Raw genomic sequence first — 137,583 nt, 5'->3', positions numbered from 1 at the left:
CTGCAAGAGTGTGCCGTGGGGACACTGCGGCACCCGCTGCGCCCTGGGCTGGGGCTGCTCCTCCCGAGATCCCGGCAGAGCAAATTAACCTTTCCCCAACATCCAGGGCCCAAACCTGTCTTTCTAAAGCTCTTTGCTCCGCGCACACCGGAGGAGTTCAAGGACAGGTCGGCAGCAGAGCGGCTTCACCTTTGCTCCTTTCCACTGGGACCGGTCCAAAGCCGCAGCACCCGAACCCGCAGCTGTGCCCAGCCCGTGCCCGCGGCACTGCCCGCGCGCCTCGCTGCTCCCGAGGGACGGGAAGCGACTTGCCAATGGCAGAACCCGGCACACGCCGGCACCGGCACCGACCGGACAATTTTCGGGGACGGGCTGGAGGCAGACTCGGCGCTGCTCCGGCTCCCCACAGCCCCCCACGAGCTGGGAGGGTTTGTCCCTTCATCTCGCCTCATCTTGGCAGGAAGAGGTGTCCCAGCATTTCAGGACACACAAGCACACGTGGCCTCAGACGTGAGCTCAACTATTTAGCTAAATCCCAGGAACACGCAGGCTCTCAAAATCCCAGCTGGGGACGGACCGGGGAGTTCTAGGAAAGTGGAGCTCCTCAGGCAGACAACGGAGCTGTGGGTTAATTAACAGCCTCTAACGAAGGCCAAGCTATTACAGGGTTAATTAAGAGCTACCTACGAAGGTCAAGCTGTTAGGTCACGTTTCCCCGCTCCAGGACGGGAACGGGGATGCTCAGGGGTCTGAAATTACACCTCAGGACAAGCGGGAGCTCAGGACCGACGCCAGCTCGCAGCATCACACGCTGCTCGGTGCGTCCCCCGCCGTTGCCACGGTTACCGAGCAAAACCGGAGCAAAAACCGAGCAAAACTGAGCAAAACCCGGGCTGTCCTTGCTGCGTTACCCGGGGCTGCCCTTCCTGCCTGCGCCCAAGCGCGGCCGGGCCCCGTCCCTGGAGTCATTCCCCGGCAGCCCTGCAAGGGGCCGAGGTCGGGGACCGGAGGAGGCGGGGACGCCCTGGCCCCAGCTCCGGTGCCCGCTCCCGGCCCCGGTCCCGGTCCGGTTCCCGGTCCCGGCACTCACCGATCACCGCGTCCTCTCCTGCCGTGCGACAGCGTCCGCGATTTACATAACCACGCCCACAATCAGCATAGCCCCGCCCCGCGCGGAGGGGCTGGCGGGAAGTCTCGCGGCGGAGCGCGGGAAAGGCGGCGCGGGGGGACGGGGGCGATGGTGGAGCGGGGATCTTCCACCCGGGGGGCACGGGGCACGGGGCACGGCCTCGGGGTGCTGCGGGGGCAGGGTCAGGCTCTGGCTGCTGGGGCCAAGCAATCCATTTCCGGGGTGCTGCAGGGGGACTCAGAGCCAGGTTTTGGCGTTCTGGGGGGCATGGAGCAGAGCTTTGGGGTGCTGGGGGGGACAGAAGGCAGGTTTTGGGGGTTCATGGAGGCTGGAGCAAAGCTCTGAGGTGCTGCAGGACCCAGAGCCAGGTTTTGGGGTGCTGAAGGGGAGCATGGAGCAGGGTTATGGGGTGCTGGAGGTCTATGCAGTCCAGTTCTAGGGTACTGTGGGAGGACCTGGAGCCAGGTTTTAGGATTCTGGGGTGGCTGGGGCAGGGCACTGGGGCACTGTGAGGGTTTGGAGTGCTGCAGTGTTTGCTTTAAGGAGCATGGCTGAGAGGCTGTGCTGGTGTGGAGCAGGGTTTGGGGTGCTGCAGAGGCACCTGGGGCTGGGCTTTGGGGTGCTGGGGGAAGCCCAGACCCTGCCTTGGTCTCTCAGAGCAGGGGAGATGCCAGGATCAGGTTTAGTGCAGGACATTCTGCAGCTCTCCCACCAAAGCACCATTCCCTGGCTCACTCCAGTGCAGAAACCCTGGATCCAGATCCTGGCTCTTCCTCCCAGCCTGGAACATCTCCATGGAGCAATGAGGAGCTGGCAGCTCCTTCCCGCAGCAGTGACCTGGAAATCCCCTCCTTTCCACAGTCCCTCCCTCCTCTCACAGGAGGCCAGGCTGCAGCAGCCTTCATCCTCCCCTCATCCTCCTCCATGTCAGCTGCTCCAGAAACAATTTCCCAGAGCATTTCCTGCTCCCATCCCGCTTATGCAACCACAACCTGCTCATTTTATAACTGACCAAAATATGAGACTCCCATTTCTGTAAAATAAAAAAACAAACAAAAAACTGGCTTTTATTTAGATCTTGTTCCTTTCCAGAATATGCACCCCAGATATGTTCTGAAGAGAAAAAAAAAAAAAAAAAAGAGAGGAAAAGAGCTGGAAGGTGGGTGTTTTTCAGAAATGTGAGGAACACATCATCAGCTCAGGCTTTCCACAGCCTGACTGAATGCCAGCAGAAACTAGACAGCAGAAAATCTGTGTTGATTCAGTTCTTTCCAGAAGCTGGGCTTGTGTGCATGTGAAAATTCAGCATGCCAGAAAAGCAGGAAGGCAGGGTCGTTCTTGTGGGTAGCTGCCACCATTTCTTGGTGGAAAGGATCCAGGATTCCTCACAAGTGCTATTTTAAAACTGCACATCATCAAAACCTGGGGGTTTTAAATGTATCTAAAACTTTCTGGGGGAGAAAGGCATCAGAACTAAGAGTTCAAGTGGAAAAGCACAAACCTACACTAGCACAAGGAATATCAACAGCTTCTCTCAACCCTTCTTTCTTGCAGGAGCCTTTTGTGAAACCACATTGGCCCCCTGGTTGGGCACATCCTGCTGCCCTCCCAGAGGCATCCGTGTCCCTGGAATGACCAGCGAAGGCTACAGAGGGACCTTGGATGGAGTTAGCTCATCCCAGCTGGGGAAAAACAACCACCACAATTCACCACTCTGTTCTAGCACATCTCAGCTTGCTGCAAGGGGACAGGGGAGACCACCAGACCTCAGTGCCACCACTGACCTGTCACACCCCCAACACTGCACAAAGCCACCTGTTTTCAGCCCTGCTCCTCATCTGAGCCCCTCCTTGTGCTTCAGATTTTGAATCAGATTTTAAATCTGTCTCCTCTTTGTCTCTCAGGACTCTCAAAGTCACTGTCAGTGTACAGGTTACCCTGTCAGCACTGTGCGTTTTTCAGATTTGGGTTAGTTTGGGTGAGTCAGTGAGTGAACTCGTGGTCCCTGTACAGCCACCCTGTGCTGCTGCTGAGGCTGGAGGACACAGTGTCACTGTCACAGTACAGCAGGGAGAGAAGGCACAGCCAGGATGCAAGGAAACAAAGGGAAAAAAAACAACTCAACTGGATCAAAAGCTTCAATGTGCAGCTTCCAAGCCTCTGGACATCATCACCTACATTCTACACCCCATAAGTGATCTGTGAATGATCTACTGGATTCAGCCCCTCATATTCAAGAGTCTCAAGTTCTCCTGGCCAGTTTCTGCACTGAGCACCCACCAGTTCTTTTTTCCTCTCTTTCAGAGCCAGCCCAGCATCAAAAGCCCAGGAAGTGCCTGCCCAGAGCCTGGGGAGGATCAAAGCCCCCCAGGCACAGGGAGGAACCACTCTGCCACGGGAAAAGCTTCAGCAGAGTCCTTTATGTACAAATTACAGGCCAAAAGGGACAGGCCACAGAGGGGCAGTACAAAGCTCTAATGGAAACACGAGGGGATGCAGCAAGGTGGATTTACAGCCTTTACATCCCTCTGAGCACACCCCAGCCCCTGCCCACGAGCCAGCTCAGTTGTCCACCTCTTCCTCATCGTTTTGTTCTTCCTCCTCCATCCTTTCATCATCGTCATCATTGTCCTCCTCTCGGCTCTTATCTTGCTCCTCCGAGTCTGCCTTCTTGTCTTTATCTTTCCTGGCCTCTTTCTTTCCTTTCTGCTCACGCCTGTAAACTGGAGGAGAGGGAACAGTGAGGGCTTGGCGCTGGCATGGACAGGTCAGTGGCTCAGGTCCAATGTCCACTTGCTCTCCCAGCTTTGGAGGGGAGCAGGGAACTCAGAGCACAACTCACCCTACGAGCTGAGCTGTGCTGAGCAGCTCCATAGGAAATCAGGTTAAATTTCAGCAGAAAAATGCTGAAAAGGACGCAGGAGGTCACATTTACAGGCAGCACCTATGGCTTTCCTTAGATAAACATAATAGGGGAGTGAGAGCAGATGAGACTTTCTCAATCCTCATCAGTTGTGCAATAATGTTATCCCAGTCCCGTTAAGGTGCACATTAGTTACTCCCCAGGCAAACTGCAGTGTAGGATGCTGGGCAAAGAGAAGAGAAACAAGACAGGCAATAAGTGTTGCTTGTCCAGCGTTGAAGGAAAACAGGACTCAGTGCCTCTCAGAATCCCTGGATACCCACAGAGCACGGTACCTTCCAGGGATTCCTTCAGAGGGGCCACGAATCTCTGGAACTCCATCTCCTCCATGGCAGAGAGCACATCCCCAGCATTCAGGGTTTTCCTCTTCCCCTTCATGGCAAAGTTATTTGCACTAGGCAGAAGCAAAAAGAGAGGTAATTTGGAACTGTTAGCAATTCCATCTTGTTTATTAAAGTCATAAGCAACTTTAAAAAGCCATCCCCAAAACATTTAGGGGTTTTTTATCATTTACTAAAGGAGATTTGAGACATTTTTGTTTACACTGCATGTCTGTGCTTTCCCACAGTGTTACTTTCTGCCTGCACAGAACTTTTCTACAAGCAGGAGAAGCAGTAAGCTGAACCTTGGCTGTGACAGTTCCACACAGCCCTAGAAGCACATGACATTAGAGAAATGACTGCCTGCAGAGAATATGCCAAGCCACCCCAAAAATGTGACTGTGTCCTCTGTGGCAGCTCTTGCCCTAACACAGCTTTGTGATGAAGAGCCTGAAAGTGAGTCAAGTGTCCCTGCCTTTGCCAAGAAGGCTGTGCAGCCATGCTAAGGTTAACGGCAGTCTGGGACCTCTCTTTTTGGGACGTGGATGTGTCCAGAGCCCAGCTACCTTCCATGGGCTGCTCTGAGCAGTCCAAACTCACCTGCTGCAGCCTGGCAGATTGGTTTATTTTTATAAACAGGCAATACAGAAAAATAACACTGAGAAAGAGTCCCCAGGCCAGCAGAGATGAATTATCAATCAAGTGCCCCATCGACTGCTGCTCCAAGTCCTTACCACGATGTTGCATACAGCACAAACACACTCGCTGCTCGGGAGATCGCGCTCCGGGCTTCTTTGGAAATATTGACTCCATCAGGAAGCTGAAAAACAAATCCAACTTTTATCAGCAGCTGCTAAAAACGACTTAAACTCACATAATTCAAGTGTCAGTTTATTATGGCACTCAGAGGGCTCACAAGAACTGAGAACTGCTCTGAGGTGCTGTCACAGGAGCTCTGCTTCCAGCTGGAAGCCAAGGGCAGTAGGAATGTGTCCCTGAAAGGCATGGAGCTGAGCAGAAGCCCAGTGACTGGCGTTTGGGGTCTGGCCACTGTCTGCAGGTAACTCATCCTGCGACCACTCAGCTCCTGACATGCCTGCCAGGCCCAGAGCCACTCAGCAACACCTCACAGCTCCAGACAAACAAACTAAATTAACCACTGGGAATTATTCTGGATTTTTCTACAGACATGGACTTGTGTGCTGAGGTTTTGGGGGGCCCTGATTCTCACAGTGGCACTGCGGGAGCTGCGCCGCTGCACTGGTGGAGCTGCATCCCTCGGGAGGCCGCAGTGAGGGCTGCAGCCCCTGCACCCGAGGGGGACAGCCCAGGGCAGAGCCCCGCGGCGGGGACACAGCACGGGCCGGGGGCCGGGGCCGGCATCTCCCGGGTTCGGGGCCTCCCGGGGCCGGGATCTCCCGGGACCAGGGTCTCCAGACGCCCGGCTCCGCTGGGCCGCGGGGCCCGGCACCCACCGCCTCCTTGATGATGCGGGTGATGACGGCGTTGGGCAGGTTCAGGTCCTCCGGTCTCTCCGCCATCCTGGGCCTCCTGCAAAGCAAACGCGGCGTCAGGGGCGCGGGGATGGGCGGGATCCCGGCGGGACTGGGGGATGCCCTCGGGACAGGGGGATCGCGGTGGGACACGGCGACCCCGGCCCGGCCCGGCCCGGCCGTACCCAGCCCGCGCTCCGCCGCCGCCCCGCCCGCTCCCGGCGCGCACCGCGGCCCTGCCCACACGGCGGGAAATGGCGGCGGGGCCTGAGGGGCTGAGGGACGGAGAGCGGGGGAAAGGAAAAGAAGGAGAGGGAGAAGGACAAGGACAAGGAGGAGAGGCAGGAATAGGAACAGGATAAGAGCAGGGATAGGGGCAGGCATAGCTATAGGTGTGGGGACAAGTGTAGGTGTAGGGCCAGGGGAGGGGAGAGGGACGGGATGTCGCTATAGGACACAAGACAACACGACGCAGACACACTGCTGTTCTCAGGCCAGGAAGAAAGAGATTTATTTTCTCACTCCTACTTTTATAGATTTCCAAAGGTGACATAGGATTGGAGGGTGAAAGTGCCATCTCTCCAGGGACACTGGACAAACGAACAGTCCATCAAGTTTCTCCTCCTCCATAAAGGAATGCAAAACAATAAGTTATTTACAGAAAGTGTGTAAGAAAGTTTTATACAAGAATGCAAACATCAAAAAACTTAGAAAAATCTTAAGAAAACAGGGCGACAACGGGTCTAGGGGATGGTGCCGGGACGGGAAGAGGTGAAGGGACAGGGACAGGATGAGTGAGCTCTAGGTGAAGGGACAGGGACAGGTGCATGTTCAAGGACAGGTGTAGGTGATGGGACAGGATGAGTGAGCTCTAGGTGAAGGGACAGGGACAGGTTCAGGTGGTCACACTGCCTGGGCTTGCTGGGGGCTGAGGGGCTGTCGGGGCTGGCAGCAGGGCCAGGCACAGGCACAGCCTGGGCAGGGGGAGCTGGGGCAGCCCTGGGGCAGAGCTGGTGCCTGTGGGAATGTTCCCAAGATCCCCCAAAGTCCTTGGGGTCTCTCTCTAAGGCTGTGTGACACTGTTAGTGAGTATGGCATTACTGTATCCTCAGCCAAGAGCATGTGTGGCTGACAGAGCTTCAGCCTCTGCGCTGACACAGATACAAAACTTTTTCACTTTTTTATACATTTTTAGAAAACAAATTAATGTTCATTGGCTCTAGGTTACATAATTCTCTTCATTACTTATTATCTGCTCATGGTTGTTAATTTCTCATTCTTCACACTAATCTGGTCCACATACTGTATTACTTTTATAATATTTTTCTCAGGGAATCTCCAGCTTTCCAGGCCTTAATCTCCTCTGCATTTTCTACTTACTCCAATGCTCTTGAAGGGTCATAAATTTAAGATCCCAGATGTTCAATCTCCAACTCTTTTTGGCTTTGTTTATTGAAGCTTGGCAAGGTTACTTTTAGCAAACTTGAGGTTTTAGTTATGTAGTGATTGTAAGAGCCTGTGAAGAAACTTAACTAGTGCTAGCTGAAAGTGGGCGCTGGTTGCAATTAATGAAAACAATTAGTTAGGAAGGTTCCATAATTTCCAACAGGAAACAGCAGCTGTTTTACCCCACCTGGTGTCTGGCCCCTTCCCTTGGTTCTGTGTGAGGTCACAGGGCTGTGAGCTCCTCTGTCCCTGCCCCACTGACCCCATGCCTGGCCTAAACCCTGTAATTCCATGGGACTTTATCCCTGTTGGTAACCTGACCAGGTAATTAAGTAAGCTCAGAGTGCAAGAAAGCAGATTAATTAGGTGCTGTGTTGGGTGATATCTGAAATTGTGAGCAGTGATTGACAATGCAGCTCTTTTCCATGGAAACAGCCTGGGACAGTGGAAGGTGTCCCTGCCCAGGGCAGGGGTGGAATGAGAGGATCTTTAAGGTTCCTTCCACATTCTGTGATTCTGTTCAATGACTCTGCACTGATGTCAGGAGATGAACACAGTGAGTTTTAAGCCTGCAGTGAGGGTGGGCACTCCTTTAGCCTGCTTGCTTTCACAAAATTGCACAAAAATGTGACATTTATGGTTTAGCTGCAGGCACAGAGCTTACCCAGCAGTGTTTGTACTCCTCAGAACCCCCTGTTAGTACAGAGGGACTTGAATCTCACTTGACTTCTGTGAAAATGACACTTCAGTATCATCATGGCCAAAGAAAAAAATATTAATACAAAAATACAGATTATTCGATGTAGAACAGTCATTGTGGAACACCTGTATTGTTCCAGTACTCTTGAAGCCCTGTTTGGATGGGTGCACTCAAGTCCTGTAAATAAGAGGCTGTTGATGCAGTAACAGATAACTCTTCCTCTTGTAGAATCAGGGATGAGGTGTGCCAGGACGTGGCGCACAGCAGAGTTCCGAACAGCAAATCCCTCCCTCTGGGCACTCCCTGGCTCTGCTCAGAATGTTTTGGGGTTGCAGGATTAACTGTGAGGGCTTGAGCCTGAGAAGCGTTCAGCGCGTTCCTCTCCCGTGAGTCACTCCACACCTCTGCCCCTCGTTAGTGCTGAACGGAACGGATCCACCCGCGCTGCTGCTGGGAGGGATCCCCGCCTCGGGCTGACTCAGGGGGACAGGCAGCGCTCAGGAGAGTCAAAACAAACAGCAAGAGACACAGTGGGCACAAAGCAGAAGGCAGGGACACATCCCATGGTGCTGGATGATGCAGGGACACAGGGACTCATCCCAAACTGGTGCTGGATGAAGGCGGGGACACATCCCAAACTGGCATTGGACGAAGGAAGAGAGACAGGACTCATCCCAGAAGTGGTGTGGATGAAGGCAGGGACACAGGGACTCATCCCAAACTGGTGTTGGATGAAGGAAGAGACACAGGGACTCATCCCAAACTGGTGCTGGATGAAGGCGGGGACACATCCCAAACTGGCATTGGACGAAGGAAGAGAGACAGGACTCATCCCAGAAGTGGTGTGGATGAAGGCAGGGACACAGGGACTCATCCCAAACTGGTGTTTGGATGGTTTGTACGTACCAATTTAAATTTCCTTGGGAGACTGTCTACAACTGCTCTGTTTTTAAAATTCCTTTTCCTTTTGGCTGTGGAAGAAGAATGAATGTGAAACACTTGGCAGTATCCTTTTTAAAAGGAAATAAGCTTTTACTTGGTCATAATAATCTCTAAAATTTTAAGTGCATCAGTCCTGTAACTGAGAGCTGGTGCCTGGAATGATTCCATTTTTCCTTCCCCTAAAGACAAGCCAGGCACTGCAGGCAGGAGCCTGGTCCCCAGAGGATGGAGCTGTCCCATGGAGGTGTCACTCACACACTTCTCTTCCTACCTCAGTCCCTCTAAGTTTAGCTCACCTCTGATGAAGGCCTCCAAGTGCAGTGCTTTCAAAATATCTTCCTGGCATTCTTTTTTTAGCCATAAACGAATTCAGCAGTTTTAACTGTCAAAAAAGCACCAGTCTAAAATTCTGCTGATTGAGTGGACCTTCCTATGTGACCTACGACAGAGACTTGGACAAATCCTGTGTTCCAGGTCAGGAGCTATTTTCAGCCACATGGACGACTATTGCATTAACTGTAACTTTGTTATTCCCTTTGGAAAGTGCTTTGGGAAGGAAAGCTGTAGGGTAACCTCTGTGTCACCTCTGGTGGTGTTCACTCGGGTTTGTGGCACCATGAATCTTGCTCCTGTTTGTGCCGTGCTCCAGCCAGAGCTGGGCTCTGCAGCAGGGTCAGACATCCTCTCACCTGGACAGATGACCCTGGGGCTCTGGAATAGCATGGGGACAGTGAATGCTCTCAGCTCCCAGCGAAGGGAATGCCTTCCTGATTATGGGTAATGGGATCATGCTTAAACAATATGGGCAATAATCAGGCTGTGCTCAGCTAATTGATCCAGAATACCAATTAGTCCACAGAGGTGGCTTAAAGATGCCCCAGTAAGGTGGGATAATTGTGTAGTGTGCCACTACACAAATGGGATCCAGCTTCTGTGTCTGCCAAATGTTCATTAAAGTTGACCCTACAGGAGTGGAAAGTCCTTGAATTGAAAATGGTTTGGGGCTGGGCAGCTATTTTGGAAAATGTCTCGTGCCTGCTCTGTTGTTGTGTTCTCCCTTCTGACATGAAGGTTCATCATCCTTCTGACATGAAACAGGCAGCTATTTTGGAAAATGTCTCGTGCCTGCTCTGTTGTTGTGTTCTCCCCTGGGCATCACCTTCTGACATGAAACAGTAGCTTCATCTGACCCAATGGCTCTGCTTTTATTTTCTTTGATATTCTTAAATGTACTGTCTGCTTAAATATTCTTGTAAAGATTCCTCACTGAGAGGATGGTGGTCACTGGCACGAGCTCCCTGGGGAAGTGGTCATGGCACTAAGGCTGCCAGAGCTCCAGAAACATCTGGAGGATGTGATTAGTCATAGATTTAATTCTAGTCCTGCAAGGGAGTGGGGTTTGATGATCCTTCTGGGTCCCTTCTAGCTGGAGAGACTCTGTGTGCCTGTTCCCATGTTTGGGCTAAAGGGGGGAGTCAGGATCAGAGTTCTGGGGGGAGAAATGAGGCAGCTGCCCTTGGAGCAGCAGCTTCACTCTTAGATCAGCTTAACTGAACATAAAAAATGTTGGAGAACCTTGGTTTACTCTGTCCAGCCTGGGAATGGGGTCTCACCAGCTGACAAAGGAGATCTCTGTCAAGAAAAAGGCCAACTTACCCCTTTCTGTTGTGCCCCAGGACAAAGGACAATGGCGTTAAACTGAAGGAGGATACATTTAGTTAGATATTGGGGAGGAATTGTTCCCTGGGAGGGTGGGCAGGCCCTGGCACAGGGTGCCCAGAGCAGCTGTGGCTGCCCCTGGATCCCTGGCAGTGCCCAAGGCCAGGTTGGACTTTGGGGCTTGGAGCAGCCTGGGACAGTGGGAGGTGTCCCTGCCCATGGCAGGGGGTGGGATGGGATGGCAGGGGGTGGGATGGGATGAGCTTTAAGGTCTCTCCCAGCCCAAGCCAGTCTAAGATTTCTGGCATTTGATCTGTCTCCTCCCATCACATGCCCTAATCAAATCTGTTTGGGTACCAAATGCCAGAAATCTTTGATTTTCTGTGAAATCAGTGAGCTAACCTGGCTCACTGGGAGGCAGAGCAGTGTCAGGGCTGGGGAGCAGAGCCATGTGAGGTACCTGAGAGGAGAGCTCAGCTATTTCCTGCAGCTCCAGACTGAGCCCAGCAGTTCAGCTCAGGTGACAGGCAATAACTTCCTAAGCTGTTTTAACTTCATTACTTTGATCCATTTGACCATTCTAAGGCCAAAAGCATAATTCCCAAGAGACCTTTTGCTATATTGAAACTGATCTCTTTTATGAGAAGGGTCAGTAAAGACCCAGCTTGGTTATTACATTGTTTTTATTGCATTAAAATAAATCAACAATGGACTAATACTCAGCATTTGTCAAAATGCTGCAGCAGGACTGGATGCTCAAATCAGACATCCTCTAAGAGACCTGGAATGTCTCATGGTGCTGCTCTTCTGTGTCATTGAGGTTTCAGAGTGCAGAAGAATGGTGCTGTGAGCTGATGTGCTGCTGTAATTCACTGGGCTTTTAATCAGGTTAAGGCTGTAGGACAGGTGTGTGTTAAACACCTGGCCTGAGGAAGTCCCATTGCCCTAAGGAAATGCAAAACCAAGGACAAAACTTTGAGCTGGGAAAATTGTCAGGTGTTTGGGTACTAAGTCAGATGTGTGCCCAACCCACTGTTATCCTGCAGGCTAGGCATGGCAGAAGGGAAAAAGAATGAAAAAAAATGAAGTAAAAACCAGTTTATGATGCCCCATTAGTGCTTTGGGGTCAGCATCCTCCCAGCCTTCTCAGAGGCAATTGGACTGAGCTGTGTGCCTTTCCTGGGGAAAGAATCATGGAACCCCAGACTGGTTTGTGGTGGAAAGAACCCTAAAGCCCATCCAGTGCCACCCCTGCCATGGGCAGGGACACCTCCCACTATCCCAGGCTGCTCCAAGCCCCATCCAGCCTGGCCTGGGACACTTCCAGGGATGGGGAATCCACACCATTGATAACCCATGGTGCTCTGATGGCTGCTGCTCTCTGTGATCATTGCTCCTCACTGTGAAGGGTGACAGTGGAGGCTCTTCCAGCCCTAGAGGAGATGTTCTGTACAGGATGCTTCTGGAGGGACCAGGAAACAGCCCTGTGCCTCAAAGGGATTCCTCTCCTGAATTAACCCTGGATGTCTCCCTAACCAGCCCCAGGGCAGCAGGGGAAGAAGCCAGGCAGTTTCTGCAGGTTTAGAGTGCTCAAGATGGGTAAAAATCTGAACTGAAATAAAACAAGAGCTTCTTGCTCTCCCACTTTTTCCCTGCTGCCCTCCTCCTGGAGAGGAGCTGCTTTGGAGCAGCTCTTATAGAAACCATGCTGTGGTCACAGCTGCCTTAGTTTCAGCCAGTTTAGCAGTGACAAAGGGACAAGATGAGCTGTTTGCAGCAAGCTTGGCCCTGCCGAAGGATGGGCACAGGAACAAGTGGTTGTGCAGGGAGACTGTTCTGTGCTCTACATCCCTGGTGAGCCACCGAGGGGCTGTGCCAGCTCCTGCTCACGTGGGGTTTGTCACAGAGCCTCTGCCTGCCCTAGAAATACTCTGTGCTTCCATCCTGAGCTCTTGCAGCCACGCCTCAGAGCCCAGGAAGGGCCGTGGGCTGCTCCCTGTGCATGTTCGTGGGGAAGGGGCAGAGAGGGAGGTTTAGAAAAGGGATCAGCCAAAGAATTTGTTAGCCAAAACGATGGGTGCAAAAGGCCAAACACATGAAGTCCTGTGGAGAGGCAGAGACACAGTTCTTGTCAGACTGGATGTTGCCAAGACTCCAATATTTTGGCAAAGCAGCAGTGTTGAGCTGAGTGCTGTGCTGGGATCATGTGCTGGCTGTGGGGACACTGTGGAAGGGGCTGTGTGGTTTTGTGCAGTGGGCAGGAGCAGCCCGTGAGGCTGGGTCAGTGCTGGTCTGACACCCAGTGCGCTGTCCTCTCCCAGCTGGAAGGGGCCATTTTCCAGGAATGTGGAGTCCTGAGTGCATCTGCCTGGAAAGAAGGAGACAAGGAAGCTGCAGGGTGGCAAAGGCAGCAACAAAGCCCACGCTGGGGATGTTGCTGCTGCTCTGGCTGAGATTTGGGCTCCAAAAGGAAGCTCACACTCTGGGATGTGAGCAGAGGAGGGGTGGGTACCTAAAATACCCTGGAAGGAGGAGAAACCTTTCTTAGGCCTCAGACTGGAAAAGAATTTACTAATGTGCCTGTCTACCTCTTTGTTGGGTTCCTAATTGGAGTTTTCCAGGGAGAAGCTCAGCTGTGCCTGCTGCAGAGGTGGTGTCAGGGACAGCAGCACCTCAGCTGGACCCTGGGGAAGAGGGGCTGCAGTGTTCCCACTGCTGGAAAGTGCTGTGTTTGTGTGTCTGCTCTATATGCAGGCTGTGCTAATCCCAGAAATCTGCCCTCAGGATTGCCCTGAAATAGCCCAAACCCTCCTCCTTGCAATCCTCTTACCATCTGGGAAGCCAGATAATTTTTCCCAGCCTGATTTATTTTCCCTAGTTCCAAAGGCAGCCTCAACCTTGTGTGTTTTCTGTGTGCATATGTTACCCTTTTGCCTGGAATAACTGTCTAAGCACGTGTTTGGATTTGAATATCCAGCCAAAGGCAGACCCTAGTGCTGGCAGAGTGAAATTTGTGATGGAGAACGGTGTTAAATTTTAAAAGAAAGTCATTAACTCCCAGGCCAACCAGCTGAATGGGCAGTTTGCTGGAGACTCCAACAACACTGCAGGTTAAGGTCAGTCCCAGGGTTGGAATGTGAGGAGGGAAGTTAGGAGGAGTTGATTCCTTGCTGTTGGGAGCCAGCAGAGAACGGAGCTGTCGCAGGACCACCATCTCTTCCCAGCTTACAATTTAATTTGTACCTCCCCAGACTGGATCTCTGCTCCCTTGGGACATTTCTATACTGGTTTGGATTTGGGTTTCCCCCCTCCCCTTGCACTGGTACCACGACCAAAGGCTCGTGGCAGCTGAATCCCAACGTGACCATTGCTGGAGAGGAACTGACCCTGCGTGGGAGCCATGGAGCAGCTGGGGCTCACTCGTGAGTGCTCGGTGATTTCCCCCTGCCTCTGCAGCACTGCTCATTCCCCTGGGGGAGGAGGGGTGCGTGGGTGATGGCTCTGTGGGTGGCTGCTCATGGCAGCCAGACCCTGGTGGCTGGAGATGAGGGTCTGTATCTCCCCCATGCCTGTTGTGGGGGGGGTTGGAAATGCCCAGCTCCATGTGAGATCATGTTTGAGCTCAGGGCTCCCTGTGCTGCAGGACAGAATGGATTTGAATCTCCTGGTTGTGTATTAGGAGTGATTTCTGCAGCTAGCAAGCCTCAAACCCTCTGGGAGATGGGTGGGGAGAGTTCTGTGGCTCAGGAGTCCTACAGAGAATCTTTGCTATAATTTATTTATTTATATTTTGAAAACCCTGTCCCCTGGGACTCTTTCACCCAAAGCTGTGAGACTGCCTGCTTTAGCTGGAGAGACAGAGCATTTATTACTGTCCTGTTTGCCTCTTAAAAGCCTTTTGCAATGAGAGAGAGAGAGAGGAGGCTTTGTGTGAGCCTGGGGAGCTCCTGGGAGACAGGGGGAGTGTAAACACCTCTGTGTGCTGGGAGAGCTGCGGGAGCTGCTGAGAGGAGCCACACAAATCATGGTGCTGGGGCTGCCAGGGTGCTGTGCTGTGACAGGGACCAGGACACGGCAAGGCTGGGCAGGTACAGACCCTGCTCCCATTCCAGGGGCTCAGGATACCTGGGATTGTGAAGGGAATTGTTTGCTGCTCGCTCAGGAAGCTCCTTGGTGTTGTCTGTCCTGTGGGCTGAGCTGTGCAGTGAAAAAGGCAATCCCAGATTGGTTTGGTTTTTCCCAGGGGCAAATAAATTTCCTGGGAAAAAGCTTCAGTTTTGATGGGTGGCAGGTGGAGATCACTGGCAATGTCAGCAAATGGATTCAGCTGAACAAATGAAGGGTTTTTCATTATTCGACCCTGGATCCCTGAGCAGGGCCACCCCACCTGTGTGCTGGTTCTTGCCTGTCCAGGACAGAGCTTTGGTGTCATGTTCCTGTGTCTGTGGGGCTCCGACATCAGCAGAGCTCCTGGGGCACATGGCCAGGGACAGAGGGGGACTGTGGCAGGGCTGTTCTTCAGTCTTCCTGTCCAGGAGGTGACAGCAGCACTGACTGTGACCCCAGGCAGTCCAGGGCCTCTCCCTCTGCATTATAAACACGTCCATGAGGGAGGGAGTTTGAGCCTTTGTGAGGTTTCTCTGTAGACCCCAGGGCTGGGATGATGAGTGGTCCCCAGACCCTCCCTGTGGGCAGGACAGGAGAGCTCTTGGAATATTCTGTAACATAAATACACTTCAGTTCCTCTCCCAGTGCTGTCTGTTGAGGATGGGATGAAAATGAGGGTGGGATTAAAGGGTTCATCCCCACTCCAGCTCTATATCCTGGGCTCTTTTGCCATCAGCAAAATGTGTAGAGGATGTCACATCTCCAGTGTCAGCCTGTCATATTTTGGAGGAGCTCTGATGTTGGTGAGCTGTGCTGAAGCTGGGGGCTTTGCTCCTGGGGAGAGCCAGAGCTGCTCCCCTGGCTGTGCCCTTCTGCAGGGAGAGTGTGGAGCAGGCCATGGGGATGTGTTTTGGAATGCCAGGGTGCAAATATCAACTTGGGCAGCTGGGACAGGCCATTGTGGGATGCTGTGGCATTGGCTGAGTGCCTGGCCAGGTTGGCTCCTGGCTGGAGAGCCTGCCTGGGATGCAGGGATTGCTCCTGCCCGCTGGCAAAGGACCCCTTCCCTTTCTGTGCTCCCCTCCTTGTGCTTCTGGGTTTTGATAACTGCATAAATCCCTTCCTCAAGGACCTGCAAAGCAGCTGTGCCAGATGTGGGAAACAGGTTCTTGTTCTGGGCAGAGCTGCTGGAGCAGCCTTCCTCCTCCTGTGCCCCCCACATTCCACAAGACCTCGCCCTGGGCTTGCTGCTTCAAGTCCCTGGTGGAGGGGCAGGAGCCAGCAGCTGGGGCTTCCCTGGAGCTTCCTGGGTCCTGAAGGATTCCAGAGGCTGCTGGGCAACTCTGGGAGTTTTGGGGCCACCAGGTAGACAGGAGAATTTAGGTGGTGGCCCAGACTTGCAGGGATCAGTGTGACCAGGCTGCACCTTCTGCTCACCTCTGACACTGCCAGCTGGGAATGGGGATCCAGCTACCCCTGGGCTCCAACCCAGCAGTGCTGTGAGAGCAGGCAGATGTGCTGTGAGAGCGGGCAGATGTGCTGTAGGAGCGGGCAGATGTGCTGTGGGAGCAGGCAGATGTGCTGGGGCTGCTGAGGAGCTCCTGGTGCTGTCTCACAGATGTTTCTGCTCACTGCCCCATCCTGCCCTGCTTGTGCATCCCCTGCATTGTGATGGGGGCAGCAAAGGCCACTGCTGTGCTGGACAAACACGCAGCAATTACAGAATAAATCACTTCTTTGTTCCTCAGCCCACCCTGGGCCCTGGATCCCGTGGCTGGAGACACAGGAGGGGATGGGGAGCTGCAGGAGTGCTGTGCAGCCCAGCTGTGCTCACAGATGTGCCTGGTGCCTCTGCCCTTGGGCTGTGGGTGCAGGGGCCTCCAGCAACACTGCATCCATGGGCAAGGACCTGTGTGCTTCCCAGAGCTGGAAAGGGACTCTCACAGCCTTAGTGGACTCAGCTCTGGGCCTTTTCCACCCCACTGCTCCCTGAGCACATTGCCCTGCTCCCATCCTGGCTGGTGCCTTGCTGCTGTGCTGTGGGAAGGAGGGAAAAGGAGGCACCTGGCCCCTTTCCACCAGGAAAGCAGGACCTTGGCATGGGAGCTGGCAGCAGAAGCCCTGCCAGGCCCTCCCCAGCTCTGAACACCCCCCAAGGCACAAGGCCCTGGGCAGTGCCAGGGTCAGGCTGACACTGCAGGCACAGGCAGCCCCAGCAGAGCTGTGCTCTTTGTCCGAAGCCTTCAGAGGCTGCTGGGGTTTTTGTCTCCACCAGTGCCAAAGGGGCTTGGATTTATGGCAGTGGTACAATAGGTGGCTGTGGCAGTGATGGATTGGGCTGTGCAGAGCATTCCTCCCTCCTTGCCTCCCTTGTTTGCTCTGTGTCCCTCCTGTTGCTTTTCCTTCAGTTTCAGGCAGTTTTGCTGTGGAAGTTCAGCTGAATCAATTCAGTGCCCCTGGCAGCCTTTGGGGGCAAACACAGCTTTTCCAGTGAGCAAACAGCCTTTCCAAACTGCTGCCTCTGCCTAGGGGCTGTGAAGATGGAGCTGGAGATATTTTGGGGTACCTGGAGGCACTGGGCAGGGTGTGGTAGGTCTGTCCATCTGTCCATCCTGGTACACACTGGCACAGGGCTGAGGGACACCAAAATCCCAGCTGAGGTTCTTTTGCCTTTACAGCTGCTGTGAGTGTGGCTCCATCAGGGCTGAGGGACACTGCTCTGCCCCACTGCCCTTTGAGAGAGTTCACCTGGGGCTCCACAGCTGGCTCTGTGTTAAGGGAAGTGTAAAACAGCTCTGCCTCACCAGTCATACCCTGCTCGTCCCTGTGGAAGAAGCCTGGGCAGATGGTCCTTGTCCTGCAGAGTTACTGGGCTGTGCTGGCTTCTCTGCTCTGTGCTGGGCTGGGAGATCTCTCCACCCAGCTCCCAGTTCTGAACACTTTTGTCTGTCTCAGCATCAGATCCTGTGGCAGGTTTGGATGGCTGTGAGTGAGGAGGGCCAGGCTAGGGCTGCTGTGGCTTTGTCAGGGTGCTGGACATGAGGAAAACATCCAATTCCCCCTTTTGTGGAGCCTCCTCTGAGCCCCAGCACATCAGCAGGGGTGGGCTGGAGCTGGGTCTGAGCCAGAGTCCTGCAAGAGTGTCCAGCTCTGGGGCCACCCACAGAAGGACCTGGGGCTGCTGGATGTGTCCAGAGGAGACACCTGAGCTGCTCCAAGACTGGAGCCCCTCTGCTCTGGAGCCAGGCTGGGAGAGCTGGGGGTGCTCACCTGGAGAGGAGAAGGCTCCAGGGAGACCTCAGAGCCCCTTGCAGGGCCTGAAGGGGCTCCAGGAGAGCTGGAGAGGGACTGGGGACAAGGATGGAGGGACAGGACACAGGGAATGGCTTCCACTGCCAGAGGGCAGGGATGGATGGGATATTGGGAATTAGGAATTGTTCCCTGTGAGGGTGGACAGGCCCTGGCACAGGGTGCCCAGAGCAGCTGTGGCTGCCCCTGGATCCCTGGCAGTGCCCAAGGCCAGGTTGGACTTTGGGGCTTGGAGCAGCCTGGAACAATTGAAGCAGGCATGGAGCTGGATGGTCTTTAAGGTCTCTTCCAACACAGACCATTCTGTGATTCTCAGCCTGTCGTGAACACCCAGTTCAGGGCAGCATCTCCAGTGTCCTGGACAGCTGCTTACAGATTAATAAAGCCCTGACAGGACTGGTCATCTGTTTTAAATAAAATAAAACTGTGCTGAGCAGGGCCTCTGGGATGCACTTGGTGTGTGGGATGGGAAGGGCCATGGCCAAGGCTGCAGCTGGGGTTCCTGCCAGGGGTGAGTCCCTGTGAGCGTGGCTCTGTCTCCTCTGTGACACTGCATCAAGTGAATTGCCATTGTTCCTCCTCTCTGTGCTCACAGGGAAGGCTGGGCCAAGGTGGGCACAAACCCCCGTGGCAGATAAAACTGAGGGTACAGCAGAGCCTGTGCTGTCCCTGCTCCCGGTCCTGCTGCATCCTGCTCTCATCTCCTCTTTCCCCTGGCAGGGCCAGGGCAGAGTCCCGCGGTGCTGGAGCATCTGCCAGCAGCGGCCAGGGCGCCACACCGGGCTGGACACTCCCGGCTGCGGGGAGCCTCAGGGAGCAGGAGGAGGATCAGCCGTGCCCGAGTGAAGGGGAAAGGTGAGTGAGGGGTGTGGGGGGGCTCTGGGCCAGCGGGGGCTCAGCCCTGGCCATGGATGTATGGAGGGGCCACCGCGGGCAGGGTGGAGGGGTGTGTGTCCGCCAGCCTGGGCTGCACGGAGATCTTGTTCTTTTCCATCCTGGAGAGATCTGGCACAGCCCAGCCTTTGGGGAGGGCTTTTCCCCTCAAGATCCATCTCCACCATTCCTCCACACCCTCCGGAGCTGGTGCTCAGCCCTGGTGCCTCCCGGTGAGCTGTGGTGCAGCACCCAGAGCCGGTGGGAGCACCCCCAGCTCCTGGGTGACGGAATGGGCTGCTCTGGGCTCTTGCTGGGTGACCCCATAAGCCTGGGGGGGCTGCGTGCCTCTTTCCTTGTCACATGAAAGCCAAGCAGGTCACCCATGCCCTGCCATCCCCCCGTTCCGGCTCACCCTCCCAGACCAGCTCTGCTGCAGTAATGTCCCCAGGCTGCTGTGCCTGCTCCTGCCCCGCGCTGCTGCAGCTCCTTGAGCAGCTGAGATGTGCCAGCAAACCCGCCCGGGCAGGCCCAGGGACTGCTGACACCAGCGAGGGTCTTCTCCTTCTCCTGCAGCTCATTCCTGGGGCACCATCGGCAGGGTGGCTCCGGGGTCCGCGGGGGCGGGCAGGGCACTGTCCCCACCCCGGCACTGTCCCCATCCAGGCACTGTCCCCGCGCTGCCACAGGTGGGGCAGGGCACTGTCCCCATCCCGGCACTGTCCCCACCCCGGCATGGTGGGGACATGAGGGCAGGGCACTGTCCCCATCCCGGCACTGTCCCCACCCCGGCACTGTCCCCGCCCTGGCACGTGGCCGCAGGTGCGGTCCCGGTTCCAGCCCCGGGGCCGATGGGAGCCGCTCCATTCAAACCGCGGCGGTTGTTCCGTGTCCCGTGGAAACCCCGCTCCCTCGGGGACGGCTCCAATTACCGCGGCTCCTAATTAGCGGTGCCGTGCCATGGAGGCCGGCAATGTGCGCAGGGTCTCGCTCTGCTCCCGCCGGGCCGGTGCCCTCCCGGGAGCGTCCTTCTGCCTCAGCACGTTCGGTAAGCGCGGAGCCGCGGCTCGGGGAGCCCGGGGATGCCACCCCGGCCGGGCGCCCTGGGAAGCGGCTCCTCAGGGAGCAGGAGGAGGATCAGCCGTGCCCGAGTGAAGGGGAAAGGTGAGTGAGGGGTGTGGGGGGGCTCTGGGCCAGCGGGGGCTCAGCCCTGGCCATGGATGTATGGAGGGGCCACCGCGGGCAGGGTGGAGGGGTGTGTGTCCGCCAGCCTGGGCTGCACGGAGATCTTGTTCTTTTCCATCCTGGAGAGATCTGGCACAGCCCAGCCTTTGGGGAGGGCTTTTCCCCTCAAGATCCATCTCCACCATTCCTCCACACCCTCCGGAGCTGGTGCTCAGCCCTGGTGCCTCCCGGTGAGCTGTGGTGCAGCACCCAGAGCCGGTGGGAGCACCCCCAGCTCCTGGGTGACGGAATGGGCTGCTCTGGGCTCTTGCTGGGTGACCCCATAAGCCTGGGGGGGCTGCGTGCCTCTTTCCTTGTCACATGAAAGCCAAGCAGGTCACCCATGCCCTGCCATCCCCCCGTTCCGGCTCACCCTCCCAGACCAGCTCTGCTGCAGTAATGTCCCCAGGCTGCTGTGCCTGCTCCTGCCCCGCGCTGCTGCAGCTCCTTGAGCAGCTGAGATGTGCCAGCAAACCCGCCCGGGCAGGCCCAGGGACTGCTGACACCAGCGAGGGTCTTCTCCTTCTCCTGCAGCTCATTCCTGGGGCACCATCGGCAGGGTGGCTCCGGGGTCCGCGGGGGCGGGCAGGGCACTGTCCCCACCCCGGCACTGTCCCCATCCAGGCACTGTCCCCGCGCTGCCACAGGTGGGGCAGGGCACTGTCCCCATCCCGGCACTGTCCCCACCCCGGCATGGTGGGGACATGAATGGGAGCCGCTCCATTCAAACCGCGGCGGTTGTTCCGTGTCCCGTGGAAACCCCGCTCCCTCGGGGACGGCTCCAATTACCGCGGCTCCTAATTAGCGGTGCCGTGCCATGGAGGCCGGCAATGTGCGCAGGGTCTCGCTCTGCTCCCGCCGGGCCGGTGCCCTCCCGGGAGCGTCCTTCTGCCTCAGCACGTTCGGTAAGCGCGGAGCCGCGGCTCGGGGAGCCCGGGGATGCCACCCCGGCCGGGCGCCCTGGGAAGCGGCTGGGGAGCTGCTCCTCGAAGGAATCGGGGCCGGGCAGCAGCTCCTGCCTCTCTGAGCCGCGGTAATTCCTGGAGGCAGGAGCGCCCCGCGCCCGGCTCAGGCTCTGCGGTGTGGGAAGCGCTCCCAGGTGTCCCAGGCCCGGCTCCTTCTGCCGCCTGGATGGACACGAGCTGGGGTAGGGCTGTGCCCCCGTTCGGGCAGAGCCCCAGTTTCCTTTATTCTCCTCGGGGGGTCTCTCTGTGGCTGTCTCAGGTGTGCAGAGTGGGTTTTGGTGGCTCTGCAGAGGGAGCTGGCCCGGCCCTGGCTCGCTGCTGGCCCCAGGGAATCTGGATGTCTTGTGGATATCTTGGTGGTGCGTGATGGCTGGGCAGCAGTGTCACACACAGGGCAGCTGGGTGCCCCTTCTGGGTGCTGCTTTCAAAGCAGCAGTTTTGTTTTCTTTCAAAGCTTCTCTTGCTCTCATGAGCAGAGCTGGTAACCACGCAGTGAGCTCCTTCCTAGGGATGTTGCCCCTTCCCAGGGATGCTGCTCCTTCCCCTTTTGGACTTCTGAGTGCCAAAGTGCTGAGGATGGCCTGGAAGCTGAAATATTCCTGTATCTGTAGGATAAAGTCCAAATAATGTGGGTTCTGTGGTGCCTCCTGGCTCTGTAACCAAGTGCAGGCCAAACATCATCTCTGCAGCCACATGAGCTGAGCATCAGTGGTGAGATGTGGAGTTGTGTTCTGAGCTGCAGAGCCTGGCAGGACAGGGCCAGCACTGCCCTCTCACTGAGGGTGACTAGGAGAGAGTCTCCCAAAGGGCTGGTGCCAGGGCAGAGACTGTAGATGGTGATTTTGGGGTGCCTTGTGCCCATGGGGACCTCCCACCCTGGCAGGATCTGACACTGTCCTCTGGCAGGAATCCCCACTGGCATTTGAGAGAGGGTTCTTGGATGCCCCAGCCAGGCCCAACACTGTGTTTTTCCTACAGTAACAGAAAAGGATTTAAGAAGAACTCAAAAATTTCCATTTGTCAGAGAACATCAGCAAGGAGCAGGTTTCCCTGCTAGGTCTGCTCCCATAGAAGGCTGCCCTATCCCCTCCCTTAACCTGGCAAACTTCTCTCATGGGTGGGAACCTGTTTGATTACCATCTTGTGCTTGTTCATGCCCATTTTCCCCTGTTCTCCTTGTGCCAGCTTTGTTCCTTGGCATGAATTGCCTCTCCCGACCCCGTGGGTCCAGATGGATGGGGCTGGGAGCATTCTGTGTTGCATCCCTGCAAGCCTGGCTGAGTCCTGCTCTGTGATGAGATGTTCACCCAGGAGCTGCATGTGGCTTCTCCCTCTGCCCTTCTTCTGCACTTATTTTAATTTATATTAACCTTTATTTAACAGAGAGGACCTGGACAAGCTGTGTCAGGGCCTCTCTGCTGTTTCCCTCAGTTCTTGTTAGGGATGTATCAGGAGATAAATCCAGGGCAAAAGGTTTCGCTGACCCTCTGCACTTGGAATGAGGTGGGAATCCAGCCCATGAACCTGCCTTGACAGGGATTGTGTTCCTGCCCACCCAGGTGTGGCACAGGTCACTGCTCTGCTCATCTGACAGCATCCCAGCCCTGTCTGACCACAGACCTTGGCACAGCACACCCTGCCACCAGCTCCAGCTGGATCATTCTTCCCAGAGCAGCTTCCCTCTGTGATCCTGGCCCTACACAAGCCAGTGAGTGCCTCCCAGGCCTGAGCAGGGGTCAGGCAGGGGCTGGAATGTGCTGGGGATGGTGATTTGTCCTCTCATGGGCTTGGGAGACACTCAGGAGCAAATGCACTAAGAGGGAAATGTCCTCTGTTCCTCACAGAGAGGAGAGCACCTCAACTCCCAAACCCTACTATGGCCAATTTGTGTTTCTCCCAAAAAAAGCAGAGCTGCCCCTCTTCTCCCTGCTCTCCTCTCCTCTCCTTGGTGCTGGGGCAGCCTCTGCCAGGGGCCCTGTCCCCACAGCAGTGACACACACAGGGCAGGGGTGGCCCCATCCCTCGCTGTGCAAAGCTTTGGCCCCTGAGCTCCCCAGGAGCAGCCCCAGCCAACCCAGGGCAGGACAGTCCCCAAACTGGCACCCCCCCCAAATTACCCAGCACAAAAACTTCCCTTCTTCCCCTCTCCCTTCATGCCCCTGGCTCCTCCTCATGCTGGGCTGCACTGGGGCAGTTTCCTTTGTGCTGTGACATCTGTTGTGTGCTAACAGAGGAGCAGGCATGGCTTTGGGGCTGGGCCAGGGCTCTCTGGGCTCTCTGGGCTCGGTGGGTGGATGGAAACAGGCTTTTCCCACAGTAGGAGAAGGTGCCTAGGGAGTTCCCTGCTCCCATTGCCAGAATGGATGGGCAGTGTGAGGCTGGGGTTGGTGTGGGTGCTGGAGATGGGTGGGGGGCTGTTCAAGGAGGAGTCCTGGCACAGGGGATGTCACTCCCTTTGGCAGGGGCACAGAGTGGCAGAGATTGGGGGTGCACAGAGGTGTCCCCAGAGGGTTCCCACAGTCCCAGAGGTCTGCAGATGGCAGAGGGGTTCCAGCCTTGTGCCTGAAGTGGGAGGATGACACTGGGGACAGCATTCTGTCTGCTGCAAACCAGTGTTAGAGCTGTCCTGCCTCACCCACCCAGCTCCTGCCTTTGCTCTCTCACCTTGCACTTGTGCTAATGCATACACACACCATTTCCACGTGTCCATGAATACGTGAGCTGCTCAGAGGTTGAACCTTTTTTTTTTTTGAGTGAAATATGTGTTCTCTGAATTGTTTCAGGTTAACAATCCCATCAGATATCCCCTCCCAAGCGAGCCCAAACCCTTGGGCGTGTCTTTGGCAAAATGAAGTGTTGGGTTTTAACTTGCAAGATGTTTATGTGTCTGTATGTTATGTTTAATTGCCTGTAAATGATGTTTACTCACTTGTTTGCTGTGTTTTGTAAACTGGGGAAGAAGTGAAAATGGGATCTTTGCTTTGGACTAAGGCAAACATCATAGCAGTGATGGTTTCAGTTCTTGGCTTCTCCAGGGGTGTTGGGAAATGTTTAGTTTTGGGTCAATTCAGAACAGTTACATGATTAGAGACCCTTCACTGCCATTAAAATCTGCACATCCCATTGAGGGTGGCAGGCCCAGCTCCTGGGGAACCTTTTGGGAGAACACCCAGAGGGGAAGCAGCTCACCCTGCACCCCGCAACCATCACACCCCGACCCTGACCAACACCATGGGCTGAGTCTTCTGTCAGTATGAGCCTTGTGGCGGGGTTTTTGAGCTGATGCAGAGCTGCTAGTGCATGGAAAAGTGAGGGAGTGGGTGTGAGCAGGCTGGCAGAGCAGTGGTGCTGCCCTGGGTGCTGTGCCCTCACCAGCAGGGCACACCTTGGCTCTCCCAGCACTGACCTCCTGCACAGGGATGTTTCCCGCAGATCCCTGCCTGGGGGGAAAGGCAGGATGTGTCTGGCCCTGTGTGAGCCTTGCAGCTGTGGAGTGGCTGAGTCCTTCAGCCTGTCCTTCAGCCTGTCCTGTCCTGTCCCCTCCTGTCCCAGGCCAGCTGAAGCTGTCCATCGAGGTGCGGGGCCGGACGCTGGTGCTGCACGGTGAGTGTGTCCCTGGGGCATCCCAAATTAGCCACGGTGGGCTGGTGGTGGGGACAGCACTTGCATGCTCTTCCTTCTTGGTCCTGTTGGACCACTGGGAGCTCTTTGATTAAGAGACCAAACTGAAATTTCCAGAGACCTTCATGTGTTTGCATCCATGTGTATAAATGACTTTTCTTTTATTCTATATAAAGAGAAAAAGGCAAATCCAATTTGGAAAGGAAAGTCTGAAATGCTTTGTCTCTGCCAAAACCCTTTTGCCATATTTGCCAGGATTTCCAAACTCTTCTGTTGCCTCCAAATGCTGCAGTTTTTAACACCAGCAGTATTTCTTCAATGAAAGTGTTTTGATGGTGATTATCAGAGAGGCCAATGGGAGTGTCAGAACAATATCTTTTTTTTGGGAAACACCTGTCTGAGGGTCTGGCACAGGCTTTACCCCAAATCCCTCCATCTGGAGCAGCCCCACGGTGAGCTGGGTGTGAGTGGTGGGGTCTTGTCCTGGCACATTCCTGACACATTCTGGCACATTCTCGCACATCCCTGGCATACCCTGGTACATCCCTGGCATACCCTGGCACATCCCTGGCACATCCTGACACATCCCTAGCCCATCCCTGGCCCATCCTGGCACACCCCTTGCCCCAGGTACCTGCAGAGTCCCAGCAGTGGGGCTGAGGCAGCAGGGCTGAGCAGCCCTGGGCAGTGTCAGGGCAGTGTCACTGCAGTGCCAGGGCAGTGTCAGGATGGGCTGTTGATGTTTAACTGGAGGATCTGTTTGGCTCCAGGGGAGGGAGAGCAGGGCTGGGGAGGTCGGGCAGAGGGAATGCAATTTGTGCCACCCAGATGCTGAACTGCTCTGCCACCACCTGAGCCCAGGCTGCATTTATAGCACGGGTGTGTTAAAGGGAAAGTACCAGCAAGCCCTGCCCCTGTCTGAGGGGGTTCTGCCCCACAAGGAGGGATCAGCCTGTGGAGCAGAGCAGTGTGGGGTAGAGAGATGCCCTCCCTGCTGCTTTGGGATGTGACCATTTCATTTCCTTTCCAGTCATGGAAGCAAAAGGTCTGATGGGAGCAGAGTGCTGTGTGTGCGACTCCTATGTGAAGGTGGGTTCTCCTGGGGCTTTGCTCAGGGAGCTTTGTGCTTTTTGGGGAGAATTTTGTGGCTGGCTCCTCGAAGCTTGCTCTGCACTGTTTTTCCCTTTCACTTCCTTCTCCATCCTGCTCTGGATGAGCATCCCCAGCATGCAGGGAGCTGGCTGGGCTCTTGCCCAGCGCTGGACAGCTCATAGGTTTTGTTGGCAGTGTCTGGATGAAGTAGAAAAGGGGAGGACAGGACCCTGCTGAGGGCTGTGTCAACCATTCCTTGCAAGAACATCCAGAGGGTGCCCAAAGCCTGGTGGGGATGTTTGCTGGCACAGGGTGGGTCTCCTGCTGGGATGTGCACAGTGCAGGAAGCAGCTCCCCTGAGAGGGGTGCGAGTCAGACCCCAGCCAGCCACACTTGTGTATATCACTCCGTAGTTTTCTGCTCTGTTCCCTCCCTCCCCTGCCCTGCCCCAAGGGGTTTTGAAATGCAATTACCTGACAGGCAGAAGGGTGGAGTGATCCCAACCACCGTTAGCTCAGGCTCAGCAGGATCTTTGAGCTCAGCTATCCGTACAAGTGTCTGTGCCAGTGTCCTGCCAGGGCAGCTGGGGAATGTGCTCTGGGAATGTTAACACGCTGCTTGTTTTCTTCCCAAAGATGTCCATTGTGCCAGATGCTGACTGGAAGTGCAGGCAAAAGACGAAGACAGTGCCAGACAGCAAAAATCCTGTGTTCCATGAGCACTTTGTGTTGTGAGTATGGCAGGGCAGAGGCAGCTCTGGGCCATCCCTCAGCACCGTGTCACACAGAGCACTGGGGACCCCATGCCACTGTGCCAGGGCTCCCTCCCCACGCCACAGCCCTGTGTTTGCTTTTGCTTTGTGATCTCTAATAAACACTCAGCACGCCTGAGCAGCTCTGCTGCTGAGATGAGGAGTGACAGCCATTATTCTGCTGGTTTTTGTAGCTGAAGTGCCTTGAACTTTTGGGCAGAGCTCTGCAGAGCTGTCAGCACACACAGCATGGCAGCGCAGCTCCTGCATGCTCAGACTTTCTTGCTGGGCAGGAGTTGGACAAACACACTTCATTTCCTAGACCTGGCACCTGCAATAGTGTGACTGAGGCAGGTAAAAGGGTTTCCTACAGCTCCAGCATGTCTCTACATGGGAAAGGAGCTGCATGACTTAGTGTTTGAGTAGAGCTTGTCACTGCTGGTGATGGGGGCTGTGCCAGCCCTCTGACCCATGCAGCATTGGATTTGGCACAGGGTGGTGGTTTCAGAGCATGAACTGTGGCTTGTTCCTTGCACTTACCCTTTGGTGTTGGATGTGTCTTCCTGCAAGACTATTTCCCCCTTGAAGGCACATGAGTGGTGTCCCCACACCTGCCCAGAAGAGGTCACATCCCCTTGCAGCTGTCTGTCAGGAGTGAGCAGTTTGCTCTTTGGGGAGGTGCTGCCGTGCTCTGTGCAGAGACTGGAGGAGAACACCTGGCTGTGAGGAGGCTGAGGAGCCTGTGGCTGTGAGGGCAGCCCCTGCTGAGTGCTCCTGGGGAGGCTGATGGGCTGTGCCCTCTTGTTACAGCCCTGTGAAAGAGGCGGATGAGCAGAAGCGTCTCCTGGTCACGGTCTGGAACAGAGAGAGGAATTCCAGGTAAGGGGCTGCCAGCTGTGATAGGATTCTTTTCAGATGGGGCTGTTGTGGCAGAGACTGCCCCCTGCTCTGGTCACTCCATGTGAGCTCCTCCAGGGTCCTGGGCCCCGAGGGCTGGCCCTGACCTCAGGGCTGCTCTGCTCAAGGCCTTGGACCAGGGATGCCCAGCTGGGGTCGCACTTGTGGGCAGCCAGTGCTGGGGAGCATCATGGGCAGCAAACCCTGCCCTTGGCACTCTGTTGCCATCAGTGCTGCTTGGTAGCCACCAGCTGGGCCAGCATTTAAACCCCTGTGGCTGCTCGTGCCTGCACTGTTGGCCAAAGCCAGGTGGGGCTGGAGTGGGCTGGGACCTCCCCTCAATCTGGGGACAGTGCAGCGAGGGCACCAAGGGGCCTGGCACCTTGCAGGCTGTGCTGCCAGCCCAGGCAAGTGCCACCTTGGCCAAGCTCCTGCCAGCACCAGGTGGGCTGGAGGTGACCAGGGGGCTTCAGCCCAGCTCCTCCTTGCCCTGCAGGTGTGCTTGCACCCTATCTGCTCACACCAGGGGCACGTCCTGGGCACTGCCTGGCACCCAGCATGGGATGGTTGGGGTCTCCCTGAAAAGGGGTGCCAGGGGGGATCTGGTGCTCCAGCAGGCGTGTGCTGACAGTCCCTGAACTCTTGATTGTCCTGCAGGCAGAGTGAACTGATCGGCTGCATGAGCTTTGGTGTGAAATCCCTCCTGTCCCTGGACAAGGTAGCTCTGTGTCCCAGTGCAGGGTGTGGGGCTGGGCCAGGGCTCTCTGGGCTCTCTGGGCTCGGTGGGTGGATGGAAACAGGCTTTTCCCACAGTAGGAGAAGGTGCCTAGGGAGTTCCCTGCTCCCATTGCCAGTATGGATGGGCAGTGTGAGGCTGGGGTTGGTGTGGGTGCTGGAGATGGGTGGGGGGCTGTTCAAGGAGGGGTCCTGGCACAGGGGATGTCACTCCCTTTGGCAGGGGCACAGAGTGGCAGAGATTGGGGGTGCACAGAGCTGTCCCCAGCAGATGCTGCCTGCCCAGTTTTCAGGGAGGGGACACAGGACACAGGGCCAGGCTGGTGTGGGTCACATCTGAGATGTGGCTGAGGGGATGTGATGGTGGGGCACATGCAGGAGTCTGCCTGATTCCCAGCATTGTGCTGATGGGCACAGGGCAGCCACAGAGGTCTTTCTGGCTGTTCCTGCAGGAATTCTGTGCCAGAATCCCTGTCCCTGCTGTGGCAGGTTTGACAGTGCTGCTGCCCCAGCCTGGCTGCTGCTCGTCAGTACAGCTGCTCTGCCTTCCTCGGGCAGGGCTCCCGTGCCTGCGGCTCCCAGCGACCACCAGAGCCTGGGAACCCTTCATCCCATGGGAACTCTTCATCCCAGTGGCCAGTGGGGAGGGGTTCTGTCCCTGGGCAGCAGAATGTCTCATCAAGCTGGAGGGGTTTCATGGAAGTGTCAATACATCCCCTGAGCTCACAGAATCACAGAATATCCTGAAGAGACCCACAGAGAGCATTAAGTCAGACTCCTGCACAGACAATCCCACCCTGTACCTGAGAGCGTTGTCCAAATGCTCCTTGATTTTTAAAATTTTCTCGCCTGAGGTGTGTATGTTTTCTTCATAGCATGAGACTAAAAAGGAGCTGTTGGTGGTGGTGGCCTGAGAGGTGGGTGAAGCAAGGCCTCCTCTGAAATTTGGACAAGTGAGATGCAGTTTTTTAACAAACAGTGTGGTGCTCACAGGGCCTCAGCAAGGCTGAGATGAGGTCCTGTCCCCTGGCTGCTGCATGATCCTGCTGGATATCCCTCTAAAAACCTGAAGTCTTGGTGCTTCAGTAAAACCCTGCAATCTTGGTGCTTCAGTGTTGTTCGTTCCCTCTTGCAGGGAGGATGGAATTTTAGCTGTTGCTGAGAGCAGGACTGTGTTTGTGTGTGTGTGTGTGTGTGTGTGTGTGTGAGCAGGTCTGGGCACCTCTGTGGCTGTACCTGGGGCAGCTGCTGCCCTGGCTGGCTGCAATGGGCTGAGCAGCTGCCCTGCATGCCCAGCTGCTTCCCTCCCCACAGGAGATCAGTGGCTGGTACTACCTCCTCGGGGAGGACCTGGGCAGGACCAAGCACCTGAAGGTGGCCATGAGGAGGCTGAAGCAGAGCACAGGTGTGTCCCACCACGGGAATATCCCGGGGGTGTTGTCAAGGCTTGGAAAAGGAGTCACTGCTGTGTCTGAACCTGTGTGAGGAGCAGCCCCAGCCCCACTGCACCTTGTGCCCCACAGGCACTGCTCAGCCCTGTGGTGCTCAGTGGGCACTGGTATCCCAAAACCTTGTGGGGTGGGGACTTTGGCTGGTTCAGCAGTCCCTGCTCTCCCCTTCAGCCTCATTTCTGGGGCTCTTTGGGGATCCCAGCCCTGCAGCCACATCTCTTTCTCTTGCTTGGCTTGTCCTCATGCTGCCTGCTGGCTCTCGGACTTGGGGCTCATTGCTGTGGCCATGCTCTCTTTGCCCCTGGGGTCTGGGCTTGATGTTTGGGAGCTTTTTCTCCTGCCTTGGTGTCACAGCGCTGCCAGAGTGTGGAGGAGCAGAGGCTGTCACAGGGCAGGGTGGGGCAGCAGAGCCTGTCTCAGGTGTGCAGCCACCCTCGAGCTGCTGCCTGGAGGGGATGTGCCCATGCCATGTAAAGATCTCATGTGCAGTGTGGGATTGTCAGGTGTGCTGTCACACTCATGGGGCCTTTTCCTTTTTAAAAACTGTTTTAAAAATAATTTCAGAAGTCAAGCCAAGAAGTCAAAGTGCAGCCCAGGAGGGCCAGGACGCTGTGACCCTGCAGCAGCTGAAGGTGGGTGTGACAGGGCTGTGACCCACCAGCACTGGGAAGATGTGGGGTCGGGTGCCTGCCTGAGGGGTTTCCAGAGAGCCAAGGGACAGTGTTTTAGTGAGGGTGATGCTGAGGTGAGGGAGCTCTGTCACCTCCCTGTCACACCATGGCTGTCACAGACAATTTGTTACCCCAGTCAGGCCCCAACTGGTGGAGGGGGTGATTTGGGTGCTAACCCCCCTTGCCCCAGGGACCTTCTGTTTTCCAGTGTGTTCCCACTCCAGACAAAGCACCAGCACTGCCTGGGATGGTGGGGCTGGGGCTGGCAGGCTCCTGCCCCACAGCATGGGCCCCTGCCTGGTTCTGTGGCTCCTTGGACACGTCTGCTCCTCTCCTCCTTCCAGGACCGTGTGCTCTGGGAAGGGAAAGGCCCATGGTGGAGCCTGGGTGATTTATAGGAGAGGCAAGGATGGGAAATGGGAACACAAACACATGGTTTGCATCGGAAACGGGGCTCGGGCGGCCCCGTGATTTATCTGTGCCGAATTCCGCCCCGTGCTTCCCTCAGCTGCATTTGCAGTTATTTGTTTTACAGCGCAGGGCTGAGCAAGACAAACAAAGCCAGCGCCCCTCTCCTCCCTTCCTCTCCGGCAGTCGCCACTGACTTGGACAGTGGTGGCTGGGAAGGAAGGCTGCTCCTCCTTCCAGCCCCAGCCCCAGCTCCAGCCTGGCAGCGTGGCCGCCCAGGACAATGCTCTGATGGCTCTGCCACCGTGGCTGCCCTGGGAGTGCTGAGGCTCCTCAGCTCCCTCCCTGGCCCTGCCACCCTGGTTACTGTGCATGAGAACTTAGATTTTGGGTTCCCTCCAGCCTTCCCTCCTTTATCATCCCCCTGTAGGAGTGTGGAAGGTGTTTTCTTCTCTGTTGGAACCCCATCTCCAAGGAATTGTGCCCAACTCTGGCAGTGGGGCAGAAGAGCCTTGCTGGGTGTCTGCTGCTGGCTGTGCTCAGAGTTCCTCTTGGCCTTTAATTCCCAAATTCCACCATGGATGCAGCTCAGTTGACCTCGGTGCTTCCCCCTCGGTGACTTTATGAGCACAAAGCACGGGGACGTGCATATCCTCTGGGTCTGTGCTTTCAAAAACAAACTTTTTCTTTTTTGCTTCTATAAACCCAAACCTCTGATTTTTTTATGAGCATGGAGTCATGTCCTTCATGGAGCGAGGCTCTCACAGCCAGTGCCTGTGAAACGCCGCTCAAACATCCTCCAAGTGTTTGTGAGAACGTCGCAATAACAAAGTGCTCCGTGCGCCTGAAGAATGCCACGGGAACAAAAGCCACATCAACAGAGCTGGGACTGGGGAATACTAAAGAGTTGACAGGAATTTTAATATAAAACTCTCTCCCTTCCTCGTCAGTGAGGGTTTTCAGGAAGCCTCTGGCTTATCGTAAAGCGGCATACAGCGCTCGCAGGGGCCGGGGAGGTGAAAGGTGGCTTCCTGCCATTCTTCTCGGGAGCTGGGTTCCCATGGGCGGTCATGCCAGTTTGACTGGGGCTCCTTGCGCTGTGAGGAGTCCGGGATCGCCGCGGGAGCCGCGGGGTTTTCATGGGCTCCAGCCATGAACCGCTTCAATGGACTCTGCAAGGTGTGCTCGGAGCGGAGGTACCGGCAGGTCTGTATCCCCCTGGCACCAGCCCCGGGGGCTGCAAGCCTTGGGCAGAACTCTGAGTGCCTGGCAGTTCTCTTGCCGTGGCTGGATGTGGGGAATGGATTTGTAGAGGATTCTTAAAGCTTGACAGAAAGCTCACATAGCGTGTATCTGTATGTAAACTTTGAGATAAGAAATGCTGGCTTAGAAATGCCATGGAATAGGACAGACATTGCTGAGAGAGAAATGGAGCTAGAAATAAGTTTCAAAGGATGGCCTTGTAAATAAGACTACATGCTTTGGAGAAATAGAACTATAAAAGATGGATTGTGGTAGGACCCATGAGGGGTAATTTTAGATAATTGGCTTTAAGGCATCTACAGCATGGTGTGGCAAAAAGCTGATAGGCCAAGAAATGCTTATAGTGTATTGTAATTAGAAAATAGCTTCTGATTGTGATGGCATGAATTATAACATCTGTTATTGTCTCACCCTTCGCATGAGACTGAAAATGGAATAAAAGTTTTTATAATGCCTTTCAGTTGCCCCATCTCTGCGTCAGAAGAGGGCTTAATCTGACAAATGGACTCTGTGGGTGCTGCTTGTGAGGCATCACCTTGATATCGTTACCATTTGTAAATTACAGTGAGGCTAGAAGGAAAACATCTTCACATGGGTGCCTGTGGCTGGTCTTTGTTGCTGCAGTGGAGAAATGGGCAGGGAGGGGCGCTTTTAAAATATATGTAAATTATTAAAATATAGAAATATATGCAAATATAAAAAAATATATTTACTGTACAACTAGCAGGTAGCATGCTGACGGTAACAGTGTTAAGCTGCAAGGTTTTGTCTTAATTTCCCCCTTATTAGAGAAGAAGCAGCCACAGCAGGCTGCTACTGCCTCTTTTAAAATGATTTTAGTGTTTTTGGGAGCCAACAGCACTTGTTTCCTGAGGAGTAGCTCACTGTGCTGGTTCCAGTTCTCCCAGTGCACAATGCCAGGTGCTGCTTTTCCATGTGCAGGTACCAGTCTCCTGCATTTCAAAGAAATATTCTCTCTGTAGTCTGGACTGGGACTCCAAGCTCAGGGTCAGCTTCTCCCTGTGCTCCTGAGCTCAACGTTCAGGTTATTCCAAAGCTGCCGTGGGGGACAGCAAACACTGGGAATTACAAAAGCTGCAGAATTCCAAACCCAACTGCTCCCTTCTTGCCAGGGCTGTGGTGACCACCTCGTGCAGGAAAGCTGCTCTGCCTTGGCTGAATAACAACTGACTCTGCTTTGTCTCTTAGAGCTCCTCAAGTCTTTATTTTGAAGATTTTCTCTGCATTTTCCGGCAAAGTTTGGGTACATCAAGCCTCCCCACTCATGGCAGCCTATAGCAGATGCTCACAGTTCTTTAGCTCTGTGCATGGCAGCAAAAATAGGCAAAAAATGGGCAATGACAGCCTGCGATGGCCATGGTGGTGGAGCTGAGGAGCATCAGCAGGGAGAAGCTGCTCTTCAGTGGCACAGGGCAGGTGGAGGGCAAGGTCAGCCAGCTCAGGGAGAAGGAGTGGGAGCCCTGACACAGGGGAAACCTTGGACTGGGAAGTGCCCATGGAGTCTCTGTGGTGGGAGAGATGGTGGGCTGGCTCCTGAGGTGCCAGTGCTTGGTGTTGGAGATGAAAGTGGAGGATCTGGAATATCCTGAGCTGGAAGGGACTCACAGGGACCATGGAGTCCAACTCCTCCTTCATTCAAAGGTGCAGTGAGGAACCAGCAAACTCCAGAGAGAAAAATAGTGCAATGGGACTGGATGTGTGTTTTGATCTTGCCAGGGCAAGCCAATTTCTCTTTTGAAGCCAGAATTTATGCTGAGCAATCACACAGGGAGAAGGTGCAGGGAAATGAAATCTCGCTGCCTTTGCCCTCCTGTGGTAAAGGAGTGAGGAACCATATCACCTCCTTGGCAACTTTTGCTGAATTCCTCATCTTCCTTCTGCCTGTTTGTTCTCAAAATAATACAGGTCAGATGTTGGATTTTTAATTTTCTTTTCTCTGTCAGTAAAACAAGCATCTTGACTAATGTCTTGGGGGCTAATCAGGTATTTACAGGATCTGTCATGCTGAGCTGCTGCTGGAAGCCAACATCAAAAAATAACCATAATTTTATTAATAAGCTCAATGCTCCTCGAATCAGGAGGAGAAATGAGCCTAAATCAACCCAGCATCCATCCTCTCCAAACTCAGCGAGGGAAAACACACTCAGCCCAGGGAAGGGGTGATGCACACAGATGTCTGGAGGACAGGAGCATGCTGAGCTTGCAGCTCCCTCCGGAGCAGGGGAGTGCTGCTATTTCTGTACTCTCCAACAGGAAATGAAATGTTTAAGTGATTTGCTTAGAGAAGTCAGTGTCAGGGCCAGACTGCCAGGTTTTCCTTTCCAATGGCTTCTCAGACCTTTCCTTACACTTGAAAGGGCTGGGAGCAGAGTGTGTGCTAAATAAACACTCCTTTAGTGGTGTTCCAGAGAGCCTTGGCTCAATCTGGCACTGCCTTTTAGCATCCTCTCCACCCAATTCCCGTGGGGGTCTCAGTGACAGCCCTTCCCCATCTCTCAAATGCCATGTGCCAGCGTTTCCAGGGGCTGTGGGGCAGTGTGGGAATGAGGGGGGATCATCACACCCAGTGGCTGCTCTCCCACCTGACAGGTGTCTCCCTGCAGATCACCATCCCTCGGGGCACTGATGGCTTTGGCTTCACAATCTGCTGCGACGCCCCCGTCCGTGTGCAGGCCGTGGACTCTGGTAAGAGACTGGATCCTTTTCATCCCTCTTGATTTGAATGAATTATTGCTCCTTTTTTGCTTCCCAGAGCTGGTTGTGATTCTGGAGCTCCCAGGCCTTGCAGGACTCTGGGTGCCTCCAAGAAACTTCATTAGAAGAATTCTCTGTTGCCTCCTGTGAGGTCAGAGACCCCTGGGTTAGCACTGTGTCACTATTTTGGCAGTGTTTTGCAGTAATTTGCCGAGATTTTTTTCCCTTCTCTCTCCAACCTGAGAAGTGTCTGTCTGGTTGGGTGACCTTCAGAAATGATTTGGGGAGAAAACAAGTCAGAGGGGAGCAGGATTGTGGGAATCCTCAGTTCCCTGAGCAGATCCTCTTGCTGTGGACCTGTGGGATGGACTGGTGTCTCCAGTGTGCCCTGGTGCTCCCCACTGCACCCCGTGAAACATGGGAATTTCATGCAATAGCTCTGAGGGAGCACTGATGGCTCTGTTCTTTTGCTCTGTGTGTGTGGATGTGCTGCAAGGTGAAGCTCCAGGTTGGCTGACCCCACTTCATTTTCGGGTGTGGGTGTCAGACGGCGTTTGGGGGAGTGAGGAGTGCAAGCTGTGGAGCTCTCTGGGTGTCTCCAAGCTCCAGGGCTTCTTCTCCCCCTCCTGCTCGGCCTCCTGCCTGGCAGGTGACTGGAATTTGTCCCTCTCAGGTGGCCCAGCAGAGAAGGCCGGGCTGCAGCAACTCGACACGGTGCTGCAGCTGAACGAGCAGCCTGTGGAGCACTGGAAGTGTGTGGAGCTGGCACACGAAATCCGGTGAGTGCTCCCAAAAACCCCAGGGCAGGGAGAGGTGATTTGGGGGAGCCCAGAGCAGAGCAGTGGGAGCACTGAGTGACTGTGGGAAGGGGAAAGCTCTGAGGGATGCAGGACACTGGGAAAGGATTCCCTGGAAGAGAAGGAAGGATGCAGGGAAGGATTTCCTGGAGGAGAAGGAAGGATGCAGGGAAGGATTCCCTGCAGGGGAAGGAAGGATGCAGGGAAGGATTCCCAGGCGGAGAAGGATGCAGGGAAGGATTCCCAGGAGGGGAAGGAAGGATGCAGGGAAGGATTCCCTGGAGGAGAAGAAAGGATGCAGGGAAGGATTCCCAGGAGGGGAAGGAAGGATGGAGGGGCTGGGGAGCACGGGAGAGGGGCAGAGGCTTTGTAGGAAGGAAGGGCTGCAGGGCTTGGTGCAGGACACGGGGCTCCAGCCCTGATTTCCCCACCCATCTCCGCCAGGAACTGTCCCACGGAGATCATCCTCCTGGTGTGGAGGCTGGTGCCTCAGGTGAAGCCGGCCCACGAGGCCATGACCCGCAGGTCCTCCTGCAAATCCGCCTACGACCTGCAGTCCCCTCCCAACAAGCGGGAGAAGAACGGCCCCGCGCAGGCGGAGCAGCGCCGCAGCTGCCACATCCTCTACGATGGCACCGAGGGGCTGGGGCTGCACACCTGGGACAGGTACACGGAGCTGGGCAAGCGGGGCCAGAACACCCTGCCAGCCCTGTCCCGGGTGCCCTCTGCTGCCGACCAGAACTACATCATCCTGGCCCCTCTGAACCCCGGCAGCCAGGTAGGGCTCAGGGACTGCAGCCTCTCCTGGCTCCTGCTTCAGTCTTATCCAGCATCATCTCTAAATATTTGCCAATTTTACAAGCCACACCTCTGTCCCTCGGTGGAGCTTTCACACTGTTTTCCTAAAACATTTCCCTGCTGCCTCCCCTCAGGGCTCACCCCAGGGATGTGGGGAGGATGTGGGGAGTATTCCCACTGCACAAGACCACACTATCAGTCATTGCTCTCCTTTTCTGCTGAAAAAATGTTTTTTTCCCCTCTCTGAAGTGCTCTGGCTTGGCTGAGTTTGGCATGTTATCTTCTGTAGCTGGTTGTTGTCCCTGTACCTGGGGCCTGCTGCAGGTGACCGTGTCCCCTCTGTCCCTTACAGCTGCTGAGGCCCGTGTACCAAGAGGACAACACCACCGTGGGTGAGTTGTGCCTGTGCTGGCAGTGCTGCTCAGAGCACCCAGCTCTAAGCTGGGCTTCCTGGCACCATCAACTCCTTGTCCCAAGCCCTGCAGAGCTCGGGTTTGAGGGCAGGAGCAGCCCAGGGGTTTTGGGATCATCCTCCCACTGTGGCTTGAACCCAAAACCAGAGGGGAGCAAGGCACGGGGTGAGCCTCATGTGAGAGGGTCTGGGGAGCCCTCAGAGGGCTCTGCTGGTGGGGACCTCCCAGGACAGGCTGAGAACAGGCAGGGTGAGAGCTCTGAGCAGCCTGGCTCCCACGTGTCCCTGGGTCCATGGTGTTCTCCTCATCCATGAGGCCGTGCTGGAAGAGCTGATCCCTGCTCTGAGCCTCCTTCAGTGCTACAGGAGTGAGGGTGGCTGTGGCTCACATCAGTGTCAGATTATGCCAGGTTTGGGGAATATTCAAGCCCTGGGCTGCTGCAAAGTCTCTGGGCCAGCTCTCCTCAAAAAACCTTTGAAACATGAACTCGTGGCTCATAAACATGAACATAAACCACAGCTGTGACAGGTGTGTGTGGGATGCCTGGAGCTCCCTGGGGATGGTTGGACTTGTGGGAAGAGTGGGCTGAGGTGGGTGGCAGGGCTGGGCACTGCAGGACTCCAGGTCCATGTGGAAAGACCCCTTGTCTGCTCATGGATTTGGGAGCTTTGGGAGGCTGTGCTTGCCCTGGCCTGCCTGGATGCCCTCAGGATGAGCCGTAGTTCCCTAGGAGAGCTGAGCTCCTGGAGGAGTGTGAGCCCCTCAGCATTCCCTGTCTGAAGGCACAGCTGGAAAACTTGGTGCCATCTCTGAGGTGGGGCTGTGTCCAGAGAAAGCCAAGTGTGAGGCTGGCAGAGCCATGGGGGAGTGCTGGGGAGCAGTGTGGGCCAGGCCCCCCTGCCTCTGGTGCTCCCAGCCCTGGAGCTCTGCAGCCAGGAGAATTTTCCACTCTCAACTGCAGGGGATGTTTTGTTCTGTGGATAATTGCAGCTCTTTCCTGCTGTTTGTGGATCCTGTGAAAAGATGAGCTGGACCACAGGGACTTATTCTTACAGTGGGGTGGGATTTGAAAGGCTTGGCTTCTTCCCGTAGCAAATTTTGGATTTTCGTGGATTTGTTTTTAATTATTTAATGTTCCGAGGGAGGGAGGTATCAGTTACCCTGAGCAGCACAGAGCTGCCCACTCAGTGGCAGGAGCTGACATTTGGGTGTGCTTCTGTGCCAGGACCTGTGCAGGTGATTATTTCCTGTGATAAAATGAGGTGATTTAGGGATAAGAGCAAAAGCAAATCCTGAACAGCCCAGACAGATCTTATCTGGCCTGTGCTGAGCTGTCTCTTGTGCTTTGATGTTATCTGGCAGTGCAACCAGGAAAAAGAGAAAAGGGAAAATGTCAGGATTAATGCACTTAGAGGTGGAAACAAGCTCTTAGGTCATGAGGGTGCCCCCAGCAAAGGCAGCTGCTCCAGCCAGCAGTAAACAGCCAAGCTGGCTTCCCAGCCCCGGCTGGCTGGCTCTGCTGCCTTTATCTGGGAGTAAATGTGCTATTTCCTAATGCTTAATGGAATATGTAATGCTGGGCAGGTTTGTGTGTTTGCTTTGGACAAGACCTTATCTGCCCTGGGCCATGGTCAGGAGTGTTTTGGCTCATTTCTGCCTGGGAAGGTTCTGGGCATCCCTTACAGTGCAAGGGTAAAAGGCTCTGTGGTGGGAGCAGGAGCTCCAAAAAGCTCTGAGGTGGGAGCAGGAGCTCTGGGGTGGCTGCAGCGGGGGAAGGAGAGATGCTGGGGGTCCCCAGGGAGCTGTAGGAGTGATGCTCATCCCTGTGGGGGAGAAGGAGAATGCTCAAGCTCCTCACCTGGATATGTTCAATCCCAGTGGAGAGTTCTGCCTGCAGCCCCAGGCTGGTTCAGTTTATCAGCTGCAGGAGGAGGGAGTTGATTTTTCAGTGGGGCTTCTTCTGAAGGTGTGAAGTTTTTGTTACAGAGCCATGCATTTCCTGTTGGATCTGTTGCCTGTGAGTTTTAGGGCAGAGCACAGGTTGCTGGTGTCCAGCAGGATGTGGTCTGGGCTCTGCTCGAGCAGCTGGGGTGGGAGGGTGCAGGAGAAAGGCTCCTGTAATCCCTCCTTTGAGTGAGGATAACTCTCTTCAGGGAAGAGGGACAGAATGAAAACCAGTCAGGCTGCCTGGGCCTTTTCCAGCCCAGAATGTAATGCTGAAAAACAGAGGATGATGTGATGCCAGCCTCATGAACAGTGAGGTCATCCTTTATAAATACACCCAATGTCTGAGTAACCACTGCTGGCAGCAGCAGGGATTGATCCCAGCCATGAATGTTTGTAACTTCTGCCTCTTTCTCTGACACCTCCAATCTCAGCATCTTCTGAGAACTGTCATTAACCCACTGCCCCATGTCATGGCATTCCTGCACTTCGCTAATTCCGTGCCCAGAATCCAGAGCAGGCAGGACTTGTGTGGATAGAAATGCTGAAGTCCCTCTCCAGCAGCCCCTTCAGGCCCTGCAAGGGGCTCTGAGCTCTCCCTGGAGCCTGCTCCTCTCCAGGTGAGCACCCCCAGCTCTCCCAGCCTGGCTCCAGAGCAGAGGGGCTCCAGCCCTGGAGCAGCTCAGGTGTCTCCTCTGGACTCGCTCCAGCAGCTCCAGGTCCTTCCTGTGCTGGGATCCCAGAGTGGACAGAGCACTGCAGGTGGAGACTCACGAGGGCAGATCAGAGGGCAGAGAACTGGTGGGATGTGCTGGCCTGAAGCAGAGCTTGCTGTGGCCTCCCTGGGGTCTGTTTGTACCTTCCCAGCCGTGTCTGTGCTGCTGGTGGCACCCACTGAAGTCCTCAGGCCACCAAGCAAGCAGCTCTGGAACAAAACCACCCAGGGGCCTCTTGTTTGCCCTTAGAAACAATGGAATCAGTGCTGTTATTCCTTGAATCCCTGGGACTCCTGGATAGCTGAGTGATGCCTGTCCCTGCAGCTCTTGTCTCCAGCAGTTCCCCAGGATTCCCATGCCCTCCTCCAGCCTTGGAGAGCAGGACTGAGCTGCAGTGGGCAGAGCTGGGGCTCCCTCCTCATTCTGTGTTTCCTTCTGCCTCCTCTGTCCATCCAGGGAATGGCTCTAAAGGGAAATCCCACACGGGCTCTGGGAGGAAATCCAGGCTGATGAAGACTGTGCAGACCATGAAGAGCTATGGGAACTACCAGAACTGCACCATAGTGAGGCCTCACATCCCCCATTCCTACGGCACCTACGTGACCCTGGCCCCCAAAGTGCTGGTGTTCCCCATCTTTGTGCAGGTCAGTGCAGCCAGAGGGGGGCTGGGATGTGCTCAGTGCCCAGGCTGGGCATTCATGCAAGGATCTCCTTCCCAGCAGGATCCCTGTCATGCTCAGCTCTCCTCTGGAGCTGGCTGGACTTGGCACATGCTGGGGGCTCTCTCAAAGGGAGCTGTGTCCTGCCCAAGAAATTCTCTGCTGGATTTTTTTTCTCCTTTTCAGCTTTCGAATCTGGCCCTTGGTACTTGCTTGGGTCAGGAGGAGGTGTCCCAGCTTTTGGGCTTCAGAGCTAACTTTGGAATTGCAGCTCAGTGTGGTTCTTCTTGATGGTTCTTTGTACTCAGTGTGTGCAAAGGGGTTTTAGTTTAGCTGGTGGTCACACTAATATTTAAGCAGCCAGGGCCAGGGCCTCATCATCCTCACAGGGAAGGATTTCTCCCCAGTATCTCATCCAACCCTGCCCTCTGGCAGTGGGAAGCCATTCCCTGTGTCCTGTCCCTCCATCCCTCGTCTAAAGTTCCTCCCCAGCTCTCCCAGCCTGGCTCCAGAGCAGAGGACAAGGATTCAGAGCAGTAATGGCTTGACAGGGAATGTTCTGCCTCTGCAGGTCCATGAGCTGTTTTTAGACAACAGCCCTGAATTTGTTGTTAGTAGCTCTAACTCCCTCTGTGTCCTTCATTTTGTCCTTCATATGGCCAGAACCCCAAAAATCTCATCTGCTCCGTGTATTTAAGTACACTGCTGATGGATCCCTTCCTTTCTGAGCCCATGGGGAGCCCTTTGTCCTCCTGTGCCAGTGGCAGTGGCATTGTCACCTCAGATCAGCCTGGTGGTTTCCTCTGGGCTGAAACCATGGCCCACATTCCCTGTCACTCCAGCCTGAGCCGTGGGCTGCCTGAGGCCAGTGTGGGCTGGGCTGGAGCTGGGGACAGTGTTTGATCACTTCCTTCTCCCTGATGGCACCTGGGTGAGCCCTCACCTTGTTTTGGTAGGAACACAACTGGCACTTTCTGCCTCCTTGCTCCCAAACCTCATCCTGGATTGTGCCTGGGAATTTGCCACTTCAGGAGCTGCTTTTTCTCTCTGCACTGTCACATCTGCAGGGCCCTGTGCAGATCCCCTCCTGTTCCCACTGTGCTGCTCCCAAGGGTGCTCCAGGCTGGTGCTGCAGGGTTTGTTGTGCACTCAGGACACGTGAACCTGTCCCATTCTCCAGCACTGACTGGGGAGCTAGGTGTGGCACAGGAAGAGACAGGAATTCTTAAAATTTGCTTTAAGAGTGATGCACACCGTCAGGTACAAATACTGGTGCCTGAGGGACGTGGGAACCTGACGTGCCAGCACTGTGGTTGTGCTTCCTGCTGACAAGCACCCATAACCCCCCCGTGCAGGGCAGCCCCCGTCAGAGGCAAGGGCTGCTGTCTTTTCACAGCTGGGGCTGGTGGAGGTGTGAATGCAAGGCTTTGTTTTCTCCTCTGACTGGACTGCAGACTTTGTGTCCTTCTGAGCACAGTGCAGGGTGGCTTCTCCCTGAGTGAGTAACAGCTCAAAGTGAAGACAAAGTGGGTTTGGTGGATGGAAAGTGTATCTCACTAACCACACTGTCACTGGAAGGTTTGACTGTTTCTTTTGTTTCCTTTTTTCTTTCTTCCCACCAAATGTAGCCCCTGGATCTTTGCAACCCAGCCCGGACTCTGCTGCTGTCCGAGGAGCTGCTCCTTCACGAGAGCAGGAACAGGACTACACAGGTAAAACTCTTCCACGTTGTCTGAGCTCTCCAAACTTGCTCTTCTGCTGTCTTACATAGAGGATTGAATTGTAGAATCACCATGCTTTGGGTTGGAAGGGACCTTAGCTCACCCAGTCCCATCCCATGGGCAGGGACACCTCCCACTGTCCCAGGCTGCTCCAAGCCTGTCCAGCCTGGCCTTGGGCACTGCCAGGGATCCAGGGGCAGCCACAGCTGCTCTGGGCACCCTGTGCCAGGGCCTGCCCACCCTCACAGCCAGGAATTCCTTCCAAGTATCTCACCTAACTCTGCCATCTGGCACTGGGAAGCCATTCCCCCTTGTCCTGGCATTCCACACCCTTAACCTTGTCTCCAGCTCTCCTGGAGCCCCTTTAGGCACTGGAGGGGACTTTGAGAAGGGACTGGAAGGGACACCTCATTACCTTGAGAGGGGAAATGTTTCATTGTGCAGTGGTTATATTTATATGGTACTTGCAAAGACTTCTAGACAGTTTATTGTGGGATAAACTAAATATCAAAACTCTTCTGTGCTAGAAATCAACTGTTGTTCCTGTTGCCTTTGGGCTCACAGAGAGGAAACTGTGGGTGGCAAATGCACTTCAGTGACAGCCCAGCAGACTCAGGAGGAGGGGGTTTGAGGATATTTTGTGCCAGGTTAGAGAAGCACAGAATGGTTCAGGCTGAAAGGCACCACTGGAGGTCATCCAGTCCCATCCCCTTGTTCAGGGATCCCCAGAGTCACTCAGGATTGTGTCCACATGGCTTTGCAGCATCTCTAGGGAAGGAGAATCCACTAGAACTAGAACCAGACAGAGAACTTGCTGCAGATGTTCTCAGAATTTCAGTTCCTGAAACAGCTCACATGTTCTGTCCAAATTCCTCTTGCTCTTCTTACTTCAACTTTTCTGCCATTCTGTTGTTGAAGAGCTGTTGGAACTCTGGGGACACAACAGGACTTTGGCACCGTGGGGATGAGACAACTTTTACCATCCAAACTGGCAGGGTTTGGATGCGTTGATCACATTTGCTGTTGGCTTCACTTGCATCCAGCTGCAAAGTCTGCAAAGCCTTGGAATTTGGGAGAGAGGCAGAGCCCACTCATGCACTGCTAACCAGAGACATTTCTTCTGGGGTAATTTCAGAGGATCTCACAGAATAATTTGGGGTTGAATTCAGTAGGAGTGAACAATGTCTCATCTTCACAGATCTGTAGAGGAAGTTCTCCTTCACTAGTTTAAGTTTCTGGGTGGCCAACAGCAAAGGCTAGAGCCATTTCCCACCACTGGCAAGTACAAAACAGTAGAAGGTTGTGCTGACTCCTCTCACTTTCTGGTTTTCGTTGTGTAATTCATCCCTTGCTTTGACTTGAATCACTTTTCCTTTTTTTCTGCCAAAAAGTACATGAAAATACATAAAAATACATGAAAAAGTCCATGACTGATTAGAAAACTTGGCACTAACTTTTAATTAACCCCTTTCCCTGTCTGTCATACTGTCCTGTGGTGCTCAGGGTCTTCTGGGCACCTGCAGGAATGAATCCCTGTAGGAATGAAACACTGCTGGTTGTGTGGCACAGCTGTGCTGGATGGCTTGGGAGTGCAGCTGAAGTCAGGGAGCTCCTCCTGGCTGGATTGGAGGTACCTGCCTTCAGGTCAGACTCAGATATTTGGAGTAACAGCCAAACATGGAATATTTATGGATAACTAATGCTGTTTGCAGCCTGGGTGGGGTATCTGTGCACATGGGGGTGATGAAGAACCCCAGGACAATTGTGTTTGGAGGAGGGTCCTGTGGGCAGGGTCAGGAGGAAAATGTCTCAGGGAAAGGACTCTGCTTAAGATGCTCTTGGGATGAGCCTGGAGCTGGGAGAGGATTTCCCAGCTGGAGCTGGTGCCAGGAAAGGGCAGGATGCAGGCCAGGAATGTGAGGCAGTGCTTGGGAATGTGGTGCCCTGGGGCTGTGCTGTCTGAGTGAGCTGGCACAGGGGCAGGGCAGGAGGGGCTGAGTCAGTGGGGTGAGAAGTGAGAGGTGCAGAAGGGAAACAGCCCGTGGTGCTGAGCCCGTGCTGGCAGTGACAGTGGAGAGGGCAATGCTGGGATGTCACCTCTGGCTTGGGAAGGCTGTCTCATGTCTGAGTGCGTGGCACAGCCATGGAAGCCTTTGTGGAGCTTCAAGGAGCCCATGCAGGTCTCTCTGGAGTGCCAGGCTCTGCTTTGGTCCTGTTGAGCTGTGAGGGGAGAGAACCTGAACCTCTGCAGCCACCAAGACCTAAAACAGCCTGGACACCACAGAGCTTCCCCTGGTGCAGGAGGGCTCTGACTCCTCTCTTTGCTGGACTTGAATTCTTTCCCTCTCTGCCTTCTCTGATGCCTGGGCAGAGGCTGCCTTGTGTCCAGCCAGTCCTTTCTTCCTTGCTACATGAGGTTTTCTGTTTTCCCACTGCTCTTCCCACACAGCCTCTCTCAAGCTGGGCTCCTGTGCTTTGCAGGACTGCTCTCTGTGTGTTAATCTGCTTTACCTGAGAGGCTCAAGAGAGGAGGGCCTGGGTGCAGGGGCTGGAGCTGCAGGTCCTGCTCCTTTCTTTTTTTCCCAAACTCCCAGATGCTTTTCCCTGTGGCAGTTTCCACATCAGGCACTGCATCCTTGTCCCTGAGCAAACTCTCTCCCATCTCCTGAAGGAGTCAACCTATCTCTCTGGAGGCTTGCCAGGGTCTGTCCTTTCCCTGACCTTACCTCTGGGGCAATCCTTATTCAGGCCTTAATCACATCCTGTCTAGACTTTGCTGCAATTCCCACTTTTATGGCCTCCTGAAATCCCTCCAGCCCGTGGAGTGCCAGAGGAGCCAGTGGGCGATGGCACATGGGGTGTCCAACGTGGCCTTTGGCCTTGTCCATCCATCTCCAATGGACTGGAGGCCTCCCAAAGCCCTGAGGTGCCTGCTCAGTGTGGGCCATGCTCTGTCCTCCTCATCCCTTCCTTCTGCCACTCTGGCAGGGTCTGCAGGTCAGGATGGGCCTTTGGAGTCCTGCAGCCTCATGGATGGGCTTGGCTGGGCTTATGCTCCTCTCTATAGAGCAGGAGGCTTTCTCCTTTTTCTCTCTTCAAGGCTGCATTTCTGGGCACCTTTTCACAGTGATTTTGCTGCCACATATTTCTTCCCAAGAAGAAATTGTGATATTGTCTCACTCCTGCCCAGGACAGGGCTCAGTGGCAGTCCCAAGGCAGCACATTGGCACATTGCTCCTACCTTCCCTCTTGGCTTTCAGTTTCTCCTGATTTCCCTCTTTAAATGTGTCCCTGTCTCCTGTGCCAGTGCTTTGCCACTTATGTCCTGTAGCTGCTCAGGTCCCTCTGCAGAAGAGGCTGTTTGTGGTGCAGAGCACACCCAGATGAGCAGTGTGGAGACATCAGGGTCAGCCTCTATGAACAACTTTTCCCCCCGGTAAAATCTGTTCAGAGCTCCCTAAAAGGTCCACGTGACAATGGCCATGTGGCCTCAGTCACTCCAGCAATAACCCAGGGTGCCATCTCTGTCTCGAGAGTCCTTCTGTCCTGGCAGCTCTTGGATTTCTGACTGTGGGGTAGGAAATTACTTCTGCTAAATACCCCAAGCTACTTTGATCCTCCAAGGAGCAACTCTGCTGAATTCTGTGACTTGCCTGGGTGAGCCCAGACGTTGTGTTTGTTGTTTGTTTGCTCTTGACTTTTAGAAGCCCTGTGGTTTTTCAGGGTAGATCTGTTTGCCAAGGGCTGTTACAGACAGGTCACCGCCCGTCAGTGTGGGATGGCAGCCAGGGCAGAGCTCCACGTTACTCCTCCAGTCTCCCCTTATCCCTGCTGCCTGGGGTCATCCCTGAGTCCCCTCCTCAGCTCTCAGGTGGGGGATGTGTCCAGCTCCAACCTCCAGGTCTGCCAGAGCTCCAGGCCCCGCAGTGCTAGACTGACCCTGCCCCTGGCTTTGCCCCTGCCCCTGCCCCTGGCACTGCCCCTGCCCCTGCCCCTGCCTCTGCCTCTACAGGTGGAAGGGACACTTTTGTTTTTCCTCCCAACAGCCTGGAGGAGCAGAGGCACCTCTATCAACTGCTCTCAGATCAAGTGTCTTCCTAGAAGCAGCATCTGACAGAGATGCTCCTACAGAGCCTGCACTGGATGTGCTTTTACCTTCTACATCCTGAATACAATCCATCCCGTCTTCCTGTAAAAACTCAATGCTACCTGTAAATTCTTAGCCATGTAATTCCATTTCCAAGATCCCCTATTGAAACTTGATTGCTTTAGAAGTGATTCTCCTGCTGCTCCCAATCTTTTTTCTACCCTTTAAATTTCCACAGGTAGTAGGTTTTCAGTTTCTTTCCTCCATTTCTGTGTGACTGTTAGCTGATCATGCCTTTATCACTTTGGGTTGCTATTCCCAAAATCCCTTCAGCATCACTTCTTTGGGGTTGAGGGACCTGAGGTGGCACCAGGCATGTCCCAGAAAGTGGCACACCTTTGGCCACCTTTGGCACAAGGTGGGCATGGGATGAAGGTTATAGTGCAGTTTCTACCTGGTTATTCCTTGTATTAACAACAAGGTCAGAAAGAACGAAGAGGGTGGATGTGGGCACAAGGCCAGCAGAGTGTTGAGAGCAGAGGAAGGGATTTTCCGAATAACACAGAGAAGAACATCCCCTCCCTGGTTTCATTGTCAATTAAAGCTCCACCAGCAGCTTTGTACTTACTGAGAATCCCACAGAAATGAACTTGCACTGCAAGGAGAAATCTTGTGGCAAGGGCTTGGTTTTGGATTTGGAGCCAGATGCTCTTCCCTGATGTGAGACTCCCCAGCATGTGACAACTGTTACTCAGCTTGTCCTCCTCAGGATGTGTCCATCAGCCGCAGACACAAACTGTGCTGTCAGCTGGGACTTGGTCCCTTGGGAGCAGAGTCACCTCCCTGTGCTCCCTCCCACCCCTCTGGGACTCTGGGTGTTACCTCCTTTTCCAAAAGCATTGCTAAAAGACCACAAAGCCTTCCTTGCTGTGGCTCAGTGTTGCAAAGCTTTCCCTTTGCCGTGGGAGGTTTTGGGGGGACACCCCAAGGCCCTCACCCTGAGCAGGTCTGGCACCCGCTGTGCCATTGTGCCATTGCCACCTTGCAGCTGCTCCCTGGCATCTCTGGTGACCAGGGACAGCCCCCAGGGCACGGCTGGGGCTGGGCCAGGGCAGCTCAGGCTGGAGCTCAGGGCAAGGTTATTCCCCCAGAGGGTGCTGGCACTGCCCAGGCTCCCCAGGGAATGGGCACGGCCCCGAGGCTGCCAGAGCTCCAGGAGCCTTTGGACAGCGCTGCCAGGGATGCCCAGGGTGGGCTTGTTGGGGGGTCTGGGCAGGGACAGGGGCTGGGCTGGGTGATCCTGATGGTCCCTTCCAGCTCAGGACATTCTGTGATTCCATGATTCTGTGATCTTTGAGGCTTTCTGTGTGTCCCAGTTCCTGGGGGCCAGGACAGGTTCACACCTCAGCTGGGGCACCAAGCTTCTCATCCCTGGGGTCTTCTGGGTCCAGGATCTCCAGTGCAGTGGAGAAACCCATTCTTATTTTAAAGGTCCCATTAATCTGAACTGATTGGACTGGGGACCTCAGGCAAGACTTTTCCCACTGGCCTGGAGGAGCCCCCAGCCCCTGGGACACTTGAGGCACTGCTGGAGCACAGCTCTGGGAGACACTCGGCCGGTGTTTCCTGTCCACCCCCACCGTGGTTTGAGGTGTCAGGTTTGTCCCCTGCAGCTGCTCTGCGTGGGTCCTGCTCTTGTGAAAACCAAACTTTACTTTCTCACTGAGAACAGTGAGGAGCTCCTCTGTGAGGGTGATCAGAGTGATCAGATTTGCTTTCAGGCTTCAACTTCTGCAGCGTGCTGGGATTAGTTGGCAATTTATTCCCTCCTTCTGCTGTGATTTGTAACTGGTGTAAGTGGGAAGTGACAGGAGGGAGCAGAGAGGGTGTGTTTGTGTGGCGTGGAACTGCTGGGCAGGTTTATCCCTCCTGTCACAGGACTCCACAAGCCTCAGGAAGCGGCTGCCAGGTGAGGGGAACTTCATCTGAAGCTTGCCGGGTGCAGCAGCCAGCAGCCCCTTGGGAAGGGCTGTCTGGGCTCCCTGTTGAGGCTGGTGCCTCTCCCCAGGGCAGAGGACATTTCCAGGACACTGTCTTGGTGCCAAGAGGTGAGCTCCCTATAGCTTCTCCTGTGCTTCCAGGTGACTCTCTTTGTCTACTCCGACCTGCTGCTCTTCACCAAGGAGGATGAGCCCGGGCGCTGCAACGTGCTGAGGAACCCTCTGTACCTGCACAGTGTCAAGCTCCAGGAGGGTGAGTGTCTGCAGCAGCAATTGGAGACATTTGGGAGGTTTTCTGGGAGGTTTCTGGCCAGCAGCGCCCCACTGTCCTGTTGTTTCCAGTGCCACCAACCAGTGCTCCCAGGTCATCCTTCCTGGGGTGCCAGCACCACCCCTGATGTTCCTGCATTTACCTGGGAGCTCCATCTCCTGGGACACCTCAGGAGCACCCAGGCCCTTTCTAGCCTTTCTGGGTGCATGTCTCAGGATCTGGGCTGGCATTCCCTGGGTGGTGTCACACCGTCACAGCAGGGACTGGCCAGGCTGGGAAGGGGAACTGAAGCCTTGAAGTTTCCCCCATGATGCCTCGAGGGAGTTCAGAGATTGGCTCCAAGCATGGCTGGCCAAGCTCTGATGAGCTTTACTTTGCTGCTTTGCTTTGCTACTTCTCTCTTCAGCTGCCCACGGTTTCCCTGTTGCTCACATCCATCCCCCTGCTCACCCCCCTGGGGAGGAAAGAGCAAATCCTCAGAGCAGGGCTGGGGACCTTGCCCTCACCCTGCACCTTGGCTGACACCTTTTGTGTCCAGCTGAGGGTTCAGGGAGGGCTTCTAGGGCAGGGGTGACTGGAAATGGGTTATTTCAGGCTGTACAAAAGACTCTCTTTAGCTTCTCATGTCTAAAGATGAATAAGGGAATTGCTCTACCACATCCTATTTGCTATGGTGGAGCCACTTCTTGGCCCTGGGCCCAGTTTCACCTTGTTCCTTGTGTGGTGTGGTTGCTTTTTGGGTATGGGCTTGTTTTATGTACAGTTACCTGACTGTGCCACAGCTCCTCCTCCAGCCCAGGCAGCTGCCCTGGGACCCCACAGGGGAAACCAGGATGAGATACAAGGAGAAACTTTCCTGTCATGAGGTTGTCAGGTGTTGAGTTGCCCAGAGAGGCTGTGGGATCTCCATGCCTGGAGGCATTGAGGACTCCTGAGTGCCCTGGTCTGGGTGCTTTGGTTGGGGATTGGACTCCAGAGCCCACCAGAGAGGCCCCTTCCTACTCAAATTACTCTGGAAGTGATGAGCAATGTCTTTATGCAGTCCTATGGCCCTGACCAAAAGGAATTAATCCAGATCTGGGCTGCTTCTCCACAGGGATCTTTTTCTGGGTGAATTTTGCTGCTTCCCAAGACTTTTCCCAGCTGAGCCACGAGCTCTGTGGATGGACTGTGTCTCTCCACATGCATGATGCTGTTCTGAGCTCAGTGCTGGACACCACAGGCAGTTGTTATTTCCTATTTCCAGCAACAATTCTGTTTCCACATGAATTCCCTGACCTATTTGGTGGGAGCAGAACACAGGGGAGGGAGATGGGGCACCACAGCCATATCTGTTTCCACATGAATTCCCTGACCTATTTGGTGGGAGCAGAAGCACGGGGGAGGGAGATGGGGCACCACAGCCTTGAGCCATTGAGAAAAGCCATTGAAGCCTTCCTGGGCTTTGTTGAGTGCATTCTCAGCACTGCTTATTTCTAAGAGACAAAATAAATTGTTCTTTGTTAAAGTGCTTTTGGTCAGCTCCTGGACCATGTATGTGTGCTGCCCCTGGCTGCTCCCAAAAAGGGAATTTTGGGAATATTCCCAAAATATTGGGAAAAGGCTGGGGAATAGCTCTGCTCTTTTCACCTGTTTGGAGAAATCAGCTTCCCCGGTGCTGCTCCTGGCTCTGCACCCTGAGCTCTGTTTGTAGCAGCACAGGATTGTGCCTCCTCACCTCCTCACTCCCAGGCACGGTGGATTTGTGAGCAGTTTTCTGCCAGTTATTTCCTTGTGACCATAATTACTCGGCTGGATCATGTCTGGAATAGCTTCCCAAGGCTCTCCAAAGGAGATAGAATCCCTGCAGCACTGAGCCACCCCCCGTGCACTGGGAATCCAGCCCAGCTGCTGTTCAGGCAGCTCCAACCCTCCTGCTTGGGGCAGGGCTGCTTCAAAGGCGGCTGGAGAGAGCACGAAGATGTCTGTCCCTTTTGGCAGGGATTTGCTGCTGCTCTCCTGAATGACTGAAAGGCACATGAATAGGAACAGGCGTGTGGCTGCCTCCAACAATTGAGACATCTCCGGTGCGCTCAGGGCCATTGTGCTGTTTCCTGTTCCTGCCGCTCGCTGCTCTGTGCGAAAGCAAATCAGTCTGATCTGCCTCACAATGCTCTCTCTTCCTGCTTTACAAGCCCAGCACCAGGCTGATGAGCTGGCTCCCAGTGACACAGGGCTGGCTTCCTCAGCAGGCACTGTGGGAATTTCCACACGCTGGGATCCTGGCTCCCACCTCCCCGGTGGGTGTGCTCAGCTTTGAGACAGAGAGGAGCATTCCTTTATCCCACTCTGGCAGCCCATCCCCAGCTGGGATCCTGCAAACAAGGGCTTCTCATGTGCTGCTTTGCTGCCCTTGACATCCCAACCTGCTGTGTTTGCAGCCCCAAGATGCTCAAGAGGCAAGAGTGGGATTTATGGGCCTCCTGTGCTTCCTTGGGATGCTGGGGAGCACCCAGGGCTTGCACCCTGCCACACTCCCCCAGTGGGATGAGCTTGTCCCCTCCTGGCAGCTGGGTTTGGATGTGCTCAGCAGCTCCCTCCCTTGCCACACATCCAGGGCCTGGCAGCACCTTGTCCTGGCTGCGGGATGCAGTCCCAGCCTTGCTGAGCAGAGGTGAGGATTTGGGGTCAGGGTGCCTGCCCTCACCAGGGCATTGCCACAGCCCTTGGGCCGTGCAAAGGAGCAGAACCAGCTTCCCTCTTTTCCCATCTTTCTGAGCCAACATCAGGCATGCAGCCCGCAAATCCTGAGAGCAGCAGGTGCTTTCCATGGGCTGCACAGGAAGTGGCAGAGGCAGAGAGGTGCTGGGAGCTGCTGCTGTGCTGGCTAAGGCAGTGTGGGTGTGAAGGACAGGGCTTAGCTGGAGAGGGGACATGTCCCTGCAGATCCCACTGTGCTTCGTGCCCAGCCTGGCACAGGGTCAGCTCACGTCACTCTGGAAGGCAAGCCAGTCCCCACCTCAGCACATCAGGAAGAGAAGAACTCGCTTCAACTGAGTTTTTTCCTCCTGCTTATTTCTTTTTAGCTTTTCCCTGACTTGGGCTGAGAGAATGCGCTGTGCTGTTGTCATGAGAGCTGTGGGGAGCAGAGCTGGGGATCATCCCGGGCAGCTGCCACCCCTCCAGTGCCAGGCTGTGCCTCTCCCATGTATTTCTGGGCTCTGGGCACATCAGGCTCTGCTGCTCCACCCTGGCCCTCCAGATACTTGAAAACATGGAAGGAATCCTGGCAAACCTGGTTTGTGGTGAAATCTGCACCCAGGTCAGCCCTGCCTGGCTCTGCCATCGCCCTCCAGCCTTCCCCTGCGCCTTGCCAGGGATCAGCCCTGCCTCCAGCCCAGCTGCTGGGATGGGCAGCCAGTTTATTACTGAAGTTCTCACTAAAGGCTGGTATAAAATAGGATTTAAGCCATTCCTTAGCCCAGACTGGCTCCCTGCTTTGTATGTCCTGTAGGCACTGAGCTGCTGGGCCATGTGTAGCAGTGAGTCTTGGAGGGACAGGGAACAGCAGCTGCTGACTCTGGAGGTTGCTGTGCCAGAATTCACAGCTCAGTGGAGAGGAATTTGAAAGGGAACTTAATTCTGGTGGGTTTGCACCTTGTCAGGATCACTTGTTATTGCAGAAGGAATCCACAGAGGCCCAAGAGGAGCAGGATCATTCCCTGGGCTGTTACACTCCAACAGGACCTTTCTTTATAAGGATCCTCACATTGTGAAAAACATGTTCACTCTCCTGTGAAAATGGAAAAAAATTAATAAAGGACAATAGCAGACAAGGACCATAGAGCAAAGGTTATTAGGGATGGGTGCATCTTGGCACCCAAGTGTTATCTTTGGGGATTCCCCTTAAATACCTTTTCAATTACATCAGCCTGTTGCACATTCATAGACCCTTATGCTTAGTAAACTTTTCCACTGACTAGTTTACATGTTCCAAGAATTGTTTAGCATGGCTCCTGCTTGGATCTGTTTTTTTAGAGTATGTGTATTTTTTGGTTGTGGTTTTAGTCTATTTTTATTACATCTAGTTTTTGGGCCTTGGTCCACACTGTCTTCAGATGGTGAGTGTTGATAGTTGGCACATCTACAGCAGATGTCTTCTTCATATGGTCATTGGATGTTATCTAAGTAGGCATTGTAATACAAGCATAGCTATTTCACTACTATGTCTAAGTTAACAACTGAAATAAAAACTAGATCTTTATAACAAAGTTACTTTAACACTACACATATAAAATCCATTTTAATATTTGCAAAAAAACCAGTATTATAATATGTATCTGTAACAACATCATCAGGGAAAACCTGGTTAAAGCTCCTGAGGAAACACAGCTGGTCCTCTGTGACCTGCTCTGCCAGCCAGCCTGGAGAGGTCCTGGGGCAGGGAAGAGCAGGGCCCAGCTCAGGAGAAGCAGGAGCAGCAGGAGGGGGTGGTGGGCTCCAGCAGCAGGCACAGATCCTGCTTCCAAACTCTGCCTTTTCCAAGGGGAAAAGCACTGGGTGAGGGTCTCCAATGGGCTCCACAAGGAAAATGCTCCCTGGTGGTCCTGCTGGGATGGATGGGAGAGGGGCTGGGAGCACTCAGGCACTGCCTTGGAGCAGTGGATGTTTCTCTGTTGCAGAGGTGAGGGATGGGCTCCCAGCCAGGCCCATCCTGCTCCTGCTGCCAGGGTCCAGCACCCCTCCCCTCCTGGCAGTGATGATCCGGAGGGGCTGCCCTGGGCTTCCATCAGCTCACCTGGGGAAGCACACAGGAGGTTTTGGGAACACACAGGGGCTCCTCACCTGAGGGCCACAGCAGCACTCCCAGTGGTGCTGGGCTCCATCAGCCACTGTGTCACAGTGTCCTGGTGTCCCTGTAGGGATTTTCCAGCCCAAATCCTGCAAAATGCATTAAAACTGAAGCTGGCAGTGGAGGCAGAGCTGTGACCCCCACAAAGGGCAGCTGGAATAGACACTCAGCAAAGGGCTCCAGGCCACTACTTCACGGGTTTCACGTGGCCCAGGGAGTGACACAAGAGGCACCTAAGTCCCTCAGTGGGTCGCAGCTCTTATCTGGACATTTGGGCTGCTGCCTGCAGCAGGAGAATTGTTTTCCTCCAGGGAACAGGGTGTTTCCAGCCCTGTGCAGAGCCTGTTCCCATCCAGCAGCTCAGGCTGCTGAAATGAAGCAGAGCTTGTGCTGACACCACTTGCAGTGGGATCTGCAGCCATGCCCAGGCTGCAGCCCTGAGCTCCTGGCACAGATAATGTCATTAGGAGCGTTAGGGAAGCAGCAGCCCCACGGTGCTGCCAAGGACAGAGCTGCTGTGAAGGGCCAGCCAGCTCCTGGAGATGGGATGTCCTGCTCTGGAGAAGGGGTGTCCTGCTCCAGAGCTGAGGTGACCCCATCCTGGGGCAGTTCCATGTCCTTCTGTGAGGTTGGTGTATGCCCAGAGCTGGCTTCCCTCGAGGCTGGGGGCACACCAGGGCTAGGGCAAATCTTCAGGAATGCCTTTTGGTTGGGTGCAGGGAAGGCTGTACCTGCTTGGTGCAGCAGCTGGAGTCTGACACAGCTCCTGGGATGTCTGGCAGCAAGTTGAGGAGCCGTTCTGGGCTGCTCCATGATTTAGCAGGAGGTGGATGGCAGAGTCGGTCATTGTGTTGCCCCCAGCACCACCTCCTTTCACAAAGCTGTGGAAGTGCAAGTTCCTTGGCTGGGTGTCCCCAGTGTCCCAGTGCTGGGCAGTTTGTCCTCAGCCCAAAAGAGCAGGATGAGCTCTTCCCCCTGCTCTATGCCTGCTGCTTCCCATTGCTGTGGGATTTGGCTCCATCCCCTTGCAGAGCTGCTGGCACTGGGGGAGGCTGGGACAGACAGCAGAACCACCAGGACCAGCCAGGACTGGGGGCAAGAAGCTGGGAATGAGATGCAGGAACAGGAGTTTCTGTCAGTCCTCCTGGGAGTAAAGTGCCCCCAGGGATAAGATGGAGAGACCCATCCCTGATTTCTAGGACTGCTGTGTGGGTGCTGCAGGACCTGTGCAGCCCCTGGGACGCTCCCACAGGCTGCATGTGCCAAGGCAGGTTGGGTAGCAGAGCCTGCATGTGGCCTCTGAATGAAGCAAACCCTTTTCCAAAGGAGAAACCCCCAGGAGGATCCCTGCCAGGGCAGTGAGTCCCTGCAGGATCCCGCTGTGCCCGGCCCTGGCAGATGCCACATACATCACCCAGGTCACAGCCTGGTACTGGGGACAACAACAAACATTCATTCAGTGCTGTCTCTCAGCCAGTTTTCCTCTGCCAGTGGTTCCAATTGCAGAAATGCAGCTGCAGCTTCGCTCTGATCCTGGTTTTTCTTCTCTGCAGGTTCAGAAGATCGCAAGTTCTGCATCCTTTACCTGGCAGAGGTGAGTGGTGCTGATTTCCACTTTAACTTTCCAGTGAGAGCTGGGCAGGTGCTGACAGCTCTGATCCTTTCTTCTGGGGCAAGGAGCACTGACAAAATTGATTTTAACTTCTCTTTAAATGAATTTGCCAGAAGCCTGGAAAAGAAACATAATGGCTGTGGAATATATGAATAAGAAGCTGCTAAAAGGAGCTTGGGCAGCATTAGGACAGGTTTCTTTTCCCCTTCTCCCTGTGGATCTTCCTTGAGACATCTCACTTTTGTCTTCTCTTAGGATTCTTATCCCTGGGGACAGATTTCTTTGCCAAATGTTTTGTCATAGGCACCTTGCTTTTCTTGTCTTCAAACATCCATGTTTGAATCCCTCAAATAAAATAAGGAAGCTCTGAAAGCAGAATCATAGCTGTAAACCCACATGTAGCTGAGTGCTCTAAGCAGATTTGGAGTCACCCAGACTTTGGCACAGTCCCTTTTGTCAAGTCAAGGACTCTCCAAAATTGGTTCACACTGAACCTCCCTTACCATTGAAGTCCGTGGGGTTTTTTTGCTTTTTCAGTGACTTTGCTGTGTTCCTGCTTTCAAGGCCTTGTACTTTCTGAGGTGGAAAGGTGGGTCTGGGAAAGCTCCCCAGGGCACAGAGGAGAAAGGCAAACACTGCTCAGCAGCACTGTGGAATAATGAGCCATTGTGAAAGCTGGGTGCAAATGCTCAGCAGTGGAAGTTGTTCACCTTGAGTGGCTGGAGCTGGGCCAGGGCACGACTCACTGCAGAATCCTGCACTCCTCTCTTGTTCCTTCCTTGTCTCCTCTGTGCTTTGTGGCTGGGCAGGGGCTGAGCCTCCCCTGGGTTTGCTCAGTGTGTGTCCCAGGGCAATGTCACACTGGGCTGGTGACAGCTGGGCTGTGACTCAGCCAGGCTGTGATGGGTGTTTGGATGAGGCTCTCCAGCATTTTCTCAGGCACTTGGAAAAATGCACTCAGAGCCTGATATTTGGTTTAGAAGCTTAGTGCCCCTAAGTAGAAAACCAAAACAGAGCTGGGTGTGTTTCCTGATATCTTGAGAGGTGAAGAGGTGTCTTTGTCAGGCTGTAATGAAGTGCTGGGCTTTCTTCTGAGGGGCTTAATTGGCTGTGAGTGCTCTGGTGATGGAGACCCCTGGCTTCTGCTGTGGCTGGAGTGGAGCACTTGGAGAGAAAATGTGAGATTTTTGCTTTCCCACCTCCTGTTCCCCCACAGACTTCAGCACTTCTGGACTGGCCACGCTCTGGGGCTCTGCAAACCCTGGCTGTTCCTCCTGGGGAGCTTTGGGACAGGTCACAAGGGGACTGAGGCTTCCCCAGCCCGTGGTGACCAGCAGCTCTGCCACAGGCTGGACCCCAGGGGTGGGTGTTCACCCCCTGCACTGGCCAGCCCGGGCTTTGAGGTGACACTGGGGCAGCCCTGGCTCGGGGGTGCCCCGTGCCACCCTTCCCTCGCACCCCACGGCTGCTGGTCTGTCCTGAACCAGAGGGACCAGCTGGCTCCAAGGTGAAGGGGACAGTAACCTCCCAGCTGTAGGTGCCATCAGGCTCTCCAGCAGTGGAAAATTGGGGTTTGAAAGGGGAACAGAGTGGGGCATGTGTCTGTGAGTCAGAGTGAGCCAGGGCAGGATGGGGCTCTCCCAGCAGACTTCTCTCATTCTTCTCTTCTGGGAAACAGTGACCTGCAGGTCACCTCCCCAGGAGCCACAGAGAGGGGGTGACAGGGCTGCAGGGGCTGGGGATGGAGCAGGAGAGCAGGAACCTCCCAGATGTGCAGTACAGGGGTTGTGCCCTTGGTCCCAGGTGGAGAGATGGGCTCTTCTGAAAGGATGGGATGTCCTGAGGGCCAGCCTGGGAGCAATCCAGCATCTGATTCCTGCAGGGAAGCCAAGAAGAGCATTTCCTTCAGGTTGTCTCTCTTTTCTTCTTTGCATTCACATTTTGGGAGCAGATCTTTGCTTACAGGGTTGTGGGGGTGTCACCAGGAGGCTGGAAGGGGACAGTCCCCTCAGAGGTGTCCCTGCAGGCTGGCTCTCACACAAACACTGCAGGGGAGCAGTGGGGAGGCTTTGGGTGCCTCTCTGGCCTGGTGGGAGGGTGGGTTTGTGTGATAAGGTGATTTTTGCAGTGGGCCTGCTCTCAGATGAGGGCTGGGGCTGGGCACTGGGAAGTGGCACTTGTAGCACACATGGGGCTGGGGAGAGTCCCTGGGCCATCCCAATACAGCTCTCCCCATCACCTGACAGATCTGGTGTCCAGTGGGTGCCACACTCTGCTTGTGGCACCTTCTTTTGCCCTGATGAAAAGCTCAGCCTCCTTCCTGACTGTGGGAACCTCCCTCTCCAAGGATGGGCTGCCCTGCGGGGCTGGCTGTGCCCTGGGGACAGGGATTCCCCTGGAGAGGGGCTGGCTGTGCCCTGGGGACAGGGATTCCCCTGGAGAGGGGCTGGCTGTGCCCTGGGGACAGGGATTCCCCTGGAGAGGGGCTGGCTGTGCCCTGGGGACAGGGATTCCCCTGGAGAGGGGCTGGCTGTGCCCTGGGGACATGTTCAGGCTGCTGGGAATTGGGCTGAGGGGGATCAGGACTGCCTGGCTGCCCAGCCCGTGAGTGCTGGTGGCAGCTGGAAGGATGAGGGTGGATAACCACAGGATGTGTGAGCTGTCATGGCTTTTTGGTCCCTTGTCACCCTGAGGGGTCTCTCCCCATGGTGACCTGCTCCATCCCTGGCCTGGCAGCAGCTCTGTGTGTGCCCAGAGCCTCTCCTGGCTCTGCCCTCGCTGCTGGTGGCTCAGGAGGGTTTGTGGCACTCTCAGCTGGGCTCCTGTCGCCGTGGGCTGGGCAGACACATCCATTGTGCTGCTGTGATGGGCTGGGAGGTCGGAGGAAGCTCTTGAGCTGCTGTTTCTTGCCCACAAATCATCTGCAATGAGCACTAATGTGTTTAGTGCTGCTGAGAGGAGCCCACGGGGCCTGGCTGCCACTGCCTTTGCTGCAGGAAGAGCTCTCTGCTGAAGCCTTGAGCTGCAGGCTCCTGCTATTGCTCATCTTGAGGGTTTCTGAGTAATGTTCTGACCCATAAGGTCACAAATTTGCATTTGGATCTGACACGTTACAAAACGAAAGTATGTTCTAATACCTGTGAGTTGCTTAATTTATTATAAACAAGAGAGAAAATTCCAACCTTCAGGAAGTGTCACAAAAAAGCTACTGCTGGTCATCCTGTCTAATTGTGTGTAATAAATCACTGCACAGAGTTTAAACCCTGGGCAGTCTGGTTATCTGCAGGCAGAGCTAGCAGGAGCTGCAGAGCCTGGTGTGGGTTCCAGCACGAAGGGTGTTTGTTTTACAGCCTCTGCCAGGTGTGAATTGCAGGGCTTGGAGATCCTGAGTGCAGATGGACCCGGTTCTGGAGGGGCACTTGGCATCCTGGGAAAGCTGAATGTAGAATGGGGTTGGAAAGAATGTGAAAGCAGAGGGAGGTTCTGCACTGAGCTGCACTGAGCTGCTCCCTGTGGGGGTTTTGTTCCTTTTGGTGGCTGTGATAGTCCCAGCACAGACTCGAGCCCGGATTTTGGAGGTGAAGGTGGTACCTTTTGATCTCGGGAATGCCTGAGTGTGTACCTGGGATCACAGAATCCCAGAACAGCTGGGGTTGCCAAGGCAGGGCCACCTGGAGCAGGTGTCACAGGAACGTGTCCAGGTGGGTTTGGGATGTCTCCAGAGAGGGACACTCCACGTCCTCCCTGGGCAGCTGTTCCAGAGCTCTGCCACCCTCATGGAGAAATGTTCTTTCTCATGCTGGGTGGAACTCCTTGTGTTTCAGTTTATGGCCATTACAGCTCCTCTATTTTTTCTGTTTGCCAGCTGATATGTTAAAAAGTCCTGGCAGTGCATTGAGACCTGGCCTGGGCATCTTTCCTTTCAGGATTTCAAATCCAAAAAGCACAGTTTGAAGTCGAACAGCCCCTGCCTGTGACAGCCTCTGGCTGATTTGAGCACTGCAACAGGCATGGGGTGCCCAGAGCAGCTGTGGCTGCCCCTGGATCCCTGGCAGTGCCCAAAGCCAGGTTGGAGCAGCCTGGGACAGTGGAAGGTGTCCCTGCCATGGCAGGGGGTGGGATGGGATGAGCTTTAAGGTCCCTTCCAACCCAACCCAGTCTGGGATTCAGGGATTCAGTGTGGACCCATATTTCTGCACCCTGCAGGATTTGGGGTGTGGGAGTTTGTCTGCATTTTCCCCATTCCCCACTCCCTGCAGGACACACATATCTCGTGGGATGTGTACAAGCTGTCAGAAGGGAACATTTGCTGCCTGCTGGGAATGGGCAGCCTCACAGGGAGCCGTGTGGAGCTGTGAGTGTGCTCCAGGGCTGTATTCACACCCTTCCCTGCTCCGGAAATATCCTGCTGAGAGGAAACTGCAGGTCAGGGGTTTAATGCATTGTTACAAGTGTTTGATTCCAACCCAACATATTCAGATGAAATCGACTTAAAACCAAACAGCTCAGTAAGTTTTTCCTTTGAAAAGCACTGGCAAATTTGATCTTTTTTTTCCTCTGGAAGTTTTCATCTGCAGACACAGAAGTTTGTCTTGGGAAACAGAAAATCCTTCCAGTAGCAACTCCTTGTGCTGCTGTGGTGAGCACTCATCCAGAGCTGAGCAAATTGATGTTATGAATCTGTGCCTGAGCTGGCTTTGCCTTGGACATGCCCATCCTGCATGGGAAAGCCTCTGACAAGTGCCAGAAAAATGCCACTGTCCTCCACCTTGCCCCATCAGAGAATCCCAGACTGGTTTGGGTTGGGAGGGACTTTAAAGATCCTCTTGTCCCACCCCTGCCATGGCCAGGGATGGCACTCACCAGACAGGGCCTTGGACACTTGCAGGGATGGGGCAGCCTGCTCTGGGCAGCCTGGCTCTGTGGGCACATCCCTGCACCAGAGGGCCCTGGTCCTGTTCCTGTTCCCACCCCTAGCTGCTGCCAAGGGAATGCTTTGGACAAATGGATCACAGCAATGCTGTGGCCTGTGTAATGTGCCTCACTCCATCCATATCCCAGCTTATTTAACAGTAGCATTCATTTCCCAAAGCGTTCTCTGCTCCTGCTGGGAGTCAGCGCTGCTCACTGAGTGCCCTTTGGGATGTGGCATTGTCCCAAAGGGAGGAGCCAGGGAGAGCCCAAGTTCTGTCTCCAAACAACAAATCTGAATGCTGGGAAAAGCAATTTACTGATGGCACAGAGGACAAGTGTCAGGGACACTCTGGGACACGGCAGATTTTGTACACCTGGGTAATTTTGGAGTTGGCTGTTCTGGACATGTCATCGGCAGAGTTTGCAAGGAGCATTTTGGGCACTGTCTTGGCAGACCTAGAGGGCACTGGGGCAGATGGTTTGGTGATAAGGAAGAGGGCAAAAGTGCTGGGCAGGGGTTGACATCAAACCTACGTGCCCAAGTGAACAGCTGAGGGGAATTTGTTTAGTGAGAAGGGAGTGGAGATGAGCCTTTGTCTGGGAAATGGGCTGTGTGCTCTGCTGGAATTGTATCTCAACTTCCTCTCATTCACAATAGGACAAGAGATGGTGCTTGTCAGGTTTGTGGCTGTAATTTGTCTGATGGGCTTGTCCTGCACAGGGGAAGAATCCCCTGGACTGTGGGGGGAGGCACTGCAGGCAAAGCTGCAGGGCTGGGATCAGTCCCAGACTTGGGGTAGAGACAGCCTGGAGACTCCTTGCTCTCACCAGTTTTGTGACATTAATATTCTGAGAGAACAGAACTGTGTACCTCTGTTCCCAGTCCTGTTCAGGGGAAGGGGGACTCCCTTTGCACCATTCTGCTGCTGGTGGCCAGGAGACGTTACCCAATGAAAAATCCTTTCCTGCTCTCTGGCATTTCCTTTGTTTCCTCCGTGGCTCATTTCTGGGATGCTGGAGAGGTTCCCCAAGCCTTGAGTCACCCAGCTCACTGAGAGCTGGACACTGAGTCCCTCTGCCATGCACACTCACAGCAGCAGCTTAACTCTTTCCTGAGCTGAGCTCTCCATTCTCCCCCCTCCAAAGGCCATCAGGTCCCAGCCCCTGCATTTCTCTGGGTGGTGCTGAGCAGTCCAAGCTGCAGCTGCAGGGAGACAGCGTTAGAGCAATGCCAGCCTTTGGAGATGCCCTCTGGAGGATGCTGTGACATGAACCCACGTGCAGATTGCCCCAGATGCTGAGGCTCTCCAGAACGGCCCAACCCAGCATCCCCAAGGCAGCCCCAAGCTGCAGCTGCAGTGGCAATGTCCCTCTGGCCCAGGCTGTCGCCTGGGATGTCCCTGGAGCTGGAACACCCGTGACAGTGCCTCTGGAGCTGGTGGCCAGGCTGCTGCTCTGTGCAGACAGACCCTGGGCTTCACCTCCTGGGCCTGGGGGCTTTCCCCAGGTCAGATGTTGGGTGACACCAGTGGCAGAAGGCCCAGGCTGGCATGACCCAGAGCCTGGGCACAGGGCAGCTCCTGGGCACTGCCAGATCACAGCTCAGGGCTCTTCAGCAGAGCAGGGAGTGCTCGTGTCCCATCTGGAAGAGCAGCTGGTTTTGAGCTGCTCTCCTGGTTTTGTGCATCTTTACACAGCTCAGCCTGAACCTGAGTATTGAGATAACCAAAAAACATGAGTTTTTTTCCCCTCAAGTTTAATTTTGGGGTCACATTTCCCAGATGTTGGCAAAAAGAAGAGTTCATATAGTGCAGTTACAGTGCTAGAGAGATTTTAAAAAGGCCCAGGCAGCATGGGGTGATGATTTCAGAAGGCCCTGGGGCTGTTTGCACAGGCTGGAACTCTCTGCCCATGGGGCTGTGCTAGGGAAGAGTCATGGAAAGCTGTGGGAAAGCTCTGGGGCTGTGCTGGCACTGGGTGGGTGAGCTTGGTGCTGCTGGGGCCACTCAGCTCTGAGCAGTTTTCCTCTTCCCTGAGAGGAAAGGATGTCTGCAGAGCAGGAAGGTGCTGGCCCAGCTCTCTGTTTGCCAGAGCGGTGTTTGCAGTGGGAGCTCCGTGCCTGGCTCCTCTCAGGGATTCCTGGGAAGGCTTTTACCTGATGAGCCACTTAAAGACAACTGCCTGGCCTGGGAAAACAGCCCTGTGTCCTCACTGGCTGCTCCACAGCAGGTGGAAAAGGTTCTTCAGGCTGATTTTCCTCCTGGAGGTTTAACAGAGAACCATGGAATTACAGAATGGTTTGGGTTGGAAGGGACCTTCCAGCCATGCCATGGCCAGGATGCCTCTCCTAGATCAGGTTGTTCAGGTTCCTGTCCAACCTGGCCTTGAACACTTCCAGAGATGTGGCATCCACACCCTCTGGGCATCCCCCAGGCCGTGCTATCATCAGTGCTCCCAAGAACAAGACCCAGAGCAGAGCCATGCAGAGACTGCTGTGTCCTGCCAGTGTTGTCTCCAAGCACATCCTCTCCTGCAGCACCCCTGGCACCTCTGGGCATCCCAGCTCTAGCAGGGCCCCTGCTGTTAGGGCCAGGGTTTGTTTTATGGGCACCACCAGTGTGCCCAGCAGTCCAAAACCCACAGGAAGAGCCCTGGTCGCCCCCACTCCCCCAGCACAGGAGCAAGCAGAGCTTTCTCAGCAGCCCTTGGTCGGTGGTGCATGAAGTCAGCAGGCAGCAGTGCCCGTGTTTTGTGCACAGGATATTCCCAGGGCCGGCTGTTTCTCCCTGGGAAGGTTTGCTCTGTGATTTGGAGCCATTGTAGTCTGGAGCAGCTTCCGAGGTACTTCCCCTCTGGGATCTCTGCTGCCTTTGGCCACGGCCCAGCACCCGGAGCGCTGGAGGCCAGGGGCTGGCAGGGCTGGGCTGGGAGCCTGTCCCCAAAGCACCCTGCCACCACCCCTGGGGAGAGGAGCCCGGGGAAGGAGCAGAAGTGCATCCCTGCATCTGTGGGAGGAGATTGCCCAGAGCAGCTGTGGCTACCCTTGGATCCCTGGCAGTGTCCAAGGCCAGGCTGGACAGGGCTTGGAGCAGCCTGGGACAGTGGGAGGTGTCCCTGCCATGGCAGGGGGGGCACTGGATGGGCTTTAGGGTCCCTTGCACCTCGAACCAGTGTGGGATTCTGTGACATGACCCTTCCCTCTCACCCTGGGAATGTGTCCCTCACACAGCCAGGAGAGACAGTGGTGAGAGAACAGCCCTGGGCTCTGCGGGGCACTGAGCTCAGGGCACCAGAGGTGTCAGACTGAGTCTGGCTCCTCATTCCTGTGGTTTCTCAGCTTTGCAGTGTCACACAGAGCCCCAGTGTGTGCTGGGCCCTGCACAGAGGGGTGTATGCACTCAGGGGGCTCGGTGTGTGGGGTCTGGGGGCTCCTTCTGTGATGCTGCCATTCTCTGGGGGCTCCTCTCATGATTTATGGGCTACAGAGTCCACAGCTCCTCTTTGTGTGGTGTCTGCTGGGGTAGGCAGGAGCTCTGCATGGCCAGACTTCTCCCCTGGCTGTTGGGGGGTTGGTCCCAGCCTGGGGGAGCTGTTCCCATGGAGCAGAAGGAACTTTTCCTGCAGATCATCCTTGGCTGTAGCAGGGCCTGTTTGGGCCATTCTCTGCAATACCTGCTGTGTTCTCCTGCTCTCCCTCGGGCAGTGTGGGGGGCCTGGTGCTGGGACTGCCCTGGGCTCACCAGTGGCTCCTGAGCCCAGCACACAGCACCTGCAAAAACATGTTTGTCACTGGGGACAGTGGCAGAAAGCCACTGGCAGCCACTTCAGTTGCTGCCTTTATCTGGTGGCAAACGCCCCCTTCACACCATCTGCATCCTCCTTTCCCAGCGCTGCGAGATTAAACCCTGTTTTCTCTCTGTAAATATTGGCAGGCCAGCAGCAGCCTCCCTGAAGGAAAACAATCACGGGGAGGCTGTTCCCAGCTCACGGGGCAGCGTGTGCAGGCACAGCTCCCTAACCCCCTCCCCAGCCTCCCCTGGGTGGGCAGCTTGGTGCCCAGCATGGACCAGGCTCCAGGGACACGTGCCACAAGTTTTATCCCGAATAACACCCAACCCTTCACCTGGCTGCATCCCAAAGGGCTTTGCCTGGGTTTGGAGGGAGCTGCAGGTGCTCAGCCCCTGCAGGTTGGGCTTTCCCCAGTCCAGGTGAAAGTTTTTAGGAGAGCAGGTTAATGGAAGAGGGAAAACCAGAGCTCTTTCTTTGGGAAATGTACATTGGGGAGGCTAAATGTCACCGTGGTGGTAATAAAATATGTACACATTGGATAAATGCAATTTTGGCTGTTCATGTCCCTCCTCAGCCTTGCCCACAATACCTGGCACACACTTTGGGGTGGTTGCTTTTCCCTGAGTTCTGGAGCAGAGGGAAGTCTGCTCTCCTGGCTGTGACATTGCTGGGTGGCCGAGGTCGGGGAGCTGCAGCAGCTGAGGGGGGCAGAGGGAGCAGAGGGGCACTTTGCTCTCAGCAGCCAGTGGGAGCTGAGCATCGCTGCTGCCAAATTCAATCAAAGAGATGGGCTGTAATTGAATCAGGGAGGGGCTCAGGGCAGGGCTAGGTGAGCTCTGTGTCTGTCACAGCAGGGGACAGAGATGTCCTTGGAATTGCTTTGAGCCCCAGGAGCTTGGCAGGGCTGGGAGTGTGCAGCAGTTACAGCATCAGGGTGGGCTCCTCACAGCTGCCCCGTGGCTTTGGGGCTCTGCTGAGTTCTTGCTGAGTCCTTGCTTTGTTCTTTTCTGACCACAAGTGGGGAACAGGGAAATGCCAGCCTGGATTCCATCCCAGCAAATGGCTGTTCATCCTCCCCTCTGAAAGTGGGAACCACTTCCTAGGGATGGGTGGGTGTCACAGTGGTGCAGCCTGGTGGCCTGCTGGTGTGGGACTGGAAGAGACTGGGAGAGACTGGGACATCCAGGATGGGAAAAACCCACGATGACACTCCAGGGATGCTCTGAGCATCACTGCCACCCAGGATCTGGGGGCAAGGGGGAGCCCCACCACTTCCTGTCCCTGAATCCCAAACCTCTGCTCATTCTGATTGTGCTCAGGAAGCCTGAGAAGGAATTTTCAGTGTTAAAGCCTGTAGGAATAAGTGTGGAGATGTCCAGGCATAAAAAAGCTCAAACTTTCTCCTTCATGGAAGTCTCCTCATAGGGGCAAAGGACTGAGCCAGAGCCCTCTTTCCCAGGAGGTGATGTGGGAGCTTGGTTTATTTACCACTTTAGGGGATTTTGGATGAAACATGAATGAATTCCCATCCAATGCAAACACTGATTTAAATGGTGTGACTAAAGAGCATTTCCCCTTCTGGCTGTGTTATGTCTCTGGAGTCACAAAGCTGCAGGTTCTCTCTGACCTTTCTGGGAAAAACCAGCTACTGGGGACCTGCCCTTCTGGAAGGAAATTCTAGGGGGAAAGAAAAGGTCTTTTTTGTGGCCCTTAGTGAACAACACTTTTTCCTTTCTTTGCAGTCTGTCCTAAAGTTGTGCTTTGATTTTTTTTTTTCTCTTCCCCTCTGGCCACTTAAGGAGGTCATCCAACCTTGGGCATTTCTGGACCCTTTATAAAGTGAAACGTGCAAAATCCCAGCAGGCAGCAGATGTTATAATGCTTAATTTTTAGCATGAGAGATAAGCAATTGAAGGGCTGGGAGACAGCTGCTGAGGGGACTTGGTCAGAAAGTTCCTTAAGTGAGTGAGATTTGGCCCAAGGAAAACCTGGCCAAGAGGAACAAAAGGTGGTGCAGGGAAGGGCACAAGAGGAGGTGGGCTCAGCTGGGATGACTTCTCATCATTTCTCTTCCTTCCTTGCTTCTTGTTGCTAACTGACAGTGTGTGACCAGAGCTGGAGCTTCACCACCAAATTCATCCTGGTGAGGAACAGGTCAGGGAGGCTGGAGTTTATCCCCAGATTCCTCCTGGTGTTCAGAGAGGAGCAAGACAGTGAGGCTGCTCTGGAGCTTCCCTGAGCTCTTCCTCCCAGCCCCACCCAGCCCAAAGGCTCTCGTTCTCACCAGTTCATGCTCTGGTGCCTCATTAATGTTTGCATATGGCAAAGAGCAATTTCCACCCTCGGTTTCCACTGCAGTGGCACAGGGTGCAGGACTGCCTGTGCTCTGCCTGTGCTGCTCCACTCCTGCTCATGGAAGCACAGTCAGCTCCCCTGCACCACTCTCCCTGTCTCTGGAGGGAGCTGATCTCCAGTCTCTTTGACTCTCCTGTGCCCAGGGTGCAGGACAGGGGTGAGAGCTCTCCCCTCATCTGCTGCGGTGTGTGGGGACCAAGGAGTTTGCAAACCCCGGCAGGGCCTGCGACACACAGCTAATGACCTTCTCCCTGCCTGTGTTTCCTTTACGTCAGAAGTCGGAGTGCTTATTAAGTTTGGAGGCTTACTCCCAGGAGCAGAAGAAGAGGATCTGCTGGTGTCTGGCTGAGAACATCACCAAGCAGCAACATCCGGCAGCAGCTCCTACGGAGAGCAAGGTAAGAGACCCACGCGGAGCTGGAAATTCCTGCCTGGAGCACGGCAGGCTCTGCCTGTGGGGGGCTTTGCTCAGGGCTGCTCCTGCCAGGAGGGCTGTGCAGGAGGCTGTTTGTTTGCCAGGTGAGCAGTGAGTTCGTGTTCAGGCACTGCTGTGTCTGCAGCTTCCTGCCCTGCCTGGGGAGCAGTGCCTGTATTTGCATCTGCTGGCTGGAGCTGAGGCAGGCTGGGCTGACACCTCCCAGCATCTGTATTTGGATATTTGGACAGCTGAGGCTCCACAACCCTGTGGCTGAGAGCTCGCCTCTGAGGCAGGATGGAAAGCAGAGGGAGAGGTTTAAGCTGTGATCTCTGGGTGCTGATGAAAGGGCCGAGGTGATGGGAGTAGTAGGGCAGATTTGCCCCTTCTGTGCACTTGGGTGGGCTCAAGTGTTTGATCCTGACCCAACAGATGTCCTCAAAGCACAGAGGGCTCATTTGGGGAGTGCTGTTTTTCATGCCCAGCGAGGCAGCCCCAGCACTTTTCCTACAATGAGGAGCTACAGCCTGGCCCGGGAGCGCTGTCTCAGCAGCTCTGGCAGAGAAATGTGTGTGTGCAGGGCTCTGAGGCTCAGCCTGCCCTCTGTGGGTGTAGTGAACACCCTCATCCGCCTCCTCTGGGGCTGGGGCTGCCCCACGGAGCTGTCTGGGACAGTGGCAGTCTCTGCTGGGTCATGTTGTGTCCCGGGGGCTGGGCTTGGATTGCTGGAGAGTGACACTGCTCCGGAGAAGAGAAACCCCTGTGCAGGTGTTTGAGGAGTTCTAAGTTCTGTAGATGGGGATTTCAGGGGTAAAACCCCCGGATCCCTCCCTTGGCTGGTGCAGGGTGGTGGAGCAGCTCCTGCCCCACGTCCCTGTCCCCCTGTGGGTGCCTGTCCCCTGCTGGCCCAGGGCAGGTGGCTCGTCCTGGGAGCCGCGGCACAGCCGGCGCTGCCCGGCCCCGGAGCGGGGAGACGCGGCTGCGGCGCTGCAGCCTCCCGAAGTGGGTCAGCACAAACATCTCCGCAGGAGACAGAGCCTCCGGATTCCTTTTCCTGCACGTTTCAGGCAGACTAAAATAGCAACAGCAGCGCACAAAGCCTGAGAACCTCGTTACCAACTCAACCTCCCACTCTGCGAGCGGCCCCGGGCAGCTGATTCACACCGGTGACAGCGCCGGCCACGGCTCCGCTGCCCCGTGGGGCATCCTGCTGGCACAGCCCCGTGCCCAGGCACGGGGGCCCTGCTGGAATCCACTGATCCTTGGCTGGCTCTGTGCTGGCCTGGGTGTGATCCTGCCATGGGCTGGGGATTATCCAGGGTGGAGCTGTGCAGGGACATTTCCAATCTGGGTATCTCACACGGGTCCTACAAAGGGGCATCTTGGTGGGGCTCCGTCATGGCAGGAGCTCGGGGCTGTTTGGGCTTTCCGGGGATGGTGCTGTTTGCTCTCCCCAGCCCAGACTGTTCATGGCAGGGCGTGGGGCTGTGCTCAGAGCAAAGCCCTGGAGTGTTTGCTCCCTGAGTTGTGGAAGGAGCCTGGCCACTGGACAGGTGAAAAAGTGCTCCAGAAGACATCACATCTCATTCAAAGGCTTTTCTGTGCTCAGTAGCCAAGAGGGTGCTGTGGAGAGCCATCATGGGCCCTCCAAAGTCGTGACAAAGGGGGTTTATCTTGACTTGCCAAAGCTGATGGAAATCCCACTGGTGGGGTGCGGGGCCAGGAGAGAGGGAAGGAGTGTGACAGCAACTACCGGGCGCTGTAAATTGAGTTTATAGCACCACTGCCATCCCAGCAAGGTGTAAAGTGCCCAGGTTGCAATTTTAAAGCAAACCTGGTGTGAAATGCAAGAAGGAGCAGTGTGGGGAAGGAGCTCCCCAGGGGACAGGGGAGGGTGCTTGGGGCAGGATGGGCACACAGGGCTGGGCAGGAGCCTGACCTGGAAGAGCTGCAGCTGGGGCTGTGTCCAGGCTGGTTTGTCAGGACAGACTTCTCTGGGGATGCCAGAGCAGTGGGAGGCAGGAACTGGGAAAATCAGCTCCTTCTTGCAAGGGAGAACTGATCCATTAGCTTGGCTTACCAGTCATTTGATACTAGGGCTATTTAGGGAAAAAACCCAGTGTCTGTGCTCTGTGAACAGACAAATTAAGCTGGAAATATCAGCCTGGCCAGGAATCTGATTTGCAAAGCCTTCAAAACTGCTCCAGCTCAGCAAGAGGAAGCTCGTTTTGCTGTGGCCACAGTCTGGCCAATGGGATGTGGGCTTTGCTGTGGGGTGGGAACAAAGGGCCATCACAGCCTTGGTGCCAGCAGAGCTGTGCCATGTGCCAGCTGTGTGCTGGAGCCAGGAAAAGGGACACTGTCCGAGCACAGAGCTCAGGAGCCTCCATGGCTGCCACCAGTGGCAATGTTCAAGCTGTGCAGAGATCAGACAGATTTTGGGCTTTGGGGTGGTACCTCCTTTTTTTAAAGGCCCCCCCTGAGCTCTGCCTGGGTAGGGCAGCTCTAAGAGCAGGAAGGTGCCTGTGGCTCAGGGACAGGCTCTGCAGAGCTGTCACTGCCTCTGGCAGTGCCCCTGGCAGTGTCCCCAGGGAGGATGGTGTCAGGCCAGGTGTCTGAGCCCTGCAGGGGCTGTGTTGGCACTGCTGCTTTCAGAGCTGGTTTTGGAGCAAAGCTGTTTGTTGGTTTCTGGGAAACTTGAGCAAATGCAGCATCTGCTTCTGGAGACGGAGGAAGAGCCATCCATGAGGGATGCAGCTGTGATAGTCCAGCCCTGCTCCCAATGGGCTTTTCCTGCCAGAGTCGGTTCAGGAGGAGCTGTGGGGACAGTGTGGCTGTTGTGGTCCAGCTCTCTGTCCCCAGTGTCCAGGAGATGTGGTGCAAATGGGGCTCTGCTGCCACAGTAAGACTTGGCTGAACTCCCCTGAGCTGCAAACCCACCCAGCCAGCTGCAGCAGCTCCCAGGAATTACACTGTGGATATTTTCTCCACCTGCAGAGCCTTCACCCTCTGGGCCTTGTGCCCAGGTCTGCTCTGGGATGCTGCTCCCTGCCCTGTGACTGTGCTGAGCAAGTCCCTGTAAAACACATCCCCGGCTTGGAGCAAACCTTCCCCACTGGGGCTGTGTGGAGCCCGGAGGCTGGCTGGGGCTGCCAGGAACCACAGCCGTGGCCATGTGATTACAGAAGAGCAGCTTTGTGCTTTAACTGAGTTAACCCCGGGTCGGGTGCTGACCATCAGTGCTGGGCTACCCTCACACTGCCGCACCAGCTGGGGTAATTCAGCCTGACTGAAGAGAGGGCAAACTGCAGAGCAGGGACAGGGGCTGGAGCTGCTCCAGCTGCTTTGGCTGCCAGGGAAAAGCTCCGCACACAGCACAACCCCTGTGTGTAACAGACCTGCTGCCACCGTCTGATTCTCACTGCTTGTTTCTTTGTGTCTTCCACACTCAGAACGGCTGATTACTCTTCCCTTCTGGCTCCGTGACCTGAGATTACCTCGGAGATGATGGCTGGCTGTATCTGAAAGATGCAGATTATCCTTAAGCTAAATAATTATGGACACTCGGTGGCGTGGACTTTGGGAGTCCAGGACGGGTGCTCCCCTTGTTTCCCGAGGGAGGTGGTGGATGCTCAGCACTTTCCCAACCCTGGCTGGGAGCAGGCGTGGATGGCCCGGCCCCTCCTGGCAGCGCTGGCTCCGGTGCTGGGAATGAGCGGCGGGGGGACCGGCCGGCCCCTTCCTGGCCGTGCCTCTGCTCAGGAAGGGCAGGGCTGTTTCTCTCACTTATTTACAACGTGCTTGACAAGTGCGAGTAAATGAGCTGTCAGCAAAAGCAAACAGTGTGTGATGGAGGGCTGATTGAAACCAGGGCCGGGGGGCGGGAGGGCTCCGGGGCTGCGGGGACAGCCCTGCTCCCCCGGCACCTGCAGCTGGGGACACTTCAGTGGGGGTCACCCCTCTCCTGTCCCGTCCCCTGCCTCTTCTTCCTCATCCCGAGCACCCCAGGCACCCACCCTGCTGTCCCCCCACAATCCCTGTTCCTTGGCCCCTCCCTGCCCCAGTAAATCCCTTCTCCTTGCACTGGGGCATCTCCCGGGCCCTCCTTGCACAGTCAAGCACCAGGCTCTGGGGGGCTGTGACAAACACTTGGGGACAAGGCTGTGGACAGCCCCATTCCTCCCTGTGTCTGTGAGCAGGGGCTTCACTCACAGCAGTTTAGCCAGAGTGTGATCAGCTCTTCAATGGGGAAGGAGGGGAGGATTTTGTACCTTCTGATTTTTTTTCTGGCCATAGTCTTCCCATTTTGGTCTGGGAATCTGCTGCCTCATTGGTGCCATCTGCTCCAGGGGGTTCTGCTCATCTGCTGCTCTGGGGCAGGACATGGCCAAGGGTGCAGGAAACGTGGACCTTCACCAGAGCCTTTCCTGCCACATACCAACACGAGAGGCTAGCCAAGGCTGAGCACATCACAGCAGCACCTGGAGGGTCAACCTGAACGTGGCCATACCCTCTGAGCACCTAACTGTGCTGTCAGGGGGCTCAGAGAGGGGAGAAACCTTGAGAGTGATTCTGCCCCAATGAGGGTTAAAGCAGAATGTGCAACCAGGTCACAAAACCAAAACAAAGTCTTGATCCACTGTTCCACACCAGGGAGCACAGCCCAGCTCTCGCCCTGGACTGGGGAAACTCAGTGCTAAGGTCAGTCAAAGGCTCCATGGATATGTGAGGCTGTGGGACCAGAGATGCTATTCCTCTCCGAGTCAGGCTCCAGGGCAGCTCTGTCCACCTAAAAATCTGGAGGAAGCTGTCCTTCCTTGAACAGAGTAATGGAACTACAGACTGATTTGTGTTGGAAGGAATCTTTAAAACCCAGTTCTAACCCCTCTGCTTCTCCCATTCCACCCCCTGCCAGGGACAGGGACACCTTCCACTATCCCAGGTTGCTCCAAGCCATGTCCAGCCTGGCCTTGGGCACTGCCAGGGATCCAGGGGCAGCTACAGCTGCTCTGGGCACCCTGTGCCAGGGCCTCCCCACCTCTAGTAAAGAATTTTTTCCTAATATCTGACTCAATCCTGCCTTCCTTCAGCTTAAGGCCATTCCCCTTTGTCCTGTCACTTCAGGCCCTTGTCCAAAGTCCCTCTCCAGCTCTCCTGGAACCCCTTTAAACACTGGAAGGGTCTCTACGTTCTCCCCAGAACCGTCTCTTCTCCAGGCTGAGCAGCTGCACATCAGTTGACTTCCAGCCTTCATTGCAAGGACACGTCCCAAGGCCCCAGGGAGCTGGGGTGTGCCTGTGGGGTGGATGGGATGCTGGACTGGGGTGCTGATCTGTTTATCGCCTCCCCTGAGCCCTGGGTCACTGAACCCTGGCTCCCCTGGCCTCGCTGCCCAGCCCTGAGGCTCCTGGTGCCGTTCCTGTGGCAGCGAGGGGCGGGCAGGAGGAGTGGAGCAGATGGGCCGGCCTGGAGCCACAGCTCCCCCGGCTTTGTTCCTTTGCTTGGCTGGGCTCCTCAGCCATGAGCAGAGCTGTCCCCCCCTGCCCCAGCGGCTCCCGTTTCTCGGGCAGATTTCTCCCGGCGAGCCCGCACCCCCTCACCCCCCCAGCAGCAAGGCTCGGGGGGAGCCGGGCAGGAGCAGCTGCCAACACTTCCATCATGGCCAGAGGCAGTTTTAAACCCTGGAAGGGCTGTCCTGGCCGATCCCCAGAAGGGCTGGTAAGAGGGAAAGCGCTGGCAGCAGCGGCGCCGGCAGCCCGGGGGGGCTGAGCAGGGTGAGATCATTTGCACAGGGTGGTCAGAGGCGCCGCTGAGCGCTCCGAGCCAGGCTGCCGTGATTTAATGAAGGTGCTGCAAGTGCTTTCTTGCAGCCTGCCAGGCTGGAGCCCTGCTCTCCTGTGCCCAAACACCTCCTTCCTGTGCCCAAACACCTCCTGCCTCGGGTGGCTGCTCCTTCTCTTCCCCCCGAGCATGGCAGGGGACTGTGAGTGTGTGGCTGGGCAGTCTCTGATGTCAAGTTCAAGTAACTCCTTGCAAACGTTATGCAAACCCTGATATCTCTGCAGAGTCAAAGGATCTGCTCAAAATTCCAGGGGGCTTTGGGTGATGTGGGACTGGTAGGCACAGCTCCATCCTGTCCCTGTGGCACTCTGGCCCTCCACCAGGCTTGGTGTCCTGCCCTGAACGAGCACCTTCCAGATGCAGCAGCAGGGCAAGGCCTGACAGCACCACTGCAGAAGGGCTGTGTGTGCCTTTGGAGCCACCAGTGCTGGGTTTGGGACCATTTGGTATTCCTCCCCCCTGTGTGTGGCTCTGGCCATGGCCCTATTGGAGGCAGTCACAGCAGAGCTGCTCTGCCAGATCCTCTCCTCCCGGTGGATGTTTCCTTCCAGTGGTGTCTGCTGGCAGCAGAAACAGCTTCCAGCACCAACCTCGTGGTCCTGTTTAAGTGGTGTTGGGATGAGTCCTTCCCAGCGGATCTGCAGTGGCTGAATGCATCAGGCTCTGGTTGTCACCTCCCTCATCGTGCCCAGGGGACAGAGCTCTGCCCTGCCCATAAAGCTGCAGAGATTCCCCTGCTGAGCAGCACCGAAGGGAAAGGCTGAGTGGCAGTGACAGGATCTGCTCCTTCCTCCCCCTTTCCCACCACTCTGGATTTTTACTGCCAGGGATATTTATGACCCAGACATCATCTCACAGCTCTGGGTCCCCCGGCACCTGCCCTGCAGTGATGAGGCTGCAGGCAGCAGCTGGAGCCTGGCTCTGGGGCTGTATCCCCTTCACAATGGGCACAGAGGAGCGGGTGTGGGCAGGTTGGGGTGGTGGCTGGGTCATTCCTCACTGAGAGGGGCCAGGGACTGGGGTGCTCTAAGTCTCAGGGACATCCAGGTACCCCAGTGTGGTGACATCCTGTGTCCCACAGACCTGCAGCCAGCCAGGTGGCCTCAGAGAGGGAACAGGCACAAACCTTGCCAGGCCCAGCCCCCTTCAGCAGTGCAGGCAGGATGGGAGCTGGGCACAGCTGTGGGGGTGGCTGTGCCAAGTCACTGCTGTCCATGGTGAGCACGTGTAGCTGAGCTCAGCTCTATGTCCAGTGGGACCAGGGAGCTTCCACATTTCCTGTGCCACTGCAAAGCTGTGAGGCAGAGGAGGCAGCAGAGTCCTGCTCCATCCCAGGAGCATCCCAGGTGGCTGCAGCTGGCTGAGCAGGGGGACGTGTGTGTGCCCAAGGTCCGTGCTGGAGGAGAGCTGAGCTCAGCCTGTCGCTGCAGCAGTGAGGACCCGCCAGTGAACGGTGGCTGTGGGGCAGATAAAACCAGCACATGTCTGGGAGTGGCTGTGCACACAGCCCTCACTGTGCCCTCTCTGGAACCATCAGGACACTTGTCTGTCTCAGTCAGTGAGGTGGAATCCCAGCAGGAGGAATGGCCAGCCTGGGGTCGGGTTTCCAGCCCGGTGTGCATGGGCGTGCCACGAGAGGGCCCTGGCCTTGCAGGAGCAGGGGAGGGGCAGATGGTCACTAGTGGCTGTCCCCTGGATGGACGCCATCCACCATCCTGTTTATTCTCCCTGTCCCTGCCCGTTAGGGTCGAGCTGCTCACAGATGTTGAGATGCCAAGGGCAGAGCGCTCCATTGCAGAGCATCCCCCACTCCAGAGCCATCACTTTGCCACGGGAAACAGTTTGGGGAAAAAGCCCCACAAACTTGCAGCAGAATTTCCTTAAGCAGGAAGCAGCGGGATCTCTGCACTCGGTGTCGCTGGGGGCAGGACAGGGCAGGAGAAGGGAGCGCGGCGGCTCGCGGGGTGATGCATGGCCCTTCCTCAGGGCACAGCGGCCGTCCGCTGCTGTCAGCAGGTAACAGCACCTCCGGGGAGAGCCGGCAGAGCCAGAAATAGCACGAGGGGCACGAGTGAGCCGCGTCTGGGGGAGGCTGGGGCGGTTTCAGCCGCCTTTGACACGGACATTAATAACGGGAGGGCAGAGCCGGAGCGCTGCGCCTGCAGCAGCCGAGCGCCGCCGCGGGCACATGGCGGGGCCGGGGCTGCCGGCGGAGGTGCCGCTCGCTCGGCCCGGGGGATGCAGCTGAGAGGCCGCGTTTGGTAGGTTTTACAAGCAAAGGCTGCAGCTGAGGGCTGGACCCTGGGCTGGGCAGGAGCCGGCTCAGGCTGAGGGAGCGGCACAGGGCGTCAGGAGCGCTGATGTCCTTGGGGATCCAAGGCTCCGCTCCTGCCTTGCTCTCTCCTGGGGAACCTGTGGCTCCTGCACGGCTCATTTGCCACCAGGCTGGGCTTGAGGGTTGGTAAGATGCATCCAGGGAGAGCGAACGGGCAATTGTGGCATGGGGATGTTTTGAGGTTCCCCCTCAAATGTGGGCTGTGCACGGCTGTGCCGTCGGCACCAGCTGGCTCTTGCTGTGGGATCAGCATTGCAATGTACCCACAGTGTGGATTTTCTGCTCCAGGACTTTTGCAGCCTTTTGAATGCCGTCCCTGAACTGGCACTGGGGACCAACCAGCAGGTTCAGCCTGGAGCTGCAGCCGTGGCATGCTCGGAGTCTCGCTGGGGATGGAGGGTACCGGGTAAGGGCTGGGCTGGGATCCGGAGCTGGGACTGCCGGGGCAGCTGCGGTCGGGGCTGGCAGCCCGGGGCTGCGGCCGTGTCGACCCCCTGGTGACGGCGTGGAGAGCTTCGGTCCCGGGTTGGTGGCTGACACTTTGAGCAGGTGGTGACACCGAGATGCGGGGTGCGAGCTGAGCCTGCAGCCGAGCTCCTCTCCCCGGGCACGGGGCTGCTGCCCTCGGGTGAACGTGGGCTCCACTTGCCGCTGAGATTCGGGAGCGGAGCGGCCCCGGGAGCCGCAGGGCTGGGGCTGGGCAGACCCCTGCGAGCAGCGACCAGCCGGGAATGCAGGAATGGGATCGGGATTTGTGCAGGGATCCTCCCGTGCTTCCTCCCCGAGGAGGGCTTCTCCTGCCAGGATTCTCCTGCCAGGGCTCTGAGGCAGCCGGGCTTTTAGGGCGGTACAAACATCACCCCCCATCTCCCATCTGCGCCTCCGCCCTCACTGCCCTGCCCCAGGCACTGCCGGCCCTGCTGTTCGGTGTTGCTGTTACGCTAATTGCTCGGGATCAATTATTCATTGTGCAGTAATGAAACAGGGAGAGGGTAGAAAACCCGGCTGTGCAGCGAGCCCTGGGCTCTGGCCGGCCTCGCAGAGGGTGAGGAGCAGAGCTCGGGGAATGTTCCTCGTGAGCACTTTCACAATGACTCCCACGAAGATTTTCTCAAGTTTTGGTAGTTCTGCTTTGCATTTCTGGCTTTGCTTTCTTCCCCTCAGCCCCGTGCTGTGCTTTAGATGCTGTTCCTTGTAGCTGTGAACTTCCTTGGTTCCTACTTGCCACTTTTAAATCCTGAGGTGCTCAACAGCCTTTCACAGTTAGAAGTCTCCAATCTGGTGGATCTGGGCACAGCTTGTCCCATGCTAAGAACCCAAATTGTAAAATATTTTCCTTCTGCTTTAGGAAAGATCTACTTTGGAAGGATTGGTGTTTCCTGGATGATGTGGGTGCTCTTTTTTGCATCAGCTGCAATCCAGCTGGTGTGGGGTGGGATATTGCCTCCAGCACTGCTGTCTGCATCTCTCCCAAAATAACCTTGGTCTCATTCCCATGGAGTTAAATGCTTTTGGGGACAGGTGAGGCATCTCAGAGCAAAGGTCTTTGAAGGGCAGCAGGAGCCAGAGAGGTTCCCCATGGGACACAGGGAGGATGGAGCTGCCATGGCTGGGGACAGCCAAAATGTCACAGAGGTCCATTCACCCCTCCTGGGTGAGAGCACAGCTGGAGCAGCACATCCCTTGCCCTCCTGCTCACATCCATGTCCAACAGCCTGCAGGGACTTCCCTGCTTTTCCCAATCCCTGGTTTTGGCTGAGGAGGTACCTGGGTGCAGGGCAGCTGTCTGAGCTGTGTTTTGCCTCCTCTTCCTCAGCATCACCACAAAAGGAAAGAGAAAACCTGAGCATCCCCATCAGGAGCCAGGAAAGGCTCAATTAAATGTCCCCGTGGCCAGGCATTCCTTGAGTCACAGTGGCTCCATGACTGAGAGGAGCAGAGAGGCTTTGAAATGAGAAGCTGAGAGCCTCAAAGAAAAAAAAAATTTGGAGGGGAGGTGAGCACTTGTGTTAGTGAAAACTTACTGTGTAAGCATATTACATCTGTCCAACTATTTTTAATACTCTGCACTTATCCAAGACTTGTCATCAATTTTATGGGATTGCAAATCCAGTTGGAGAAGGCAAATATGTAAAGTAGTAGAATATTCTGAACCATTTGATTTTCTGTGATTTTTTTTTTAACTTACCACTATATATATATATATATATATATCCCTGACCTTCCCTTGCTGGGGATTCCAGGGAATGCCATGTGTGCCAGCACTTCTGCAGTGGGACAGGACAAGGGCAGGGTAGGCTTCAGCTCTCAGTGTGCTGTCTCCATGGCTGGGGTTTTCCCAGCTGGAAGTCCCAGCTGTGGGCCACCATCAAGGCCACATTATTAAATGAAATGCTGGAGAAGTCGAGGTTGTGCTGGTGCTCATTGAAATTTTCTCTGCTGGTGAGCTGGAACAGTCCTGGATGTGAGCAGCAGCTCAGAGAAACCTGCTCGAGGTACAGACCAAGGAGCTGCAGTTCTTCTGCTCTGTCTTGGTTTCAATAAAACTTCAAAAACTTGGAAAAAAAAATGTTTGAGATAGTGAGTGATCCTTGATGGCAAAAAGAACTCAGGGAGTGGGTAACAGGTGCAAGGTTTGAGGATGTTGGAGCAGGCAGGGCAGTGTTGGTTTTTTTTGGAGTGTGTTGATATTTGCTCAATGAGGAGATCATTCTCAGGAACTCTCTTGCTGTTGCTCTGGTCTCAAACCTACCATCCTCCTTCCCTAAAATGACCCCAGAGAGCCATGCTGGGCTTTGGAGGCAGCTTTTGCTTCTGCTTTCTCTTCCCCTTCTCAGGAAATGCTGCCTTGGCCTCTCAGTCTGAGACAGAAACTGGGAGAGTGAAGTGTGAGATCCTCCAGGGAGGATGGAGTAAATCCCCTCAGCCCCTCGACCTGCCCCGATGCAGACAGGGAAACCCAGAGGCTGGGAATGGCAAAACCACTTTTTTGAGTGCAGGGGAAGATGCAGGTGGTGAAAAAAGGGAAATCTGCCCGTGGAGGTCAGGGACACCCAGATGCTGAGAGCAGTGAGACCAAGGCATTGGGAATGGAGAAATCCAGATGTTGGCTGCTGGCACCTGAGCTGCTGCAGGGAGGGCATGGGATGTTTTGGGTGAGTCTGTGAGGTGGAAGGACAGCATGTCCTTCAGACAGCACCAGCACTGCCTCCTCCAGCAGCCCCTTAGCCACATGAAGTGGTGAGAAGATGTCAGCCCCCCTCAGGTACTGGAAAATTGCTCAATGCCTCTAGGGAGACCTCAGAGCCTCTTCCAGGGCCTAAAGGGGCTCCAGGAGAGCTGGAGAGGGAATTTGGACAAGGGCCTGGAGTGACAGGCTTCCCATTGCCAGAGGGCAGGGTTAGGTGAGATATTTGGAAGGAATTCCTGGCTGTGAGGGTGGGCAGGCCCTGGCACAGGGTGCCCAGAGAAGATGTGGCTGCCCCTGGATCCCTGGCAGTGCCCAAGGCCAGGTTGGACAGCGCTGGGAGCAGCGTGGAATAGTGAACCCCATGGAAGGGGGTGGGATAAGATGGGCTTTAGGTCCCTTCCTACCCAAACCATCCTGTGAGTCTATGAAACCTGGTCACATCCCCATCTTTGAGGTTCCAAGTCAGCTTTGGGCAGCAAGGTGGCCTTGGCTTTGTGCTGATGAAGTCCCTGGTGCCCCAGCCAGGAGCAGGTCTGTGGGCTGGCAGTGATGGCATTGCTGCCTCTCCCCAGCCCAGGTGATGCTGAGCAGAGCTCAGCCCTGTGCAGACAGGATTTCCCAGCCCTGGTGATGCTCTCAGCCCGAGATGGAACCGACCCTGGCTCATGGTGAGGCTGCTGCTCATCCCCTCCATGCCAGAGAAGAGCAGCAGAGGCTCTGATTGAATTAGTGCAAGGATTTAATTTAATCCCCAAATGTCTCTCATTTTAAAGGAGCCTGTTCATTTCCTTCTAGGACCTTATCAGATGCAGGCACCCAGCACCGTGAGCAGAAGGACTGGGCAGATAGGCAGTGTTGGGGGAGGGCTTTGTGGAGAGTGACTCGAGGGCTGTGTGGGTTTTTCCTCTAATTATTTCATGAGATAATGATGACAGTGATTGTAAGACAAATAAAACATCAGCAGCATCATTGAGGCACACGCTGGTGCAAATGGCAGCCTGGCAGGGCAGGGCTGGGAACATTCCCTTCCTACAAGGAATTACTGTGTCATTTCACCCCAAGGGTGGGGTGAGGGAGCGTTTGCTTTGTGCCTGACACCAAATCCAGCTGTTTCAGGACAGGGCGATGTCATGAAGGGACCAAGCACAACGTGGTCTCTGATTTTTTGTCTTCAGACTCACTGGGGGAGTTCAGGTGATGCTGAATCGCTGCTGGGGTGTGCCAGGCTGGGTGGGACAGAGCTGGTGCTGTCTGTGCTACAGGTGACACCAGGGACCCTTTGGGTGTGATAAACCAGGACAAGGCACAACTGGCTGTGGCACTGAGCTCCAGCACCTTCCTGGAAACCTGCCCAGCTCTTTCCCCCTGAGCTCAGGCAGGTGCTGCTGGGTGGTGCCTGTGCTGTCCCCTCTGTGCACATGGGGCTCACATCCCCCCTGCCCCTGGGGGAGGTGACAGCAGCTTCTGCAGTCCAACATCTGCACACAGCTGCCTGGGGATGTCCAGGGGTGGTTATCCCCTCTGTGCTCAGGGGGATGAGGGGTGTCCAGCAGCAGGGTGGCTCTCCCAGGGGTGCTGTCACAGGCTGGGACCTCCATGGGGATACAGCTCTGTCCACTCTCTAGGTGCCTCTTCCCAATGGGATGTGAGGCTGGGTGGGTTGACTCCTGGGCCTGCTGTCCTTTTTGAAGCTGAAGTCAGGGGTGTCTTTGTTAACTCCAGCTTTCTGGTGTCGCTGGGTTTGTGAAAATGCTTGGATCTCAGCTGGGGATACAGTAACTTCTTTCTGGGTGACTTGTTAGCTGGGGGTGGTCCTGTGGAATAGTCCCTGCCCCAGGATCTGTGCAGGAGGAAATTGCTTCTTAAAGAGAGGATTTTCTCTCCTTTGGTCTTTCTTCCCTCCTGGGCTGGTTTTGCCCCTTTGGCTTAGACACAAAAATCACATTGGACTCTGCTCTATCAAGGGAGGGCTCATCAGAGGCTCCTCCTGCTCACAAAACAACCTTGGAGGTTCTTTCGCTTGGACTTTTCCCTTTGAAACGACAGAGCTCACTCAGGCCTTCCCCAGCTGCAAAGAAACCTGGAAAAACCAGCCCCAAAGGCATAAACCCCCGTCAGGGGCTGGTAGGAGTGGCTGTGGTTTTGTAGGACTTGCCCAGAGCCCCGGGCTGAGCTGGGGCAATCCAGGGATGGGCAGAGCCCGGCGCTTCCCTTCGGCATTTGCCAACGCGGTGCAGGAGGGGCCGGAGCTGCCGGACGAGCTGCTGGGTTTCTCTGCAGCTCCTGGGGGAGATCCCTGCAGGGCAGCAGCTCGCAGCAGCCATCGGGGTGAGGATGCTGTCACGGCTCTGCCTCTGTGGCTGGAGCCCAGCTGGCACCCTGGCATTCCTCAGAACGCACCAGAGCTGCTGGGAGCTGAGTGCCACCATCCCAGTCCTGCCAGCTGGGGAACCTGGTGTTGCAGGGCTCAGGAGCAGGACTGGGTGCTGACAGCAAGGGGTGACTTGGCACCACCGGGGATGTGGGGATGATGCCATCCCAGCCCAACAGAGCACTGTTAGCATTGTACAAATCGGGGTAGGTGGGGTGTGAGGAGGTGAAAGGCTCCCCTGGGAGGTGGCCAGAGAGATTTGGGGTGCTTCTGCTTTCATCCTTCTTTATCTTCTCCTCTGGCAGATGCTGGAGACGGACGCCGAGAAGCCAGGGCAGATGCACTCGGAGGCTGGGAAGGCAGCTGTGGGTGATGCCCCTCTGGCTGCCAAGGCAGCGGCTCTGGCCGAGCCCTGGGACGCTCTGGGGGCCACCCAGGCTCCTCTCCCGGCGGAAAAGCAGCCGGTGACCACCGCAAAGGGAGAGGAGCAGCCCAGCTCCCTGCCAGCCTTTGTCATCCCTGAGCTGCGGCTGGACAGCACCTTCAGCCAGAGCGCGGCAGGCACGGCGGGCAGCGCCACGGACGGCGAGGACGAGGAGGAGGATGAGGAGGAAGATGAGGAGGAGGAGGACGAGGAGGAGGAGGACAGCGACGAGCAGTACCTGGACAGGAACGAGCTGAAGCGCAGCAGCATGATCGAGACGTCGGGCGGGCAGCCCGGCTACACCCTGAGCGTGCAGGGCTCGCTGCGGCGCCGCACGCACAGCGAGGGCAGCCTCCTGCAGGAGGCCAAGGGCCACTGCTTCACCTCCGACACCACCCTCAACTGCTCCGACAGCCAGGGCCCCGCCGCACACTGGGCGCTGCCCTCCCCCAGGACCCTCAAGAAAGAGCTCGTCAAGAACGGCGGCTCCATCCACCAGCTGACGCTGCTCTTCTCGGGCCACAGGAAGGTACGTGAGCCACGGCTGGCCGTGGTGCTGGGACAGCTCCTGGGCTGGAGGTGTCCTGCCATGTAGCTCCTGTCTCCATGACCATGGCAAAGCTCCCTTCTGAGCGCTCAGGAGGGTCCCTGCCCCTGGCAGCCAGCTCTGGAGGTGTCAGCAGCCGGGGCATGGCACCAGAGCAGTGTGTTGGGGCTGTGGGTGGCACTGCCACCGCTGCACCCACACCCTGCAGGGCCCCTGGCCTGGGCAGCGCTGTCTGCTGGGGCTGCTGGTGGCAGAGGTGCCCCTGGGGATCTGGGCTTGCACAGGGCTGCTCCCAGCAGCAGTGGGGAGAATCCCTGGTGACAGTCCCCAGTGTGCAGGGGTGCCAGGAGCAGTGTGACCCTCTGCCCCACCAGCCTTCTGCAGGGCTTTCACCACTGTGGAGGTGCATCTCATGGAAAAGCTGTGCTCAGCAGTGATGTGTGACCCACCTCTGCTGCAAGGAGCAGCAGCAGAGGCTGCGCTGAGGCAGCTCTGCCCAGGACTGGCCTGTGCAATCCCGGGGGTCTGGGGTGCTCCCTGAGCAGAGCTGGCCCTGGCTGCATGGTGCAGGAAATGAGCTGCCAGTGCAGAGATCATTCCTGGGAAGTGCTGCTGTTCCCATCCTCCCCAGGTGGCACTGGCAGGGTGCTGAGATTGGCCTCTGGCCCCATACCCTGCTTTGGCCCATCCTCAGCTCTGGGTGCAGCTTGGGGCTCTGGTGCTCAGCACAGGACTGCAGTCCATTGCTCAGGGTGTGTTCTCAGCTCAGGACCTCGTTTCACAGCTCAGGACCATGTCCTGCTGCTTGGGACACCTTGCAGAGCCACATTTTGCTCCAGAGCAATGGCTCCTTGGCAGGAGAGGCTGCCGCAGACTCTGGGGTTAAACCCATGCTGGAGTTAAACCCATGCTGGGTTAACCCTCTTCCTGCCACGCTGCTTGAAAAGCCACCCTGATGCTGTTTCCTGGAGGAATTTTTGGGCTCAGAGTCCATGCCCAGCTGGTAAGAGCCCTTCCCAGGGTTACTCACTGCTGGGATGGGGCTGCTCTCTGCAGGGGAGTTCAAATTCTCCTGGAGACTGAGGCCAACAATTGTGTGTGGGTGGAGATGGGGGTTCAGACCCGCCCTATCTCCGATAAAGAAAAGCCACCCTTGTGTCAGGGACACGGTCACTGCCTGTCACACGTGCGCGGGAGGCGGTGACAGCGCCAGCGCCGGCTGAGAGCGTCCCGTGAGCAGTGCCCTGAAGGAGAGCTCACAGTGCCGCTGTGTGTGCAGCCCCGAGCCTGCAGCCCTGCAGCCCTGCATCCCGGCAGCCCTGCAGCCCTGCAGCCCTTCATCCCGGCAGCCCTGCATCCCAGCAGCCCGGCAGCCCGGCAGCCCGGCAGCCCTGCAGCCCGGCAGCCCTGCAGCCCTGCATCCCGGCAGCCCGGCAGCCCTGCATCCCGGCAGCCCTGCAGCCCTGCAGCGCTGCCCGAGTCGGGTGGGCTGTGTGTCCCTGCCGGGCACCCCGGGTCGTGCTCCCCCTGCCCCGGGGAGCTGCCGGCTGCACTTCCTGCTCTCATTGGGGGGATGTTTCCCCGCAGAGGTGAACAGAGCTCCACCTGAGTTGAACTGTTCTGAAGGTGCAGATTAGACTGGGATTTTTGGGGCAGGGATTGGCAGCCTGTGCCGGCCGGGAGGGCAGTGTGGTGGCTGCACCTCCTGCAGCTCCCAGTTCCAAGCCTGCAGCAGCTCTAGCTGTTTGGAGCCTAAATCCCTGCCTATATGTTCTCCTGGGTACCCCTGCCTATTCCTACTGCCCCGCTCCCTGCTCACCTCACCCTGCTCCCACCACTCCATTCCCACTGCTCTGCTCCCATTTCCCTGTTCCCACTGCTCTGATCCCACTGCCCTGCTCCCACCACTCCATTCCCACTGCTCTGCTCCCATTGCCCTGCTCCCTGTTCCCACTGCCCTGCTCCCACCACCCCATTCCCACTGTTCTATTCCCATTGCCCTGTTCCCACTGCCCCATTCCCACTGCCCTGTCCCCAGTGCCCCATTCCCGCCGTGCTCCCATTGTCCCATTCCCCTTGTCCTGCCTCTCCAGCTGCCTGTGGAGGGTGTGCAGCAGTCAGGGAAGCCGACACGGGGCTGAGCCGCTGTGGGATTGGGTTACTGCCACCGTCCCTGCCTACACTTTGGAAGCACTTTCATTGGTCTGTGTCCTTGAATAGTTCAATGAAACCTCCGAGTTTTTTTGGAGCAGGACACTGGTGCAATTCCCAGAGGGAATTCCCCCACCAAGTTGCACTGGCAACACCTGCACCCGGCAGCCTCGGCTGCAGGGCCATCACATCCATCAACCTTCTTGGTTATTTTCCCATCTGGGAGTGTGTCAGAGGGGCTCATCCCACAGCCTCTTTTAACAGCATCGTGCCCGGTGTGCCTCCCCATTCCCCCCTTCCCGCGGGGGGGACTGGGAGCTGGTTGTTTTATTGGGCATGGTGGGGAGCGCGGGGACTCCTCGGGAGAGCTCTGCCGCTGCCTTTTGTCCCCGAGCACGGAGCCTCTCCGGACAATGGCAGGAAGCCGCGGCCAGCCCGTCTGCCGGGGCCGGAGCGGCCCGGGGAAGGTGCTCGGCGAGGGCCGCATTGTTCGGGCCCGATAAACTCCGGAAAGCCGGGGGCAGAATGGAAGGAAGTGTCCGGAACCTCGGGCCCGGGGCTGCGGGGCTGAGCACAGGGTTCCCACGGCCCGGCCGCGGGGTGATGATCCTGGAAAGCGCCTGGCAGCCCCGGGAGCACGGGATGAGCTGCCGGTGGTCGGGTGGGTGCGGGGCGGGATGCAGGGCTGGCCCTGAGCTTCTGCAGCGTGCAGGAATGGATGGAATGCTAAAGCCCCCAGACATGGTGGTCCCGCGGCTCTCCCTCCCTGGTGCCAGGCTTTCTGGCTGTGCTGGGATGCTCTGAGCTCATGGCACATCCCAGATCCCCTTGGTTTGTCCAGGCTGCCCCGGAGCAGTGGTCAGAAAATAAACTGCAATGATATGATTCAATTATAACTGAACTTCTCTGATTTCTCCTGTCTGGGGACTGCTGGGAACTCCTGACTAATTTTGGATGCCTAGCCTGGTTCTGGGGGGCTCTTTGGGCAGTGGCATGATCCCTGTGCTCATTCAGCAGCAGGAGTAGAGTGGAGATGTGAATGTCCTCCCTGTAGGAGGTTCCACTGTCAGCACCTTGAACCTGGAGGGTACCTGGGCCAGCGGCCCTGGAGTCTCCTTGCATGCTCCAGGAGCACCACAGGCTGAAGGTGGCAGAGGATGAGTGAGGGCAGGGAGGTTTCTGTGTCAGGAGCTTGTCCTGTGCTATTGCCATCATGGGGAAGGGACTCTGTGGGTGCTGGCTGTCTGGGCTGTGTGCTGTGGGGATGCTGGCCCTGCTGGCCCTGCTGGCTGGTGACACAGAGTGACACAGTGGGCACGTCCTGGTGTGATGACAGACACTGTTTTTCTGTTCCCCCCCAGCTGAGTGGAGCAGACCCTGAGTGCAGCTGTGATGAAGGGGATGAGACCTCCCGCAAGAAACGCAGCAAGAGCCTGTAAGTGTCACACCGGGGGTGGCATCAGGGAGTGCCAGGGCTGTTTGTGGGGTCAGACACCTCGGCCTAGCCCTGCTGGTACCGGGAGCCCTCAGGATCCCTGTCTTCCCCCTGACTTTTTCCAGCAGCAAAGCCATGACCTGGGGTCTCACTTGAGATGGAATTATTTCCAGGGAGGGTGGTGGGGTGTGCTGGAGGCACTGCCCAGCCCAGCTGGGAGCACCCCCTTCCACCGTGCTCAGGCAGGGTGAAGATACCGGCTCTGGGGGAAAACAGCTTGCCCGGGTTCAGGGAGAGGACATGGAAGCGGTGAAATCTGAGCTGGGGGCCTCCTTCCCGCTGGCCCCATGCCGGGAGGAGGAATGGGGAGGTGGAATGGGGAGGTTTTGCACCGTGGGTCAGGCTCAGCCCTTGTGGCACATCCGCGGCGGTGCGGTGGGAGCAGGGACCGCAGGGACCCCGAGGGACACCGGCAGCCCTCTGCTGCCCCCGGTAAGGCTTTGGGGTGCCAAAAAGTGGGTGCAAGCAAGGACAAGGCAGCCGTGGCCTTTGCTGTCCTCAAACACAGCTGCATCTGAGGGGGGCAGGGGCACGAGTGAGGATGTTTGGGAGCGAACTCCACCGGAACGTGGATCCGGCCGGTGCCGGGGCCACGGGGATGCCCGTGGCCGTGTGCCCCGTGCCCTGCGCCACGTGTGCCGGGCAGGTGGAGGAGCCACACGCGGCTGGAGCGGCTCGGGGTGCGAGGGGGCTGCGCACGCAGCTGCCCGGCCTCGCCGGCTGTGCCAGCGAGCGGCACTGTCGGCCCGCGCTGCCTCATCGCTGCCGCCTATTTTTAGCTCTTTTTATTATTTCCCCCCCCCAGCACTCGAAATGAAAACGAAGCCCTTGCGGCAGGGACGTCCCCCGGCCGCGTGGCAGCGCCGGGGGAACGGGGCTGGCGGGGGAGGCTGGGCCCCCCCGGCGCGGCGGGGTCAGGGGCGGGTGCGGAGAGGGCTCCGCGCTCACCTTGAGCGGCGGGGATGCTCCGGGGAGCGCTTGGCAGCGCCATTGGCTGCACCGCGCCGTCCCGGCCGGCTCCGGGACTATTTATGGTGCGGGGGCCGCGGGTCGGCACTCGCTCCTCTGCCGGCACACGCTGCCGGCCTCGATGTACCACGCCATGGTGGACTTTTCCGAAAAATACCTGGAAAGGTAGGACACCAGGCATCCTGCGAGGAAGGGGGGTGTGCTGCCCAGGGAATGGTTTGGAAGCAGCGCGGGGTGATGGTGCTGGGCCTTGTGGTCATGCTGGGGTGCTGGGGCAGATCACTTAATAGAGGCAACTCTGAAGTGAAATCAATTATTTTGTGGAATTATTTTTGCTGCGGCATTTATTGTGCAGTGTGGCCGCAGCTGGGGGCTGTGCCTGCCCGTGGCTGCCACAGGCTGGGTTGGTGCCACCCCTTCTTTGCAAGGGTGTGCAAGATGAGCAGCATGTGGAAGTTGGGGAGCTTCCTTAGGAGGTGTTTGCCTGGTGTGTTCCAGCAGGAAAATCCACCCAGGAGCCAGGATCACCTGCCTGGTGTGTTCCAGCAGGAAAATCCACCCAGGAGCCAGGATCACCTGCCTGGTGTGCTCCAGCTGGCCTGGTGCCGAGGGCTGTGCTGTGGGAGCGACCCTCGTGTGCCACACAAGGGGTGCTCAGTGCCCTGCCAGCCCTGCCGGGCGCCGACTGCTGCCCTGCTAAACTGGGAACGCTGCTGGAGTTGCTGCTCGAGGCTGTGTGGGATGGCTCGTCCCGTGTGCTGGCGGGTCCCCGGCTGCCGGCGGCGCTGGTGGCGCAGCAATGGGAGGCAGATGGTGTTTGGAGCGTGAGGCTCCGTGTTTGGATCTGCTTTTCCCACGTTAGCGGGCGCCTGGCAGCAGTGGGACGTGTGTCCTGCTGGGATCACTGCCCAGGGCGTGTGAAGGCAGTGGAACTGTCCGTGTCCATGAGGGCATGGATGGCACCACGGACTGGGGGGAGAGATTGCCCTCTGCAATCATTCTGTGGCTCATTGGACTGACCCCTGAGGTTGTTGCACCTTTTATTTTTCCCAGCGGTTGCTATGTTTTACCCTCCTGGGACTGGAGAGAGGTGTGGTCTGGAGAACATTACCTGGTGTGGGGTTGTGCATCCGTGCCCTGAATCTCTCCTGTCCCTCTTGTGTCCCTGGGCATGGCTTGGCCAGGTAGAGGTGGCTTCTCTGAGCATCCTTGCTGTGCGACCTGTGGCAGATCCTGTAACATTAAATTTGCAGAATCAGAAAGAGCAAGAAGTGGAAACTGAAGCCGCTTGCCTAATGAGATGATGCCAGATAAGGAGCTTCAGATTTAGAGGGCAGAGTCCATGTACGTTGAGAAAAGATTGATGCTCTTATGTTTTGATAAATACATTACATCCACAGGCAGTGAAACACTGTCTATGTGCACTTTATGATGCGATCGAGGAGAGGTATTTTAAATGGAAGAAATTGAAAACACAGATGGAAGCTGTAATTCTTTCCAGTTATAAGGGTTCCAGCCACATGTAATTAAGATAGCATTATACTTGCTTTTTAATGAGTGACAGATCAGAGCCATTGGGAGAAGACTGACAGAAGAGGGAGTGAGAAGCAAGGCCCAAACGCTAAAACTTGTCATTGCTGCATTTTTGGGGTTTTGGGGCGGTGTTTGGTACCGGTCCCCCCGGTGTCCCCGCTGCGTCCGGGTGCAGTGACCGCGCTGTGCCGCGCGGGGGCAGCACCGCCCGTCCCATCCCTGCCCGCGCCTGCTCCGGCCGGGGGGGCTCCATTCCCAAAAATCTGTACAACTTCGTGTTACTGGCAGCTCCCCGGGGCAACCGCGACCCCCACGGCCGTGTGTCCGTTAGTCTGTCTGCCCAGGGATGCTGGAGCGACGGCACCCGTGCGCGGGTGACAGAGTGGCGTGTCTTTGCCCCAGTGCCCTGCTCTGCCAATCCCGGCCACCGCCTTACGGAAATGTCCCCAGGCCATGTCCCACAGGGGCTGGCACCGCAGACGTGTGAACACCCGTGGGGTGTGCATGTGTGGGTGCCCACGCAGGGGGGACACAGGGCAGCGCAGTCCCCGCTCTGCTCCTCAGCCCGCTCCGCCCCGCCGCCGGCCCCGCTGCCTTCCCGGGATGCCTGCGCTCTATAAATAGCCCTCGTAAATCCTCGCCGTGATTATTTTTCCCCGCCGTCTCTTGAAAGGCCCCACTATCCGCCTCGGCGCTGATTTTTCCACCTTTCCTCAAGTTACCCCAGCAACGGCAGAGCCGTCCCAAACAGCGGCGGGGCTGACACAGCCTTTACTCACTCGCTCGCACGCTCCCGGGCCGCCCCAGCCGCATTTAAAGCTCTCCGCGCTGAGCCCTCCCACTTCCCGTTCCGCGCTGGCCGCTGCGGCAGGAGCGCGGCTCGGGGCGGGCGGCAGAGCGCCCGAGCGTCCCCGCTGTCCTCGCCGTCCCCGCCGCTCGGGCTGTCCCCGCTGCCATGCCCTTCTTCCGCGACCTGTCCAAGCCGCAGCCGCTGGAGTTCCACGCGGAGATGCTGCTGGCGGTGCAGCGGCCGCACACGGGCAGCCTGCAGCGCCGGCACACCATGAAGGAGTAGGTGCTGGGCGCGGGGCGCGGGCGGGACGCGCTGCCCGAGGGTCCCGCGGGGCCGGGGGTCCCCTCGCCACCCGCTCACACTCGCTCTTCTCTCTAGAGCCAAGGACATGAAGAACCGGCTGGGGATTTTTCGGCGGCGGAACGAGTCCCCCGGAGCCAACCCCTCCGGCAAGCTGGACAAAGTGCTCAAATCGCTCAAGTAGGTGCTGCGAGCGGGCGGCGCGGGGATGGATGGGGACCGTGGGGGCTTGGGGACAAGCTGTGGTCTGGAGCTCCTCACCTCCAGGGAGGCTGTATTCACCCCGTTTTGGGAAGCTGTGGACAGAGTCTTTGTGTCTGGAGGAACATTTACAATTTTTTTTTTGGCTGAAAATCTCCTGCTGGAGGGTGAGAGGTGCTGCCTGCACAGTGGTACCGCAGCAGCTTGGGCTGGAAATTTACCTGACAGCAGCGTTCTCCCACTGCCTGTCTGTGGAACTTTAACTGGCCAGAAGATGGTTTGAAAAACCACTTTGCTCTGGAGATGCTCCAGCAGCTGGAGACAAGCCCTCCCTGCTCTTGCTCCTGGCAGCTTCTCTGGCTGCTTGAATGGGGCAGCTGAAATCCCACTTTTCCGCAGCTCTGCATCACCCAGGGCTTCTTCCTCAGACCCCCAAGTGCCACAGCTGCCTTCACAGACCCCCGGGGTAGGATTTTCTTCCTGCCAGCCTAAAGGCAGCGGTCTCCTTTAGGCAGAGCTGCTGTAGTGCTGCCTGGTGCAGAGCCTGGCTCTGCCTTCAGCCGCTCTGCCGGTGCCAGTACCAAGGTGGGAGCCAGGGCCAGCCCCTTGGGCATACAGCGTGGCTTTATCCTCTGGAAACGTTTAGCAGGAGGCTGATTTGGGAGCTGGGAGCAGCCATGCTGGGCTCACAGCCTGGCTTTTAATCCACTGGAAATGTTTAGCAGGCAGCAAAAGCAGCTTTTGCTGCTGAGCTTTGCCAACGTGCCGTCCTTTTTCCACAGGCCCACTCCCGAGGAAGCACTCAAGTGGGGGGACTCTCTGGAGAAGCTGCTACTGCACAAATGTAAGCGTGTGTCCATCCCTTCCACTTGTGTTTGCTGCCAGGGGAATATCCAGACACGTGCCTGGATAAAGCTGGGATTTCCTCTATTAATCCCTTCCGGAGTTTGGGGATGCACAAAGCCAAATTAGCCTCTCCCTCGTCTGCCCCCCTCCTGCTCCTGCCTGGCCCAAGGGGGAACTTGGTGACAGGGGCCAGGGAGAGCTTCAAGTCGGGGCTGCAGCCCCCAGCTTGGGGAGGAGAGATCCATGTCTGTGCCCAGTTTGGGGCTGTACAGAAGAGCAGGAGCTGCTTTAAAACATTCTGAAGATGGGAGGACAGCCCTTCTCAGGCACCCCATCCTACACCCAGCCCAGGGGATGGCCAGAGCATCCTGTCGCCAGCCCAGCCTCCCTTCTGGCTCTCAGTGCTGCAGCCAGGCTGGGATGTGGATTCAGCTCCTGGATGGGCTGTGCTGCCCTGGCAGTGCCATCGCTGCCTGTTTGCACAAGGGGCTTTTTGGGGCAGTGCAGGGAGGTGGTTTGGGCTGCAGCTCTGCCAGAGCTGAGGGTCCTGTGGGACTGTTCCCTGTCTGTGAGCAGGGGTAGAGCTGTGTCCTTGTCTCCCACAGACGGGCTCGCTGCCTTCAGGGCTTTCCTGCGCACCGAGTTCAGCGAGGAAAACCTGGAGTTCTGGCTGGCCTGTGAGGAGTTCAAGAAGATCAAATCCCAGTCCAAGATGGTCTCCAAGGCCAAGAAGATCTTCGCTGAGTACATTGCTATCCAGTCCTGCAAGGAGGTGAGGGCTGGCTCCCAGCTGGTATGCGGCTCCCGGCACGGTGGCTGCTGGGGAGCTGCTCACCAGCCCTGGTTCCTCTGCCCACAGGTCAACCTGGACTCCTACACACGGGAGCACACCAAGGAGAACCTGCAGAACATCACCCGCAGCTGCTTTGACCTGGCTCAGAAGAGGATTTACGGGCTCATGGAGAAGGACTCGTACCCCCGCTTCCTCCGCTCTGACCTCTACTTGGACATAATCAACCAGAAGAAGGGCAGCTCCCCACTGTAGGCCCAAGGACTGTCTCGGGGCAGGCTGGGAGCTGTGTGTTTACATGGAATTGGGCAGTGGAGGCCTTCCCAGGAGCTGGTGGGAGCTCGTTGTGCTGCTCGTGCCCCAGGCCGTACGGACAGGGGGCAGCTGAAGGCACCGAGCCCGGGGCCGAGGGCACCGACAGGCCGGGCAGTCTGGCACTGCTGCAGCCCCACCACCGCTGGTACGACGCCTTCGGGGTGGCCCCGGCATGGATTTACCCAGGAGGGAAGCTCCCACAAGACTACTGTGAAGCACCTGCCCCAGCCATGAGCGTTGCTGGAAGGTGGAGAGTGAGCCCAGCTCGGCGAGGAGGAGGAGGGGATCTCGTGCAGGGCTCTGGCAAGGGGACAGCAGCACTGACACAGATGTGGTCCTGGATTAAAGCCTTGTGAACTGGAGCAGCCCCAGGATGCTGCTGTGCTTCCCTGTGCCGTAGGGCCTCCCGGCTGCCCTGGAGCAGCTCTGGCAGGAGCCTGGCGCTTCCTTGGCTCATGGTGGGTCCCCCCGGGAGCAGCGAGAGCCGGGCCCTTCTCCTGTGCTGGAGGTGTGCAAAGCACCCCCTCCTGCCCTCACCCCTGGTTTATTTATTGCCCTCCTGTAGCTGGACACGTTGCTGTGTGATAGGAGCCCCCTGTGTCCTCCCCGTTCCCAAGTTACAAGTGCAATATTTGTGTGTGTCGCGGCCGAGTTCTCCGGCGGAGTGGATGCCTTTTTCTTTTCCCAGGTGTGTAGATTTTGTAAGGTAGCAAGTTTTGTGTGCCAGACCCATTCCCTGGCAGCGGGCCGCTGGGGGAGCCTGGTGTAAATATCAATATACTGATGCCCTGACGACGGAGGGTTTGGTGACGGAGAAAAGCAACTCTGTGCAGCAGCCGCTCTCCTGACTCTGGATAACGATGCTGTGGTTGGGAAGCGGGGGTTCCTGCTGGCCCTGGCAGGGCGGGGTGCACTGCCTGCCTCCCAGTTTACAGTGCGAAGCATCTCTGCAGCTAGAAAAAACCTACATTGTCATGGCCATAGGTAAATAAAATGAGAATATCATTTCTTGTAGCTGGCTTTTGTTCGTGCCGTGTTTGTCAGCACTGGTGGAGCTGCGCAGCCCTTGCCTCGCTGTAGAGTGTAAAATCCTATTACTGTGTGGCTAAAGAAGGGAAAATCTGATTCTATGAATTTCTGAGCTGTTTTTTATGATGGAGCAGCTGCCAGAAGCTCCTGAGTCCAGGGTGTAGGAGCAGAGTTTTGCCCAAAGTGAGAAGTTCCCAAGCACAGCAGGGCACGAAGCTCTGAGCAGGGAAATGCCCAAACACACCAGTGACCTCCTGCAGCTCCAGGTCCCTCTGTGGACACACCAAAAGCAGCAACAAAAAGCTGTTCCAGGTCTGTGCACAGCTTGGCAGGGCTGCTCCTCCCCAGCAAGGACAGTGCTCTGGTGTGGGATGCAAATATTTTGTAAAGGCTGTTCAGGGTGTGTTTGGCACCTGAAGTGCTACCTGGTTGTGGTGGGCCTTGGATGGCTCAGCGATGTGACTGTGGTGTCACAGGGCCGTGCTGGGCTGTGGTGTGGCTGCCCAGAGTGCTGCTGGGGCTGCCCAGGGCTGTGTGGCTGCCTCACCTGAGCACAGCTCTCCCCAGCAGCTGCCATCTCTGGGGAGCTGCCTGTTTTTCCTATTCAAACAACCAGCAGGTGATGCCAGGTGAGGCAGAGCTGAGGGCTCTGCTCAGGGCTTGGCTGGGACAGCAGGGTTGGTGAGGTGGCTCTCCTGGAGATGCTGTTGGCACCCCAGGGTCAAGGTCCATGGCTGGTGTCCCAGTGGTGACCCAGTCACTGACCCCAGAGCTGCTGGACTCAGTGGGTGGGGGCACCCTCCCAGCTGCCTCCTCCAGGCCAGACCCCCCTCTTTCTCCTGGCATTGCCCAGAGCTTTTATCACCTCTCCTTCCCAGCTGGGAGGGTTTCCCTTTGTGTCTGGACTCAACACAGATTTTCTTGCACTTCCCCCTTTCTCCATCTGCACTCTCCTGAACTCCTCACTCCATCCCAAACCACCAGTGTTAGGAAACTTACAGCAGGGTCCCTTCATTGTCCCACTTTTCCATGTCCCCAGGCTCACTGGGACACCCACAGAGGGTCTGGGCTCGGGGGGCTTTGTGGTCAATGGGCAGCTCAGTCCCTGCTGTCACCTTCTCCCTGCCCTGAGTACAGCCCCAGCAGCCCTGGTGCATCCCGTGGTGCTGCTGATGCCCAGAAGCATCCCAACCCCATAACCACGCTGGGTTTTGAGCCTAAAACCTGCCTTCCCTCCAGGAATTATCCCAGCTCAGGAAGCCAGGCAGGCAGGGAGGGCTGGAGCTGCCATGGGATGTGTGGGGTGGGAATCTGGTGTTCGGCTTTGATCCCTGCAGGGGACAAAGGTCCCATGGGGGTTGAGAAATGAGGACATGGGGTGACTCTCTGGAAAGATGAAATAGCCCTGGGTGAGTGGCAGGAGCTGGGTTATTGCTGTAAAAGAATTTATTGCTGGGTTCCAGGCTGGCCTGAGTCACTTGGCAAACACCATCCCCACGTGCCTGGGGACACTCGATTCCCTGGAGGGACAGGCTGCGGGAAAGCTGCAAGGGCCACGTGCTTTTTCCTTGTTTTCCTGGGATGGCCAGTGCCCCCTGCACAGGACAGGTCTCAAAATGAACTCAGGTCTTCTCGTGGACTCTGTGGTGACACTGAAGCCACAGCTTTGTCCTCTCTCTGCTGTCCGAGAGGGGCTGGGACAATTTATCCAAGGCTTTGTGCTGCAGGGCAGAAGGTGTGAGCAGCTTGGAGCATCTGCACAGGAACTGCTGAGGGAAGTGAGCCCATGGAGAGGGTTTGTTCTGGGGACATTGGTTGGGATAGAGATCCAGCCCAGGTTTGTTCTGGGGACATTGGTTGGGATGGAGATCCAGCCCAGGTTTGTTCTGGGGACATTGGCTGGGATGGAGATCCAGCCCAGGTTTGTTCTGGGGACATTGGCTGGGATGGAGATCCAGCCCAGGTTTGTTCTGGGGACATTGGCTGGGATGGAGATCCAGCCCCACTGCCCTGAGGGGACACAGGGAGCTCTTACAGGGACACTGAGCTTACAGCCCACAAGGGGAAGAGAAATGTCCTTCTGTAGCATGAAATCAGATATCCAGGACAAAATCCAATCACGCCAAGAGAAGAAATTCCTGACTCATCAATGCCAATGCCACAAGCATGCGTGAAGGGAATGGGAATTAGGTATATTCCTAATTCCTAATTTGAGCCACAACCCAACTGGCACTGCTGGAGGGACATTCCCAAGGCAGCAATGCTGGGATCAGGGGGGGTCACCTGGCTGGGGATGGTCCTGGGGGAGGAGAGGGGACATTACTTGCACTGAAGCCACCCAAGAAGGGTGACAGGAGGAGCTGCTGCCTGTCCTGGGCTCGTCCTGAGGATCAGGGATGTGGGGAAGAGCTGCCTGTGGACATTACTGGTGCTGCAGCCAAAGGGAATTTCCCATTGTGGAAACTGCTGCCTTCCAAAACAGGGAGCACCTTATCTCGGCAGATAACGAGGATTTATCTCTGGGCTAAAAATTAGTGGTTGCTGAGTTGCAAATAGTGGCAGCTCAGCCGTGTTTGTTGTGTGCAAACAGGGCAAAGTCCACCCAGGTGCTCCTTGTTCATCCATGGCACAAAGCTCACCCAGCTGAAGGCAAAGCTCCCAGGGAAGGGATTTATGTGGGAAAATGGGAATTATCACCAGAAAGAGCTGAAAGCTTCAAAAATTGATGTGGTTCTGGGTGTAAAAAAGGTAAAATGTCCTAAGGTCCTGAGTTTAATGTGATGGTTCCCTCACACCCTCAGGGATGAGGAGGTTGGGATGAACAAAAAGCACTTGGAGAGGTGGGAAAATGTGTCAGCTGTCCCAGGTGATGGCCTTGACCCTTCAGGTGTCCCTCAGGTCAGCATTGCATCAGCTGCCTGGCATGGCTGGCAGCCAGGGATGGCTGCTGGGGTCACCTGTGATTCACAAAAGCAAAGGAAGCTCTGAACGTGGCAGCTGAAAATGCAGCTCAAGCTGCTGAGCACCTCTGGCATGAAGATTTATTGGGAGAAGGGAATGAGGAGTGTGGTCATGCCAGGTGAGCACCTGCAGCACTTGGGCTGCAAGGAGCCTCGTTCCAGAGCTGGCTAGAAGCCAGGAGCATAAAGCTTTTCTCTTAATTCTACAGAAATGTAAGTTTTCCTTTTTTTGCAGGCGTGTCCTGTGCCCCAAGACACTCCAGCACTTGCTCAGCCTTTACTGGACTTTTCCAAGGCACCCATTCTGGTGAACAAACCTACCCAAATAAACAGAACTTTCTACTGAGCAAAATCATTCCTTGGACCCCTGATTAGACAAATATTCTCAGAATAGAAGCAAGGCTGCTTTCCAGCCCCAGACTAAACAGAGCTCAGCAGTTTGATACTGAAACCACTGACACAAGAATTCCCTGCCTGGAGTAAACAGCTGAGCTGCTGTGACAGCCCCTTCACCCTACTCAGGGCTACTGAGGCTTATCAGGAGCAGCCTGAGCTCTAATTTGGGTGCTGAGGTGCACAGGAGCTGTCTGGAGCCCCACCACAGGAGCACCCAGCTGTCTGCAGGGAGGGGAGGGAGGTCAGCCTTGGTCTGGGTTTGTTTGGGGCCTTTGGCATCCTCTGGGGGTGATAAGGGTGAGAGTGTGTTTGTCCTTCCTGGTGGTGGCCCCGGGGCTGGGCTGGGCTGGTGAGGGGGTGCTCAGCTCATTGTCCTGCCCAGGGTGCCACAGGTGCCCTTCCAAAGCATCCTTGGACTGGGACTGGCAGGACCAGTGCCACCAACCTCTACAGGTGGCATTAACGATGTCATCCCCAAACAACCCAAGGGAGCAACTACAGGGAAAGTAAAAGGCTTCTGAGGTAAAAATAAAACCAGACTCAGAGGTTTCTGCCGAGGATACAAACCCAGCTCTCTGGGCTGGGGCCAGGGCAGGAAATGCAGCAGTGGTGGAGTCCCCTGGGTGCCTCCAGCTCAGTGGGGAAGCATTGTTGTGTCCCTCTCATGGCTCATTTTCTGATTCTTCCCTGCATGAGGTCATTTTTACTCAGCCCATCCAGCTCACACATTCCCTGGAGCTGTGGAGGAAAGCAGATAATGCTGAGTGCAGCCAGCCCCGAGGCCTGGGGAGGATGGAGCAAAGCATGGTGAAAAATGCTTTTATTGGTGGCTGAGCAGGGCTGGCACACGGGAGGGGACGAGGGGCACCTGCTCCTCAGAGTGACCCCCTGGCAGCACCCCCACCCCCGCTGTGCAAGGGATGGAGCTGATTTTGGGATTCTCATCCTGGGGAAATCTGGGATCCCCCATTTCCCTCCCTCCCTCCCTTGGCAGAGGGAGAGCTGGAGGGAGGTGGGGGAGAGGAAAAAGAGCCAAGCAGGAGCAGGTAGGGGCTGTGCATGGAGTGTTTGCACAGGAGCCATTTGCAAGTAATTTCTTGTCCCTTCCTGAACTAATGGGACAATTATTTCGGGTCACACGTGTTTCTCATGGAAAGTTCCATGCAGGCCATGCGTCATCTCCTGAGGGGAGCAGCCCTGCTGTCCCTAACGTGATTTTCTAGACAAAGACAAGCAGGTGAAACTCCTGGGCCTGGGGACAGCTGTGATGGGTCACAGAGCACCAAACAAAGCTCCCAGGGCAGAAGGGGCCCACGTGCTGAAAGCTGATCCCCAGAGCCAAAGAAGCTCTGCTCTGCTCTGGGATGGAGCTCCTGGGCTTGGCACGGGGCTTTTGGATGTGTCCCTCTGACTGTGTGCCCTGTGCTCTCCAGCCAGCTCAGGAGGGGTGTGGAGAAACCAGAGGGAATCCTGCAGAGGCTGCTGAGGTGCAGGATGAGAGGGGTGGGATGCGGCAGCACCCACAGCTTTGGGAAGCACAGCAGGAAAGGCGGTGGAGCCAAAGCTCTCGGGGTGGCACCAGGTGACACAATAAGGGACAGCAGCACGGCGTGTGGCAGCTCACAGAGCTTCAGCAGGGACAGCAGGACAGGTGTTCTCATAGCACAGCTGGCACAGCGGGAAACAGCCCCCAGAGAAGGAGGGGTCTCATTGCTGGAAGGAGCCCAGACCTGACCCCAGTCCCAGCTGAGCCCCAGGTGCTGGGGACATCCCTGCTTTGTGGGAGGGTGGGGGCAGAGAGCCCAGGGATGCACCCCAGCACACTGAGGAGCTCTGCATGGACATGGACAATGTCCCCCAGCACACAAGAGATGCAGGGCAGAGATGCCGGAGGCCAAAGGCCTCATGTGAAGATGAATCCTGTGTTTTTCTACAAGGGAAAAATTAAATTCCATAGCTTGAGGATGGGTCCACTGAGGGAAGAGTCCTTCCCTTTGCTCTCTGACCACTCAGAATCTGTTTGGTTATGGGTAAAAGATGGGAGCTGAGAGCCAAATTTTGTCCTGGGTTGGGCTGTGGGATGGCCCTGTGGAGCTCAGGGTGACATCTCTGCTGTCCCCAGCTGCCCTGTCCCCTATCATAGAAGCTCATCTCCCTGACTGGTAATTCTGATCTCCACATTGCTGTGTTTTCTAGAGATCATGCCTAAAATCACTTTTTTTGGCCACCCCAGGCCTGAGCAGCAGCGAGAGCTGTGCAGGTTGGGGTGTGGATGGGGATCCCGGATGGCTCCTGCAGCTATTGCCCTAGGTATTTTATTTAATTTGTCATTTGTATGCAAACAATCCAGTTAATTAACTAGATGATCTTTCAGGGAGCACAAGTGTTGCCAGAGGTAGGAAGTCTGATAAGTTGATCCAGCCAATCTTCCCCTTCCTAAAATAAACAATGAGGAAGGAAGTAGGATGGGAGCCCCTGAAAATCACATTTTAAATAGTGTCAGCTTTTATGGCCCAGCCATAAAACTGTACTTCCTGAAGCACTGGCACGGCATTAATGAGATGATAATTATGGACACACTCATTACTGCAGCTCTGTCACAGCCCAGGAACTGACTCTGGCAGGGAGCAGAGTGGGCTCGGCCCGCTCTCCTCTGCTGTGCCCTGTGCCAGGGAAGTGATTCCCAGCAGAGCTCCCACGGCTCTGCCTGCTCTTACCACAGCCGAGGCTGCAGCCAGGCTGCTCTCAGCACACAGGGCAAGGCTCTGGCTCCCTGAGGGCAGCTTTGGGACCCTGGGGAGTTTGGAGTCCCCAGCCCCTGTGGGGAATTTGCTGGAGACCCAAGCACAGGACTCTGAGCCTGGTGGCAGAGTGACCTCCCAAGGGACAATTCCCCCCTTTCCCTGCTCTCCTGCACAGAGAGGAGCCTCGGCAGCAGCTTCAGGGCCTCCACTGAAGATCCAGAGGGGTCTCAGCTTGGACCTCCTGTCCATCCTGGTGTCTGAGAAGGCTGCAGGGGCACAGCCCCCTCTGCACAGGGATGTTTCAGAGGGATGGAAATTTGCTGAGAAATGTGTCAGCCCTCGCTGGCTCCTCATCCAGGCACATTCCATCACCCAGAGCACGCTGGGTTCCAGCTGAGCTGTCAGCCAGAGCCTCCTGTGACCTGCAGAGACACAGACCCCGCCAGGGGGTTACTGACTTTCCCCTGTGCAGGAAGAGGAGACCCCTGGTGTGCCACTTTGTCCCCATAGACCAGGACAAAACTTGATTTCTCCTGGACCTGGAGAGGCAAAGCCTCCTGAGGAAAATGGGAAAATGATTTCCTGCTTGTGTTTGTGGCTGCACAGGTTTGTGGGGTCAGGTGTGGCACCACCAGCCAGCCTGAGCCCTGTGGGGTTGTCAGACACTGGAGGTGTTTTCCAGGCTCTGGTGTTAAAGACCAGACTTATGCTTGGGTTTTCTGGTTCCACCCTCATGTTCTGCTCATCTCCTCTGTTTCTGGGGGTGGCTGAAGCTCTTGCTTGCTGGATAAAGACAGGCTTGGGGAATTCAGCTGGTTTTTTTTAACCCTGAGGGTCCTGTATCCCCAAATGCTCCATTTCTTGGGTGGGATTTTGAAACCCATCAAAAGTGGGTCCTACTCCTTGGCCTTCCATCCTCTGTTCTCTGCTGTGTTTCTCTGGCTGAGGGTGTTGGATGGGCATCCTCACGTCCGGGCTCAGCTGAAGTTGGGCTCAGCTGAAGTTGGGCTCAGCTGAATTTGGCTCAGCCTGGGCAGTGAGCAGAGGCACCACCCAAACCTCACTGTAGTCCCACTGGCAGCGATGCTGCAGGAGCAGTGGGACCCAGCAGGGGTGTTCCATGGCTTTTCTGCTCCTCTTCCTCCTGCTGGTCCTTCCCACCCTGCCCAGCACACCCTGCTGCCCTGCCCACCCCTCCTGCAGCTCTGCTCCTGCCACCTGGGATGGAAGTAAGAGCTGGTGAATCCAGGTCTTCCTGTGAGAGGTGGGGGAATTCTCACCCTGGCAGTGCTGCAGAGCCCTCCCAGTGGGGCTTTGCATCCGGGGCACACAGCTGGGCTGGCTGGGGACACTGCTGGGCCACTGCCACAGGCTCTGTCCTCAGAGCATCACGGCCAGGTTCAGGTGGGACCCAGGAGAAACAGCAAACACCTGGGTCCTGCTCCCCATGGAGTGACAGGACAATGGCCCCAAACTGAAAGAGCAGGTTTAGGATATTGGGAAGGAATTGTTCCCTGGGAGGGTGCCCAGAGAAGCTGTGGGTGCCCCTGGATCCCTGGAAGTGTCCCAGGCCAGGCTGGATGGGGGCTGGAGCAGCCTGGACAGTGGAAGGTGGCCCTGCCCAAGAAAGAGACCTTCCAACCCAATCCACTCTGGGATTCCATGATTCCACCCCCAGTACTTCCCCCAGACACCACACACTCAAAGCCCTCTGCTGCTGAGCAGCCCTGTTTGCTCTGCTCTGAGCCCATCCTGCTCCTGTTTCCCACTTTTCCATGGCTGCAGAGTCACCAGGAAATGCCAGACTCCTCCAAGATGAGGAGACGGGGATGGAAAGCCCCGGGCTGGAGCAGGGCTTGTGTGGAGCCCCACTGGCTGCCCTGTGCTCTCCTGTGGTGCTGTGCTCGGTTATTTCCAGCTGTGGCTTCTGGAAACCTTCAGTGCTTTTGCCACTTTTAGCCCTGGTGGCTCAGTAACTGCTCCTGGCAGGGCTGGGGCTGCTCCTCATTTTCTGGAAAAACCTTAAAACGCTGCAGAGAGTCAGAGGAACGCCAACTAAGGAAAAAATAACAACCAGAAAAACAAAACCTGGTCTTTTTCCAATCAAGCTACAATGTTGTTGTATTTTTCTTAAAGAAAAACACATCTTTTTTCCTGGATCCAACTGGCCCCTGCACTCTCCATTGTGCCAAACTCCCAAAATAACTGCAGCTGTCAATGGAAATAAAGCCCTGGGAAAGTCTCCCGTGGCTGTCTCACCCTCCTGAGCTCCTGGAGTGCTCCGTGCTCTCTGTTGGTGACAAATCTTTGCTGTGGCAGCTCCTGGGTGTTCCAATCCCAGTGCTGTGAGGAGCAGCCCCCAGAGGTGGCTCTTCCAAGGCTGGCACAAATCAAAGGCTGCACAAGGCTGGCAGCTCTGGTTTGCCAGTGGATCCCTGCAGGGTTTAACCCTTTGGCTGTGGGGTTGGCAGTGCCCCACTCGTGGCCAGAGCAGGGTTTGGGGTGTTCCTGGGCTCCGTTCCATCCCAGCACATCCATCCTTGGTCCAGCCAGCGATTCCCAGATGAATTGTTTTGGACTTGGGAGTGCTGAAGATCTGCATGTTCCAGGTCAGAAAAAGGAACAGTCACAGCACTTGTTCCTCTGGATGAAATCCTTCAAATTGTTTTGATTTTTTTTTTTTTTAATTCCTGTACACAAATGTTCTCCTGGCCTCCTGCTGCCTCCCCTAAGAGGGGCCTGGAAGCCTGGGGAGTTCTCCTTGAGGGTGGCTGCTCTTGCACAGGCACAGGTGTGTTTACAGGGCCCACTGAGGCTCCTTTTCCCATAAACCACAGAAATGCCCTGGAAAAGCAGGGTCAAGCCCAACCTCTGCCCAGCTCCCTGGCGAGGATGCCCTGGACTGGAGCCTCAGGGCTCCAGTGCTCTGGTTTCCCATGGAAGGACTGAGCTTTGGGACCAGAGCTGGCCTCTCTGAGCTGGAGCTGGGGCTGGTCCAGGCTGACATCATCCACAGGGTGATGGTGCCATGGTTTCACTACCTTGTTCCCTCCTGCCTTCCCTGTTTTTCCCCTGCCTCAGTTGTGCACATTCCATTTCTGCAGCCCAGGATCTGTTCTGCTCCACGGGGCTGCACCACGGGCTGGTGCCTGGGTGTGGAAGCAGCAGGGATGGGCAGCAGCTGGGAACGTGGAGGGTAAAGGGCTGGGCCTGGGGGGTGCCTCCCACTCTGACCCCGGGTGATGAGGCTCCTCCTGGACACCACAGAGGTGACTCCACTCTGAACATCACAACCCTTCCTGTCCCCTGGCCTCGTCACAATCCTTCCTGTCCCCTGGCCTCGGCGTGGCTGATAGCCCTGCAGAGGGCTCCTCCAAAGGTGGAAAAGCCAGGTCAGAAGGGGCTGAGCTGGAGCTGTTATCAGCCAGGGCTGGGAGGGGAAGGGAGTGCCAGCCTGGCCAGGCCCTGCCTGTGGCACTGGGGAATGAGTCACAGGTGCTATAGGTGAGTAATAAAATAGCTGTCTCTCACCACGAAGACACAGATATTATGTGGATGTTCAGTGATGTTATTGTGATTTGTTCCCCACAGTCCTCTTTCCCTCTCCTTGTAACAGCCTCAGTAGTTAGAGCATTCAGAGAAGGCTGGCTTGTTACCAGGAGGGGTGGCATAACAACACCTGACCTCCAATCAAGATGTAAAAAGTAATCTCCACCAAGGGATGGCAGAGAAGGAGTTTGTGGGAAATGGATTTGTAGACCTGGACGTGGCACTCAGTGCTCTGGGCTGGGGACAAGGTGAGGGTTGGGCACAGCTGAGACTTGATGGCTGGGAGGGATTTTCCAACCCAAATGATTCTGGGATTCTGTGTGGCCAGTTCAGATACTGCCTGTGCAGAACATAAAGGACCAGCTATCCACTCAGTGACCTTCACCAGCTCTTGGGTTTTCTTTGCAATCTTTTGGGGTCTTGAAGCTCCCTCTGCAGCACTTTCCAAAAGGAATAACATCCAGCTCTGCAGCCAGGCTCAGCTGGGCCTGGAATCAGTCAGGCTCGGGCAAGAGGCCAGGACAAAGCTCCCCAGCATCCTCTGATGCTCACCCAGCTCAAGCAGGAGAGAGGGCTGGAAATAGCCCTGGAGTTTGGGTGTCTGTGGCTGGGACCTTGTGGGAAAATTCCCTGTGGTTGCTTGACTGCCAGCCGTTTTCCAAGGGCGTTTGCAAGCAGCACGTGCCTTTGTGAAATGCAGGGAGCAAATGAAGGCTGGCCTGTGTCTGCAAGGGAGGAACAGCCCCCCAGCAGCACAGGAGGGATGGAGAGCACATCCCCAGCTGCTGGGGCTGTGGGAGTGGGGCTGGCCCTGCTCCTGCACCAGGTGGTCCCTGGGAGGGACAGGGACCCCTGTGCCCCCTGGCATGGCCCTGGGCTGACTCTCCCTGTGGGCAGGAGAAGGAGGGATCCATCCTGCCTGCCCTGTCCCACCTCTCTGGGACTGCTCCAGGGCAATGTGCAGCTTGGCCAGCTTGGTTCCCTGGGATAAGGGATTGAAAATGCAACATTTTGGTGGCAAACTGGTCTTTACAAACATGTCAGTGTGCCATGGACTGGAAATGGGATTGCTGTGAGGGGGGAGAGGGTGTCCCTTGCTTCCCTCAGGTGAGACCCCACCTGCAGAGCTGCCTCCAGTTCTGGGGACCCAAACAGCAGCAGGACCTGGAGCTGCTGGATGAGTCCAGAGGAGACACCTGAGATGCTCCAGAGGCTGGAGTCCCTCTGCTCTGGAGCCAGGCTGAGAGAGGCTTGCAGGGCCTGAAGGGGCTCCAGGAGAGCTGGAGAGGGACTGGGGACAAGGATGGAGGGACAGGACACAGGGAATGGCTTTCACTGCCAGAGGGCAGGGGTGGATGGGATATTGGGAATTAGGAATTGTTCCCTGGCAGGGTGGGCAGGCCCTGGCACAGGGTGCCCAGAGCAGCTGTGGCTGTCCCTGGATCCCTGGCAGTGCCCAAGGCCAGGCTGGATGGGGCTTGGAGCAGCCTGGGACAGTGCAAGGTGTCCCAGGGTGGAATGAGATGAGCTTTAAGATCCCTTCCAATCTAAACCAGTCTGGGATCTGGGATTCTATCAAATAGGTTTTCTGTGGGTCCTGGGGAGGAATGGACACATTCAGGAATGTTGTTCACAGTCACTTTCAGAGGAGGATCCCTCTGATTTCCTTCACCTTCCTTCCCAAGGTGCAAATTTTTTATAATTGTATTTCAAAGAGCTGCTTGTGTTTGTTGTGAACCTGCATTTGAACTGGAGCAGAACAACTGCAAAGGGACAATGAGACATTTGGAACATCAGAAATGCAGATGATGGAAAAAAAAAATTACCCTCAATTTCTTTGGGCTCCATCCCAGCTCCAGGACAATTAATTCTGTGTTTCCCTCGAACACACTGGATGTTCCTTTTACTGCAGCAACTGCAGAAGATAAGAGCCGTGGCCTGGCACCAGCTCTGGGTGCTGAGGAATTTCTAAGCTCATTTTCTGATAAGAGCCTTCCCAGGGTGGTTGGAAACAGTTTGTTTTCATGGGTACTCTGCAAGGTCAAGTTGTTCAGCCAGGGCCACCCCCCAATAATGCTGACCAGAATGAAATTAGGGTGGGAAATTAGGGAAACAAGGCTGTGGCACTGCAGACCCTGCAGCTCAGGCTCGAGGCAGGTCCAGGAAAATCAGAGGGAAGGAAGGGAATTCAAACTGTAAAACTGCTGAATGAAACATTCCCATTGTCCTTCTGCAAGGGGAGGGGGTTTCTGCTCCAGGGGTTGGGGTCACCCACCCTGGCCAGAAAAGATTGCCTGGGTGTGTCTGAAGTAGAGCAACATTTGCTGCCTTTGGGCTGGATGAGAGCCTGGGAACTGCACAATAACACCTTCTCCCCACTGCATTTTGTGACCCAATCCAATATTTGCGTGTTCAGGAGGGAACAATCCTGCTCCCCTGGGCAGAGGAAGGAATGGGGAGCTCCTGGCTCCCCACCACATGCTGCAGGTCCATAACTCCATTCCCAGCTCCAGCCCCATGAGTGCTGGCTCAGAGCAGGACTCAATTCCTTGTCCCTCACAGCAGCACTCTCAGGGTGCCCTGGCTGTCCCCAGCTGAGCTCTGGAGCTGAGCTGCCCCCTCCGTGCCCTCTCCAGGAGCAGAGAGCTCCTGCTGGGCAGGGCAGTGACCCCGTGGCTGGGCACTCGTGGGCTGAGGGCAGAGCCTGCTGCTCCCGGCCTGCTGGGTGTCCCTGAGGAGCAGAAGGGAGAAGCCAGCAGGATGTACCAGGGCCCTGCATCGCCCACGGGGCTGCGGTGCCACTGAAAGGTGCTGGAAAACACCCCTGGCTGAGAAGTGTCCACCAGCTGGGCCTGCTGCACCCTGCCAGCGCAGGATCCCCCCAGTGCCACCTGCCCGTCCAGCTGGAAAAGGACTTTGCGTTTCCAGAGGAGAGGCCATTTGCTGGGACTTCATGCAGATGAGGACAGGGCATCGCCCCACTTCCCAAGGCCTCGTTCAAGGAGGGAAAAGGAGAACAGATGTGCCTTGGCCCGTGAACAAACAGCCCCCAGAGGCTGCCAAGGCTGGGGTCACCCTGCTGGGGCTGGCTGGGGGAGCTGCGAGGAGAAGAGGCAGCAGGACATCTGGGAGCCCAGGAGCAGCACTCAAGGGGGCTTTGGCACTGCCAGGGCTCTCTGCTGCACACAGGCTGCTTGTGTGGGAGCTGGTCCAGGCAAACTCTGGAGCACAGAGGTGCCATTGACTTCAGAGGGACTGGGCACCTCCTTGAAGGAGGTACTTATGTGTTTGAGCCTCTGGAGCAGGGTGAGTTTGCTGGATGGGGCTGGGGTGGAACTGCAGGACACTGAAATGCTTCAGGGCTGAGATCACTCTTGGCCCCGTGGAATGACTGCAGAAGATTTATTGACATTTATCTTCATTGCTGCAGAAAAATGAGTGGTGTGTTTGAGCCAGAAAGGCAAAATCAGGCTCTTGGAAAAGCAGCAGGGAGAGTTTCCAAAGCTGCTGGGTGTTTCAGCGAAGGTTCCCCACCCCGAGCCTTGAAATGCTCCTGCAGCAAAACCCCAGCTGGGAGGGAGCAGGAGCAGGGAGCTGTGTCTGGAGTCAGGGATGGCCACAGGGGCCAGGCTGGCTCTGATGTGCTGCTCCCATGAGGGCTGCCATGGACACTTGGAAAGGACACTTTCCCTGCCAGAATAGCCCACAGAAGCCTGGGAAGGTGTGGGGATCACTCTTTTTGTTCCCAGATTGTTCCAAAGAGTTCATGTCTTGCCCTTCTGGGGGGTGCATCTGGGCAGAGCATCACCAACACCATGTCCTGGGCAAGCTCTGCCCTCCAGGGCTCAGAGCAGCCCAGAGGCTTTTGGTCTTAAATTAAATCAGTTAAACAACATCAGGGAACAGCTGGGAAAATGGGGAGGGTGGTCCACAGGGAGCTGATGGGAGGCCACTGCTGTGTGCAGTGTTTGTAGGATGCTCCCTGGGCTTGGACAGGGGGTGAAGGGCACCTCTGGGACCTGCTTGGATCTGCTGCTCACCTGGCTCCTTGCTGTCCCTGCTGCCAGGATGGAGCATGGCTGCGGAGCAGGGCTGGCACACAGCTCCCACCACGGCTGCCAGGAGGGCTGAGGGCTGGGGGTGGCGCTGGGCTGGTGCTCAGGAAATGCTGGACCTCATGCCAAGAGACTCTCTGGGAAGCAAAAAGATTCCCTGGGCTGGGTGGGTGGAAGAGGTGGCACAAGGAAGGCTCTGTGTGTGTCCTCCAAGTGCCCACCCTCCATCCCAGCAGCAGGAAGAGCCTCTGGGCTGTTTGGAAGGCACAAACATTTCTGCTGAGGGCTCTGGGAGAGCCAACCAGACCCATGATGGATGCAGCCTGCTTGGCTGGGTGTCCCAGCCGTGGGGCTCGGACCCCTTGGGCTGTGCTGCCCATCTGCAGGGAGCTCTGAGCAGCCCCAGAGAGCAGGAAATGCTGGGCTCTGGGGACACCCTGTGCTGATCCCAGCCCCTTTGGAGGTTCCCTGCCGGTGGATTTTTGCCCTCTGCTCCCTTCCCTCGGCAGTTTTCCCAAAGGAAACCTCCAGAGAGCACCTCAGGGGGGCTGAGCTGTGCTGTGCACCCCTAGAGCTGAGGGATGGCCACCCATTGTGAAAAACACATTCACTTATGAAAATGTAAAAAGTTTAATAAGGGACAATAGGAGACAAGAACCATAGAGCAAGGGTTATTATGGCTAGGTGCATCTTGGCACTCAGCTAAGACCACACTGTCATTTTCAGGGATACTCTTTTTTTTTTTTTTTTTTTATTACATCAGGCCTTTGCATATTTATAGACTTTTATGTGTATCTATAAACTAGTTTACATATTCCAGGAACTATTTTACATGGTTCTTTTTTGGGTCTGCTTTTTTAGAGTATGTGTGTTTCCTGGCTATGGTTTTGGTTCTTTTTTTTTTTTTATTACTTCTAGTTTGGGCTTTGGTTTATATTTTCTTCAGAAAGTGCTGATAGTTGGCATATCTGTAGTAGGTGTCTTTATGTTATGTTTATTGGATGTTATCCCATCCAAGCAGGCATTTTAACACAAACATAGCTATTTCACTACTATATCTAAGCTTAATTAACAACAGAAATAAAAACTAGATCTTTATAACAAAGTTCCTTTAACATCACACATATAAAATCTATTTAAATGTTTGCCAATATTATAAGATGTATCCATAACAGCATCCCAGCCTGTGCTGGCACACTCAGCAAACATCTGGAGTCCTCTCTGGCGTGGCTGGTGGCCCTGCGTGTCTGAGAGCTCCTTCCTGGCCCTGGCAGCCCGGCTGGAGTCTCCTGCTCCTCGCTCCGAGGTATTTTTAGCAGGAGCTGCATCTGCTCGGGCTGTGGCTGTGCCCGCGACTCCTCCGGAGCCGATAAGGGAGCAGCGAGCAAACAATCGCGGCCTCAGTTATTTTTGGCTCTGAGGAGCTCCTCACCAGCAGCATGACTTTTTAATAAACAAAATCCCCTTCATCGAGGGCGTGGGGGAACAATGGCCCCATTGATCCCCGCGCTGACGAGGCCGCAGCAAAGGAGTCAATGAGGGCCGGGCTGGCGGGCGGACAAGGGGCTGCAGAACAACGGGGCTGTTCTGGGAAGGGCAGGAAAGGCTCCCGGGACAGGAGGCTGAGCTTCCTCTGTGTCCCGGGGTCTGTTCCTCCCTGGCAGCTGGGAGAGGACAGAGCCTGGGGGTGGGAGCCCACCCATCCCAGGGAATGTGGCTCTGAGGTTTGGGGGATGTGCCCAGATGGGATCTGGGGAGGTTTAGGCCCAGATGGAATTTGGGGAGGTTTGGGCCCAGATGGGATCTGGAGAGGTTTGGGCCCAGATAGAATTAGGGGAGGTTTGGGCCCAGATAGAATTAGGGGAGGTTTGGGCCCAGATAGAATTAGGGGAGGTTTGGGCCCAGATGGGATCTGGAGAGGTTTGGGCCCAGACGGAATCTGGGGAGGTTTGGGCTCTGCAGGAAGAGGAGCCAGAGGAGGCTGGGTGGCTGCTGTGGGTGGCACAGGGACAATGGCCAAGAAAGGGCTTGATGGAGGCCAGGACCTCCTGCCCCGCTGTCCCTCCTGTCCCTGATGCCCCACTGTCCTTCCTGCCCCATTGGCCCTCCTGCCCCACTGTCCCTGATGCCCCACTGTCCTTCCTGCCCCACAGTCCCTCCTGTCCCGCTGTCCCTCCTGTCCCACCGTCCTTCCTGCCCCACCGTCCTTCCTGCCCCATTGGCCCTCCTGCCCCACTGTCCCTGATGCCCCACTGTCCTTCCTGCCCCACAGTCCCTGATGCCCCACAGTCCCTGATGCCCCACTGTCCCTGATGTCCCACTGTCTCTGATGTCCCACTGCTCCCACTGTGGCTGCTCTGCTCCCACACTTCCTTACCCTGAGTTGGAAGGGACCCCCAAGGATCACGGGGTCCAACTCTTGAGCAAATGGCCCCTGTAGGGATCAAAGCCCCAGCCTGGTGTCATCAGCAGTGTCCTAAGCACTGGGACAGCTGAAGAGGATCTTGGGACACTTGTGTTGAAGCAGACTGGGTTTGGGGAAATGAGAGAGCAGCTGTGCACAGGGCAGGTAAAATCTCAGTGTCTGTGCTGGCTTGCCTGGGTTATCTGGAGATTTTGGGATAGCTGTGGGTTCCTTCCCTGGGCCTCACAGGGGAGGTTTGCTCACTGGGAACAGCTCAGGCAGCAACACAAGATGAAGACATCTAATAAAAGGGTTTAGTGGTGAGGAACACCAGTTCTGGGGCCTTGTTAAAGTCCTCTGGAGATGCCCTTTTTGTCAGGTCTGGCATCAAGATGTTGTGAGGATTTGGCTCTTTGCCGTAGGAGAGGGGTCTCTGCTCCCAGCATCAAACTCAGATCTCTGCTGAGTTGCTCAGCTCTTCCCCATGCACTTGGCCAACGTTAAAAGGAGAATAAAGTCTCCTCTGGAGAGACATGGGGCTTATTTATAAACATTTTCAAGTGTTCTGAGCTGGGCAGATGAAAGGGGTTGTTAAAGTGCAAACCAAAGTTTTCTCATCAATCCTTAACTGTGTGATAACAGCTCAATTGACCCTGCTACAGGAGCTTTCCAGCTCCTTTTGATTGCTCTGACAGCTGATTGCTGCAGCTGGAGGGATGCTCAAATGTCTGCAGCACTGACAACTTTCTGCAGCACCCAGCCTTCTCCTCAGCTCTGTGCTGGTGTCCAGAGCTGCCTTCCTGGGTGTTTCCTGGGAAAGAATGCACCTTGGAACAAGCAAGGCAGCCAGACAGGATGATAAAATCAGGCTTTTCATTTATTTACATGCCAAAAACGTGGGGTTTTGGACTGCAGAGGATTATGGTCAAGTTGTCTGATTTGACATGGGCTTGGCATCCACCTGGAGGAACAGGCAGGCCCCAGACTCGCTGGTGAGACTCAAGACCAGCTTTTAGGGCAGTCCCCATCTGTGTCATCCAACTTCTCCAGGCTTTTTCCATGTGCTGGTAGAGCTGCTCCTGCCAGGAGCTGTTTGGGTCAGTGACAGTTCTTGCACAACATGTCTGTGTGAAAACTCCAGGGAAAGCTGGGCTGACTGCTGTGGCTGGAGGTACAGGAAAGAGCACCAAGGATTCAGGCAGGGCCTGACTTGTTATCTGCTGGCATCTGCTCAGTGCTGTGCTCTTCTGGGAGCCTCAGATGTGGTCAGGGCTCTGAGGAGGTGGGGAGGGCTGGCAGACAAGCATGGCTGGGGCTCTGGGGATGTGATTTCCAATCAAGTGATGCCCCACAAGCATCCTCAGATGGGGATCATCCTTTGATGGGGCAGACAAAGAGCTGCTGTCCCTGGGCTGTGCTGGATCTGCAGGTCCCAGCACCACCACGCTGCTGCTCTGCTTCCAGCCCAACCCAAACCCACCCTCCAGTGCAACCACAGGAATGACCCTGCTGGACCAGAGCTGCCAGGCTGGCTCCAGAGGGAGCTGAAGTTGGCAAGAGTCTTTTCCTCCCAAAGGGACAACGACTTTCAGAAAAGTGGCTGGAGGTGTGAGAGGGCTGAGCCCAAGGGATGAGACTGCAGCCCCTGGCATGAGCCCTGTGGCCACTCAGCCCTGGAAGAGAAGCTGTTTCCCATCAGAGAGCTGGGATGGGGACTCAGGTGCTCCAGTGCTACTCCAGGACCCTTTTTTGCCCCAGTCCTGGCTCCAGGGTCCCCTGTCCAGAGCATCTCAGGGGGCTGTGTGGAAGTGGGGAGAGCCTGATCTGTCTCTCTCTCTGGAGCTCGGATTTTGGCTCTCTGAGCCCTTGCCTGGAGGTTCCCGTGTCAGTCCTGGTGTCATCCTGCCCAGAGTCCCCTTCTGGCTGCTGCAGGGTGACCCACGGCCCTGAGGACAAGGACAATGTGCATTTCCTGTGCTGCCTTCAGTGGGGATGTGGGTGCTGGACGTGCCCTTGTGCCAGACTGTCTCACCCTGACATGTTTCTGTTCCGTCTCTCTCAGCTCCTGCTGTCTTGGCTGACCTTCATCCCCAGCTGAGGAGGAAGCTGTGCAGAGAAATGCCAAATACCAGGTGGGAAATAGGAGCAGGATAGGAAAATTACCACTGCTGAGTCCTTGGGGGAGCAGAGTAACAAATCCTTCCATGGAGAACCTGGCACAAGGCCACCTCTGCAGACAGGAAAATGCTCTGCACTTCCATGTCCAGGGAGAGGGCTGGGGGGATGACATGGACACCAAACATCCTGCAGGGAGGGCTGAGAGCTTGGGCATCGCTCCCCATGTGCCAGGGAACACCCAGACCAGACAGGATCTTGCCTGGGATCCAGAGAATCCACCAGCTGCCCCTCCTGCAGCTTCCAGGCTTGAGCATTTCCAGTGGCCGGGGCTGGTGGCCCCAGTGCTGGGCCTTAGCACAGGGCTCAGGCACAGAAACATTGGCCCCCTGCATGGTCCTACCCAACTTCCTCCTTCTGGCCAGGTCTGCAGGAGCTCTGAGATGGGTCCTGGGTGCTTCAGCTGCCCTGATGTGTCTGCAACAGCAATGGGGGCCATGGCCAAGCACCTGGCTCCCACCCCTGGCTGCTGCTCCAGGTGTTCTCCAGGTAGAGAGGCTGTGGTTTGACACAGGGAAAGCTGGAGAGGTTCTAATCCAGGTGGGTCAGTACCAGCAACATTGCCTGGTCCCTCTGGTTCAGACAGGAGAGGAAGGGAATAATTGGGAAAAAAACTTACAACAAAGGAGGGGAAGGTTTTCACTCAGCACAGGCCCAGCCTGAGGAATTCCCACAGAGGAGGATGGTGTTGGGTGCTCCTCTGGACTGGGAAGGAGCTTGCAGCCTTTCACACTGCACTTCTGGCCCCACAGACTCCCAGAGGGATAAAGTGTCCCCTGGCCATGGCTGGGGACAAGGCTGTCCCTGGCAGCTCCACAGCCCCCAGTGATGGGGTGGGGAGAGATGGGGCACACCAGCTGTGCCACTGCCGCTCTCCCAGGGCTGCCTGGCCAGAGGCTCTGCCCACAGTGTCCCCAGGAAGGGGTGATGGCTGTCACAGCATCCTAGGAGCCAGCTGGGTCAGTCTTGCAGAACTCAGAGTGTGGCTGCTGAGCTAAGGAGGTTTTTACAGAAGGTGAGGAAGTGTCTGTGGTGGAGCAGCAGGAATGTGGTGACTCAGGAGGAGAGAGACATTTCCAGTGTGTCTGTCCAGTGATGGAGTCCACAGCCAGGTGTGTGGGGATAGGGAACAGTGCTAGGAACATCTGCTAATTAATCCAGGAAATGTGGTACCCTTGGAGAAGTGGGAAAATGTTCCTGGGTCTTCCTTCAGCCCCATCTCCAAGAAGGGAAGATATCCAAGGTGATCTCAGCCCCAGGTCCTACCCTGTGGCTGTGAGCTTGAGAGCAGAGAGCCTGCCCAGGACACTGGGCCAGGGGATAGAGGAGAATGAGAGAAGCTTTTGGCTCATCTTGGCAGGCCCAGGTCTGGTTTGCTTTTGTTTCTCTGTCTCTTTATAGCACTTGTGAATGTGTTGCTCCTGTTTGACTCTTGGGAATAGATATTTGCTTGCACCATCAGCCTGGCTTATGTTCATGGGAACTTCCCAGCTGGCTGCCAGACTGTGAGTCACTCCATCCCTCTGGGCATAGAAATCCCCAAAATCAGGGCCTGGGCCTCTCCTGCAGCCCTGGCAGGCCCCGGCTGCCTGTTGTGGAGAGGCAGGCAGAGCTGTGCCCAGCTGGGAGCCCAAGAGCAGAGCTGGGCTGGGAGAGAACCTGGAGGAGCAGCTGAGCTGCAGCCAGGCCCTGGGAGCTCCGGTCTCGCTCAGGAGCTTGGATTCCCTGTGTGAAAGCCTTCTGGAAGAATTTTAGCTCAGGTGTGAGCCCATGGGTGCCAGGGCTAAAGCAGGCTGGGCTGGGGCTGCATCCCTGCAGGACACAGAATTGTTGCTTTGCTGACTATGCCCGGCACCAGGAACAGCTCCAGGGGCGCAGGAATGAGCAGGAACAAAGGCCAGCACTCTCTAGAGGAGCTGGAGGTCTGGCAGCTGTGGGGAAGCTGAGGCAGAGCTGAGCCAGGGGTGACTCTGGGGCTGGGGGCACAGGAGGGGTGGGTGAGGAGGGGCAGTGCCCCCGGTGTGTCACAGCCCAGGTGTGTCACACCCTGTCACCACTTCCAGCCGAGGCAGTGCAGGGACAGGGGATGACCAGAGACCTTCTCAGCCCTGGGACTCTGGGGATGTCCTGGCACCGTGGCACTGTGCTGGGTGGGAGCGGCAGCAGTGAGGGGGTGTGACAAACCCTCAGGCAGGTCCCCACAGCCCTGCTTCCCAACACGTCCCATCAGGACTGGAAGCAGTGGGGTTGGAGAGGGGCTCCAGGGCAGGGACAGAGCCCTGCAAGGGCACAAGGCCTGGGTGGGATCCTACCTATAAATGTTTGTCACCAGCATGAGCACAGGTGTGGGAAATGAATTTGTAGAAAATTTTTAAAACTTGATAGAAGGTTTATATAGGGTGTATTCGTATATAAACTTTAAGATAAGAAATGTTGACTTAGAAATATTATAGAACAGGATAGATATTGTTGAGAGAGAAATCAAACTAGAAATAAGTTTTAAAGGATGGCTTTGTAAAAAATATTAGATATTTTATAGAAATAGAATCCAACACACAGGGAAAGAGAAAATGCAAACTTTCCAATGCTTTTGGTATTTTACACTTCTATTTTGGGAGCAAGGAGATAATTCCAGCAGTGATATACTTTTGTCCACTGATGTTTTCTTTATGGATCCAGAGGTATGAGGACAGGTTTTTCTGTGCTATCACAAGCCAAATAACCCCACTGTGCTGAGAGGTCCAGCTGTGAGTGCCATGCACTGGCCTGTCCTCACACTGGTGCAGTAAATGCATGAATGCCAAGGATTCCCCCAGATCCTTTAATATCCATAAAACACCAGCACTGTAATCCCCAGGAAAGGGTGTGAATGTTGTGTATGATAAGGCACCAGTTGTGGGTATTGTAATGAGAAACAGCCCTTTTTTCCTGGGGTTACTGGAGGCAATAAACCACAATTAGAAAAGCATAAAAGATAAAAGCACCCTGGCTGTGCTGCAGCAGAGGAGCAGAGCCAGGGCTGAGCTCAGAGGAAGGGGTTTCACTGGGTCCCTGTGCTGGGCCAGAGCTTTGGGAAAGGTTCTGAAGATGAAACCCATGTGCCTCTTCCCACAGAGCACCTGGCAGAACTCTGGGATGTCCCTTCCTTTTGTCAGTTGCTTTGTCAGCTTGTGCTGCAGCCCCAGGATTTTGGGCTGCCATAGAATGGAATCACAGAACAGAATCCCAGACTTGTGTTGGAAGGGACCTTAAAGCCCATCCAGTGCCACCCCTGCCATGGCAGGAACACCTTCCACTGTCCCAGGCTGCTCCAAGCCCCAAAGTCCAACCTGGCCTTGGGCACTGCCAGGGATCCAGGGGCAGCCACAGCTGCTCTGGGCACCCTGTGCCAGGGCCTGCCCACCCTGCCAGGGAACAATTCCTAATTCCCAATATCCCATCCATCCCTGCCCTCTGGCAGTGGAAGCCATTCCCTGTGTCCTGTCCCTCCATCCTTGTCCCCAGTCCCTCTCCAGCTCTCCTGGAGCCCCTTCAGGCCCTGCAAGGGGCTCTGAGCTCTCCCTGGAGCTTCTCCTCTCCAGGTGAGCACCCCCAGCTCTCCCAGCCTTGCTCCATAGGACAGAAACCCTCCTTCTCTGTCAGGATCCAGGTTTTCTCAGTAGCAAACGTCTCTGGACAATGTTCTGAGCTGAGTTTCCAGAAATGCAACTTTTAATACGCAGCAAACCCACGTTTTGTACATCTCCTTTCATTTCCTGCTGCTCTACCAATTAAACCAACATGAAAGCCATAATGCCATAAAATATGGGAAACATCTAGAAGAGGAATAATTAAATAATTTCCTCTTGATGTAACTAAGTATTCCATCGCTCTCAGTGAAACTACTTGTAATTTTTGTCTAATTACACAGCTTTTTATGGTGCTAACGAGTGATCCACAGTCAATATCCTACCAGGGCTCTGACTTGTTACTGCTTTTGAAGTGGGAATATTTTCTCTCTCTTTTGAATATGAGTAAATGTAGTTCCATGGTTGGGTTGATGCACAGATTCTAAATGTTTATGTATTTCAGCAACAGTACTTTGTGTTTCCTCAACTATACATCATTGCCAATATGAAAAAGGCCAGGGCTTGGAGCAGCCTGGGACAGTGGGAGGTGTCCCTGCCCATGGCAGGGGTGGCACTGGATGGGCTTTAAGATCCCTTCCAGCCCAAACCATTCCACTATTCTGTGATTCTTTGATTTCCCTCACACACAGCCCCTGTGATTTTACACTGACGTGGGCACTTCTGGCTGATTCCTTCCCTGGTGACTGGCCCAGACCTGGTTTTGTCTAGAGTGGAGAGAAACAGCACCAAGGAGCTTCAGACTTGAAATGAGGGAACATTTCTTTGGTGAGAAGGTGATCAAACACTGGAACAGGGTCCCCAGAGAGGTGCTTGATGCCTCAGATCTGTCAGTGCTCAAGAAACATTTGGACAATGCCCTTAACAACAGGCTTTAAATCTGGGTCAGTCCTGCTCAGGCACATGATCCCTGTAGGTCCCTTACTTCTCTATTCTATTCTATTCTATTCTATTCTATTCTATTCTATTCCTTTCACTGACTGAAATTCTAAATCTGAAGGAAAACCCCAAATATTCGTATTTACCCCAGGAGAGATGATAACAGATTTCCACTCAGTAACACCAGGTTATTTCATTCTGTTAACATCCAAACATAAATATTAATGCAATCCTAAGTCTATTTAACCTCCATCCAGAGCATCACATTTAATTTGCTGTACTCTTCTGGAGTTAAGACATTATTATCATTATCCAACCATTCATTTAAAGCACTGAAATGCACAGCCCATAAGCTCAAAATGAAGCTGCTCTGCCACAATGGAGAAATTAGCAATCAGTCATTCAGTTCTGGCCTGCTCTTAAGAAAAGTTTTGGTTCCAGTGTGGCCACACTCTCTGACAGGAAACTTTCTCCCAGAACAACTGGGCTGCTCTGTGGTGAGGTTTTATCCTGAAATCCACTTTCCCATGCACTCCCTCTCTCACACTGTGGCTCCACCTGAGCCTTGGGAGAGTCTCAGGAGGGGTTGATTCATCTCTGGTCCTGCAGAGCAGGTGGGCAGACCAGGGCTGGTTTTGCTGCCCTTGAAACATTTTGTGTATCTCCAACACTTGGCTGAACACCACAACCCCCTCTGCAGGGCTGAGATGGTCCCAGGATATCACGAAGACTGTGTCACCTGTCACTGTCCTTGCTTTGCCAGGGTACAACTGAAAAATGAAGTTTTTCCATGAGACTGTGGCCTGTGGAGGAACAACTTTTGCAGTGAAGCTGTAAATCAGTTGCCAGGCCTGTCAGGTACCAGGACTGCAGTTTACTTTTATTCCTATGTAGGAAGCAGCCTTTTCTTCTGGTAGCCCAGGACCACCTCCCCATGCTTTCACCACCATCCCATCACTTTGGGGTCAGGATATGGCAGCTGAGCAGCGTGGCCTGAAGAAGGAGCATTGCTGCTTCCAGGGACATGGGGTGGGCACACTGGGGAATGAGAAGCTGGAGAGCAGAGCTATGGGAAGGGTCCTGGGGGTCCTGGTTGATGGCCAGTTGGACATGAGCCAGCAGTGCCCTGGGGCCAGGAGGGACATCCCTGTCCTGGGGGCATCAGGCCCAGCATTGCTGGCCAGGCCAGGGAGGGATTGTCCAGCTCTGCTCTGGGCTGGGGCAGCCTCACCTTGAGCCATGGGGGCAGTTTTTTCTTCTGAACCCACATTCAACTCACTTGAGGAAAGGTGTGCCCCTTTCCAAAGTAAAGGGGAGACAAAGAGTAGAGAAAGAACCTTTCTCCTGAATTAACCTCATCTTGTCTCGTCTCGTCTCATCTCATCTCATCTCACCTCATCTCATCTCATCTCACCTCATCTCATCTCATCTCATCTCAATCATCTCATCTCATCTCATCTCATCTCTTCATGGGTTGATGGGAGATTCCTTCCTCTGCTTTTGTCAGTCTACAGAGAAGCAGTTCTTAGACATGATCAAAGGAGTACCTGTGGGAAGGGGCAGCCATATGAGGAGGATCAGGAAAAATGTCCTGTTCTCCTCTGCCCTTGGGCTGCTGAACTTCACAAATCCCACCAAAGTCCACCTGACTACAAGAAGAACTTCAAAGTTCTCTGGAAAGCCAACACATCAGAGATAATGGACTGGGGGTCTGGAGGAGGAGGACTGATGTGCACTGATGGAGAAGAGGCTGCAGGGGAGGAAGGCAGGATAAAAATGTGAGATGGTACCCAGGGCAGGGTTAAAAGCTGCCGTCGACTGAGGCAAGAGGGAATTTCCATGGCTCAGTCTTGCTCTGCACATTGCCTGCCCCCAGCCTGTGAGATTAATCACTGCCTTTCACCAATACCAGAACAAAAAGATCCCTCCCCCCATGATATAATAATCTGAAAATTCCACAGCTCCAGTTTAGCCAGAGCCAAAAACCTCATTCTGGAGATTCTGCTCCATTTTTCAAAGTCCCTATGCCTTTGAACGGCTGGGGCTGGGCCAGGGCAGCTCAGGCTGGAGATCAGGGCAAGGTTCTTCCCCCAGAGGGTGCTGGCACTGCCCAGGCTCCCCAGGGAATGGGCACGGCCCCGAGGCTGCCAGAGCTCCAGGAGCCTTTGGACAGCGCTGCCAGGGATGCCCAGGGTGGGCTTGGTGGGGGTCTGGGCAGGACAGGAGTTTAACTGGATGATCCCTGTGGGTCCCTTCCAGCTTTCAGCTTATTCTGAGATTCTGAGTTCACCATGGAGCAGACCAAGCAAGTGTGGTCACTGTCTCTTCTCTGCTCTGCAAGGGAGGATGAAGGCCAGTCCCAGGCAAGACAGGGCTTGAAGAAGCTGCTTTTGTAGTAGTGCTGGTCATGGGGAGGAAGATCCTGGCCTCAGCACTGGCCTTTGGCATTGGCAGCTGCTGTGCCAGAGGGCTTGGCTGGTTTGCTGTAAATAACTCCTGGAGCCTTTGTGCTGTGCCTGGGCCTGTGACGGCAGGAGCTGGGACTGAATCCTCAGCACATGATCCCACTGGCTCCTGTCCATGGCAAAAATACCTCAGGAGGGATCAAGAACTGCCCTGTAGTTAGAACAGCTACCATCTCTTACAAGAGCAGCCAGGCATTATCTGCCCACAAAACACTGCTGCTGAGGGATGTCTGGAGCCCAGCAGATCCCACATGACCGGGGAAATTGAGGACTGAGCCTGGAAGTCTGGCTGCTGCCTCAGCCCTGAGGAACAGCCCAAAGACACGGCTTTCAGAGCCTCATGCCTTCCAGACAGCTCTGACCAAGGCCTGCCTTCCCCTGCCTCCTCTGCCTCCAGATCTTTTCCATCATTTTTGGTTCTTCCTGCCAAGAGGCCCCTGATTCCTGCCTCTCCCCATGGGGCTCTCCCAGCTGCTGGCAGCAGCACTCCTGACTGCTCTGTGGGGACTGGGGGCAGAGGGAGGTTCTCTGGTCACTGCTTATGCTGCTCTTGCCCTCCCTGATCATTCCCATTCTCTGCTGTCCAGAGGATGCTCTCTGGAAAGGAGCTGCTGGACAGGCTGGACAGCTACTGCCAACTCACCAAGCTGGGCAGGAAACCTTCTCTCCTTTCTTCCATGTAGCAGAAATACGTCAAAACATTCTTCTGAACCCACATTCAACTCACTTGAGGAAAGGTGTGCCCCTTTCCAAAGTAAAGGGGAGACAAAGAGTAGAGAAAGAACCTTTCTCCTGAATTAACCTCATCTTGTCTTGTCTCGTCTCATCTCATCTCATCTCATCTCATCTCATCTCATCTCATCTCATCTCAATCATCTCATCTCATCTCATCTCTTCATGGGTTGATGGGAGATTCCTTCCTCTGCTTTTGTCAGTCTACAGAGAAGCAGTTCTTAGACATGATCAAAGGAGTACCTGTGGGAAGGGGCAGCCATATGAGGAGGATCAGGAAAAATGTCCTGTTCTCCTCTGCCCTTGGGCTGCTGAACATCATCTCATCTCATCTCATCTCTTCATGGGTTGATGGGAGATTCCTTCCTCTGCTTTTGTCAGTCTACAGAGAAGCAGTTCTTAGACATGATCAAAGGAGTACCTGTGGGAAGGGGCAGCCATATGAGGAGGATCAGGAAAAATGTCCTGTTCTCCTCTGCCCTTGGGCTGCTGAACTTCACAAATCCCACCAAAGTCCACCTGACTACAAGAAGAACTTCAAAGTTCTCTGGAAAGCCAACACATCAGAGATAATGGACTGGGGGTCTGGAGGAGGAGGACTGATGTGCACTGATGGAGAAGAGGCTGCAGGGGAGGAAGGCAGGATAAAAATGTGAGATGGTACCCAGGGCAGGGTTAAAAGCTGCCGTCGACTGAGGCAAGAGGGAATTTCCATGGCTCAGTCTTGCTCTGCACATTGCCTGCCCCCAGCCTGTGAGATTAATCACTGCCTTTCACCAATACCAGAACAAAAAGATCCCTCCCCCCATGATATAATAATCTGAAAATTCCACAGCTCCAGTTTAGCCAGAGCCAAAAACCTCATTCTGGAGATTCTGCTCCATTTTTCAAAGTCCCTATGCCTTTGAAGCTCCTGATTTCAGCGGGATGACGCTCCCTTCCCAAGGAGCGATCCAGCACAGTCTCCAAACCCTATGAATCACTCTGGCCTCGGGGAATTGCCACAAGTCACTTGAGTGGCTAAAAATATCTCAGAGGAAGCAGCACAAAAATACCCAGATCCGCTGACGCTGGGCTGGGAGGGCACTCTCCAAATTAACCTGGTCCCGTTTCTGCTCCTCGTTCCCTGCAGGGTTATTCCTCAGTGGGAGCAGATCTGAGCAAACACAGAGGTTTGTAGGACACTTGGTAGCTCTTTAGGGGGAGAGGGGTGGTGGAAAAAACATTTGTGTGGCTTAAAGGTGGCCCTCAGCTCTGATTTCATGGGGATTCTGAAGTCCAGGGGTTTGTTTCAGATCCAGGAGTGCTAAACAAGGGGGCTGATGGGACTCTTAGAATTATAGAATTAAGCTTGGAAAAGGCTTCTAAGATCATGAGTCCAACCATTCCCCTGGAGTGCACTGCCAAGGCCACCACTAACCGTGTCCCCAAGTGCCACATTTACGCATCTTTTGAATCCCTCCAAGGACGGTGGCCCCATCGCTGTCCTGAGCAGTTCCAATTCCCTACCACCCTTTCCATTGGGAATTTTTCCCTAATATCCAAACTAAACCTACCCTGGAGCAACTTGAGGCTGTTTCATCTTGTCTTGATGGTGTCTAGAGCTGCGTGTGATTCACCTCCCCTGGAGCTGCTTCCAGCTGTGTCCGTGTGTTTATCTGAACCAATCTTGCCTGGAAGATTTCATCCCAACAGCTTCTCAGTGGGAAGCTACAGGTGGCAGAGGGACAGAAGGATGGAGCACAGCCTGGATGTGGTGCCCAGCTGCTCACGGGCCCTGCAAGGAGCTGCTCCCTGAGATGGCTCAGCACAGAGCAGCAGCTGTGCTGGTTCCCCAGGCTGTCCCAGGCAGTGTGGCCAGGAAGGGAGTTCAATGTCCCACACACCTCCACAGGTGCCATCCAGGCAGGAATAAATCAGCCCATCTCAAAAATACACTCTTCTTTTCCTGTGATAATAAATGCTCTTCCCCAGCCTGGACTCCTGCAGATCCAGCACCATCCAGTCCTGGAGCAGGAGGTACTTGGAGCTGTGAGCACTTGGGGGTTTTAGGAGCATCACACTCATCATCAGAGAGGGGATTATCCCACCCAGTGCCTCTGGCCGAGGGCAGATTTCTCCTGCAATCACTTCTAGTTCATCTCAGACCTTGAGTTCACAGCACAGTGCTGGTTTGCTGTCCACTGCTTTCCAAGGAGGCTGATGGTCAGATGGGGATGTCCCCATGGGTCTGTCCCACATCCTCAAGGACATCAGAGCTGTCCAAAGACAGTTCTTTGTCACTCCCACGTCAGCACTGGGAGGCTGCCAGGACAATAAAATTCAGCCCATTGAGTCCAACTGTCCCATGTGGAGGAGAAACATCACCTAAGCAGTGAGAGGTGACCCAGACTCCCAAGTGTGATGTCCTGTGTTTCCAGGAGAGGATGGACATGGATGATTGTGGAAGTGCCCATAATGCCAAAGACAACACAAGCTCTCCATGTTGATCCTGTGTATAGAACACACACTTTGACTTTATGACAGCTTGGAATGATGTCACATCCCAAATGGAAACTGGTTCCAGTGAAGGAGTTTGGCTGTTCCCCAAATTCTGGAGCAAGAGCTGCTGAAATGAAGGGGGGAAGTAATTTGGGTTGGGAAAAGTGTATATATCTAAAAAAAAAAAAAAGAAAAAAAAAGAGTTTGACTGCAAACAAAGCAAAGAATGAAAAAAAATTTGGAAAGAGTCAAGTAAACATCCTCCATGATGATATTTCCAGACAGTAGAACTATGGTGCAAAGCTGGCCTGGATTTGTTTATGCTGGAGACAGTCATATCCGAGTGGAAGATTATTGCATTCACTTCCAGAAATAGCTGGAGAATACAACCACCAAACATCACCCTTGTACAAAGGTTACATCTGTTGGAGGCACAGCACAGATCCCAGGCAGCCAAAGTCCAGGGACTGATGTCATGGACAGCAGCAGGAACATTTCTCTGAGTACAAGGTACCTGGGATCTCCTTAATTTACAGGAGTTTGGGCAAATGATTAAAACAAAGCTTATTTCCCTGTGGTTTTTACTGATTCCACACACCCTGCCTCTATGTCACTGAAGTTATTTCTGTTCCCCAGCTCTGTCAAGGTGAGGTCTGAGCACACAGCATCTGCTGCAGCCTTGCTTTGTCCACTGAAAGAAAATCCACAAAACGCCACCACAATAGAAAGCAAAGCAAAATAACAAAAAATAACCCATTTAAGCCCTTTTTACCCACTAACATTTGCTTTATTTAGGTGGCCCTTGATCCCCCCTCCCCAATGATAGGTGGGAGAGGGGTTGGAGCTGCCCATCCTGAGGGTGAGCTTGGGGCCAGCTGCTGCCCACTGGCACAAGGCCAAGGAGCCCAGGCACCAAAGCCAGCTGAGAAATGCAGCCCCAATCTGTTTGCCTCATGCTGGCCCGTGGAGGGAAGTGTTTTTCCTTGGGAAGGGCTCTTTGGGATCAAGAAACACGTTAATAACCCAGCGGAGCCTGTCTCGCTCCTGGAGCTGCCTGGCTGCCAGCCCGGGCTGGGATTGAATTACCGAGGAGAGAGGAGGAGAGGGAAGGAAAGAAGAGGAGAGAGCCTCTCACGGTGCTCTCCAGCGGGTTTGGGGCTGATTTGTGCCAGTCAGCAATGCAGCAAGAGCCAGGCAATGGGGGAGACACCAGGGCCAGGAAATGGGAGAAAACCAGAGCCAGGAAATGGGGGGCACCAGGGCCAGGAAATGGGGACACCAGAGCCAGGTGGGGGGGATACCAGGGCCAGGCATTGGGGGACACCAGGGCCAGGAAATGGGGACACCAAGGTCAGGCAATGGGGACACCAGAGCCAGGTAGTGGGGACACCAGAGCCAGGTAGTGGGGACAGCAGAGCCAGGCGGGGGGAACACCAGAGCCAGAAAATGGGAGAAAACCAGAGCCAGGAAATGGGGGGCACCAGGGCCAGGAAATGGGGACACCAGAGCCAGGTGGGGGGGATACCAGGGCCAGGCATTGGGGGACACCAGGGCCAGGAAATGGGGACACCAGGGCCAGGCAGGGGGGGACACCAGAGCCAGGCATTGGGGACACCCCTGTGATGTCCCGTGTGGGGATCTCATGGACCCCACCCAGCCCAGGTGTCAGCTGAGACCTGGCTCGGTGTCCCAGGTGCCACGGGCACTGCCAGAGCTGTGACCCCAGGAGAACAAAGGGGAGGATTTGGTGCCAGTGGGAGCGGGGTGCAGCAGTTTCTCAAATCCAGGTTAATTTTCTGCAGGGTAGCAAATGTCCCCTGGCTGTGTGTGCTGGTGGCAGCTGCTCCAGCCAAGGACAGGGCTCTGAGGTCCCCCTCACCCCACTGGGCTTGCTACTGGACTCTCTTGCTCCAGAATTTGGGGAGCAGCCAAACTCCTTCCCTGGAACCAGTTTCTGTTTGGGACATGACATCATTCCAAGCTGTCACAAAGTCAAAGTGTGTGTTCTATACCCAGCATGGAGAGCTTGTGTTGTCTTTGGCATTATGGCCACTGCCACAATCATCCAGGGTTCTCTGGGCATCTTAAGAGCCCTCATCCCATGATGGAATCATGGATATCCTCAGCTGGAAGGGACCCACAGGGATCATCCAGTTAAACTCCTGTCCCTGCCCAGACCCACCAAGCCCACCCTGGGCATCCCTGGCAGCGCTGTCCAAAGGCTCCTGGAGCTCTGGCAGCCTCGGGGCCGTGCCCATTCCCTGGGGAGCCTGGGCAGTGCCAGCACCCTCTGGGGGAGGAATCTCTGATGTCTCATTTAAAAAGTTCATGGCAAGATGACAATGAGGCTTCCATTCCTCTGGTATTTTTTATATTTTTATCAACCCATAAAACACTTTCTGTGGATAAATGGTGTTAATTTGAAACTTGTCCTTTGGCAGAATCAGGGTTTATCAGGAGGTTGCAGCCTGTGCAGATCTCCTTCCACCTGGCACACATGGACACATCCCTGACAACTGCAGGAGATCCAGGAGGATCCTGGGATTCACTGCTTCAGAATCAGAGCCTTCCATAACTCACCCCCCTAAAACATGTTCATGCTCAGTTTGATACACAACAAGCCTGCTCTAGAAATTCACCACTTCTCTGATGTTTGTAATGAGAAGTCAGCACGGATTTCAGAGAAAATGATTGATTCAGGTTAAGTGAGTGTCACGTGCTGAGATCCCTGTGAAGTCAGGTGTCTGCAAGACAACACACCCAGGCAAACAAAACCTTTCCTGCTGGTTCTGCTCTGCACTGTTGGGGTTTTTCTTTCAGAGAAGGTTGGTGTTTATGGCCAAGGAATTAGTTGTCAATCCTTGGCTGTAATTTGCTTCAGTGGATGCATGTTATACATTTTGGCATGCAAAGATTAATGCAGGCTCGTTTTTAAAGTATTCTTATGTGTTTTAAAATGAACATTGAAGGCCTTCAGCACTTGCATACCAAGCACTTTCCATCTCTCTTGCCATCTGTATTTTATTAAAGAATATAAAAACTTCAGCTGGGCTATTCCTGCTGAATTCCCTGGGATAACTCTCAGGAAGAGAGGGCCATTTTATGATGGGCTGCCTCAACATTTCTTTGTATTTAATAGGAAAAAGATCCCAAATCCTCTACAATTCTTCAGCCCTTTGCTAGGGGAAGGAATTAATAAACTTCTGTTCCTCAACACAATGCATTTACACCATACTTTGCTGTTCAACACATGTGGGTTGAGAACTTGGGAGTAAATATTCAGCCTTTCCCTCCCTCTAAATTCTGACTTTGAAAATTAAAATTTTAGTGGCAAGTGATGAATCATCACCAGAATTCAAACCATATGGTGGAAGCACTTCTCACATTTTCAACTCTTCTCACTGCTGCTTCTTCCTTGAAAATAACTCAACAATAGATTATTTCCCTCTTAGCTAAGCTGTAATGAGCCACATGAAATGCTTTGAAATCCTCATGGTTTCAGACTTTAGAAACCACAAATATAAGTATGAATATTTTAGCTAAAGCCTCCATTTTTCTCTTCAAAGTAGTTAATACATTATTGGTGATACATGGAGCTTTTGTCCCATAAAAGGATCATTTCAGACATGGAAAACAACTGTATTGAGCTGGCTGTCAGGAGTGTGTCCATGGATGATGAACTGTGCTGCACATCTGTGCCTTCTGCAGTGCTCCTTTGCTTATTCTCATGTTTTGCTATTTCCTAGCAACAAAAGGAAGTTTGAAGAGCTTTTTTCCCCCCTAAAAATTGCAGTAGAAGTGTCTTTATGTTCCACTTTTACACTTGACAGTGCACCACGAGCATTTGAGGCATTTCCTTTGCTCATCCTGCTCAGCCTTTGGAGTGTTACCACTGTCTGTGCTCAGTCCTGTATCCATGGCCATGGAAAAGGCAGCAGCACTTCCAACACCCTCATTTGTGAACTGAAAATTGCTCCTGGAGCCAGTCACAGGCTAAATGATGACATAAATACAAGATTCTCATTGGCCACGGGGAGTGCTCAGTGCAGCTTTGGTCCTGCCCTGCCCCAGGGGCTGCTCACCCCCTCCTCTGCTGGAGCAGGGTCTGGCTCAGGGCTGGGACAGCTTCAGGTTCTGCTCTTCTGCTCAAACCTGGGGTGTCCTGGAGCCCAGAGAAACCCTGCCATGGCAGGGGTGGCACTGGTTAATTTGTGTCCCTTCCAACCAAACCCTTCTATAATTCTGTGATTCATTAATCTCTCTTGGGGTCCTGAGTAGCCTGAGTGCATCTGCTGGGTGTTTCCACTTCCCTGAGGTTTGACTCAGTATAAGAAACATTTAGATTTTTTTTTTTCTGTGCCAAATTCCCTAAATTTTGATGTAGAAACTGAATTTTGATTTGCTGTCCTTGGCTGTCCCCTGGCTCAGAGCCTGGAGAGGACAGTGAAATGAGGGGGACCATCCATCTCCTTCCTGGGCTCTGATGGGCTTGGCTCTTGACATGATCCTGTTTTCAAATAAAAACATTTTCATTTTGGGGATGGTCAGTTTTTAAACCAGGCCCTTTCCAAGGTAATGTTGGAATGAAAAAAAGAAAAAAAAAAAAAAAAGAAAAAAAAAGTTTTTCTGAGTAAAAAAGCCATTCTGAGAGTTTCTCTGCCCCCTGTCTCCAGGGACCCTCTCAGCACATGCCTGTTGTTTTGAGCAGATGTAAAAAAAACCAGCTCTTCTGAGACAAAACTTTCAGTGAAACTATGGCAGCTAAGCTCCTCCTGGCAGGCTGAGAACAACCTTTGTCATTTCCTGAGTGGTTTTGGTTACTCAGGAGCAGCTGGTGAGGCTCAGGTGAGACCCCACCTGCAGAGCTGCCTCCAGCCCTGGGGCCCAGCACAGCAGGACACAGAGCTGTTGGAGCAAGACCAGAGGAGGCACCAAGATGACCAGAGGGATGGAGCAGCTCTGCTGGGAGGAAAGGCTGAGAGAATTTGGTTTTTTTAGCCTGGAGAAGAGGAGCTGTGGGGTGACCTGTACCAGTACCTGAAGGAAACCTGGTACAAAGATGGAGAGAAACTACTGACAAGGGCCTGGAATGACAGGACAAGGGGAATGGCCTCACACCGACAGAGAACAGGCTTGGATTGGCTGTCAGGAAGAAAATCTTCCCTTGGATAGGGAGGCCCTGGCACAGGGTGCCAGAGAAGCTGTGGCTGCCCCTGGATCCCTGGCAGTGCCCAAGGCCAGGCTGGATGGGACTGGGAGCAGCCTGGGAGGTGCTCCAGAAGTGTGGAGAAGCTGCTCGGGGTGTTCCAGGCCTGTTTGCTCCATAAATCCCCCTGTTCTCCTCGGGAAGGTCACCCCAGGCTGTTCCCAGGGCCCAGGGCTCAGTGCCCATCCCATGGCCCCTCCTGACCCACAACTCCCCACGGGCCCTGGCCACAGCTGGGCTCCCTGTGCTGGCTCCTCTGAGGGGTTTGGGGCACAGGGGCTCTGCTCCACCATGTCAGGAGCCATCCTGGCTCCTCCCTTCCTGCCCTTCCAGGCTGAGTGTTCCCAAAATATCCCCCATTCCTAATCAGAGAGACAGAAGGTAGCCTTGCTCCTGATCTGTTTTGCAGACAGTGGCTGCTCCTCCCCATGGCCTCAAAAAGTCTCCATCAGCAGCTGTTAAAATCAAAGAAGTCATACCAGGATGAAGATTTTACACATTTCTTATATTATAATTAATTGTTTTTTTTCTTTTCCCTAAGAGGAGTGTTGAGATTGCCTCTGCTGGGTTGATTTAAATGTTCCTTGTATTAGAATTATTATTTTTGTTCCCCTAAGAGGACGGTTATGATTTCCTCTGCTGTGTTTGCATCTAATGGAAGAAGGATCCTGACCATGCCTTGCTTCCCACTGGATTCAACCCCACACAAGCCCTGAGCACAAAGAGCTGCTGCAAATCAGCCTGGCAGCAGCAACAAAATCTGACAGCACCAAAAGAGCCCCTCGTTGGCTCTGCACACTGGAAAGGTCTGGCCCCATGGCAGGGTTTGTGTTTAGAAATGCTCCTTGCTGATTTGTCCATAGCCTGGTTTATATATTTATTTCTGTATTCTGAGTGGAGCTGTTTGCTTTGGCCACCCTGAGGGGCTCTCTCTGTGTTTGGTTTCCAAAGCACACCCCTGGAAAGGGAAGGGGCAGAGTTCCTCATTTGTCAGCACTGCCTCCAGGATTATTTTTCCAGGTGGATTTTGTAAGAGGCACAAGGCAGGAGAGGATTTTATGCAACCAAGCCAGTCTTGGTCCATCCCTGAGGGGGATCCTCTCCAACCTGAGAGCAGCACAAATGCAGAAGCCAGGTGAAAAATGCACCTCTGGTTTGTTCCATGCAGCGGGAGGGTCCGAGGGCTGCAGGAGGTTTTGGGGTTGGTCTCTGCTGGCTCTCCTGGATCTGACAGGTGGATGTGGAACAGTCAGGACTGCAACACCTTTGGACATTCCCCAGGTCTCCCAGCTGGGAAAGGGGCCCTGGAGCCTGTGCAGGGAGCAGAGCTGCCCTGGGGACGCTTCTGGGGCAGTTCAGAGCCTGTGGGAAGCTGGAGCCAAGCGCTGGGAGCAGCACTCATGAGCTGGGGGTGTACCATGAAAAAGGAACAGGAATGTTGCTGTGTCTTTCAGTGGAGCTAGGAGTTCAGGAGTTGAGGAGTTCAGGATTTCAGCCTCTTCCTGAGGGGTGAACTGAGCAGGGTCTGGCAGCAGCCAGGCAAGGGTCTCTCTGCAGAGCCCAGCTGGTGACTGCTGGTTCTGATCTGGTGGTAGAGGGCACTGAACTGGGGCACTCAGCTGTCCAATGCAGGTGATGGTGCTCCAGAGACCTGCAGCATCTGCAGGGCTGGAGGATCCAGCACAGACCTACAGAATCTGCTTTAGGATACCCCAAGCACCAAACCAGGCTTGTGTGGGCAGCTGTCTCTTCCTGGGTGTCACTGGGCAAAGCTTTGCCCCCATCCTGGGGATGTTCCCCAGTGCCCAGCACAGACCCCCCAGCTCTGCCCTGAACCCCAGCAGCATCACCCAGAACTGGGCTTAGGCCAGACCAAGTCCAAAGCAGAGGCTGAAATTCCACGGGTTTGTCTGAGATGCTCGTGCTCCTCCTTTGGCTTTCCCTTCGTCCTTTCCCTCCCTTCCCTCCACTGGGAAGAAGCAGGGAGTGAAAAATCCTCCCTCCATTTTTCAAGTCTGTTTGTCTTTATTCAGCCTCATGTTGAGCCCCCTGGAAGGGACCTGGGGCCTGTCCAGCTCTTGGCCATGCTGGGGGACAAGCAGAGGTGCTGACCAAGGTGGAGTTGTGCCAGCCTGAGGGGAATATTGCCAAAATCCATGGATCCACAAGGACGGTGCCCAGTCCTGTCCTTGTCACCAGGCTTCAGGACCAACCTTACCCAAACCAGGACACTTTGCTGGAGTTTATGATTTTAAACATGAGGGAGGGAGGCACTGCAAGGCTGAGGAGTCCTTGAGACAAATCCAGCATTGATAATTCCTACCAGACAAACATAACCACTTTTTATATACAGTGACAAAAATAATGGGAATAACAAACACATTGGGTAGAACATTTTGACTTTTGGTGAAGCACTGGGCACTGGAAATTTTTTAGCATCCTTTGCCCACTGGCTTGGGCAGCCCCAAAGTCCTGGTGAATGTTCAGCAACCACAGCTCTGCGTGGGCTCTGCAAAGTTTACCTTCCTAAAAAGCACCAGCCCAAGGAGAGCCAAGCTCTGTCTCCAAGTGCCATGAGGTAAAGGAATCCAGATTTGTTCTGAGGTAGAGCAAGTGGCCTTGAGAGCTGCTTTGTTTCTTTCCTAAATCCCCCAAATGAGGGATGTCCTTTATCTCACAGGCCCTGTATCACCTGTGTGCTTTAGTGTCTCCCACACAGCTCTGGGACATGTGGGAACAGCAGCCAGGAGCAGCTCCTGCCCGGGCCAGTTGGTGCTCACAGGGCAGAGAGAAGCTTGCAGGCAGTGCCTGGGCTGCCCAGGGGTGGGACTGTCCCCTCCCAGGGCAGGAAAAAGGGACAGGAGGCCAGAGAATCCAGCCCACAGCCATTTCTGCCCCAGTGCCTCGATGCTGGGCACGGGACATGCTCATGGCTCAGGGATGGAGCTGGGACAGGGCAGGGATGCTCCTCCAGGGCAGAGATGTTCCCCCAGGGCAGAGATGTTCCCCCAGGGTAGGGATGTTCCCCCAGGGCAGGGATGTTCCTCCAGGGCAAGGCTGCTCCTCCAGGGCACTTTGCCTGCGGGCAGCTCCTGGCTCTGCACCTCCAGAGGCTCTGGGTGGGCTCTCTCCACTCTCCTGCTCTGGCCAATTCCTCCACTCTCCTTCTGGACCTCAGGAGTGCCTCAGGGTGGCCAAGGACCTGCCCTGCAGGAGATTCAACTCAAGCACACCCACAACTTTCTCTGCACTGTCAGCCCAGAGTCCTTGACAGGACAGCAAAATCTCTCCTTTCCCAGTGATCCAACACGGATTTTCCAAAGGAGCTCAGTTTCTCCTCTGCAGACGGTCTCTGCTGAGAGCACAGATCCCTCTCTGATGCTATTCTGGGGTTTCCTGCTGCTCTATACATTATCAGGGATACTTGCATAATTTTAAACTCAGTCCTATGTAGGCCACTTCTTATTTTTAAAAAGGAAGTTCAAAGTCAAATCCTCCCCAAAACTCCTGGAGAAGTCTATTAAGGTGTCCTACTTTCTTACAAGTCCTTCAACAAGAACATTCCGCCCTAAACATCCTCCTCCAGCCATCCCTCCTCAGCAGCACCATGGGTACCACAGCAGTGTGTCCCCATCCCTCTGGGGACTTTCTCCACCCCTCCCACTCCCACCAGGTCACCCAATGGTCACTGTGTTGTGAGCAGAGCATCCTGTGATGGCCACCCAAAATCAGCAGGTGGCTGCCAGAGGAGATGTGCCAAGGCCTTGCTGGTGTCCCTTGTCCTCCGTGTCACTCTGAGTGACCCTGGGCAGAGCCTGTGTCCTGCTGCTGCTGACTTTGGGGTGTTGATTGAGTGAGATCAGCTGGACCTCAAATAAAATTCCCCTCTCTGGCTGAACAGCCTTGCCCTGCCCTGAGCTCTGCTGTGCTCGTGCAGGTGTTGTTGGATCCTGCTGAACAATTTCATCCAGCTGAGCTTCCGGGTGGGGAAAGCCCTTGGGAGAGTGGAGCTTGCATTCCCAAGGTCACCCCTCTGGCTGCACTTCCACACTCAGGATGACACCTTCTGCTGCAGCTCCAGTGGGGGAAAACATAAGGAGCTGGCACTGAAGGTTACCTGCAGCCCTGGAGTTGTTTTTGGGGTCCAGATCTCTGTTTCATTTGCAGGTGCTGCAGGCTGGGGTGGCTGTGCCTGCACTCCCAATCCTCATCTCCCTGTCCCTGCTGGATGCTCTGTGCTGCCAGGGCAGCAAACTGAGAGCTCAGCACAGCTCCAGCAGGAGGAGGAGGAGGAAGGGGAAGGGGAAGGGGAAGGGGAAGAACAAGTGTGAGGTGAAACACTGGGTGCTCCTCAAAGGAGACCATTGGCTTCCAAGGGCCTGGGTTTCACTCACCCTTGCCAAATCAAAGGAAGATTCTCCCTGGAGGATGGGAATTAACACCTAAAACCATTATTGAAAGCATTATCATCACCAAGTTTATTAAAATAACTGCAGCTGCAGAGATGTGTTAATGATGACAACACAAACCACAGTGCATGGGCTGATTCATAGGAAACCAAGCATTTTCCTTCTCCCCAGTCATGGGCCTGGTCCTAGAGAGCCACTTGCTGCAAGCCAGGATCCCAAAATCGGAGTGAAAACTGCTCATGAGAGCTGGGAGAGCCAGAGTGTGAGTCATGGTGTCTTTGGACACCTCCAAGATTTTCCTGAATGACAGTAGGTGCTAGAAATAGAAAACACAGTTAGGAGAGACTGAAATAGAGATAAATCACCCCAAACCCTGATTCATCAAATTTTTGGCCATGAGCTATGTGGGAAAAAAGCCCTTGGCCTGCACATGAGCAGCCCTGTGTCATTGGCAGCGGTGCAGCTGAGGAGAAAGGCTCCAGCCAGCAGAGGAACACTCAGCTGGGCGAGCCTGGAGCTGGCTCCACAGCACTGGGGAGTTTTAGAAGTGGCAGGAATATTATCTGGCCACTTCAGAAAGCTCTCCTTGTGCTTGCCCTGCCTGGTGCAGCTGCAGCAACACTTGGAGAAGCCCCATGAACACCTCAGTCAGAAAAGGAAGGTTTTGTGATGAGGGTTTGCTTGTATAACATCCAGGAAGCTTCCCAATAGAGCAGGTTCCCAATAAAGAAAATCAGACTTTCCAGTATGCTTTCCTAGAAAGCAGCATGGAAAGTCCTTTCCCCTGTCCCTGCAGTCCCTATATTTCTGATGATTGGTGCTTCAGGAGAGTTTCAGCCTCTCCTTTCCTTCCTTGAAGTCAGTTTGGTTTCCTTTTGTTTTATCATTAGGTCAGCCCAATCCTCATTGCATAAAGAGCAGCAATTTTACAGAGAATCATGGAATCAGAGACTGGATTGGGTTGGAAAGGAACTTAAGGACCAATTTATTCCACCCCCTGCCATGGCAGGGACACCTCCCACTGTCCCACGCTGCTCCAAGCCCCAATGTCCAGCCTGGCCTTGGGCACTGCCAGGGATCCAGGGGCAGCCACAGCTGCTCTGGGCACCCTGTGCCAGGGCCTGCCCACCCTCACAGGGAACAATTCCTAATTCCCAAGATCCCATCCACACCTGCCCTCTGGCAGTGGAAGCCATTCCCTGTGTCCTGTCCCTCCATCCCTTGTCCCCAGTCCCTCTCCAGCACTCCTGGAGCCCCTTCAGGCCCTGGAAGGGGCTCTGAGCTCTCCCTGGAGCCTTCTCCTCTCCAGGTGAGCATCCCCAGCTCTCCCAGCCTGGCTCCAGAGCAGAGGGTCTCCAGCCCTGGAGCAGCTCCGTGGCCTCCTCTGGACACATCCAGCAGCTCCAGGTCTTGTGCTGAGGACCCCAGAGCTGGAGGCAGAATCGTTCTATGATTCTATGAAAAAATCCCATAACAAGAAGCCTGGGGCTGGGGCTCGCTCAAGGCAGGGGGGCTCTGGATCCCAGCTCACTCTGAGAGCCCATTCCTGGGAGCCCAGAACCCGGCCCAGTGTGGGGTCACAGTTATTTATCATATTGCATATTTATTTATATTGCATCCTTCTCCTGGAGCCCCGGGACAGGATTCCCGAGGGATTCTCAGGGACACCCAGCTGCAGGCACCACAGTGGCAGCAATTTGCTCTTGTTGAAGGTCCAACCTCTGCCTTTATTATTAGCTTGATAATTACTGTGTTGTAAAAACTTGTCACCCTTGGAAGTAATTAATTTCTTGGAACCAAGCACAGCAGATGGGCTTCTAATTTATTTGAAATCACGTCGGAAGCAGGGGAGTCTCTCGCTCCGTTTGATAAACACGGCATTTTAACCTGGCACTTCATTCCCTTTCAGCCTTCCCAGGAAATCTCCCTTTGGGGATTGGATGCTGACTCACTGCGGGGCTGAAAGGCTCAGGATGGGATCAATTTGTGAAGCGTGGCCTTGCTTTAATCCTTTCTGGGCACATTTCCTGTGGGCAGGATGTACAAACAGCCCGGCAGGAGCCACCCTGCCGTGCTGGCAGTCGGTGCCTGCTGAGTTTGTGACAGATTTATTGGGCTGGCCAGGTGCAGGGGTTCCCTGCAAACAGCTGGAGCTCCTCATGCCCCTCTGACAAGGGGGATTCTTCCCGTATGCCAGCCTTGCTCCAGCCCCTGCCGCCGGGTGATTCAGTGCCCTGCAGGGCTCTGGGCTGGGATTTCAGCTCCTCAATGGCAATGCTTTCCATTCATGCTCCAATCTGCCCATCTGTTCTCTGGCTCTCCGAGCCCTAAATTATCCTTCCTGCAGCTTGAAAGGACAGCTGAACACAGAATATTGGACTGGGAATAAGCAGGCAGCTGACAGAAAGAGACAGCAAAGCTCCCAGCAAGGAAAATGAGGGTGAAACAAGAGCAGGAGAGCTTGGGCTGCACTGGAGCACAGTGGAGGCACTTTGGGCTCTTCAGTTTTGCCCAAAATCTGTGTGGGAATGAGCCAGTGAGAGAACAATGCCAATGCCTGGGGAAAGGAGCTCTGGCAGGCAGGGATCTCCTGTCTTGATGGGGATGAAACTCCTCTCTCTGCCCTGGTTTGGGGTGCAAAGGCTCTGAATGATCAGTTCACCCACCCCTGCCATGGCAGGGACACCTCCCACTGTCCCAGGCTGCTGCCAGCCCTGTCCAGGATGGCCTTGGGCACTGCCAGGGATCCAGGGGCAGCCACAGCTGCTCTGGGCACCCTGTGCCAGGGCCAAGTTTTGCTCTACAAGGCCACTGGAGCTGGAGAAACTGTGACCTCATAACCCACAGGGCCCGGAAAATATTTTTTGAATAATTCCGGCAATAACTGTAGAAATTTCTGAAGGAAATTACAGTGGAAATACCTACATTTTTTTCCCCTTTGCTCAGTAGAAAAATAACTTCCCCTCCCAATTCTTCAACGTTTCTGCAGAAATCAGAGCTCTTCCTGGAACTGGTTTTTAAAAATTTTGTGGAAATCCTTGGCAAAGACTTCGTGTGGGAGGCTTCTGAACAGTTGGTGTCTGTCTGTCAGCCCAAGAACCTAAATCCTGGAGGGAGTGCTGGGGGCAGATGACAACCAGAGGCTACTGAAAGTGTGCAGTCACTTAATGTGCAATAATTAAATGTGGGATCATTAATGGAGGGATGAAGGCTCCCAAGACCCCCCAAAAGTTCCCTCCCAGCAGGAATAGGCAGAGCTGCACCTCCCAGACATCAGGGCTCTGCTGCCCCTTCCCATGGATGTGTCTCCTCCTGGAGGAGCCATCCAGCCCCAAAGCCCCTCTGTGACCCCAGGGATGTTGTTGGGGAGTCTCATTTCCCCCCCAGTTAATTTCCTGAGAGCTTGGTCCTCATTTGCTCACAACAGGAGAGGAAACCAAGGGCCAGAGCACCCAAATCCCTGACATTTTCTCCCTGTTCTTGCAGGGAATGACCTAATCCATGCTATTGTTTCCTACTCCACTTGAATTTCCACTCAGCCACATTTCCATTCTTTCCGCAGTTCTTAAAATATTTTTTGACCTTTTTTACCAGGAAAGAGCAGAGACCTGACCATGCCTTTCTTGTTCACTTTGGGGAAAGGTCATTTGTCCACAACATATTTTTGTTCCGTTTATACAGAACTTATCAAAGAGGAGAAAAATGTGCAGTTTTTTTCTGCTGAGGAAGGAGCAGATTTGCATTTTCCAGCCCTGGCTTGAGCAGCTTTTAGCCCTCACTGTTGGCTGGGCTGCTCTTGCCCTCTCTGCTGCCCTTAATCTGGGGGATTAGGAACAATATCGATCTGCCCACCCTACTTGTGAATTTATTCCTAAAATAGTAAACAGATGCAGCCTTGAAAAAAAGGAACAAATCACGGCTGTATCCTCACCTCCTTGATATCTTTGCTGAGTTTTCTCCTGTTTTAAACTGCAAAAATCAAAAGATTCTCCTTTTTTTGGGACTTGTTTAAATCCTTTTATACACCCCACTGCTGGGAACTCTTCCTTCAGTGATCTTTGACCCAATCCATCACAATGTATGGAGGTGTTTATTCTTAGGAGCTCAGAAGCCTTGAAGAACACATCCAAGATCAACATTTCCTGGTGGCCTGAAGTTCTCTCCATGTCCCTCTCTTTCCAGCCACCAAACAGGGTGTGAGGGACCCACTTCAAGGACTTCATGGATCTTCTTAGGTCTGAGGGAGACAGCTGGGTTTGTAGGACTGATTCCTCTCCTCTCCTCTCCTCTCCTCTCCTCTCCTCTCCTCTCCTCTCCTCCAATCTTTCATTTTCTGATCTTCCTTTGATTCTCCCCATCTGAGGGTGCAGAGTGACCAGAAGCCCCACAGAGAAAGGAACACTAGGGATAATCCTTGTGGAATTGTGCATCTCATTTTTCCTGCTCTGAGTTCCCGTAGCAGCTTCCAAACCTCCTCATCCTTTGGTGTGCTGGAGTTAAAGCATTTGGCTGAAAAGGAATCACAGCATGGATACAGTAAAAACCCAGACACGGGATATAAAAAGCCTGCTTCTAAATTTAAACCTCTGTTAACAGCTAATTTAAGCAGCTAATTATACTAAAAATGCGTGAGCCCCAAATTCGCCAATTAAAAGTTAATTAAATGAAAACTCAGTGAGCTTCAATTTGTCAGTTAAATCCATCTGCTTCCTGAAGCTTCCTGCGATCCCACAGCTTCAAAGCTGTGTCTGCAGTGGGAACCCTTTTCGGAGCCATCACAAGCAGACAGATGTCCAGAATCGCAGGAAAAGCCCCGAGCTCTGTAAAACCCAGGAGCAATTAGCACCCAGGAGCAATTAACAGCTCAGCCCTTGGGAGCGTGCCCAGACATCTCCCACTGGTGTGGTCGTGGGGACAGGGGGCTGTGCAGGGGAACTGGGGCAGGGCTGCCAGCGGGCAGCACAATTAACGCCAGCACTCATTAAACCCGATGCTTTCCAGCAGGGATCTGCTCCGTGCTCTGCCTGCAGAGAGCCAAACATCCCCTGCACACCCTTCCCTGGACAGCCTGCTCCCTGCCCCCTCCGTGCTGTGCCCACTGGGATGTGCCCACCAGGCTGTGCCCACCGAGCTTGGATCCCGGGGGGATGCGCTGGAGGATGGAGGATGGAAGATGGAGGATTGAGGATGTAGGGAGGATGGATGGAGGAGGGAGGAGGGAGGATGGAGGATGGATGGAGGATGGATGGGGGATGTAGGATGCAGGTGCCGGCGCTGGGACCAGCCTCAGCACGGGACAGTGTTCTGGGGCTTTCAGGCCGTCCCTGGCAGCTGATGATGCTTTTCATCGGCCGCATGTGCTGTCAGCTTTCTTATTGTGTTGGGTGAATGGAGCAGCACTGCAAACAGAGCAGCGGATCTCGGAATCAGCATGTTCCCTCGGGGCAGGGAGATCGGGAAGGGGGAGCTGCTGGGCTCCTGTCCTGCCTGCTGGGTGCTAAGCACAAGGAACGCAGCAGGACACACGGGATCTTTGCTGCTGGTTCCAGGGGGTTACCCTGATTCATGAGTTTGGCACGCTCAGCTGGACATCAAAGGAATTGGCTTCCAAAATAAATAAAAAAACCCATCAACGTTTCTGTCCCTCCCTCTCCAACTCTTGCTGCCCACGTGCTTCAGAGCAGAAGAAAGATTTTCACTGATGTTGCCTGAGCTGGAATTTCAAGTCCCAACAGATGCAACTTCAGGTTCCAGAGCCCAGATTCTGCAGTGGTACCTGGGTGTCACCCCAGCAGTGAAGCCAGCACCTCCTGCACACGAGCATCCAACCTAACATGGGTGCCAAGCCAATGAGATGCAGCAGCTCTGCAGTTCTGGGCAGCTCAGTAACTGCAGGGGCACCTCTGGAGGCAGGCAGGGCTCCCCTCCCTGCAGCCACCCCCTGACTGGGCTGGGATGTGGCTCCCTGATTTTCAGCACCTGCATTTCTGCCACCCCCAGCACTAGCAGCACTCCCAGGGCCTTGCTTTGATCTCTCTGTGCCTCAGCTTTCCCAGCTGCCCATGTTCTCCATGTGTTCTCCAGCTGGGAATCTCACTTTCCCCTGTGTCGCTGGGTGAGGATTTTTCCCACTCCCAGCTGCGTTTATCTTTCATGGCACCGATTTTGTCCTTTGTTTTTAAGCAGCACAGGCCTGGCTCTTGGCTCCATGGGGGTCTGGGGTGTGCTGTGGTGCTGGTGGCAGGGAAGCAGCTCCTGGGGATGGCTGGATGCTGCAGGAACGAGCAACAAGTCCTGGCAGTGGTGCTGGAGTGTCAAAGCAAACCTGCCCTGCACGGCAGAGCCAGGCCTTTGCTCCCTGTGGATTTTGTAAGGTTTCAGCCACTGGACACCCAGAAACCTTGTGTGCATCACTGCCCATGGAGCCCAGGAGGGTCCCAGTGCCCCTGTGCTCATCACAGCCCAGAGCAGGAGCCCAGAGCCAAGTGCTGAACTGGGAGCACAATGGGGATGTTTGTGCCCATCCTTGCTCCAGTCTTTGGAGAGCTGGGGCTGGGAATAACACCTGGGGAACACTGGAAACTCTTTCTGCCTCCTCCATGGCTCTTGTGTGCCTGCAGGAGAGGGATGCCACACACCCAGCCATCAGCACCTCCACAGGACAGCTGCAGGGCAGAGCTGAAATGTCCTAATGGGGATTTCTCCTGGGTTTTTCCTGCCCTGGCTGCAGCCAAGCTGGAGACCCCGAAGAGCAGAGGACAGCAACCCCCCCCCCTTCAGGGTCCTCTGGAGGGGGGCCTGAAGGTCTGGCCCAAATGCCATTTTGAAATAGTGTTTGAAAGCACAGAGAAGGGGAGAGGAGGAGAGAAAATAATCATAAAAAAGGAAAAAAATTGGAGGCAGGTGTGGTGTGGTGGGTTCAGTGGCGACCCAGGCACGAGGCCTTGGGCCAAGCAGGTCCCTGGACCCAGAGTAAAGTGCAGAGCCTGGGAAGGGTCCAGCCAGAAACCACAGGCTTGGACAGGAAACAGCTCCAGCTTCACACTGAGAGGGAAGAATCCATCCCACTTCCTTTGTCCCTTCCCTGAAAGAGCATCCATGTGCAGCAGGGTATTCATTATTCCATTTCCCCATGTTTTTTGGTGCATTTGAAGCTGTAATTCCCCAAATTTGATTGCATCCCAGGTTGTTGCTACCCAAGAGTGCACAGAGCTCCTCTCCTTGTGAGCCAAACAGCCCTGGATGCCTTCCCGAGAGCCACCCCTGCTCCCAGGGGAGCAAATAAAGTCATTAGTGAAGCTCTCCAGTCCTCTGCTACTGGCACCAGTCCAGCTCCTGTCTCTGTGTGCTGCTTTCTGTGTTCTGCTCCTCACGAGAATGGACTAAATGTCCCAATAATGCAGTTGGAGGCTGCAGCCTCCGCTCCAGCCTGTAACAAACCTCCTTAAAATAATTATTTGACACAGCCAGGGCTGGTTTGGTTTACAAGGCTTCAGCATGGAGTTTATAAATGAGGTTTGGAATCAAATTCCTCCTGGCTTCTGAATGATCTATTGGAAAACCTGCTGCCCTTTGTTTATGTAAGGAATCCTCTGGCCTGTGGAGGTGCCCTGGAGGCAGAGCTGATGCTGAATTTGGGGTTTTGCAGCAGCATATCAGGGAGGCAGTGCTGGGCTGAGACAGCTCTCAGAGGGTGTTTGTGTCTGCTCTGGGACACCTGTGCTGGCACTGCACAGTGCCTCAGCCTGCTGGGGCCAGGGCTGCTGCACCTGCTGGAACAGGGATTAAACATTCAGCACTCCAGGAGTATCTCTGGGTTGCCCTTCTGTGTGGGATTGGGAGCTCAGACTCCCAGGATTTGGGCCAATTCCTCTGAAGGTGTTGGCGAAAATCTGGATGTTGATGCAGCATTTTGCAGACATCCCCTTGATGTTGTGTTTTTAGGTTTTTAGGCACCTCATGCCTAGAAGCTGTTGATAGAACCCAAAATTAAGGACACACCATGGCAGAAGTGTAAACAGGTCTGCACAGGGGCTGCTTTGCCCCCCCCCAAAGCCATCTGGCCTTGGGTGAGGTGGTCAGGAATGGAGGGGTAGGAGGAGTGGGAAGAGCTCCTGGGTGGGATTGGCTCCTTGGGTGGATGTGGCAGCCAGTGACACTCCCACGGCACAAGGGAAGGGACAATGCACAGCTGGATCAGCTCCTCAGGACAGGGCAGGGCAAACCCATGGCTGATTTTTCCTGGAGCTCTGAGCAAGCAGTGGGTCTGGGGACACGCAGGAGCTCCTCCTGGACAGCGCTTCTGGGGCAGCTCCTGGATGTCAAAGAGAGATGAAAAAGAGAGATGAAACCATCA

At 55.1% G+C, this 137,583-nt stretch overlaps 3 protein-coding genes across 8 annotated transcripts in view; 1 reads left to right on the top strand and 2 right to left on the bottom strand.

Annotated features, from left to right (window-relative positions):
• ALAD (aminolevulinate dehydratase) overlaps positions 1-1,145 on the bottom strand; it is a 7,863-nt gene extending 6,718 nt beyond the window's left edge. Inside the window, exon 1 of the mRNA XM_041475133.1 lies at positions 1,091-1,145. The gene's annotated coding sequence lies outside the window, so the exon portion shown is untranslated. The remainder of the gene's footprint in view (positions 1-1,090) is intronic.
• A 1,099-nt stretch (positions 1,146-2,244) lies between these two features.
• Positions 2,245-6,083, bottom strand: POLE3 (DNA polymerase epsilon 3, accessory subunit). 2 transcript variants are annotated; one of them, XM_041475169.1, is made up of 5 exons: positions 6,051-6,083; positions 5,848-5,923; positions 5,107-5,192; positions 4,328-4,446; positions 2,245-3,852 (listed from the first exon to the last, which is right to left on the bottom strand). In XM_041475169.1, the coding sequence occupies exons 2-5, from the start codon at positions 5,911-5,913 to the stop codon at positions 3,692-3,694; spliced, it is 432 nt and encodes a 143-aa protein (XP_041331103.1). In that variant the 5' UTR covers positions 5,914-5,923; positions 6,051-6,083; the 3' UTR covers positions 2,245-3,691. The 2 variants fall into 2 exon arrangements, with proteins under 2 accessions (XP_041331103.1, XP_041331102.1); XM_041475168.1 differs by lacking the exon at positions 6,051-6,083 and having other exon boundaries at positions 5,848-6,043.
• A 14,859-nt stretch (positions 6,084-20,942) lies between these two features.
• RGS3 (regulator of G protein signaling 3) lies at positions 20,943-91,131 on the top strand. Of its 5 annotated transcripts, XM_041474994.1 has the most exons (24): positions 20,943-21,030; positions 24,643-24,693; positions 25,742-25,800; positions 26,439-26,533; positions 27,365-27,433; positions 28,109-28,169; positions 29,501-29,580; positions 30,678-30,695; positions 34,537-34,685; positions 35,368-35,473; positions 35,936-36,269; positions 36,642-36,685; positions 37,844-37,851; positions 39,819-40,006; positions 41,650-41,733; positions 47,971-48,088; positions 54,485-54,525; positions 65,877-65,999; positions 80,059-80,706; positions 84,237-84,310; positions 88,044-88,145; positions 88,949-89,010; positions 89,618-89,784; positions 89,872-91,131. In XM_041474994.1, the coding sequence occupies exons 1-24, from the start codon at positions 20,943-20,945 to the stop codon at positions 90,055-90,057; spliced, it is 2,955 nt and encodes a 984-aa protein (XP_041330928.1). In that variant the 3' UTR covers positions 90,058-91,131. The 5 variants fall into 5 exon arrangements, with proteins under 5 accessions (XP_041330928.1, XP_041330931.1, XP_041330929.1 ...); XM_041474997.1 differs by lacking the exons at positions 20,943-21,030; positions 24,643-24,693; positions 25,742-25,800; ... (4 more) ...; positions 30,678-30,695; positions 37,844-37,851 and adding an exon at positions 31,716-31,895 and having other exon boundaries at positions 34,604-34,685; positions 36,642-36,681; positions 47,971-48,082; XM_041474995.1 differs by lacking the exons at positions 20,943-21,030; positions 24,643-24,693; positions 25,742-25,800; ... (4 more) ...; positions 30,678-30,695; positions 37,844-37,851 and adding an exon at positions 31,716-31,922 and having other exon boundaries at positions 34,590-34,685; positions 36,642-36,681; positions 47,971-48,082.
• Positions 91,132-137,583: the final 46,452 nt, after the last annotated feature.

The sequence above is a fragment of the Pyrgilauda ruficollis genome, unplaced genomic scaffold (genome assembly GCF_017590135.1).
Source record: "Pyrgilauda ruficollis isolate IOZ18807 unplaced genomic scaffold, ASM1759013v1 scaffold34, whole genome shotgun sequence".
Taxonomy (NCBI): Eukaryota; Metazoa; Chordata; class Aves; order Passeriformes; family Passeridae; genus Pyrgilauda; species Pyrgilauda ruficollis.
Note: the sequence above shows the minus strand (reverse complement) of the source record. Positions and strands in the feature narration are given on the sequence as shown.

Coding starts and splice junctions, on each gene's coding strand:
- POLE3 (XM_041475169.1), bottom strand. CDS start 5,913: ATGGCGGAGAGACCGGAGGACCTGAACCTGCCCAACGCCGTCATCACC. Junction 5,193..5,847: donor CCCGCATCATCAAGGAGGCG/GTGGGTGCCGGG, acceptor TTTGTTTTTCAG/CTTCCTGATGGAGTCAATAT. Junction 3,853..4,327: donor TCTGAAGGAATCCCTGGAAG/GTACCGTGCTCT, acceptor CCTCTCCTCCAG/TTTACAGGCGTGAGCAGAAA.
- RGS3 (XM_041474994.1), top strand. CDS start 20,943: ATGGAGGCCGGCAATGTGCGCAGGGTCTCGCTCTGCTCCCGCCGGGCC. Junction 25,801..26,438: donor TGTGCGACTCCTATGTGAAG/GTGGGTTCTCCT, acceptor TTCTTCCCAAAG/ATGTCCATTGTGCCAGATGC. Junction 88,146..88,948: donor AAAGTGCTCAAATCGCTCAA/GTAGGTGCTGCG, acceptor CTTTTTCCACAG/GCCCACTCCCGAGGAAGCAC.